Source organism: Numenius arquata, chromosome 2 (assembly GCF_964106895.1).
Source record: "Numenius arquata chromosome 2, bNumArq3.hap1.1, whole genome shotgun sequence".
Lineage (NCBI taxonomy): Eukaryota > Metazoa > Chordata > Aves > Charadriiformes > Scolopacidae > Numenius > Numenius arquata.
In genome coordinates, this window is record NC_133577.1 from 105,424,621 (window position 1) to 105,568,799 (window position 144,179).

A 144,179-nucleotide genomic window follows, 5' to 3' on the forward strand; every position below is an offset into this window, starting at 1 on the left:
TCAGCTGCTCCTCATAAGACTTGTTCTCCAGACCCCTCACCAGCTTCATTGCCCTTCTGTGGACCTGCTTCAGCACCTCAATGTCTTTCTTGTAGTGAGGGGCCTGAGACTGAACACAGTATTTGAGGTGGGGTCTCACCAGTGCCGAGTACAGGGGGACAATCACTTCCCTAGTCCTGCTGACCATGCCATTCCTGATACAGGCCAGGATGCTGTTGGCCTTCTTGGCCACCTAGGCACACTGCTGGCTTATATTCAGCCACCTGTTGACCAACACCCCCAGGTCCTCTTCTGCTGGGCAGCTCTCCAGCCACTCTCCCCCAGTGCTGTAGTGCTGCATGGGGTTGTGACCCAAGTGCAGGACCCAGCGCTTGGCCCTGTTGAACCTCATACACTTGGCCTTGGCCCATGGATCCAGCCTGTCCAGATCCTTCTGTAGAGCCTTCCTACCCTCAAACAGATCAACATTCCTGCCCAACCTCGTATCGTCTGCAAACCTTCTGAGGGTGCACTCGATCCCCTTGTCCAGGTCATTGATAAAGATATTAAACAGAACTGACCCCACTACTGAGCTCTGGGGAACACCACCTATCACAGAATCACAGAATCTTCTTGGTTGGAAGGGACCTTTGAGATCATCGAGTCCATGACTGGCCACCGACTGGATTTAACTCCATTCACCACAATTTTCTAATGAAGTGAAAGAATTTTGGAGACTTAGGCGATCTGCATGCCAGGGCCTACCCAAAGAACTTCCTTCAGAGGTGGATGGAGCGTGTGGGATCACAGCCTTGCCCCGGGTCCGGCAGAGGAGAGATCTGAATCCTCATCTGAGTTCCTGCTTGATCATCCTGATGTCTGACCTCAGCGCAGCTGGAAGAGCCGTGACCGGCTGTCTCCCTGCCGCCTGGGTGGCTGGTCCTGCCTCCTCCTGGCGGCCGCGGTACGGGGTGCGTTGGTGTGCCGTGCGGGGTGCAGTGCGGTGCGGGGTGCGTTGGTGTGCCGTGCGGGGTGCAGTGCGGTGCGGGGTGCGGTGGTGTGCGGGCTGCCGCCCCGGCTGCGGCTCCACTAGGTGGCAGGATGCCGAAGGGCTCCGCGCTGCTGTCCCGGAGCCCGCGCGGATTTAGCCCTGCCTCTACGCATTGTCTGAGGACATGATAAAGTGCGGACAGTTTCCTGGAGTCCTGCCTGCCCCCGTGTTTCTTACTGGTTTTGTCATTAATAAAGCAGAATCGGGAAGGATCCGAGGGAGGTCTGAGACACAAAGGAGCCCGGTGCGGTGACAGGGTAAGAGGGCACTTCTTAGCTATCCGCAGACTGCGAGGGAGAATTGCCAAGGCAAAGAGAAATTCTTTATGAAAACACAGTGGGGTGTAGCGAGAAGCGGTGAAATAAAAAAAAAAAAGGTCTGCAAAGTTTGCAACCAGCAACAGCTGGTTAAATTGTAGCGCGATCTATAAGCCCATAGAGAAGCGCATTTGCCTCTTTACGGAGCCGGTTTAGAGGGGAGCAGCTGCCTGCTTAGGAAAGCGTGACCTTTTCCATCCATATTTTTTTTTTTAAGTTACAGAAGTGAAAGGAAACTGGACTCTGTAAATATCACATTAAATTAATAAATAAAATTAAGTCTTATACAGAATTAAATCACAAGTTCTTATTTCTGCTTCTTGTCGTCTTTGTTTTCTTTTAAACGTGTTTTCTACTGCGCACTCTGAAAGGGGTGATTTTGTTTGTACGGCGTCTGTGCAACGCTTCCGAAACAGTTTTAGTCTTAAATCGGGGTGCCTGGGCTAAACTTCTTAAGGATATACTTTGAGTTCCCATTCCTCCCAGTGCGGGTAGCTGTGTGCCTGCCAGAAAACTTGAAAAACTGAAGCAAGTGCATTTTAAAGGGGGTACGACTGCGCTTGCCGTTCACATTTGTTCTCCCCTAGGCTCACCCTCCACCTTCTGCTCCCTTCGCTCTCCCGCGGGACCGCGCACAGGTGTAGGGGCACCCGGGGGTGGTTCGGGAGCTTCTGGCTCGGGTCCTGCGTGCCCACCCCAGCCAAACCCCGCTAAACCCGACTTCGGCTCCCGCGGGTCTCTGGGGTTGCGAGCCGGCGGCCACTGTGCTGGGCCAGGCTCTGCGGTGGCGAGCTGCGCTCTCGGGGGGGGTGTGTGTGTTTCCGCGCCCCGCGTGGGGTTCTCGTCGCTGCGCTGTCCTCGCTGCCTCGGAGCGGGGTCGACCCCTGGTGGGGCGAGGGGCTTAGTGCTGGTGGGGGAGGTCGCGGACCGCCGGTGTGGGGTGAGCAGGAGGAGGTAACGGGCTGGCCGAAAGCCGTCGGGGAGGAGGGGGCGGCCGCGGGGGGAGCCGCGGGGCGCGCCTGGTGCGCGGTACCGGGAGCGGCGGGGAGGCGGGGGAGGAGGCGGCGGCGCAGGCAATATGCGGGGCCGGGGCCCCAGCCCTCCCGCTTTTGAACCTGGGCAAAGCAGAGGCGGGGAGAGAGGCAGGGGCAGGAGGCCGGCGGTGACATCAGAGCCGGCCGAGCGGATAAGGTGGGAGAGCCGCGGGAGCGGAGCGGGCCAGCGAGGCGTCAGCGATTAGCGGCACCGCACCGCACCGTAGCTCCGGCCACCATGCAGAGGTCGCCCCTGGAGAAGGCGAATATCTTCTCCAAACTTTTCTTCAGGTGGGAGCCCCCGGGGCGGCGGGACACGGCGGGGCAGCGGGGGCGGGAAGCGGTGGTGCCAGGGGGCTCAGCGGGGGCTCCTGTCCCCCCCGGCTCGGCGGAGAAGGGGGCCGAGTTCTGGGAGCCAATTAGCTCTGGAAAGGTCTGTAGGGAGAGCAGTGGGAGTCTCGCTAGCTGCTGAATGATGAGATCTCTCTTTTGGTGGTTTTTTGGTTTTTGTTTTTTTTGTTTTTTTTTTTTTTTGGTTGTCGTTGCTGGGGTTTTAGCACCAGGAATGGGCTTTGTCTGTCAGGTGTCATAAACCCTCGCTGGACCTGGACAGATGAATTTATGACATAATTTGAGCAACCTTTGGTAAATTGCTCAACTAGTTAATCTGTTATTTCGCTGGAAACTGTGAGAACACGTCGGGGTGTGTGGGGGGGGTGTGAGCAGAGGGGAAATGCTCTCAGGGCAAGGATTCCTTCTGTTTGGCTTTTCGGGTGTTTAGCATTTGCTCAGTGTGTGAGTGTAATGTAAGATCTTACTGGAAACAGTTCCTTGTAAGCCTTGAACGTGTTCTCTTGCAAGCAAAGTACCTGGCGCCTTTTCTTTCTCACAACTTCAAATAAAAAGAGAAGAAGGAGCCAATAATAACGCCTGGGCACAATGTACTTTATAAGACAATATAGAAGCCTGAACATGTTTTATGTGACATTGCTAGAAATGACACTGCCAACTGCAACAGCAAATAATCTTTCTGGCTTTGGCCCACACACACCTTGTTTTACCAGGGTGCTGGTTCTCCCTTTTGTTACTTGAGGGTCTTTCACACAGCAGGGAAGGGAGGGAGGAAATCTTGTATAAGACGTGAACATAGTGACTGAGATGGAAACGCGATGTAAAACTATAGCATTGGCACGAGGTCTCTGCCTGAGCAACTGAAGGCTTTTAACTCGCTTTTTAATCCTTTTGGGATAGCTTTCTTTTCCAGCAGGTTGGCCTGGACCTTTTTTTAAAAGTTTCTTAAGGGAAGTGGGTCTGTATGAATCACTCTGTTTGCCTGCCTCCCCCACTTTGGCTCGTTCTAGCCCGGTGTGATAGCAGGGAAGGATCCCAAGCATAACCAGTTCCTAAAGTTTTACAAACATCCAGGTAAAGGTGAGGATCCTAGAGGTGTCCTACAGTGGGAAAGAAGCCGTACTTGCTCTCAAGTGCTGTTAGAGCCAGGGAGTGTGGATGACAGGAGTGTAAACCTTTACAAATTCTCCAAGAAGCTTCAGTCAGTGCTCGTCAAGTACAAGATGCCGATCTGTAGGAAATAATGCTGCATATTAACTTCATTGGTCAAGGAGCCACCTGTTCTGTTTCATTTTATTGATTTGTAAAGCTTTTATCAGAGTAGTGCTCTCCTAGAACCTGTGATGCTGAAGGCTGCAAGAAAAAAAACCCAGTAAGATAAAGCAAATATACTTCTGATTCCTACCTCAGTTCCCATGGCTGGAACCAGATGCAGTTCACGTTCAATAAGTGCATAATTAACTGTCCTTGGGTCTGACCTGGTCTTTTAAGATAAAAGTCTTTAAGTCAATTAAATGATGTTTGAATCACGCCTATCATGCATGATACATTATATTGTACCAGCTATCTGACTGTAACTGAAGAGATAATAAATAAGTACATAAAGTTAAAGAGATGTTTATGATGAATATTAACTAGAGCAGAGAAATTTCTTTATAAAACTTAGTATACTAACATTGTTTCATGGAAAAATCAGACTTTTAATGTAAACATTCAGTTCACTGGGTAAGAACAGCAAAAATTGTATGTGTAAATCTATAAAGTGTCTAATATGATTCTAATACCTTAGGAATGATGTTTCTGTGAATGACAAAGTCTCTGCTTAGTTGCATTTTACCACATAAGCTGTGAATGTCTGTTTCTGCACAAATACTATATGAAATAGTTGAAAAGGTCACAAAAGTGAAAGCCACAAGATAAGAAAATGCATTACATCCAAATTGGCAGCAAGGGTGTCTTTCTTTTAAAATAGAATAAATAAGGATTTAAAAAACATTCATTATTTATAACTCTGAAACATGTTATCTTGTTTTAAAATACACCCCTTCAGTCTTCAAGGACTTCTTCAGCTTCTGTCTTATCAAAAGTAGATCAGGATCAATGCTAAAGATTATTAAAAGGTAAGTTTTAATCAGAGCAAAGATTCGTCAAGGTATAAGAATTTCACAGCACTTTGAGGCATAATATTTCTGATGAGCTTTACAAAGTCAGAAGCATTTGCTACATACCAGTAACAAGAGACCTGTCCACTCAACTGGAAACATCCACAACGTAGTGATTAATGAGAAAGATTGGAACAAGGTTTTCTAAGATGTCAGAATATTCTTTTAGTGTTTTAACTGAATCTACACACATCATTGGTTTCTGATACTGATTGTATTCAGTAAAGCACTCCAGGACATGTCTACATTTTAGTATTGTTAGGTCCCAGTCCGATTGTTGGTCTGGGAGGGGCTCATATCATGTACACAGGTAGCAGATATCCTGCAGCAAGTGAGCTTTGAGACATCCTGTTTTTCTGTTGGTTTCTCACAAGTATATGCTTTACTTCCATGAAAACATGTGAGACAGAACTCAAGGGCATTATATCTGAAGTAAGTCGTCAATTCTTTCTTTTTTAAAAAATCTAAACCAAAAAGGTGTGTATGGAAAAAGATTGCTCTTTCCAATGATGAAATAGTTACTTTCAACTACAACACTGCGGAATGCTTCAGTGAAGTAACTTTTACAGGAGGCTCCTATGCAATTATGTGTGAAGTAGCAATCTGAACATAATGCAATAAGTTGAAGGTCGCAGTAGCAGAAGTGATGCTGAAGTATTAGTTGTTATTATTAAGGAAATCTTGCCGATAAGTGTAATATTATTATTTGATATTGTACGAGCTCTTATCAGCGTCTTGATACCGATGTCTGTAAACCTATTGGCAAAGTTTTGTTGCTTCATAATATGTCCTGTTTAGGCTGGAGGGATGGGGCAAAAAAAGAGAATTGCTTGGGATGGTCGCAACAGAAAGTATTTAGACATTAGAAATCAACTTTCATCCTAAAATTTGAACAATTTTTGTTTAGAAACTGAGTTTTAGTGGTTCAGAAATGAAGTATGAATACAAGTGGTTTCAGATCTTCCATTAGGATGACACTTATAAAACAATAGGTACTAATTGTTTGGTGTTTCAGGAGGGGTTTTTTGTGTTTTATTTTCCTTACTACATTTTCAGAGTTGATCCCTTTTGTTCCCAACCAGATGCAAGATCTGGGCACTGGCAACTTTTACTCTTGTTTAAAGAAAACAGACTTTTATGCAGAAGCAGTCATATGGTCATATGCTTACCTTCATATTAATTTTGAAGCTTTACTTTTATCTTTGTAACAGATATTTATGTTCTTGGAGTTTTGCAGGGTTGAAGCTGTACCTTTTGTAGCAAACAACATCAGAGTACTTTGCAATCACCTAGTTTTTATTGTAGATCAGCTGACACCAGGAAGTATTGTTATGGTTTTATTAAGGCAAGTTAATAAATTAATTAATTTTTAGCTGAGTACGGGAACACAGAGTTACCGTTGGAGTTTCAGAAACGGCTGCAACTTTGGGACAATCCTGATTTTTTTTTTTACATGCAAATTTAGATATTTAAATACAAGTTCACAAAAAGCAATCCTTGTGCTCCTGTCCAACTCTCTAAGCATATACTTTTGCTTTGGTAAGTACAAGATGTTACAACTGTCTTGGCAGGACCGAGTAGTTCAGTGCCTGATTAATTATTAAATCCAGATGAGAAATACAAACTAAGCGAGCTTTTGTGCTATGTTCTCTAGTGGGATCAGTCCATTAGACCTTCTCTAGTTGCTTCTTTCTTTCCAAACCAGAAAAAATGTAACATGCTGCCTTTTTATACAGCTGCCTGGTGGTTCCAAGAACAATTTAGCATGTAGGGGCTAAATGTTGGATTCCTTCTTCAACCGTGTGTGTGCTGGGAGTGGTAGGAAAAGGAATTCGATTCTACACCTTACTTCTTCTAGGAAGTAGGACCAGTATTACCAGTGTATGGTAGTGAAGGTGTCTTCGTGTGTCTTAGATCTCTGCTCAGCTAATCTTTCTAAAGCATAAGAGCAAGGGTGACTGTAGTCTAGTAGGTAAGAAACTTGTTTGCTCCTGATTTCTGTTCTGAAGGCACTTTTTATGAAGCTTTTAGTGTGGATAACAGAATCCAGGACTTAAGGTTTGAAAGTACCTTGCACATGAACTACAGTCATGGTTATTCTTTCACTTTCTCTAGCTTAATTCAGTCTTAATTGCAAGTTTGAGAGTGCCTTCATCAAGATCGTTTCTGGTTTGAATAGGCGTTCTTATGAGAATAAGTTTTAATCCCTTCAGAGAAAGGAACTAAAGCCCTAGGCAGTCCCTGCTCTATCCTTGAACTATGTATCTTAGGATTTTGATTCATGAATAGAGAAGGATTTATGTGCCTATTTTCCTGGAGAAGTTTGGGTTTTAATGTGTACATTTGTCCTCAGAACTTCCCCTGAAACTGTCTTGAGTTCCTAAAAATCCCAGGTTTTGTATAGGAAGCTTAAAGACCTAATTCATGTCTATAAATTTCACTCTGGAGGGCAGGTGTCTGGAAACTGTCATATGCAACATATATTTGGAGCATCCCCTATCAATACCTATCTGTAGCACCTTTCTCATCTTTCCTCTCTGAGCAGGGAGCCTCTGTGTACGTTGGCAGCTCTGAGCAGGCAGATTGAATTGCACAGTGTGATGGCTCAGTTCATCATCTCAGATCATCTCAGCCAGTTGAGATGGCTGTCTTAGATACTTATACAAGGCAAATTTCTTATAGTATATTCTTAAGGCCCTTTATGGGTCTAGTCCCGAGGACTTGCCTTTCACTGAACCCAGGTAATCATAAATCCTGGCTGTTAGTGATAACCAAGCACAGATGCAGTGGCAGCACAGATTCTGGCCCCATGAGGCTGCCTGGTCATTATCTGTTGCCACAAGTGGACCTTGGAGACTCACTGGTCTGCCAGCCATTCACACCTGTTTGGAACGGCAAGCTTTCGTTACGTCTGAAAGTCAGCCCCCACATGGTTCAAAGATGCGTGTGCAAGTTTTGGACTCCTTTTTAAAATTTGACTTCTATAAATATTTCCAAGGTAAAATATGAAACTTGAGGTGAACTGGAGAAAGGATGCTGAGTCTCCTACTCTGAAATAATTTCAGCCACAGGAATACCTTATCTAATAAAGCTAATCTGTGTCCTTGGCTCAGCCTGATGCTGCATCTTTGGTCTAACAAACAGAAGTGCAAACCCTGTGTAGCACAGTGCCCTTCTCTGGCTGCTTGATACCTCTACAGCACAGTTGCCTGTATCAAGTTCCATCTGAGTTTCTGAAATATATGTAGAGCTTCTTTTCCTCCTGGAGGAAGAAGACTTACCATCTTGATATTCAAAATTAAATGATCAAGCATTTGAAAGATTTGCAGACCTGTCTGTACCTTTTTATTCTCCTCCGTGCTTATTTGATTTTGGTGAGATAGAAAATAATCCATCCCAATCCTTGAATTATTTTTTAATACTGCAGGCAATGACATGGAAAGTAATTTTATTATCTGTATTATAGAGGCTTCTAAATGCCCTAATAGAAATTTGAAATCTACTGTAGTAAGAACTGGAAGATATTTGATAAGGAAGTCTATTTTGAAGATCTTAAAGTCTAAGTAGATAGCAGAAAGGATGGGCTAAAAAGAAGTTTCCTTATTATTTCTGTAGAGAAGAAAGTGGGGTGTAAAAGGATTGTGATTTGTCCTGGGAGTACGCAGTAGAGTCAGTGCAGACTGCCTGAGATCTCCTCTCTAGGGCTTTAACCACACAAGGGTATTTCTGGTGTGACAAAGTTACTTCAGAATATTTCTTCAGCTAACAATTGTCACCTCTTTCATACAAGAGAGTCTCAGTCTCTGAATATCTAGTTTTTTTGAATATCCTAATTTTCAAACTAGTGAGAATAGTGTGACTTATTGCAGCAGAATTATACAGGTTGCCATTATCTCTTTTTTTTTGTTTGTTTGTTTGTGTTTGTTTGGTTTTTTTGTTGTTTGTTTTGTTTTGTTTGTTTTTAAATTATTTCTTCACCCCTCTGCTTTGCAGCCTATACATGTAGGTATAGTGATTATGGGGGCAGCAGGATGGTGTCAACCTGTCATCTGGGTAATAACATGTCACATTATGTCCTCTAAAGTAGATAAGTCAAAGGTCAAATTAAAGTGTAGCATATAAGAAGACTTCAGTGATACACATTGCAAAATTTTGCAATGTAAACTTGTAGATGCAATTCAACTGCCTTCCATGAGAGAGCAGGTATGCCTGGGTGAGATGAGCAAGAGCTCACAGGCTGTGTTTACCTATAAGCAAAAGGATCTGCATGAGCATTTTCACAGTCAGCGAGTAGCTAAACCAAGGCTCGCTGTCATGAAGCTCCTAAAATTAGGAGAGAACAAATAAGCTTTTAAGACATATTTTGAAATGGCATTGTTTTTCCCTTGAAATCAATAGCCTCCTGCCTTTCAGATAAGGGTAAGCATCCTTCCTTCAAGAGAGGGTGGGTGGGAGAAGGGATCGATCCTGAAAGGCAGTGCTTGGGGTGGCCTGCTGCACTACTAATGCCTTGGCTCCATGGGCAAGGTTGTGCTTTTGGAGAAAATCATAAGTGAAAGCTGGGAAAGGTACTTTGTTTCTGGTATATTCCCATGTTTTAATGTCACTGTTTATCTTTTATAAACTTTCTTTTTTTCAACTTTTAAATAAAGGTTATGAACCTTTATTATTCAATCTAGTCTTTATCTTGTTTCAACTTGGTTGAAGGTTAATCTGTAAAATCTGGGATGCTTTTATTTCTCAGGAGGTAACAAATACAAAGAAAACAAAATGAAAATAATACCAGTGTTGCTTTGCTCAAAGCCCAAGATCATTTTGGAAATCAGACGATACAAGACATTTTCTCATTAACTTGCAAGGATCAGGCTGAAGAGTAGCAGCATTAAATACCAGGATACAGAGAAGATGGCAAAGAGCAAACAGTAAGACAAGCAGCCTCTAATTCAGGATTAATCCCATATTACTGTAGCGGCGATTTACATTTTAATACTTGGTATTTAAATTACCAAAAAAAATATCTTCCCACCCTCCCCTTCCCCTGTTTGAACTGCCACAAATGTGTTCACCAGTTTGTGAAGGTTTTTATACCTGATCATGTGTCAGTCACTGTGGTTAGAACGAATTACAGATTTGGAAAGGGCCATTGCACCTGCTATGCAACTGTATTCCAGTTTGTTGTGAAATGTATCTATAAATGCATGGCCAAGACAGTGGAGTGCTAAATTGGGTGAAATTTGTTGCTGTCACACTAGTGACACATCTGGGAGATTTTAAAATTCAGTTAAATCATGAAAAGCACAGCTCTGCAATAGTTTTGCTGATGCAAACTTTCTGCAACGTTCTTTGGTCTTTCAAAGGACTAGGAGAAAGAAATCTCTCTCTTATTCTTTCTATGGGATATATAAGTGAGAAAAAGAGTGAAGATGAAGAAACATAGCACATCACCACTGTTCTTTCGATAGCTTTGTTAAAGAAATATTGGAGGCATGTATTACACTTGACTTTGGTATCTAAACAACTGACAGATTTTAATACATTGAATGCATTCTGTCCTTGCATCTGTCACGATTTAAGTATCTTTGTACCCTTAATGTGTTTTGTTTTCTCTCAAAAAAAGCTCTCAGTACTTCCGCAAACTGAAATACTTTGACTATCTTACTAACTGTAAGGAAAAATTACTGAATTTCTGCTAAAAATCTGAATCTCGGAAAGCATTTTGAGAGTAGATAATCATCTGAATAAGTGTCACTTTGCAAAAACTGGACATAAAAAAGCCAGCCTTCCCCAAGAATTGCTGTGGAGTAATCCTAATTAAGGTTCGCTATTGAAATCCTGGGGTTTCAGCAGAACATTGATTATTCTTAAAATGGTGCTGCTCACAGCTAGTGGCAGAGTTGATACAGCTAAATATTTTCCATGTCAAATAACACCTCATGGGGGAAAAATTGTTTATTAGTGAAGAATTTTAAATCTTAGTTTTTGTGATGTGGGGGAAGACAATAAAAAAAGCAGAAATTAATAGGGTCTCCATTTACCTTCTGTTGTTGAAGGCCTGCAATAATTACATGTAAATATTAAGCTCAGTGTTGCATTTGTTTGTTTTTAAACTGGAAAATGCTAAAGGTTTATTATAGTTTTCAGAATATATAACATGATTTTTCAGCATTTGAAGAAAAACAACAGCAGCCCTACTGTGCTGAGGGTGACCAAGGGGCAGGAATTAGGCTGTGGTGCCTGGCAGTTGTTCTCTGTGGGTGCGCTGACTTGTGCCATCTGTTAGCAAGGATCCTGCAGAGCTGGGGTCACCCTGTACAGTGGTGTTGCAGGATGCTCAGAGAGGAGGGCTTGTGGTGCAGACGTTCTTCTGGAGAATCAGTTTGGAGTGTAGTAGAGCTGCCACCTCCAGTATAAAGTAAGCAGCAATTTACAATTTTTTCTGCCGCCAGAGTGATGGGTATCTTTTGGGAGAGGATGGAAGTGCAGAGTCTTTGACAGAGTCTGGTCTGGTTTGACCCTTTGGGAGTGTCTGAGATCTATGTGGTGCCTCGGTCTTTTCCTGCAGTCAGTAGGAATTCGTGGGTCTACAAACACCTTGCAAAACTTAGGCTCCAAAGCATCATAATCATGGCTTGATTATGTTCTCTGCCCCTCCTCCCTTTAACTGTTAAAAGAAGGGATAAGATAAAGCCCGAGGCACTTTTCTTGCTCTGTCTCCATCAGGATTTAGGTCCCGTTCCTTAGGGCTGCAGGCACTGTGCCTAACTATATTGTGCGTAGGTATCAATGCCTTGCAAGAGGGGGAAGAGAAGCCACTGTTGCTTTTGTGACAGTAGATACTGCTGTGTTGTGCGCAGGACACCCATTGAAATGGTACCAGCCTGACCAGGGACCCTTGCAGGAGATCTGCTGCGCTTTGCAGGTCTTGGATAGCCCTACTGATCTGTCCCTGTCCCAACACCCCATGTTTCTTGACCTGAAGGGCCTGGTGGAGCCACGGAGTCCCTGAGCCTGGGGAGGAAGATTTGGGCAGTTGGCTTAGCAACACAGAGGCTCCTTCTGTGTCCAGTGACATGCAAAGCAGCCTTAAGGGAGAGTCAAATCCTATTGACAAGTTAACAGTCTGTGTTAATACTCTCTGGAAAGCCAAAGACATCTGTCCTACTGGTACAATTTGGTGGAGTGGGATGAGGCTAAACCTGCTGGAGAAAGAAATAGCTGTGGTAAGAAATCTATTATATATTGCTAAAGAGAATGACAAAGAAATGGTCGTTAGAAATCTACCGAAAAAGAAGTTAAAACAGTGTGTTTTGTATATGATATTTACATATCAAGCTCATAAGGTATTTTTTGCTACAGGCAATCAATAATAGAGGTGGAACTTGTTTTCCTTCTTTTCTTCTTTCCTACTCTACACCCTTGAAACTTGTCCCCTGCTGGGTTTCATGTGTGTGTACCCATAATAACATTCCTAGTTAGTGGCAAAACTCTGACAGCACTACAGGTTTCTCTGTGAAAGAGTTCATTAAATGCCAGCCAGTAATCCGGTGGCATTTGCGAACGTAATACTGTAAAGCCAATCTGTTTCCCTTCCTTCTTGCTCTCTTCCTTTCAAAAGAAATTTCTTGTTCTCAGCAATCACAAGAAGAAAAAACTCAGAATTAATACTGGCAAATTGTTTCTATTATGCCAAAAAATAGAAGACACGTATTCATTGACAAGCTCTGACTTAGCTGCATAACCTGACGAAAAAGAAACATTGATAACTACAGATTATATTGCCAGTTAAAATAAATTTATAGCCATTTTACATTTCCAAACTTTGCAAAGAATCCAGAGCATAATGGTAAACTGGATGCTATTGGAATCTGGCAAAAGGCTGGTTTTAGGAGATATTTATGCATATTAGATCAAGTATATTCCTTTTAGTAAAATATATACTGTCTCCCGCAGTTCCTGACAGCACAGCCCAAGCAGCTGTTGAAAATCTACCTTGAGACAAACAGCACATGAAGGCCAGCTCCTCCCACGACTACCACTCCAACACGAAGCCACTTGGCACAGCTCGCAAATTGGCCAGATCGAGTTAGGGTGGGACTTCCGAGCACGGCCAGGGCTGCTGGGAGATGAACATCTCTGTGCAAGCCCTGCCAGCAGCCTGCGGCAGGAACCTGGCTGCAGGCTAGAAGGCCCCTGGGGGAAGGTGTCAACAGCACTCCTTTAGCTGGATGGAGGAGTTCATCTACCATAGTTGCAGCTGCCCCGATGAGCAGAGAGATGAGGACAAGGACTGTGCTGTCTGTATCGAACTTGTTGACTTGGGAGAGGAGGATGGTTAAGGGAGCACATAATTTATGTAGCACTGATAAGTGCACCTGGTTAAAAGCCGAGTAGAACAAGAAATGTTTCTAGGAGTACAGGAGATCTGCTAGGCATGCTGCCTTCCCCAAATGATAATACAGCCTCTCTGCTCGCTTACTAAATGCCGTCATGTTTTGTTACTTCAGGCAGTGGCAAAATGCCAGGTTAGGTGCTAATCAAAAGTATAACTAAAATCAAATGTGCAGAGGGAAACAGTGCAATAAAAAAATGTTTTCCCAAAACATACAAGGCCTGAAATTATAAAGCTCTTCTGTCAAGACAAGTTGGGAATTGCTTATTGCAGTCTCAAAGCATTATTAAGGGGCTCAGCAAGGTTATTTCTTAGCTACGGTATTGGGAATTAAAGAGGTTGCTTAGGAAGTACTATTGCTTACTTGCTATTAGTTGCGGTAGGGGTTTAGCATCCCATAACTTGTATTCATTTTATCATTGCCAAAATATCTGCATATACAGAACTTTCAGTGAAGCCAGCCCATGAGAGCTTCTGTTCCCGAAGGACGGGAATTAGCCATTTCTGTACAAGATGTGCACTAAGCCAATAGCAACCAGTCCTTTCTGCCATGAGAGATGTCAAAATACAATCAATACCTGATTTATGATTTGGAGTGGCCATCAAAGACTTTTACATAGAAGTCATAAATTATTTTAAATTGAAAAGTTTTTTTCTAATCCATTTTATTACATCCCTGAAAACATTGATCCCTATTTCCAGTAGTAATAAAGTTTATGGATGTTTTACCAATCACTCTCCAAAGTGGACTTTTCTAGCTGCCTTACTGTAACATACCACAAATTGTGCGTTCTCAGCTGCAGCAGTCTCAAAGACTGAGGTAAAGCCTAAATGATTAATCTGAAACTGTAGTATGATTACAGAAATGAATGATCATCTTCTAATTTCTTAGAACACATTCTCTTTGCAGTGGGTATGATATTACTGTTCACTTGGGAAATATCTTTGTGCTTTACTGAATTATGGGGATTATAGACTGGTGTCTCATATGATTCATAATTTCATTAAAGTAAATGTTAGAGTGTGCATGTGTGTGCACACAGTTGCACACAAATAGGCTTTGACTGTTGTGCTAAGGTCTTTCTGCACTTGTGTAGGGTCTAATGATGTTCTTTTACCTTTGTATCAGCCTCTTTGCACTATCAGAGGCTGCAACTGAGAATGTAGATTACTTGGTGTATATGATATGTATTCTTACAGCCATATGGGTAAGCATCTCCAATAAGCTGTTTGTATTTTCTAAGTGACCATGCAAACATTATTGCATTTCTTTTGCAATTTTTGGAGATCATAACTTTTATCATAATCATAAATCTTGGAGGTTTTTTTTTAACAAACTGTCTTTACATACAGAAGCATGACAGCAGTCAACCACAAGCTACTTCTTTCGCAAGCATTTCATTTTTTTAAGGAAATATTTTTTAACAATGGCAGTAAAGCAGAAACTCAAATACATCATTATGTACATCATTAGTTCTTAGGGTTGCTCGTTTATGTTTTGTTTTAGTCCCATGCTTTCGAAAGGATTTCTGAACAGAACCTGCTGCAAAATTTTGGCACAAATGTGTGCTTGGGGATTCATAGGCCTTTCATCATCCAAATTGTTCGATAAAATTCATAATAGCTTATAAATATTTTCTCTACAGAGTAGCTATTCTAGAGTTGTTTCCTGATTTCGTTTAATTCAGTGTGCTCTTTAAATTGACATTAAATTTTTAAACATCACATTTGAAAAAAGAAAAGCAAAATGTTTACATATGATGAACTTAATGAAGATCTTACGAGGAGTCCTGTGAAAGAGCTTGTCTGTTGTTAAGTATGTACTGCAATGTAAGCTGTCAAAGGAACACTCAAGCTATATTAAGATTTTCTGTTTTATAGGAATGAAACGTATACATCCAATTTTCTATAGTTCTGATTTATTATTTGTTTATATGGAAAAACCACATGTTTGGAAATCCAGTAAAAAGGTCCCAATCCCCTGTTCGTTTGCCTGCTACTGACTGAATAGGAGGTTTGGGGTGTGATCCTGCCCCCAAACTGAAAAAATGCAACAGTTTTGCAATTATTCTTTTAACGTTATGTTTGTGAATATAGTTCTGTAACTATAATGCAGAGCTGCACTATATTATGTTATTTTGTGTGTGTGTGTAAATATATACACATAGACGGGTGCTGTGGACAAAATATTCAGGGTGAGACAATGCAACTCCAGAATTAACCTCAGGAACTGGTAATATTTTTTTTTTTTCTGCTTAGATGGACAAAACCAATTTTGAAAAAGGGTTACAGGAGACGGTTGGAGCTGTCAGATATTTATCAAATCCCTTCTGCGGACTCTGCTGATAATCTTTCTGAAAAACTAGAAAGGTATGAAAGATTCATTGAATAACTTTGTTTCAGGAATCACACTGCAATTTTCATTAAAAAGCTGTTGGATAAAATGTTTAAGTAGCATTGGGTGCAAGCTGGTTGCACCCATTGACTGGCTTAAGTGTGTCCCTTTTCAGCACGCAGTTATCCTTTGGAGCTGACTGGGATCCTTGGTGCAGATGTATCATCTAGATGCTCTAAATTACTATATATGGGTACCTGTGACATCTGTCCATTGACTAGCAAGGCTAGACTCACAGTTTCAATTTTAGTTCCCTGTTCTGCTGTTCTTTCTTCCCCAAATGTCCTTGTAAAACCTTGTTTTATTTTTTTCTTCAACTAAATAACATTCTTAATTTCCGTTGATACCACTGTCGAAAGACTACTCGCTTCTGCAGAAATCATGCCCTGACTTTCCCCATTTAGGCTTCCTCTCTTCTCTGCTCCATTCCAGTGTATCCTAATTCAGAAACTGTGCTACATACATTTGGGACTGACTCTTACAGATACAAGTGCATAAATCCGGTCTCTCTCCCCCAGCCTCCAGTGTAGCTTTCCCTGGTGTGCTGGGGCAGCTAACGTCTGCATTGTTGTGCAAATCCAATTAAACTTAATTGCAGTGTGACCTATGTATTCAAAACTGGTGGAAAGTTCTGAGAATGCTTAATGCATTTTGATAGTTTATAAATGGAACATTCTAGTTATTTAATATTCTGTTGAAAAAATGGAGAATAGAGCTGAGGAAATTCTTAGGGGTGCTTTAATCTGTGAGTTGAGTTTTGACTAAACCTGCTTTTTATATATAGCATTGCTTCTGATCAGCATTTATTATTGGATAGAAAATTATTGTTCCAGCAACACAGGTTAAAAATAATGCTGTGCAGTAGAAAAGTCACATTTTTGATGCTTTGTTGGTGTTTTCTTTTTTGCAGACTGGAAGAGCTCCAAAACGTTTATTTGCCTATTATTTGTGCTTTGGTCTTAAGTACAGCAGGTTTCTTTAAAACATACAATGTGACCTTTTCATGAATTAATTCCCTGCGGGGTGATGTATGGCTGAGTATTTAGAACTGCCAAATATGTGGCTGAACTAGGCTTGAACTTTTATTGATCTATCAAGTCAATGAAGGCCAGGTCTTTGGGGTCTCTGCAAAGCTTTCTTTCATTAGTCACCTTGGCTAAATCTCCTTGGATATACTTGAGTGAATTGAAGTATGTCAAGCCTTAGACCCATGTATTTGCTCATGCAACTTAATGGTCTTGTTTTTCGGTTCCTTTTCAGAGAGTGGGACAGAGAGCTGGCAACTTCAAAGAAAAAACCCAAACTTATTAATGCTCTTCGACGATGCTTTTTCTGGAAATTTATGTTCTATGGAATATTGTTATACTTAGGGGTAAGATTTGTTCTTCTTTTCAGTAAACTTAGTGTTCCATAAATAGATTAAAGTCTTAGGGATTGCTAAATTAATACAGAATCCTGTGAATAGCTACAGATTTTGCTCTGTGTGTTGCTTATAAAGATGATAAATACAGAGAGATATTCACAGACCTTCATAAAAAAAAATGTTTTCTGATAATGTCTTAATATCTTTAAAACATACATATTAATTTTGGAATGTTCATAGTGCTAGATGCTGGCATATGCTTCTCCAAATACAGGTAGAGCACCTGAATTTTTGTATCACTGCTGAGCTGAAGTAATTGTTTTCTTGTGTTATGGTATTTAAGAAGTTTCTAAAGAATTTTCTACCTCTAAATTAAAACAAATGACAGTGAAATTTCACAATTCAGTCAATTTTTGTCAAAGTGACTGCCAGCCACTTTCATAGTTAAATGCTTTATTCAGGTTTATGTATACAATAAACAAGTTGTCTTCATTAGTGGTAGCAATTCCGCATACATAAGTGTGTGAAATATGCTTGGATCTTGGTGCTGTTAGTGCTTTAAAGTGTATAATCAGCAACTTGATGTGAAAGTCTGAACTGATTATGTTTATCACCTTTTCAACATGTTAGTTAGGATTATCCTGATTTACCAAATGCCACCTGTTGGACAATCCTATCACTGGGGTTAGGAGCTGTGAAAATGGTTTATTATTGATGGTTTTTCACTAGGTGTGTTGGATAGCCAGACTGTAAATCTGAAAATTCCTGTTAACCAATATGCACATTAAATATCCATGTTATTTTCAAGTTCCTGCAATTTAGTAGTAAAAGTGAGATATTAAACTCCATGCTTCTCTGTTCAAATTTCTGTGGTATCAGAAACTGCAGCTGAAATAGCCCAAATGGCCTGAAGTGGACAGATGTCCTCAGACAGTCAGTGTTTTCAGATGTGAGATGGATCCTAGATCAGATTTTCTTTTCGGAAGGTTGATACAGAAAGGAACTAATTCCACTGGTGTTAGTGTAGAACGTGATCTAGTTTAGCTGTGCTTTCAAGATGTGGATTGGACAGAAGAAGAATATAAGGCGAATTTATGGCAAACAGCCCACAAATGTCCCTGAAGTTCACATTGCTTGCTATAAAACCAAACTTCTCTTTTCTTCTGCCTTTCTATCGAGTATCCCAAGGAACTATTCTAAGAGAATAGCAGAGTTGTAGAAATGCAAACTTTCATGCCCTAATGACCCCTCTCCCAGGCAGGAAGGAGAGAGTAGTGTGGCAACTTGTCATCACGCCCATAAACTTGCTACTGACTCCTCTGTGGAAGGGAAATTTCAAGCTAAGGTAGATCTTCTAGTAGGTAGATGAAGAAAGATCACAATCTGCTCTGTGGCAGCCATGCCAGATGTGTGCTAAGTGAAACCACACTGACACCTATACTCTCAAATTTCAATAATTTTGTGTAAAACACTTTAAACATAAATAAGAATATCCTGAAAATTAAATCACAAATCCTTAACTACACACAGACTTTTTGACATTAAAAGGGAACTTTTTAAGGGTAAAGTTTTAATGCCTCAGGCAGCATTTCAAGTAAAAAAGCATTTTTCAGGTTAAGCATTGAATTTGGAGCCTGACTTCTGCTAGTTTTACGCTGGCATTGTTCCACCCCAATGAACTTCCATGGAGTCCCTCCTGTTTACATGGCTATATAAAAGACAGGCTGTTCTTGCAGATTACAAAATAGGTAAATTTTTTTAGGGTCCTGGGATGAAAGTCCTGTAAAGCATTCCTAAGTGTATTAATTTGGACTGCTAACAATGTGTATGTTCTGGTTTAGATCACTGTTGATTTGATTTGGATAATTAATAACGGACTACAATTTCACTTCAGATTGGATTTTCCCCGAAGTTTTATGGAAAAATCGATGACTTCTTTCTCTTCTAACTCCATATCCAGGGGAAATGAGTATCAGTAATAGAATTAGAAAGTCACAGTTAAGTGGCCTAAAGAAAAAGGAGGAAATTCTCTAAAGAAAATGGAAATCGCTTCCTTTAAAATGCAACATTTGCATGCTTCTTAGTCTATAGAAAGTTTAGGATGTAACTCAGTCTGTCATTCAGACCCTAGAGGGCTTAATCTTTTGCAATCACATTTAGACTGTCCCCCAGATGTAGCTCATAAAGAACTCTGAAATTTCTTATCACCAAGGCTTGATTTTAAAAATAAAACCTAGAGTGAAAAAGTTATTTACATTTCATCTTTTTGCTTCTTTCTCATGGGTTTCATTTCATCTTTTTGCTTCTTTCTCATACACTCATACATGTGTGTATACAAATTCTGATTAAAAATAGGGGAATCAAGAATTAGCTCCCAAGCCAACTCTGTTCTCTCCCAGTTTAAATTTGTTCAACTTGCTGGACTCTTGCCACTAGTGAAGAGCCCCAGATCTCCTCTCACTACCACTTGCCCCAGTCTGAAGTCGCCACTGCTGCAGATCTGGTTCGAAGAGACGTGCTGTCCTCGCCTTCTCCATACACAAGGGCTGCAGAAGAAGAAAGGAGAGGAGATGATGGTTACGGTGCTGTCTGTGCTCACTCTGGAGGGCTTTTCTGTACCAAATCCTGGGATACCCTCTGGCAGTTTGAGTGCTGTGCAGGGCTGGCAGGAGGCAATGTGGCTAGAATGGAAGTCAATTAACTGTTCATCTTTGTCCAAGGAGGGCAGTTAACCATCTAGAACAGGGCCTCTTGCTATCTAAGGGGCTGTGTAATAACCCTTCTCTCTATACTCTTTCACCTTATTTGGTGACTCTTTTCTGGGACAAGACCTTTTCTTTGCAGACTCCTGCCCAATTCTGTCTCTTATTTGCTCCTGCCATCTCATTACTGCCTTTAATTTTTTAACCTTTTTCCTCACCAAGCCATCAACTCCGTATTCACGTCAGGTTTGTATTTAAAAAAACCCAGCAGTTCTAGAAATTGGGCCTACCATACACTGTAATAGATGTCCCTGCAGAGTCTGCCAGCCAAAACTTTCGCAGTAATGCATTCCTGTTAAAAGTCAAGCAGTGTCTGAGGGCTTTTGCGGGCAGTTTTGAGGATAACTTCCTTTTCCAGAGTACAGCCAAGTAGAGTGTGTGTGAGCATGGACATGTGGGACTGTGCAGGTTTGGTTTCTCCATGTGGGCTTTTTTAATGGAGCACAATTTTAGACCAGGTGAGGACAGAACAGGACTGCAGGATTTTTAAGTGATATTCTTTGTTTGGGTTTTTTTTTCCCCATTTCTTTAAGAAATCACAGACATGTCCAATTCAGTCCATAAAAACCAAAATCTGCACCTCTCACAATGAACATGGAAACATTAAATCCTAGTTTAAATTCTTGATTCCGTTATCATAAATATTCATTTTATTGAAAGCTGTAAGAAAAAAAGCTCACTGCTAAAGCCGCCAGTGTTCTTTTCAGGCCCTGCTCACGGAAATTAATGGGAGCTTTGCCATTAATGTGAATTGGGACAGGATGTTGTGCCGTATTGGCATAGGTGCAACCAAGTTGTGCATTCTTTTGAACTTTCCTTTCAACTCTTCTCTAATCCCTGAGACTTTTTCACGGCACCTTTGTTGGAGTGTGGTTTAAACTCTGCTGACATCCCTGCTGTTTGTGTAGTTGTCTTGCAACTGGATCACAGCTTTGCTCTCATTAGGTCTAGTAGTTTTTCTGTCTCTCCCTTTCCCCTCACACACCGTAGGTAGTGATGTTAATGGAGGGTGGACACTTGCGCTCTGGCCCCCTAGAGTAGTACGACTCTCCCTCATAAATAGTGTTGTGTTAGGCACATTGAGATACTGCACTTAATGTATCTGCTCCCCTGCTGTTAAAAACAGCTTCCATGCTTCACCTCATCAGCAGATGTGTCTTGAAATGTAAAGAAAGGGTGGTATAGCGGTGGAACAGAAATCTTGCTTTTTAGCATGATACCAGCTAACAAATTGGGTACTTTGCTATGAGGATCAGTTTGATTCTACTTACATTTTTCTCTTATATTCATCCCCATGAAATGTATATTTCCACTCAGGCACAGCAGCTGCTAACATTAACTTAGAAATGGTTTTAGTATCATATCCCAAAGGACCCTAATGAGGATTTCCTGAAGTTCTCGCATATAGGTCACGGGTGTGAGTGAGGAGGCAGGGAGGGATATGAAGGTCCCGAAGCACTTCTTGGGCATACGCCAAAACAAAGATGTGCATTATTGTCTTCAAAAGCAGAGTGATTGCGCATATGGGGGATTCACGTAATGTAAAAGTTCTCATTGCGTAAGAATAACCATACCAGGTCCGATTAGCACGGTAACCTGTGTTATACTCGCATTTCTCTTCAGATCTTTGTTCTTTTAGTTAAGATTTCTGTGAGGGGAACATTTCTGAGTTTCTCAATGGCCTGTGATGAATGCAGAGGGAAGAGCAAGGACAGGAGAAGGAAAAATACAACTCTTGAAGACTGGATTTTCTGTTAGGTGCACAAATCCCAATCCTTTTTTTAAGCAGGTCATTCTGTTAAGTTTATTTCACCATATTAATATCAGTGGGTAGTTTCGAGGTCACAAGAGGAAAAATGAAAAACAGGTAGTTCTGCTTTCATTTGTATGTAAGCTAGATAATAATATCTTTGGTAAGTAAGCTGATAAATCTCCACTGTAAACCAGTGGATTTTTACGCCTCATGAGATAGCAAATGATTTGGCTTGTTGCCAGCCATTATTCTACCCTTAGTCTGTAAATCACCTTTTTTTTTTCAGTGAGCTAGGCATGTATGCAATACCTTTATAGTCACAACAAACACAGCAGCAGAGCATGGCATTTTCACTGCAATAAGAGTAAATACAAAAAAAAAAAAGTCTTGCTATTTTAAGCCTATATATAAAAGCTTATCTTGGAATCTCGGAGAGTATGAAAGCACTGCATTGTCCTTGAGAGGTGACTGTTTTGTATTTTGTGAGTTTTGGGGAGTTTTGGTTTGCCACTTGAGGATGCATATGTCTAAGCACAGCTGCCTTGGGTCATGTGTGTTTTAATAAACACTCCCCTCTTTGCCTACTAATAACACTGAAGTCTTTGTCAAAGCTGGGTCCGGGTTTACAGCATTTGTGTTGGGGCAGAGTGGTGTTTAATTTGGGAAATGCAGTGTGTAGCACAGGTATGCCATTTGAGATGTAAATGTCATCTCTTCTGCAGAAAAAGTGAATGATGAATATCAGCTCCACCAACAGTGACATTCAAAAGGAGTTGTAAAACTGCTTGGAATTGCTCTTGTATAAGAGACCAAAAGGAACCCAAAGGAGAAGGAAAAAAATTAAAGGGGTTTTTCCCAACTTATTTATTACTGTAAAACATGCGTTACAGCTGAACTTCAGTAATTCTCTTCTCTCTGAGTCTCTGTATGGTGGTCTGTGTGGTTTTCAGCTGGAAGGCAGTACCAATAACTTTTTTTGTCAGAATTTAACACATCCGTATAAAAAAAAATTCAATAGTTTCTTGCTAATTTTGAAGTTATCAGATGCTTTCTGCTGAGATACAACAGAAAGAAGGATAAGGAGACAGGAAAGTTCTTAGCACTAAGTATTTTTCACTGAATGTAGCAATGAAGCAAAGGAGCACAAACTTCATACCCTTCAGAAGCTCATTGTTAGACTGCAGCACGCTGATGTTTTTTATAGTTTTGGGGGAAGGATTGGGGAAGGAAAGAGGGGACAAGAAGCAGAGATGGAAAAGGATGAGATTATAGGAGTGAAAGTATGAGAATGATGGGGGCATGAAGGGAAATGGAAGGCAAAGTTGACATAACACTACTGGGGTTTAATTACAACAAAAAAGGAGGTTGAGGACAAATGTAATAGCAGGCAAAGGTAAAGTCAGGGCTGCAGCAGATCATTTGGATGCCTTGCAGCTTAGTAGTTTGATATTGCCTCTTTTTCCTCTCCTACTCTGGTTCTCTACCATGTTGCTCATTCCAGGATGGGAAGTGCTGGGGCTGCCAATGCAGGAGGAGGGACTGGTTTCTCTCTGGAACTTTTATTAAACTTTCCTCCCCTACCATTTGCACCTTCTCATCCTGCTTTTGTTACAAGCGTGGGTACAATGTCTAGAACTGTTGAGTAGGATGGTCCAAATTGTTTATACTTTCATTCTGTTGCTATTTCCATTTTCTTTATGTTTTAGCTATATCCTCACTGTATTCGTTTCAGGAGCTCTGAGTCTTCCCATGTCCTGTAAGACCAGTAAAGTGCAGTGAGAACTGTTCCCTAGGGGCTAAAACAGAGATCCAGCCTGCTAAACTGGCTTCAGTCATGTGATGTGGCTAATCCATTACAAGTCTGAAAAGTAAATGTGGAAGCTAATCTCAGTTGTCACTTTTGTAGAAAACAATCAAACAAAATTTGCAAACTAGATTTGCTTTGGTGGAGTTGCAGGAGCATCACAGATTAAGACAGTAGCGAGTTGTCAGTTCTCCTGTGCAATTACTGCAACTTTCTGTGGTTTGCACAGCAAACAGACCTGGCTTCCTCATTTAAGATATAAAGTTGTAAATCTCAGTTGGTAGGGCTTGAAATGAAAATGTTAACCATTTTTAAAATAAATGAACAAGCTACTGATGAAAATTATTTATTTTTCTCGTTTCCATCTACAGGAAGTCACCAAATCTGTGCAACCCCTTCTGCTAGGAAGAATAATAGCTTCCTATGATCCAGACAACTCTGATGAAAGATCCATAGCCTACTACCTGGCCATTGGCTTGTGCCTTCTCTTCCTTGTGAGGACACTACTCATACAGCCTGCTATATTTGGTCTTCAGCATATAGGAATGCAAATGAGGATAGCTATGTTTAGCTTGATTTATAAGAAGGTAATTGTTTCATTTACACTCAAAGTCAGAGCTCTGTCTGTAGCCTACGTAATCTTTAGGCCAGTTTGTTGAAAGATAGATAGTTTTGTACACAAAGTACACAAAAGAATAATGTGGCTAACATCAGTTTCTGACAGCTCTCAGTTTCCGAAGTCCAAAGATATAAATGCTCATCTACAGCTGGTTTGACTGAAGTTAGCCTCTGTGTGAGTTCCAACTTGCTGGATATGTGCTGAGATGCCTTAATTGTTCTACCACTGTGCTCCTGTTATGCACATGTATTGAAAAGGAAGAATAACATACGCTGGTGGCCAAGGAATATTTTCAAAAGAGGATTAGAGGTTAAGATTTAAACAATAAATATAATATAGAAGGGATTGAGTTTGAATGCTACTGTGTGAGATCTCTATAGCATGAGGAATCAACAGATACTGACGCATCTCATGTTCACAAATCCAAAGATTTAAAAAGGTGTTTGGTTTTGCCAATAAAAAAGCAGCTAATTTAAACAAACATATTAGTTACTCTAGTATAAAGCTCACTGTGAAAACATCTTTCAGAAATATTTGTCAAGATAAGCACAGTAGGAGATTTTTGAGGATGCACAGCAGCACACAGCATGCATTCTTAATTAAAACTCGCATTTGCATATATGTCTATATACATAAAATATGCAACAGAAAGCAAGGTCTAAGTCAATAAATCAATATTTGTAAAGCAATTTAATGGTTCTATTAAATTCAAGTGACAAATAACAAGTTTAATGAGACTTTATAGCATAAGCAGATAAGTGAATTGTTATTTATACTACTGTACCATTGCCTGTTATTTTTATCTGTGTTCTGTTTTATGGGGATGAGTTACATGGCCATTTTTCTATGGTTTTGTTTTCTTTTACAGATCTTAAAACTGTCAAGCAGAGTTCTAGATAAAATAAGTACTGGACAATTGGTCAGTCTTCTTTCCAACAATCTGAACAAATTTGATGAGGTATGTCATATTGGTGATCCATCAAATGCAAATGCAATACTTCAAGCGGTTACTGACAAATATTAAGGAAGGAAGGAGCGTAAATGACAGACTGCACTGAGTGCTCACTGTAGATATAAAATGAATCACTGCCTTAAGAAAATATGTTGGCATGTCGTCATGGAAATGCTTGTTCTGATACTTACAACATCCTTTATCTGTGTTATGGTTTGAGGAACCCACAACAATTTATTGCTGTTTAGACAATTATTCTATCACCTGATAACCCCTCCCCACCTGGGAAGGGGAATCAGGAAAAAACAAGGAAACCTGAGGGTGGAAATATAAACAGATTTAATACAATAATACTAAACAATTAACATTAATAATACTACAGAACTAATATTGATCCTGATACCAATATAAAATATAGGGAGATTATACTCAGCCAATTATATCAGCAGGAAGCTGTGCACTCCCAGCAGTGGACAGCAAATGTTGGACACTAAAAGCCCTGCGGCTTTTGGAGGAAGGGAAGGCCTCAGGGGTCTGGCACTGGGGCAAGGACTTCTCAGGATCGCAGCCATCATAGAAGAGGAGAACCTCCTCAGCAGACTTTCTAATCTGTATTGAACATGGCATTCATGGTATGAAATAATCTTGTTGGGCAGTTTGGGTCAAATGCCCGGGTCTCGCTCCTCCTTGTCCTGCACCTGGCTAATTCAAAAACACTAAGTTCTTGAAACCCACACAACATAGCTGGCTATAAAGTAAATATTTTCACAAATTCAGACACTAAAGTCTTCTAAAAGTTCAGTTTTCCCAAGCATTAGAAGAGACCTTTCTGAAAAGTAAAATTACTGAAAGAGAAATCAATCCTGTGTCGCTTAAACCAGGACATTCTCCAGTGATGATTAGTAGAGGAAATCTAAAAAAGATATACCCTAAAAACATGCTTGTTCTTGAGTCCAGTGAGAACCTGCCAGGAAACCTCTGGGTTATGCATTTGGTTTCAGAGAGGTCAGAACTTGCTGGTTCAATCCTTCCATCCTCTTTGCCTGACCAACGTACCTTTTTACTAAGATGATCCAGTCCATTCCTGCCGTTGAACAAGTGATAATGTTCAGCATCCTGTTGTTACTGTTACCCACTCTCCTAAATGTCTGAATAAATGTTGATGTAAGACCTTATTAAGAATATTCCAAACACATCCGTCTTAGACAATACTTCCAGAGTCTCCTGTAAAATTTCTCTTTCATTAACGACACAGAGTTAAATCCCTGCTAATGGCTTTGGGGACTGGAAACTCTCTGAACTTCTGTTCAGCAAGTATGTTTATTTGGCCCATTGGTAGTACAAGGTTTGCTTCCTATGAAAGAAGCAAGATCAGAGAGACTGTAGACACAGGGGTGAACCATAGAGTGTATTTACTTTAAGCACTATATTACTCTATAGAGCAATGTCAGTTAGTGCTGAACAAGCCAGGACAAGTGCCCTGTCATTGCAGCAGTGTAGCTGCAGTAACACAGACCCCTGGGCAGCCTGATCACAAGATTCAGTCCAAAATCTCCCCAATGAGAACGAATGTGACTGAAGTAGACAGCAATCTGTTTTGAATTAGTTGTGTTCACACCACAGTCATCTCTTCACCAAAGTAATATTTTCCTCCTATATCAGATTAAATCGCTCTCAGAAAATTCTTCTGTGTATTTTTCACATCTTGCAGTGGTTAAAAAAGCCAGCATCGATGGCAAATTCTGCTTACTTTTACAAAGCTGGGATTTTTCCACATGCATATACATAGCTAAGAGACAATTGCAAACTGAACTTTGCCTTACAAAAATCAAACTTTAGGTGTGGAATGTATATATATTGCTGTGGTGTCATCATAATCAACACCCAGAATGCTATGTGCTCAGGATCAGAAATCCTCCTTTGTAAACTTGTTTTACTACTGGAAATATTTGTACCATCCTTCATTACATTTTTCAAAGCGTCACTTTAATGACTTCTTCCTTTTCATGTAGTTTTCAGAGCACATCTGTAACTTGTATTATTATTATTTTCTGCTGTGGTCTTCCACAGGGTCTTGCTCTGGCTCATTTTGTTTGGATTGCACCATTACAAGTGGCACTGCTGATGGGACTGCTCTGGGATATGTTAGAAGCTTCTGCGTTTTCTGGACTTACTCTTCTAGTAGTCCTGGCCTTTTTCCAAGCCTGGTTGGGACAAATGATGATGAAATACAGGTGATGAGACTGTTTTAAAATATTTCAATATATTTTCCTGAAACACTTTGGTTTAAGAAGTTTAGACCACTTGATTAAGGGTTTCCAGTTATGACATTGTTAGAAAAGAGGAGTCCAAAGAGTGTTGGCTCTGTCGGGAAAGTCATGGACAAGCCTTTACTTATTTAGCAGCAGCTGTCTAAACTTAGCAAAATGAAAGATCTAATGTGCAGTAAATAGTGATAATAATTTGTAGAATTAAAAGTCCTTGTCCGTGACTTGATTTATTCTTTTTAGAGCTTGTATCTTCTCCTTAGTAGGACAATTGCTAGATTTCTAATAATTGATTTCACATTCTTCATAATAATACTGTTATAATAAATATTTCAAGTGTAAGCATATAGGGAAAGTGTTTTCATAAGATATAATTGGATACAAACTAACTATACAGGATGGAAAAGATGAAGATTGACCTACTGCCTTTTTACTTTGTAGGAATAAGAGGGCAGGAAAGATCAATGAGAGACTTGTCATCACCTCAGAAATAATTGAAAATATACAGTCAGTTAAAGCCTATTGTTGGGAAGATGCAATGGAAAAAATGATTGAAAGCATCCGTGAGTAAGTGTTCTCATTTGTTAGTCAAATTTTTTACGTGCTTAGAAAAAAAAAAAATTAGGTGGCTACGAACACCATCTGTGGTCTTGTTAGTTAAGAAGTAAAGCACACAAATATTAATCTTCCATAAACTAACCGTGCATTCCCACACTGCAGCTTGGGTTTTTTCCCAATTTGTCAAGTTGACTATGGAAGTGAGATTTTTTTATTTTTTTTATTTGTTTCCTCATTTGTTATAATGATATTTCAATGGTTAGCTTGTGCAGGTAAAACAATTGTGGTATCTGTGTTTGTTTCTGGCCAACCATATCCTCATCTTACAACAAAAAGCCCTTTTGTGATGGTGGTTACTTAAGGCCTTAAGGCTTTACAGACTTTCCTATTCTGCAGTGGAGGAAACAGTATGAGTCCTCTGCAGCCATTTTCTGAGAAATGCAATAAAGCTGGTTTTAAATGTTACATGCAATCTGTGAAAGGATTAGAGTAACACGGCTTCGTGTATTCATCCTGCACAATTCCACTGACATTTATTGTCTGTAGATAACCTTGTAGACTGCTTATCTCTTCAATTAATACCAAGATTGAACTGGAACTACCAGACCTGAAGCAGAAAGGAGGTAAAAGAGCAGACCTAGTTAGCAGACCTAGCTCCTATGAGAAGGAGGTCTTCATTACCAACAGGGAGTCCTGGGAGAAGGGAGGAGAAGTGACATATTGATTGATGGGTGACGCTGCAGTAAAGCTGTCCCTTGTGTTTGTTTAGTCCTTTACAGAGAATTAAAATTCTGTGCCAGGTGTGTGATTGGGAAAATAAAAGGAAATAAAAGCAATATATGTGTCGTATTATCATGTAAATAAAAGAGATGAAATGATATTATTACACAAACACCTTCTTGTTCAGCTGCTTTCTGAAAGACAATCCAGAGAAAGTGTTCTTTACCTTTAGAATAAGGAAGATCTTAAAATTTGTAATGATTTACTGTAAACAATCAGAGATAACTCAGTCTGAATCCAGGCTGGGAGTTCCAGCTTGAGGATGGAACCTCAAGGCTAGGATTCCCCTGGTGTCACTTGTCACATATATTGCTTGAGATCACAACTTGTGAGCAAATCCTGTAGAAATGAATTAAATAAATTTTAGTCCAGAAAATGGTCACAGAAACCTGGAAAAAGGACTGTCATTTTATGATCTTTATTTTCTACAATAATTTATAGTGAATTTTGTAATGCTGGAATTCAATTTTTATTATATTATGCATGGATTTTTAAAAGACAAGAATGCTAGCAATATTGCAAGATCAAAGTACCTCTCTTTTACTTCCCTGCACCAAAATACCCTATTTTTTGGAGTGATCCAGCAGGTCACTTGGTGAAGGTATCACCAGAGCAGGTGAACCCGGGAATGTCAGAGTTTCAATTGAATTTTACTTGCTGAGCCAGCTCTGCAGGGCCTCCCAATCAGTTGGCTTGCTAAGGTGGTAGGAATCAAGACCTTCTGTGTGAAGCCATGCCTGTATTATAACCCAGTTGTTACCAAACTGCTTCCACATGCTGACATTTCTGATGCAACAGGGTTTAATCAGCTCTAATGAACTAGATAGAGCTGTGCCCTTACTCTGGTAGACTTGAGCTGCCAGGGCTGGCCATCCTGCAGGTGTGACATTGCTGCAGACAAGCTCCCTTGGGGAACTGTGACACTTCAGAGGGACCAATACGGGCCCTCCGAAATCTGTACTGATAATAACTCTTCGTAACAGGTGTCTGCACTCCTATGGGCTATGTAATGTATGCAGAGAAATAAAAAACTACAATGCCAAACTGTTCTCCTGAACCATAGCATAGCACTGGAGAGGGTGAAGTCCAAGGTTCGAAGTGTCTATACTTTGTCAGCAGAAGATACACCTTTATATAAAGAATCTCAAACTCATGTATTTGTACTGATTTGTGCAACATCACTTCAAAACCAGACATACTCTAGTCTACACTCTATACATGCACAAGGCTCATAGTGTTCCTTATATCTCTCTCCGAGTGCCCGTACTGCATCAGCAAGACCTGTCCCAAATGAGTGCTTAATTTACAGAGCTCTCAACCCTTTATCACAGACAGACCCTCCTCTGGAATACTTTTGCTTGTGACTGGGTCAGCTTGTGGTTGGTACTTGAGAGCCTGCTCAAAAAGGTTAGTGCTTTGATTCTCCCTCTTTGGAGAAGTGACTGTGTGCTTCAGCACTGGAGGGATTTTTGGTAGCTTCTACCCAGGCATTTGTGTAGGACTGGATGAGCACCAAGCCTGAAAATCTTTGTTATCCCTTTTCAGTGCTGCCACCCACAGTCTGATACAAGCTCTGGAGGGACTTCAAGGCCCTTTCTCCAGGGCAGAGGCTACTGGTGTGGTGGTGATCTCCATGCCAGGCCACTTTCTTCAGGCCTCTCTTGTGAACTACAGGCTTAATAAGAAGTGATAGGCACCGTCTTCCAAAGCTGGCTGAGCTCAGATTTTCTGTCAGGGACTTTTAAGAACACTTTGGCTGGATGCATGTGGAAGTCTCATGCATGTGTAGTGTGAAGCTGAAAGGGGATTCCACACACCTCCAAAATCCTGGATGGACTTTTCATGCAGACACTTGCTTACTACTAGATTATGGTGCTCGGCCTTGCAACACCGGGTATTACCATCACCAGTGTGACTGTGAACTTCTGCACAGTACCCCAGTGGTTAGAGCACTCTAATGGCATCTTGGGGTCTAGCTCCATCTCTAGCCCCAGTTAATTGCTCTTGCAGCAGAGCGATTGCTCTTTCACTACGGCAGAAGTGCCCCTGCTCAGGCAAAGCTGAGCTGCAGGGCAGCTGGGGAATGGGAAGTGAACGGGGTCAAAATGAGAGGAGTCAACAGAAAGCTTCAGCACTGTGATTTAGGGCTATCAACTCAAAAAAAAAAATTACACTCCCTGAATTATTTCTCTTTTTATTGAATAGCTTGCTGTAAGATGCATAAACATTGTGGAAGCAGCTAAGAGTAATCACCAGTTGCATTCCTGACTGCACAGCAGTCAGTAAGTTACTCTGTAGACTCAGCTTTTATGGAGAAAGGAAGGGGGAGAGCAGACTCCCTACCTTCCACCTCTTCAAGCTGAGGTTAACTGATACCTTACTTCGTAGGTGAAGCTGGTAATAGGGTGCTCTGCAAAAGGAGATGACATTATCATCGAATTGTGGATTGTTCTTAGTTTTTTTATGGTCATGTATAACAAACCTGTCGTTTTAAAGTGTCTTACTTCTAGGGGAGTTATGTATCTAGGTGACCAATGAGTGTGGCTTGACGCTTCCTGGACTGTGTCATATACCACAGCATTAGATGCTTAAGGACGGTTGTGCCAGGAATTCTAGAGGCTTGTGGTTTATGAAGTATCTGAATCATGACATAGATCATTGTTACTTTTTCTGACATCTCTGAACATTGCTGGCAAAATTTGGGTCCACTTTTTTTTTAGGTCCAAAAATTGTTTTGAATCTTGCTTTTTAACTGCAATCCTAGAATATAGCAAAGATGAATGAGTCTCTGAGTTAATGTTTTACCAACAGTTCCATCCAAAGTATTTGTAAGATGTAAACTGTGGAAACCTATACTAATTATCTGTATTTGTTTTTTTAACAGAACTGAACTGAAGCTAACCCGAAAAGCTGCTTATGTGAGATATTTAAACAGCTCAGCCTTCTTCTTTTCAGGCTTTTTTGTGGTGTTTTTAGCTGTGCTTCCATATGCTGTGACTAAAGGAATTATTCTCCGAAAAATATTTACCACCATTTCCTTCTGCATTGTTCTTCGAATGACAGTGACCAGACAGTTTCCCGGGTCCGTACAGACCTGGTATGACTCTATTGGAGCAATAACCAAAATACAGGTAGGGCACATGCACCAAAATCTTCCCAAGTACGTAAGCTAATTCTTTATGGCATGTTATCTTGTCAGTTGATCAACAAAAGCGCACAGCATTTATGCAGACTTTCCAAATATACTGTATGTTGCTTTGACTACACACCATGAAATGTCATTATAAATCTTGATATTGTTATATGGTTCCCCAGGCAGCATAACCGCAGGAGTCTCATGCTACCTGCACGCTGCTTTTTTGGAAACAGTGGCATTTAGTTATTTCTTCTCATTGCAAAATAAGGAACTTAATAAAAATATATCATGAATTGTGGTGCTTAAAAGATGTTTTTCCTTCAGAAAAGGAAGTACTCATTTAGTACGTGTTTTATATAGCACGGCTTCCAGTAGTTGCAGTCACTGATCTTCTGTTTTCCTAGCTATTAGTGGCAAGAACAGCAGGAGATTGTGCATCTTATGCAAATGTACATCTCATTCATTATGAGTAATAAACATAATTAAGGCCCTGGTCAAATAATTATTACCTGCCTTACCTACTGAGATGAATTGCTCATATACCAGCAGGACAGACTTATGTGCAGAGTCAAATCAGGGTGAATTCTCATTAACTCTATCCGTTTTACCTGCTGTTTTGAAATCACTCCTTAGGAAAAGAATTTTTACTCTGTTTCAGTGTGAAATCTTAAACTTTTTAAAAACATATTTAGAGACTTTTTTGGTAAAACATACATTTTATTATTTTTATTGTGATAAAAATACCTAATATGGAACTTAAAGATCTTAATCAGAAATCTGAATATTAGTATTGCATAAGGAGCAAGTATTGGATTTTTATGATTTTTCAACTGGGCAAAAAATGAAAAAAGTCTCACCATAAACTTTTCTGTTCTGTTCTGTTGGGTCTCAGTTTAGTCAGTCCTTGTGCTCTCAGATTCTCTAGGTGCTAGTGGAGGTACCCTGTCTCTCCTGTTTCCTGGAAGAGCATACCCAATGTCCTGTCACAGAACTGGCAAGCCCAGTTGTCGTACCATTGCCCTCACTTTGCCAAAGGCTTGTCTTTGAGGATATTAGCTCTGGAATCCATAAATAATCCCTTCTTTGTGATAGGTTCAGTATAGACCCCATAGACAGAATGCACAGAATCCCAGAACACTGATGCCCTTTACTTGTCACAAAAAAACCATAAACAAAAATAATAAAACACTCGTACATTTCTCTGGTATAATTTCCTCGTCATTTTAGAGCTTTCACTAGGCCAGATATGTCCCCTGGGTTATTGTGTTTTCCCTGTAGCTAGACTCATGTTTTCTAGACCCTGAAGTGTTTCAGGATCTGTGTGCTTTCTCTGGCTATCACTGCTCCAGCAGCTCCACTGGATGACTCCCCTGCCTTTGTTATCAAAGCTTAGCTATCATTTCCTTTTTTTTGCATAAAGTGTGTGTGTATTGCCTTCCAGTTTTTCTGTTCCTGCCCTTTCAATCATCTGCTTTTTCCCTCTGGTTGTTCTACTTGAGAAATTTGCAAGTTTAATGTAGAGAACTGATTTCCCTCCGTATCTGCTTAGTTTGTCAACTCTATTGCCCACGTAGAGTTGCCTACCTGGTTCCACATAATTTAAAAAGACAGTTTAGAGGAGATGGTGCCTACCAACTGCATAACCTTAACAAAATAATGGAACAGAGAAGTTATCTTTCCTATGTTAGCACTGAGTTTCTCTTTTTTCTAATATTATCCCAGAAGGTAACACAAGCGTTGGGTTGCTGACTTGTTTCATTTGAAATTACACTATTTGAGGGTTGCACTGGCCAGAATTGTTATCTGCCTTTTTATTTTTCTTGGTAGAGACCATTCTAACTCATTCAAACTCTTGCAGTTTTGGAATAGGGAGATAACGGCACATAGCTGCTTTGTTTCACTGTTTACCAACATCCTACTCCAAAACCAAAGCTTTATTTGAAAAGGATTAAGGTCGGAGGGGTGATGCTGCCCAATACAAGTCCTGAAAGCAAAGGAAATGCCAAGTTTTGATATTTTTTCTAAACCAGAACCTAATACATTTATGGTTATGTTTTCACTAGTGATGAAATAATTGGTAGTTTCAAAAACATTTCCTCTGTATCCAAAAGATGTTGTATAAACTATATTTATGCCTCTCTTTAAGACACTATAATGCAATACTACCATCAGAAATACTAGCTAGTACTCAGTGTTGGCAAGTATATACTGCTTTGTGTGATATGGCTGTCGTCCCTTACTGTTTCCTCTCATCTGCTTCATGGTGTTTCTAGGATTTCTTGCTGAAAAAAGAATATAAAGCCCTGGAGTATAATCTAACCACCACTGGGGTTGAGCTGGACAAAGTAACAGCTTTTTGGGATGAGGTTAGTACTTTCACCCAAATTAAATTAAAACACAGAGCGTATCTTTTTTACTGATGATTGCCTTGGTCTTCTCAAGAAGAGCAGCCTACGCTCCTTCATTTTAACTGGCTTCGTCTATCAGCAGGCAAGGAATATATGGCAAGTAATTAATGCACAATATCAAATTATCCATGGTTGAGAAACTTTGGAAGAGACCTTTTAATAAGTGTTAAGGTCTGCAATAAGTAGTTATTTCTGATTTAAGCCAGTAAACAGTATCAGGCTGTGGCATGTGTAAACATTGGCAAGCAATTCTATAATAGGCAAATTTTCTTTGTGTCCACAAATTTAGAAGCAAGCTCAATACATACATTAAAAAAATATGCACTTAAGAATAAAATAAATATGTTATAGATAGGAAAAGTAACATCAGAAAAGTAAGTTTGTATGTTTTCCTAAGTCCATAGTATGATATATATGTCTGTGTATGCATGTTACATTTATTTTTTATTTCCATACAAATATACATCTGTGTATCTTGCAGGGAATTGGAGAGCTGTTTGTAAAAGCAAACCAGGAAAACAACAACAGCAAAGCTCCTAGCACTGACAACAATCTCTTCTTCAGTAATTTTCCCCTTCATGCCTCTCCTGTTCTTCAAGATATAAATTTCAAGATTGAGAAGGGAGAGTTATTAGCTGTTTCTGGATCTACTGGAGCAGGCAAGGTATTTCTATTTCTGTTGTTTCAACAAAAGTCCTAATGATTTTAAGGAATAATATTGTGTTGTTATTCATAGATTCATAGATTGGTCCAGGCCGGAAGGGACCTCCAAAGGTCATCTGTCCGACCTTCCCGCAGTCAGCAGGGACACCCCCAACTAGATGAGGTTGCCCAGGGCTTCGTCGAGCTTCACCTTGAATATCTCAAGGGAAGGGGCCTCAACCACCTCCCTGGGCAACCTGTTCCAGTGTTCCACCACCCTCATAGTAAAGAACGTTTTCCTAATAGCCAATCTAAATCTCCCCTTCTCCAACTTAAAACCATTGCCCCTCGTCCTGTCACTGCAGGCCTTTGCAAACAGACCCTCCCCAGCCTTCCTGTAGGCCCCCCTCAGGTACTGGAAGACTGCTATGAGGTCTCCCCGGAGCCTCCTCTTCTCCAGGCTGAACAACCCCAGCTCCCTCAGTCTGTCCTCATAGCAGAGGTGCTCCAACCCCCTGATCATTTTAGTGGCCCTCCTCTGGACCTGCTCCATCAGGTCCATGTCCTTTCTATATTGGGGGCTCCAGACCTGCACACAGTACTCCAGGTGAGGTCTCATCAGAGCAGAGTAAAGTGGCAGAATCACCTCTCTGGATCTGCTGGCAACACTTCTTTTGATGCAGCCCAGGATGTGATTGGCCTTATTCTTGCTATCCTGTGCTCACTGTAAAAATGATGGCTGCGGGAGAAAGTATGAATAAGCTGTAAGTTTCAATAAAATGGCTAGTAGTTATTTGAAGTTTTACTCTGTGGACAATATGAGAAAGGGTTTGCTGGATATTTTTTTTTCTACATGCGAGGATACAGACTTTATAAGGAAGTAGCAATTTAAATGACAAAACTATTTTTCCATAGGAAATGAAAGGAGATTTGCAGGAGGTACTGCAGACTGAAACCTAAAGTTAATGCTCATGGTGAGAATCTCGCTGCCTGTAAAACAATAAACTGGAGAACACAGCATAGATATCCAGATAGCTCAGTGTGCTAGAAACAGGATTATTTTTTTTTCCCCTGCCTTGCTAACATTTTAAGGAAAAAATTGAACACAAAATGCTCAGTAACCTGACAAGCCTGACATGGATTAGCCAGGTAACTAAGATGCGTGCCCTGAACATTTTGTATACCTGGTCACTTCTGCTCTGGTTCCTACAGTGCCTCTCTCAGACAGGCTCCCTGAGTCCCGTGTGAAAGCCTGGGGAGGTGCTGCTGCAACAGGTGGCTTGCTGAGAAAAGTTGTGGTTTAGATTAATCGTCATTTTTGAATCTCAAAATATTATTGATACATTTATTTTGTAGATAACACATCCGATTAACCTCATTAATATAAAATGAGTCGAACTGTAATAATCTTACTCACTTTGAACAGCCAGTAATTAGATGAGTCTTTCATCTTCACTGGGTTTTCTGAGGAGATGTGAAAGTCAAATGAAACATTCATTATGTGTGTGGCAACACACATAATTTTGTGTGTTGTTTTGTTTAGCAAATTATTTTCCTGTTTAGCAAATTATTGGTGAACATATTTGGATTTCTTTTACTTGCATGGGGTAAAGTCTTTGGTCTGTTGGAGTCAATGGCAAAGGACCCATCAATTTCAATATGATCAAGGCTTCTATATTATTTTTCAGTAATGATGCCAATAGGAAGGAGCAAGGGACTCAGGACGTGAAGTTATCCAAAAGCTGATATGCTGAGGTGCATTTTACTGTGATACATTTGAATTAACAGAATAGTTTTCCTATGTTGCTGATAATCTCAGAAGACTATTGCTAAAGCTTGTAACACAAAAATGTCAACTAGAAAGTGCCAAAGAATGTATGAATATCTCCTTTATTCAGCTACTTAGGAAATTGAGGAAAACTCAGATTACACTGAGCAGTTTATATGAGCATATGCATACAACAAATATGCACTTTTCAAGGCAACAAAGATAAAAGGCTTATAATATTAACTGAAAGATTTACGAAAAATAAACTTTACACCCTCCCTCCCCGCCAAAAGAGAAGAATTTCTGCTTCCCTTACATCCTCTTAATTTAAGGTTTCCTTCATATTGCGTAAGGTGTTACTGTATATTCTAGGAATTGTCAGGCCTGTGAAACAGACTGCATGCTCGTTTTATCTATAACAGGTGTGAAGCCAGACATCAGCTCTTTAGTACTGCTTCAATATTAGATAAGGTTGGGTTTGGGGATTTTTTTCCCCATTTATGTTATATGACACAAGATACAGTAGTTTAACATTCAGTATGCAAAACACACTGAGTGACTGTCCTTTGCAAGTTCACAAACTTCTTACTCAGCGTTCTGGAAAATTCAGATTCTGGTATAATGGAAAGAATCTTGTGAAATTCCCCCTGCATATTGTATAACCTGTCAAAGGATCTCTGGGCTTAACAGCATGAAACTGTGACTTAGACAGATTTTTAGGTCTTTGGCTGTTACGTCCCAGCTTTGTTGACTGCTTATTAGTGATAAGAACACCACTGGAATGGCTCTGTAACATATTTTTCCTTGTATTTCTCAATTCTATTCTTTGATCTAGTAGCCGGTGATGTGTGACAAGGTTACTACAAGCTACTGATTAACTTTGAAATTATAACATGTCAGTATTGAAATTGCAATCTGTTCCTTTATGAAGGGAAATAGTAAATATGCTTAGGTCATGTATTCACGTAAAAGAGTTAACAGTTACAGAGGAAAATTCACTGAGCAGTTTGTGAGTAATTGTATACACGTACACAAAGAAATTGCATTTTTCAAGGCAATACAGATAAAAGGCTTATGAACACTAGAAAAATTGTAAATATGAATTGTTGTACAAAGAACAAACAAAATAGTCACTGATAATGTTGAAAATCAAATAGCATTCTCCATAAATACTAATACCTTATGTCTGTATGCGTCTCACAGATACTCACATTTTTACCTTGTAATATTACTTGAAGTTTAATTAAAAATACCTACTTTTGCAGCAGCATGCCTTTTTTACAAGATCTCTTGCACAATTTTTATTGTTCATTGACTGAAGTCTCATTTCAGAGGCCTTTCAGAACCACATGTATCATGAAAATCTCCACTCGTTGCAGCTTGCGCTAGATCAGGGACACTCTTTACAAGACAGATGTCATTTACATGATTTAGCAGAGTGACTCTCATTTTGTTTAGCATTTCTTATGGTTGTACGTATCTCTGATATATTAATCAAGTGTTAATGATTTTTCAGACTTCTCTTCTGATGTTGATAATGGGAGAATTGGAGCCTTCGCAGGGTAAAATTAAACACAGTGGAAGGATATCCTTTTCACCTCAAGTCTCCTGGATCATGCCTGGAACAATAAAAGAAAACATAATTTTTGGTGTATCCTATGATGAATACCGATACAAGAGTGTCATCAAAGCCTGCCAACTAGAAGAGGTCAGTCATCCAGGACTCCTAAGACCTGTGACCCAACCCAAGTGAAAAATGCAAAAAAAAATATCAGGGAGTGGAGCTTTAAATAAGTGAGATGTTTCTGAGATTTAAGGAAATCAGCCTGGCATCCCAATTTTGTGGAATTGCAAGTCAGCCTGTTGCCAGCTCCTTGGGAAATACGCTGACAGTGCCAGTTCTGGTAGTTTACACAAAAGGACCTAAATAAGCTGGTTCAGATATTATAAGGTGTCTGCCTTCTCAGTCTTCCTTGCTAGTAAAAACCTGGGTAAGCATATTAATGTTAAAGAAATGATGTAAAAAGTATTTTTCCTACAAAATCTTTTTCATGTTTCTTCCCCATAAAGAAGCTTTTCCTTACAATCTTGAAAATTAAGCTATTTTCCTTCTTTCTTTGGCACTTCAGAAATGGCTCTGGGGATAATTACAACTCTGTGCCAGAAACCTGAATTATTTAGAGGAAAATCTTGACTGAAGTTGGGTTTTTCTGTGTGCACATTGTAAATTCTCACACTGGAAATTATTGCAGGATCGATCTTTCTGTGACATGTAGCCTACAATTAGTACAATGTTGTGGAAATGTCCTTGTGTATGTTTGATGTTGCCAGAGAGTAGTGTAAGAAAAGATATATTTTCACATTGCAAGGTACAAAAGGAGCCAGCATTTTAGACCTTTCCACCCTTATTGCTGTGCCTTAAGATCAGGCATTTTGTCTGGAACATGTAGATGAAAACAATGAATATTTAACTGTATTGAATAGGATCTGTCTTTGGACCACACAGTGAAACATACTTTCCTTTAGTGCCAGTCAAGCAAGAAAACAATAGCCAGTCTGTTTAAAAATAAGATGAGGTTACCACGCTTTATCTCAGAGCAGGGTGTAGTTAAGCGATAAAGTAATCTTTTCTTGTATGTTTATGGCCATTTCAGCTTGTGTTTGGATTGTGGTTTGCTGGAAATATTCTTTGAAAGCTTCTGAAGACAGGGGAAAACTTCTGTATCAGGCTTTCTGAAGACAGTAGTCCTTAAAAGTTGTAGTAAAAAAGTTGTAGTTAAAAGTAGTTGGTCATAAAAGTTGTTGTTAATGCCAAAGCTCCAAGAAACAACTGGCTTCAGCAGTCAAACAAACTTTCCTTGCCCAAAGAGACTTCCTGTGCCAGGCCTTCTAGAGCAGAAGGTGGTTAATGATGGCTCAGTGTCTCGGTGTTGGTGGCACAGCTTGGTGTCTTGGTGTTGTTGGGATGGCTCACTGTCTTGGTGTTGGTAAGAGAGCTCCATGTCTTGCTGTTGATGGGACAGCTCAGCGTCTCAGTAGGCTGCAGCTCCTTTGTTCTCTAAACAGGCTCAATCAAGCCAGCTTTGATCTATGTTGGTGCAACTCTGTGCAGAATGATATGCTTCACCTCCTAGCAAGGGCTCATTATTTAAGATCAAGTTTGATACTTATAAGGATATTTTCTTCTGGATTGAAGCTGAATAAATTGGGCTGGCCTGAAGAGAAGGCAGAATGATCTGGAAAGAAGCCAAATGCATTACCTTATTGCTATTTATGTTATTATTTATGTTTTCTAGTCTTGTTAGTTTTCACATCTTAGTTACCGAACAGGACTTCCCTGTTTATTCCCCAGTGTGACCTTCTAGGGGTTTATCACGACAAGGGTTAGTGCTTTGTTGGATTGGGGTTGTGAGTGTTCTCATTCTTCAGAAAGGAGAGGTACCAGAGGGTTTTTGCCTAAGGGAGTTTGCCCTCTTCTCTGCAACTTTCCTAGGTAGTTATATAGTACATCTGAATGTAGGCCTGTTGCTGAGTCTAGTTCTTATATGGGCTCTTCAAAGTGAACCAAGGATTGGTGATAAAAGAGTTTATTTCCTTATTGCACAAATGCTGAAAGTCAGTTAACATAAAGCTCTTAACAGCAGCTAAGTGAGATTTACTTCCATGTTCCATGCTTACAAAAACTTTTTTTGGAATATAAAGCCATTTCTTTGACCTGGTGGGCAAATAGATGTGTTAGTACTGCAAAAAGTAACATACCTGTGAAATGCCCCCTTTGCTTTGCCACCCCCACCATCACCCTGTAGAGGAAGCACACTGAAGATCTAGTCCAATTCCTAAACTTGGTGTCGTCTTCCCTTTGTCTTCATTAGTGCCAATAAAACACTACAGGTTACTCTGTGTGGGTCACATCATACCAGCTACATAGGTTTGGGGTTTCCTGACACACAGTGAATAGCCTCTTCCTGTCTGTCAGCAGAACAGCACACTGGAGCTCGGTGATTTCATACAAGGTGCTCTGCATTTTGTTTTAGGTCTATGGAGATATGCAAATGTTATTAAGCAAGTGTAAGTTAAATAATTTGGGGTGCATGAGAATTTTCAGAAAAGTCAGCACTACATTTTTCTGCCTTTTTGGATTAGTACATAGTTGATTTGCTAAGGAGTTATCACGTACAGCCTCTTTAAAGTTGCTAAGTACTTGAGGCAAATTTATCTCAAAATAATTATGAAAGATGGAAAGTGCAAGTAAATATTTCGCAGAGCTTTTCATAATTTTAGGTGTCCAAGAACAAAATTTTCACTGTATAGGAAATCAGATCTTTATTTAGAGGTTAGAATTTGTTGTGTGTTTGATCTTTATTCTGTAAAGTCCTAAAGAATGGCAAATCTAGTTATATTAACTATTACCTAAAAATAGTGGGCTTTGGTAGGTTATTCTTGGATGGAAGAAGCATTTTTGACGTTTTTCTATAAGATATTCTTGCAGCTTTACATTTTGTTCTATTTGTGTATGGAACCATCAAAAGGAAGGTTAAAAAGATGGTTTCTTCTCTAATGAATATTCATGATTAACGTTACTGGAAAGCAATGAAACTGTGAGCAACAAAAGGATTTTCTTTTATTTCTTTTATGCACTTACATAAGTTTATAGCAATTTAGAACACTAAAATGGGGCATTTTTTAGTCCAGAGAGTTCAGGTAGCTACATATTGTACTTCCTTGACTTGTGTGGTCAGTTTAAGAGATTTCTGCCTTCAGCTTCTTATTCTTGTTGCCTCACTGCAATTCACCTGCCCTCCAGTTGTGCCAGTAGAACCTGTTCATGATGTTGTACCATGAAAGAGAAGATGAAAATTAAAAAGAAAATGATCATGTTACACTGGACAACTGCATCTCTCATAAATAGTCTGCCAGGATAGTTTGACAAAGTGTGTTTGTGTCGTGCACAGTATCTTAGGATCTCAGTCTATGCCTGGGCTTACAGGCTCAATTAGTGTGTACACATCTCTCAAGCATTCTTTTTTCTCATGCATAATATAGCTGTTGTCTCACCCAGTGCCGATCACAAACATGTGTGACTGATGAATGGTGAGATGCAGTGAATCATGTCCCACAGTAGGTACTGTTTTGTGGGCCTGTGTATGGGAAGCATGTGTTTTAATGGTACTCCTCTGAGTGAAATCCCACTTGATGGCACACACGTGGTAGCAGTATATTGCCATAGGTTTCATTCATGGTCCTTGGTCCTCACAGCTCTGCTCGGTAGCCTCCTCTCTCACGTGGGGATACCAAGGGCAGGGACACCACAGTGCAACCCTGTCTGAGTGTATGAGATCTGAGCTGTTGCAAGGATGCACAGTGAAGACAGTTCTGTGTTGAAGGCTCAGTGAGGGAAGTTTGTCAGGTCTAAGTACCACTGCTTGTCATAGTTTCAGGATGATGCTGTATAAATATATAATACTGAAGAAGCATGAGAAGGATTCTAACATGCATCTCTATGTGCATCAGTAAAAGCATGCCTGAGGTACTTTTTAAACTTTGGTTTGTACAGCTTATGAGTATTTTTATGGTAGTGTAGCCTGCTTTATACGTGTAAATGATTCAGAACTTGATTATAATTACACTTCTTGATTATATTTTCCCTTTGAGGGTAAGCAGGGCATCAGAGGAGGTAAAATCATGTTTTAAAATGTGGTTCTAATTACTGGAATGTGGAAATGGGCAGAGTTTAAGAGGAGAAAAGTGGAAGGTGATAGAAGAACAGAAAGACAGATTTGGACACGAGATGAAGGGACTGCAATTAAGAGCTACCTTAGCATTCTTGATATCCTATAGAAACAGACTTACTGGCAAAAATTATTTCCCAAAGCCCAGAACAAACTAGATATGGATGCAGTGAAATGTAAGTGGTGCGTAGACATTGCCCTTATTTTTGTGTGATGCTGAACTCAAGGGAATGCCAGTACATTTAAATCACATGATACATTCTGTGAAACATCACAGTAAAAAACTTTTTACAAAAAGGCATAGAAGGAGAGCTGCTTGGTCGTTCTCCATTGCCTTCTTCCTCTTTTTTCCCTTCCTTGAGAAATAGCAAATATTTTAGCAAGCAAGTAGGGTGAGTACCTAATTTAACGTCTTCTAAAATGAAGGTACCACTTTGCAAATATGGGAGTGAAGGCTTTCAACTTCTAGATCAAACCATTCCAGCACAGATCAGTAGTCCTTACCATTTGTCCTTTATTCAGAAGCTCTTTGGAAATAAATTGTTTGAATGGGTTTAATTTTGAGTGTGCAGGTGTTATCACAAATCTATTACTTTTATAATCTTAAAAACCCTTTAAAACATTGGCATGCTATAATACAGAGAAGACAAGATATAACTGGTACAGATTCTGAACTCATTTCCTAAAGACAGACCCTATAGGCAAGCTTAAAGGTGCTCGAAAAGTAAGAGAAGATGAATCGGTGCTGCCTCAACTTACGCTATCTTTTTTTTTTGATTTTGACAAGGTGTTTTACCCTTTTTGTTAAGTGCTTTTCATCACATTCATGATAAAAATCAATTAGCAAGAGAAGGTGAACTTTTCCCTACCACTTCAAACTAAGGACCAAGTATTTAACACCAAGAAAACATCCTGCATAATTAATTGATTTTTATTCTGATTGCTCAATAGCAAAAGCCACTGGGAGATGTGAACTGGATGAGTTTATACGTCTGTGGAAGCTTGCTGCTACATTTGAAGTAAACCCACAAGTGTAACTTCCCTGGAGATTGAAGAGTTGTATTAATATCATGCCAGGGATAAAATGAATATAAATGGGAATTTTTAGGAGTAGCCAATTGGGTATGTAAAATCCTTATTACTGATGTAATGAAAAATAGGGAAGGAAAGTGCCTTGTTTTTCAGATTTTTAGGTTGAAAAATCGGTATTAATAGCCTATATGTAGGGTATGGGATTTTTGTTTGGTTTTAGCACTTGCTAAGTTAAAAAAACTAAAACCTTTGGACAGTTGAAACAGGAATGTTTGTGTCTTAACTGCTGTTGACTTTGAACAAAATCATACTAAGAGAATGCGTTCCTCCAGTCAAGACTGCAGAAGCAGGCCCGTTATAGTTATTCTTGTTAAAAAATAAACAAGCATCATATCCCATTTGAAGGGGTGCAGTAATTCATTAGTTTTGAAACCATACTTTCATGACTTCCGTTTTTACCTTTTTGCAAGGTAAGATAGCTATTTTTCCACCTAGTTAGTTCATTTGATCCTTCAATAGTTACCTAAAAGGCCATAAACATATCACGGCAAACTACCTTTAAGAGATTACCACTCTTAAAGTAAACACATGCTCTGATTTGAGAGCCACCAGCTGCTCATAAGTGTAATGTTTAACATGGCATGCAAGTAGAGGAAGTGTTTCCATGCAAAACCAAATCATGTAATAGTACTAAAGAAATCTGTGGTGAGATCCTGTGGGTTTTTGAGCTGGTTTTACAGGGAGTGGAGGAGATTTATTTTCATCTAAGAATTCAGATTATGGAGAGAATAACTAGAGAAAGAGACAGTCAATGTACCAAGCCCTCGTTTGTGTTCCTGTGTGTTCGACATCTCCTTGAAGAGGGTGACTTCTGTCCCTGTGTGACAAGTGCACTGCAATGTCAAGGATGCCCTGAAACAGAAACACATATCCTTGCATCCCACTCTACTGCTCCAGACCCTCTTATCTGTGTTGGTTTTGGGTTGTTTGTTGGTTGGTTGGCTGGTTGGTTGGTTGGTTGGTTGATCTGGGGTTTTTTTTTTGGCAGATAACTAAATCAGTAGGAGCTGAGAGGTTGTTATGTCAGTGAGTGAAATACTTTTTGCTCTGTTTTTGTGCCTGTTTTTCACAAGGGATATGGGCAGATTACAAAGTGTGTGGAAAAGAGGAACAATAAGGATTCAAGTCTGGAACTGAGTACTTTGTAAGTAGGTAATTCTCTACAAGAGAATACTAAGAGGTAGCTTGGTTACCTCATCAGGTATGTGTCTGTAGTGTAAACTACATGAGAGCAAGTTACTTACCCTGCCTTCATAGCAGGGGAGAGCAACAGGCATGTCAAGGTGAAGTTCATCTCATCCTAACGTAAACAGCTAAAATAGCATAAATGCCTCTTTCAGATAGAAAGTCCACATAATATGTCAAATGTCCCACTACAACCACTGTGTCTCACACACATGGGCCCAAAAGCTGGCTACCTTTATATTTTTTCCACCTTGCACTGGTATGATCCACCAGCATGAACAGACTCCTCTAACTGAGATTCTTGTCTGTGGCCCATAATCATGGCCAGGTCAGCTGTGAAGCTGCTGACACAGTGAGTTCCCTGGGGGAACTGGAAGTAAATAGACTGGCAGTTTCTTTATAGTGGGGGAGCATCTTGATTAGAGAAAAAAATAGACTCAAACTCCCAAATGCACTGACTTCAAAATTTTATCAGCGATCAAACAAATACGTTTAACAGAGCCCCTCTGCAGTGTTCTGTGTTGATATAGTTTAGTTAAAAACCTGTTTCAGTCAAGACAGCTCTCCCCACCCCTTTCCCTGTCTTAGGTACAGGGCTTTGGATGGATTACCTTGGACGTTGTCCTATCTTCTGTGTCACTTTTGGAATCGTATTTAATTCCCTTACCCTGCATTTAACCTAACCGTATGCAGCATACCAACTACTTCATGTTGCAAAAATCTGTTCCACGGGAATGTTTCACCACAGAGAAAGCAAGTTTTGCCAGCATTCGTGTGAGTTTTACGTGAGCCTGACACTCTGTCAAGGTCACAAACTCTTGCGAAAACAAAGCTTATGCTTTTGGATAGTGAACCCTTCATAAATGGCTCAGCTGAAATCTAACAAAAGCTTTGACTTCAGGAATAATAGGCAGAGAGAGGAGAGTTACCTAAATAAATTTTTAAAAAGTAATTTCTGATTTGAAATACTTTAAAGAGATCTTTTTTCCTGGCTTACGGCCCAGGAAAATGAAAATGTTCAAACTGGTTAGAATCATAGAATCATAGAATGGTTTGGGTTGGAAAGGACCTTAAAGGTCATCAAGTTCCAACCACACTATCATGGGCAGGGACACCTCCCACTAGACCAGGTTGCAATATAATGGGGGGATTTTGTGGGGACTGTCAAAATAAACATGGAGAATGTTAATGGCAATGAAGAAAAGGAGGGGGATAGAGATGGTTAAGAAACTGAGGCTGTAGAAAAAAAGGAAGTGAAATACAGGAAAGGGTTAGCAAAGATGAAAGGGAGAGAGTAAAAAATGCTGCTCTGTTCCATCAGTTTCATGACTGTTTTATCATTTTGGAGGGAAGGCAGAAGAGGGAAGATCAAAAGCTACATCACTAAGGACATATTTCAGGAAGAAAGAGGGGCCCCATAAGTAAAATACACGTTCTATCATTAGTACTGCTTGAGTAGTTTGAGTAGCCTTGGATATGTACAGAAAAGACTTGGAGTGTGAAGTCCATTCTGAAGTTTCCTTTTTTTTTAACAAGACCGTATTTCCTATTCACCCTGCAAAGAGCTATTAACTTGAACTATCTCAGCTATATTTTTCCATACGAAGCCCAAAGGTATAATGGAAACTAGATTCTATGAATCTGTTCTACTGAGTTCTATGAGAGTCATCCCTTTGCTGCTGAGGCAGATGAATATGCCATTTACACTGTTAAAAATGCAAACAGATATTAAAAGGGGTGCCTTCTCCTTGGGTGTGCAACCTGAGATTTGTTAGCACCTGATATTAGAAGCACCCACAAAAGTAATTAATGTCTGTGGGAACGGTGGGGGGCTTCTTCTCTGACTAGGGTTACCCCTAGGTTTCTCAATTTAAGCATTTAGAAATAGATATGTAAAAGAAAATCCAGTAGCTACTTCATTAATATACTGGGTTTTGTGCCGTTTAGCATCATTATATTAGGTTTGTCCCTGGCTTGATTTCACTTCCTGCGTAAAATGACAGCAAGGATGTATTTGGACCAGCCCTGTGTACTTTTTTACAATAGGTGATGCATGTTCCAACAAATAGCATTGTGTGTCTATTGGACTTCATCACTCTGTTTACGCCTTTGAAAGAAATTACTAAACATTTTTTAATTATTATAATTACAGCCTGAAAAGTTCTTTGTCTGTTCCATGCCATATATTATCCTGAGGTGAAGGGTAGAAGAGAGCAGAAGGGGAACTCATTAAAAGTCTGATTAAAATTCCATGTTGACACACCTGCAAAGAAACATATCTGATGAAATCCCACCACCATTTAAAACAATGGGAGCCCTGGAATTAATTTCAGCAGGGCTAGGATTTTACCCTGTTTGCAGGGGAAGACACACAGGGCCCAGTTCTTCACCTGCACTTTTTTGGAGGAAGTAGAATCAGGAAACTGCAATGGCACCAGCACCATTAGAGGCAGCAGTACTGGTAGAAACAGGAAACAGTTGAAATCAGCTCAGATATCTAGATACTTAACTACGCAAATCCCAATGTTCAAGTAAAGATACTGGGTAAATGTCAAAGTTGCAGATGAATAATAGGCATCGTGAAACCACAAGTGATCTGAGCAGGTCATCTCAAATAAATTCCCAAAAAGCTTCTGTGACAGAATTTCACGTGTTCTCTCGAAATACTTCATGACCTATAGGAAGATGGTTTTGTCACGTTCAGAAAATCTTCCTTTAAATATGTTGCTGGCACTATTTTTCACATCCCTCTTTCTGCCAATACTTGTTACAGCTACATTAGTACTGGGGATTTGCTTTTGTGGTTCTCATTTTACAAGAGGGAAATAACTAGTTAACATGAAAAGAATTTAAAAATCACCTGCAATAGCTTTTCCATACATAAAAGCATCTTGATTTTAAGGCCAGAATCCTCTAAGTCAGGAAGTAAATGCTATTATCAAATTAAAGAGTTGGGAGAATCTCCCATTTCCTGACAGACCAGGCAGTCAATTTCTAGTCCTTGAGTGGCTGGACCTTTCATCTGTCACTGATCCAGGGCTGAATGGTATTGTTCACTCTGTTCCTGAGGTCAGTGCAATTTACAGGGGAGGAAGAAGGAAACATTTTTCTGGAAGGATTTTTATTTATTTATTTATTCTGCAAAACCTCAGAGGCTTGGAATGCCAAAGGGCTGCCCAACAGAGAGTGATTAGCCGTAAAAGTCACTGCAGGGGTGATCAAAATTGGATTGTACTTGACTTTGTATGAAATGAGAACTTCTAGAGAGCAGCTCAACTAAGAATCCTAGGTGGTATTGCCCTGGAAGTGCAGGAGCTCCTGCTTTGGGAGCAGGAGCACAGGCAGTGAGAGCAGCAGTCTGGTACTGCAGAGCAGGGAGTGCAGGCACTGGGAGCTTCTGGGACACTTGGGGCGTACAGCTTGGTGCGTGGCAAACTGCCCTGGAGCATCCTCTGGAAACCCAGGCCTCCTGGGGCACAGGGAAGTCATCCAGCCCGTGTTTCTGGGAAAAGTCTCCTGAAACTACCACCACTACAGTGATAGGAGCTTACAGGAGACATGGGGAGGGACTCTTTATGAGGGAGTGTAGCGATAGAACGAGGGGTAATGGTTTTAAACTGAAAGAGGGGAGATTTAGACTAGGTATTAGAAAGAAATTCTTTACTGTGAGGGTGGTGAAGCACTGGAACAGGTTGCCCAGAGAAGTTGTGGATGCCCCATCCCTCGAAGTGTTCAAGGCCAGGCTGGATGGGGCTTTGAGCAACCTGGTCTAGTGGGAGGTGTCCCTGCCCATGGCAGCGGGGCTGGAACTCGATGATCTTTAAGGTCCCTTCCAACCCAAACTATTCTATGATTCATTCTATGATTCTATGATAGTGGTGTCACTGTATTGGCTTAAGAACATAGGCCAGGTGAGGCTTAAAGGCAAAATTAATATTTTTTGTTAGAGCAACTGTAAAGGTAGAAAAACTAGACAGCCTTCAGGCACACAAGCCATTCTCCATGTCTCCACTTCCAAGAATTATTGTGGTTTGCATGGATCTTCAGTTTCACTGCTACTCCTCTCAAGAAAATTTCTGACCGCTTCAGTGAGGCACAAGGACATCCTTTTCTACTTTCTCTGTCTCACATGAGAGTGAAATGGTATTTTCTGTTTTTATCACTGGCTAAAAATTCATTTTTAGCATCACCATGAGTTGCAACTTAGAGCCCAAGCAGTGGAACTTGGCTCCCAAACCTTTTGCAAACCTTGAGCATTCCTGGCATTCCCGGACAGGAATTTTGTGCAAGTCTTTTTTAATGAACCTGCCTGAAGTATAAATTTTGCTGGGTTTTGAAGAGCTCAGATCCAGAGTTTGCTTCTTGTGTTCTTTAACTTCAGTGGCAAGTGCATTTGTCATTGTCATTTGACAGAAATCTCGAACAGTTAACGTCTTGGATTGATGTTGTATGAAGGTACCTTCCTTGCTTTTATGGAGATCTAGCAATTAAGACAAATATTTGTTTTTCAGATCTTGTAGCTCATGATTGCTCTCTGAAATAGAATGATATGTTTTCCTTTATCACCGTTTCTGATTGCATAAACAAATGAAAGAATTAAACCTCTGTGGGACTTCTTTTTTTTTACACCCTCTGTCTAACCTGTCTGTACATCCTTGTACACTATGCTTCCATCCAGTCTGTACCTTGAGTTTCTTGGATATGGAAAATATGTGTGTGAATCTTAAAATACAATTTGTTAACAGGACATTTCGAAGTTTCCAGACAAAGATTATACAGTGCTGGGCGAAGGTGGAATCATTCTGAGCGGAGGTCAGCGAGCACGAATCTCTCTAGCAAGGTATTTTGCTCTCTAAGTAGTGTACTGTTTCGTGTATAAGGAAAGTGTTATGACTAAGCACTTAAACACATGTGGACCAAGTCCTGCTAAATAAATATTCTCCAGGTATATCAGGAACTCCATTTTTACTATCAGAAATCTGAGTTTTGCTATGCAATTGTGTTTGTGATACACCTGCATATTTATTTATTGAATTTTAAAAGTGTAACATCAGACACATGCTATGGCTTGGCTGAAAATGAATTTTTCTCTCCCTGATGCAAGGTGCAATTTGGAGATTCAGACCTCTAAGTGTAGCTTTTTAAGTACCGAAGAAACTTATACAAAGATGCAAATAAGAAATATTCCAGGATCTTTTGCTGCTATGACACTTCTACAAAGCAGTTTATATATTGATTAATGACATTCTCCCTGTCTGCAGGTAACAAAAGTGAAAAAATCCACCATGTTTCAAAAAGTGTTGCTAGTAGTTTTAATCTTTTTCTGTGGTAAAAAGTGGAAAGCAATGTCTAGTCAGTACCTATGAATAATGGTCTGGCCTTGTCTGTTTGACCTTCCAACGTTAGTAAGTAATTTTGAAGGTCTACAGAACAATAACATAGGTGTTTGTCTTATAAATTAACAATGTGTTTCAGCGGAATCACTTAGCTATCATCAGAAATCCAGTAAAGATAGCTCTGATGTGTAAATGGCCCCATTAATTTCTGTGCCAAGTGCAAATTGTGCTGGTTCCCATGCTCAGAAATGCTGGCTAGAAGTAAAATCACATTATGATGATCCACACTGGCATCCCATGAAAGATGTGCATGTATGTGTGAGGCTAAAAGATGAAGCCATTAAAATAGAGAGGCTTTCAGTGTGGATCTTTCTAGCGGATTTGTGAGAAGGAAGAGGCATATGGATGGTTCTGTTTTATGCAGTAAGACAAGAGAGGAGGAGCAGACAAAGGCTTCAGAGCAAAAAAAACCCAGCCAACAAAACCCATGTAGATTTTCATTTAAAATGCGACTTTTATATGAAGTATTTCCCAGATTCTGTGAATAATCATGTCTGTCACTTTTCAGATGGCCACAGCTCATTTACTGGAGGGTCACAGAACTGATATATTTATTGTCAGCTATATAATTATTATTTTTAGAACAATTAAATGTCCCAAAGACAGTGGCTGTATCTGCTTTACATTTTGTTTGGGCTCCAGTCTAAGCTCAGCATACTGCAAGGTGTGCAGGTGTTGAGGTGTGGGTTGCAGATGATTGCTGAGTGCTTCTCAGTGGTTGCTGAGAAAGCTAGAGGAGAAAATTTAGGATTGGGTTGTACCCATCTGCACTGGCAATAAACTGGACATTAGTCACTTGGACTGGTGGCGTACATGTATCTGGTGTACTCTGTGCAAAGTCCTGTGAAATGAGAATCCCTGCTGAAGTGCCATCAACCAGCCATCATGAGAAGCAGATGGAGATTGCTTGAGTCCATCGTTCTTACAAAGCACCGTCAGTGCCTGCAGCTACAGCTGGGAGAAAGAAAGGACCAAGGGAAAAAAACAATGCATGCCCTGGGTTTGAGCTAGCTCACTGGCCCAGGACCCTAAAGCTAGTCATGTATAGCTACTAAGTCTAACATACAAATTGTAGCAATAATTTGAGTGCTCTAATTATTCCAGGAAAAAAACAGCGATTTTTTTTCTGATGAAGGCACCAAGAACAGTATGAACTTTTTGTTGTTGTGCAGCCACTACATCATAATATATGGTCAGTGAAACCCATTGTGACAGAGGATTTTTCAGTGAAGTTTATTAGCATAATATACCATTATTGAAGGTTCTTTTTTTCTGGTGGTTAAATATTTTCACATTGTTTAACATAATGATTTTAAAACTCATTTTTAGAGTACTTTAAAAAGTACCGAAATGCAGCTGTCCAAATTTTCTTTGCTAATTATACCCTGATTCGTATCACATCATGATTTTCATACTCACAGAGGGAGGCAAAAGGCCTTTTTGAACCTCTGTTGAAATTGATTTTTTACAAAAAAACCCTTTAGGTCTCAGTGAGCCATGTCCAGGCACATACAGCTGAAGGTCCTAATGTTACAAGTAGTTTTTGATGTCCTGAATTCAAAATACTGTACGGTCCCGTTTAAGGTGATGTTTGCAAGATCATGGCTCACTAATACACTTGTTATCTCGAAGTACTTTTAAAACTAAGAGTTGAGACCTAAATATTTTCACACACTTGTTTACATATATGTTATATTCCCTCAGACACCATCAGACATTTCAGTAGGTACTAAATTCCCATTTAAATGGTCATTGTAGACTGATGGGGAGTGTCAGATTAAGGCCATAAACAGATCTTTAGACTAACCGGTGTAAAAGGCAACTGTATAGCTTCCTTTGATTGCACAGAAATTCATGGAAAACCAAATTATTTGTAATGTGGTCTGCAGAAAGGATTTATTGAAAGGTGTCTTATAAGCACATTTAACATTGAACTCCAGCACCATATTGATGCTGTAAAAGAGTCTATCAATTACAAGTTTTTGTAAAGGCAATCTTTTAAAATTGTATTTATGTAAATTTATAAGACTTGAGAAAGTTAATGTCATTTCCATTTTCTCTATTCAGAGCAGTGTACAAAGATGCTGATTTGTATCTCCTGGATTCTCCTTTTGGACATTTAGACATTTTCACAGAAAAAGAGATATTTGAAAGGTACTGTATGTTTTGATAGACTGTATTTAAGAATTCCACCAAACAGCACAAAGTAAAACCAAGAAAAGAAATTTAATAACTACAAAAATACTGAAGTGATCAAAATTATACCTTTTGGGGATGTTTATTTTTAGGGATTCTCATGACTGTGTATTTTGTGTTAGCAGTAGGATAGTGTATTGTGCTGGGAGCAAGCCCAGGCCAGGCATGAGTGTTACTGCTCCCTCTTTCATCTCAAGATATTGAGCCTGCTATAATCTGTTACTCCCAGAGTGCATGGCTTTATATCTGGTGTATCTGTGTACCAGAAAGGCTTTCATTTTAAAACACTTAACTGCTTTGTAAGTATAAATTTTTACAAAAATTTATATTTGTCTTGTTTTTCTAATCACTGAAAGAATGGTCACCTGAAACTGCCCAATGACCAAGAGATTGGCAGCAGGTTGGCCAAAGACAGAGGCTTTTGGCTTGTCCTGGTCGTGTAGCTCAAAATACTAAGGACACACCCTGCCATCCATGATCTTTTCAATGACCATAAGTTTGAAGTTTTGAAATTGAGCTAATACTTTTAAGTTGGTAGCAAAAGATCTAAGTAACCCTAAGATGAAAAGAATATTTCATTTTCATGTTGAACTGTGCTGTTTGGATTGACCTGAAAATGATTAAATTTCCCCCTTTTTTTGGTTCCTGTGATAAAATACTCCTTACACATCTCAGCCTTACCACCTCCTTTGTAGTTTGAGGGAGCACCCATGACTGCTCATACTGGGAGGGGGGCAGGTAAAAGCAAATGGATTGAAAGTGAAAGGGATAAAAGCAACATTTAATCATGAAGAAAAAAATGTATCTTTAACACTTTCATCTTTTATAGCTGTGTGTGCAAGTTGATGGCAAATAAAACTAGGATCTTGGTTACTTCAAAACTGGAACATTTAAAGATTGCTGACAAAATATTAATTTTACATGAAGGGAGCTGCTATTTCTATGGAACATTTTCTGAACTTCAGGGTCAACGGCCGGACTTCAGCTCAGAGCTGATGGGATTTGATTCTTTTGATCAGTTCAGTGCAGAGAGAAGAAATTCAATTATAACCGAGACTCTACGACGATTTTCCATTGAAGGGGAAGGCATGGGACCACGAAATGAAATAAAGAAGCAATCTTTTAAACAAACATCAGATCTTAATGACAAAAGGAAGAACTCCGTAATTATTAATCCCCTTAATGCAAATAGGAAGTTCTCAGTAGTGCAGAGGAATGGGATGCAGGTCAACGGGATAGAAGATGGCCACAGCGACTCACCGGAAAGGAGGCTTTCGCTGGTACCTGGCTTGGATCAGGGAGATGTAGATCTGCTTCGGAGCAACGTGATAAGCGCTGACCATATGCTGCCAAGGCAGAGGAGGCAATCTGTCTTAAATCTGATGACGGGCACCTCTGGGAACTATGGACCAAACTTTCCCAAAAAGGGAAGTACAACATTTCGGAAAATGTCTATGGTGCCTCAGACAAACCTGTCTTCTGAGATAGATATCTACACCAGGCGCTTGTCTCGAGACAGTGTCCTGGACATAACTGATGAAATCAATGAAGAGGATTTGAAGGTGTGCATTAATTTACAGTCATCTTGGGGTTTTGATATGGTGCTAGTTTAGTGCAATATACTCCTTATATATTTTTCTACTTGACTATGTCATTCCTAGTACAGTCATTCTCTGTGGAATATCTTTTTTGGAATATCTGTGACTTTTCTTTAACTGAAATATAATCTTGAAATCATTGAAATCCTTGAAAATTTATTTTGCCTGTTTTCTAATAGTTTTTGAATGGTATCTGTAGAGGATTTCAATACAGGATTTTAATCTCCTGCACTTTAATCTACATTTAAGATTACTTATGCTAAAATTAAATTTGAAATCATAACATGGAAAAACATTGTTTTAAAACATTTATGTAAAATTGACATTTGAAACATTAAGGCTCATGGAAAAAATAAAATACATTTGAAGTACTAGCACAGTTTTTAAAATTGGAATTTGATCATATTTGACAAATTTGTCAGACTGCTTAGCTTATGTTCTGATGCAAATAATGATCAGAGGAGTAAGATGGATTTTACTCTGTTTTTATGGATGTGCTGAGAATTACGCAATTGAGGTTGAGTTTTATACCAGGAACTGGAGCAAAATTCCTTTTTTTTCTAATAACTATCAACTGGTCATGATGAACTCTTTCTGTTTTCAAAACTGACAGCTGATTTTCACAGAACAGGAAAAGTTTTCTAAAGTAGTTTCCTAGATGGGAAGAAGTCTACAAGAAACATTTCAACTCATAATTTGCTGAAGCACTGCCTATTTTTCCTTTCGCTTTATTGATCTTGGCAGGAAAAAAAACCCCACAGGGTATTTACAAATTAACAGCACAATAATAATCTCCATTGAAAGAAAATAACTATTGATTAACCATTTCTGGGCTTCTAGTAGTGCTGGACAAATCTTGGTTGTTTCTCTGTGTTGTTATATCAAAGATGACTCAACTAGTCAGTACCTTCCTCTCCAGCCATTATTAGCCAATTTGAATGCTGCAGTTCAATTATTTGGAGTGAGTTAGCGGTAAGAATGACAACATACCTGTGTCAGAAATTTTTATATATTGATATTGTCATTCTGAGTATGGTCTTACAAATTCTTTGACAGGAATGCTTTACTGGTGATGCTGAAAGCATGGGCACTGTTACCACATGGAATACCTATTTCAGATATGTTACCATCCACAAAACCTTGATTTTTGTTCTGATTTTTTGTGTGACTGTCTTCTTACTTGAGGTAAGAAAATCTGTGCTTGATGTCATGTTACTACAAATGATGTTTGTTCAAACTGTTGTTTGTGATAAAAGGATAAATGGATAAAGCATCAAGACATTAACTTATTGGCAACTGCTGTTAAATGATATTGCAATGACTTTTCTACTGTTTAGATAAGCATTTCTCACCAAAGATAGTGATTAGTGCACGGTAGCAGAAGACCCACCTACTCAAATTATCTCAGTTATTTTCTGCTGCATGGTACCATAAATAAGAATTGTTGCCCTATAGCAGGTGTCTTGTTTTTCCATTAGAAGATATCTTTGTAGAGCTTTGTGGGATTAACAACAATAACTAGATTTTTTCAGATGAGCAGCTACATAAATTCTGGAGAATTGCTTTCAAAAATGTGTAGCTTTGCTCCTAGTGAAAGGAGAGTGGTAAATAAGGCAGAGAGCTGAATGGCTGTGATGGCATTTAAAGATGGATGAGGTGTTCCTGCAGCATGCAGTGAAGACATTTTCCAAGTACAATGGAAAGCACTGTCAGAAAAAGTGCTGAAGAATATCTGATCATACTGCCATAATCAGTCTGATTACTTTTCTTGTAACAGAAATTGCCTGCTTCTTGTCTTGTCTCCCGATTTAGAAAAGACTTAGCCTATATAGTCTCATAGTATGTGTCTCCTTTACAATTAATGTCCTAAATCAAGTACTTTTTTGAGGGAAGGAACGTATTTCAGGGAGAGGACTGGGAGATTAAAGAGATTGTGTTCATATGTCAACTTATAAAATATGGTACCAGTTTCTCTTGGCATTTTTCAACATGAACTGAAATAAGAGAAGAATCCATTAGGAATATAGGAGTAGTTTCTGGCTGATTTGTGTCAGTGAAATGTTTTTAGCTGTCCTGTGGTGGCATTCAAACTTCCAGTATCATCAAACCTGGAGAAGGATATGATGGATGGTATCCTGAATTTACACTATTGTTATGTGGCAGGTAATGTAAATTAGTTCTTTTGGACCAGGAATAAAGCCTGGAGCTTAGATCTAGTTTGAGATTCCAAATTTTAAAGTCACCTCTGAAAGCATGACAGTATTTAGATGTGTGGGTGTTCTTATCATGTAAGTTTTATTTTCATGGTAGTGAAAAATGACTATGTACACCTGCAATGTGCAAATGCTAGAGATGCTATTTTAGATTCAGAATGGATTGTTTTGTATTCTAGGTTCCAAGGTGTGTCCACACATATCACCATAAATAGGGCATCATTTGTGTATTCTTTCTAGGGTTGCAGGGTATGTAGGGTGTGTGTGTGATGGGGGGAAGGTGGTGTAGCTCACTTAAGTGGCTCAAAACTGTGTTTCCTAGATGTAATACCCAGAGACTAGGGTTGCTGAACTGGAAGAAGAGCAGTTATGAATGGAAACATGCAGAAAGACTTTGTGAAGTTATTCTGTCAACAGTATTGTCTACCTTCATCTTCCCAGCTGAAAAAAAGGAAGGTCCTCTGTTATGAGGATTCAAGATCAGAACAGAATTCTGCTGGGAGATTGTGAAAGAAGCCTGATCCTTACAAATGCATTAATTGTATCAGGGTATCATGGTCAAGTTTATTTACTGTAAGACCTGCAAAAGTTAGTGGTTCCCAAGGAGAAGACTTTAATTATTTGCTGAGGTGTTATCATAATACATTCCTGTACCAGTGCCATAAAAATACATGGGAAAGGGATGCTAGAAACTGTGTTTGGACCCTTGGAAGAAAGATCATAGGCAGAAATAGGGCAAACTGAAATGTGGTGGACTAAATGAAGAGCTCCAGTGTCTTAGTGGGCAGAGAAGAAAATGTGTTATTGAGGAAGCTTCTGTTGAGCACTGAAGCATTTCACAACAAAAAGGGTTGCATTCTACCCTTAAAAAATGAAATAAATTATGTGGAGACTTATGTAAAACTAGCAGCTGAGCAATATCAGACAAATAGATATATCAAATGTAGATATCAGCTATGAAGAACAACAATGCAAAACCAACAATGTTAAAGGTTTGACATTCATATTTGAATAGCTGCCTTTGAAGTTATTGAGAGATTTACTCTTTTAGGGCCATCAAGAAATATTAATCTTTAAAACTTAAAATATGTTAAAGCATACAGTGAATGTTCCTTGTCATTCAGAATGCATTAGCAAGCTTTTGTTAATAGCAAAGTAAAAAACCAATAAAAGAATATTTAGGCACTTGAGAGCCTGATTGTAAAACGAATCTAAATGTAGCTTTCCTGGTGGGATGCAGTAAATGATTACTGTGGAAAGAGGAGCAGATATGACAGGGTTTAATGCTTCAGGGAAGTTTGAGTTCCATGCATTTATAATGCTGTCTCTGCAAACAATTATAAAGTTAGTGAAAGAAGATAAGTAAGAAAAAGTACGTAATGTGACAAGACAAAAAATTGACTCTGTTTTCTTTGGTCACAGGTAGCTGCTTCTCTTGTTGGGTTATGGTTTCTTAAAAAGTAAGTAGTGGTGATCATTTATTGAGAAATTGGTGTCTCCTTTATATTGTTTTTTTTATAAATAATTAATAGATTCTGCCACAATTTATGGCAGATAAATGGGTAATGGAAGAGAGCAGATGTAGATTAGATATCAGGAAGAAATTTTTCCCTATGAAGGTGGTGAGACATTGGAACAGGTTTCCTGAGAAGTTGTGGATGCCCAAGGCTAGGCTGGATGGGACTTCGAGCAACCTGGACTAGTGGAAGGTGTTCCTGCCTATCCCTAGGGGGTTGGAACTAGGTGATCTTCAAGTTCCCTTCCAACCTAAACCATTCCGTGATTCTATGAATTGCAACTAATTTCAGAAATTGCTACAAATGTTGATAGGCTCCTGAATCACCAAAGGTATCTGAGGAGGCGAATAAGCTATTTATTGCCTTGGCCCCAGAACACACACAGAGTAACTTTTCCTTAATGAAACATGGGGTGGTTCATAATTTCTATTTTATACATACAGGCCAATATTTAAAAAATTACTGGAAATACATATAACTAACCATTAACATAGTTTTAAAACAAATAAACATTGCAGTACTATTTGTTTAGCAGAGAAAATAAAAGAGAAAAAAAAAGCAATTTCCAGTAATACATTTTTTTTTAATTCCCATCACACAGGGCAGCTTCGAAAGTAAATGCAACACAATCGGAAAACAGTACCTCTGACAAACCTCCTGTGATTGTCACTGACACTAGCAGCTACTACATCATTTATATCTACGTGGGAGTGGCAGATACCCTGCTTGCCATGGGAATCTTCAGAGGTTTGCCCCTTGTGCATACGCTTATAACAGTGTCTAAAACTCTTCATCAAAAGATGGTGCACGCAGTTCTTCATGCACCTATGTCAACGTTCAACTCTTGGAAAGCAGGTAATGGAGATGGGAACTGATTGATTCATGTATGGGTTTCATTTCAATTAAACAGTTTTCATTCTGTTCAAGGATACTGTTGCTTTCCGTTTACATTTTCAGTCAAGCGGAATGTTAAAAGTTTGCCATATAAAGTAATTTGTGAATCGTTTAATGAAACTTGATCGCACTTTAAGTGTGACATATTTCAGTTGTCAATTCTGATTTTGAAGTATCACCTTGTAAGTTGGAGAAAATTAAAAGTTAACTGTTTGAGGCAATAAAACTAGACTAACTTCTAATGAATAGACTTTGTTTAAAACTGCAATAAGAAAGATAGTCAGCTACATGGTGAGTGACAATGAGTCAGGTGTGGATGATAAAGAGTGCTTTATTTCATGAGTAGTCCTACTAAAATAGCATAAAACATCAGTTGGTGTGAATAATGGTATGCGTATTCAAATTTGGCTCTGGAGTTGATATGGAGTTCATTGTATAACTGGTGCAACAACTTCCATCTCCTGCTGTACATTAAATTCCTATCCCGTGCCCTTCTTACTGGTGTACACTGGAGACACTGGTGCGTACAGGAGACACTGATAAATGACAATACAACGTAGGGCTTCTCCTTCATTTTCCCATTATGTTCTTAATTCTGTTGTTACTTGTTGATTAATACAGTAATTCTGCTCAGAAGCTAAGAAACTGGTGTACGCTCATACACATAAATGCCTATATTTCATATACATTAAATATGGACATTAAATATTTATGTATAAATGCTGATGTGCAAATTATCTGTGTATCATCAGATCCTCCTGCCTAAGGGGTACAGACCCTATGCCTTGTGCCTCTGTTTCTGTCCAGTTTAATTATGTTTCTTTGTTTTTATTACGTTTTCCTTGGGTTTTTTTCAAGATTCCAAGAGCTGAAACAGAAGTTGTGGAGCCAGATTCCTCCCTGAGGAAAGAAGCTGTAGCTCCACTAAGCTGTAATGGAATTGCTTGTACTAGGAAAAATCTTATATTTATCCTTAGTATTTTGTATTCACAAAAAGTTGTACTTTTTGTAAAAGTAATAAATGTAGGATTTTGGGGGAGTTGAAATGTTTGACTTTTTTTTTCTTTTCTTTTCTTTTTCTTAATCCATAGGTGGTATACTTAACAGATTCTCAAAAGATACAGCAATACTGGATGACTTACTTCCACTTACAGTATTTGACTTCATTCAGGTTTGTAGAATAAAAGTTCTAATTTCTGCTGTCTTAAAGCACTGTAAAGTTTCAGTCGTACAGCATGCAAAAGAAATCGTATTAATAAGAAGAAATAACAACCGGAATTAAATCTATCTTCCATTATTTCAGTCTTTATATCTATTTACATAGCTGCTTATCTTGTAAGTCAACTTCATTGCCTCTTTTTTGAGTACTTGCCTATATATGTACCTCCACTGTTTGTGCAAACCACTTTTAGCCCTCAAGCTCAGAAACATTTTTGCCTTGCAGACCCCTACAGTACAAGTATCTCTGCTGCTGCCCATATTCAACTTCAAAGGTGTAAAGGACATTCCTCATTTTATTTCAGTTGTCTTGGCTCAAGATTAATATTTTTTTCATGCTAGCCTTTGATTGCATTCAGTCATTTTCATGACTTTAACCTCCTTAGCCTCTTCTGTTCCCAGTTTACTAGCATCACCCTTAATTTCCTTCTCTTTTTTGAATATATTCTTATTTTTTTGTTCTTTTGTCTTCTGTGGAAACTCTTACAGGCCTGCCTCATAGGGCAGTTTGACCCATGATGGTGTGCTTTCAGCTCTCAGTTGGGCAGTTCTGCTTTTTTTTTTTTTTCTCCTTCACAATTTTGACTGCCTAATTTTGTCTTTTATCCTTTGCATTTTCGTGACTTCCCCTGGGTCTCTGGGATTTAAGCTGAGTCTATCAGGCACTGGATAACTATTTGTGAAGGCGCAGAGAAGACCTTTAGATTACTCCTTGCGGGAATTTCACATCCCTAAGAGTCATAGAATTGCAAACTCTATATTTTTTGGATGGAAAGGCTTGTTTCCAACATACCTTCTGGGAAACTTCATGCACTGGAGTTTCATCCACACCAAAGAGAACACTGAAGAAATACAGAGGCAGAGGCAATTCCAGTGTTTCTCACGAAAGGTGTTTTGTTTGCTCCCCATCCTGCCTGTTCTGAGACTTTGTGGCTCTGTGTGAATCCCGGCACCCCTCACTAGTGTTCCACCACTAAAGCTGCAGTACCAGCTTTTCCTCAGATAAGAGGAATCTTCTGATCCTCCATAGATTCAGGCTTGCTTGGCAGCTTCAGACTCTGCTAATGAACAAAGTCAGAGTCCTCTGAGATACAGAGAAGTTATACATATGACTTTCTCCTTCTGTGACTGTTGCGAAGTCACAGAATGGTTGAAGTCAGAAGGGACCTCTGGACCTAAGGCCTAGGGTCTATCCAACCCCTCTGCTCAAAGCAGGGTCAGCTAGAGCATGTTCCTCATGGCTACAGCCATGTTGGATTTTGGATATCTCCAACAGTGGAGACTCCACAACTTCTCTGAACAACCTGTTCCAGTGTTTGATCAATCCCACAATAAAAATATTTTTTCTTATGTTTAAATGGAATTTTGTGCATTTCAACTTGTGCCATTGCCTCTAACGTTCACACTAGGTGCCACTGAGGAGAATCTGGCTCAGGCTTATTTGCTCTGCACCAAATACCTATTGGGATTTATATAAAGAGAATATAATTTTTAAACACATGTATAATTTATAAAAAATATTTGCATATGTACACAACTTTATAGTTTATATAAATATAATAAATACCATCATATATTTATACAAAGTGGTAAGATCCCCCTAAGCCTTCTCTTAAGACTAAAGAATCCCGGCTCAGTCAGCCTGACCTTGTATGTGAGATGCTGCAGTCCCTTTGTCATCTCCAAGACTTTTCACTGGACTCACTGCAGTATGCCTGTATCTCTCTTGTACTGGGAAGCCCGCTCCAGACACAGTCTCACTGGTGTTGAAGAGAGGGGAAGGATCACATTCCTTGATCTTCTGACAATGCTGCCCTTGTTGGCCTCCCTTGCTGCAGGGACATATTGCTGCCTCATGGTCCAGCAGAACCGCCAAGGCCTTCTCTGCAGTGCTGCTTCCCAGTCAGTCACCCTCCACCCTGTACTGGTGAATGTGGTTATTCCTTCCCAGGTGCAGAGATCTACAGAAAAGGTTAACTCCTAAATGTACTGGGGTGCCTAAATCTGAGTCTTGTGGAGATGAAGACTTGGTCTCTGCTAGCCTTCAGTTTATGTTTGCATATGTCATTCTGATTTCTCAGCTTTTCCCAAGAATTTAATGCAAAATTTTAGAGCTGGTTCTTAGTCCTTCTTTTGTGAGAAAGGGCTGGTAGATGGATCCTGCTAACTCCTTGTTTAGGGACACTGCCTCCTTCTCTGTTGCCACTGTGGATGTCATGACACAGTTTTCCTTAGGACTTTTATAGGTATTAGACATAGCAGGGGACCTTCCCTTTCAGAGAGCAGGACTTTTTATCCAGGATGAATGAGACTTCAAGATGAAAGAGGCCAGGGTTACTCTCCAGTCACTGGCATATACCCCGTTGCTCATAAAAAAAGAAGGAGTATTAACCTTTGCGTCAAGGGCAGGAGACAGCAGATTCTCTGACAACCATCTGACCTGCTTCTGTACGTGTTGGGTATGAATTGTAGCAAGCTAATGATGGCAGTGGCATTGCCACTGGTTTTAACATCCATCACAGTCTTCTACCAGTCCTTACAGTGTGGTCATTATTTTTTGGAGATCCTTCATGTGACATGTTCATCCCTACGGTTTAATATAGTCCCACTCTAAAGGTCATAGTGAACTCATTGGACATTTGTACCTGTGGTCATGACTGGTTTTCCCTAAATGATAAATCCCCATTGGTTAATCAGATTGGCTGCTGCAGCCATTGCCACCCTGAACTCTTCCTGAATTGCTGTCTCCACCACTAGCTGCCTTTTCCAAAATGATGACACAGAGGAAGCACTGGAACGTGTCTCCCCATTTGGCCTTCATCCCAGGGCTGAAAGCTCAGCACCTCTGGCTCGTAACTGGGCTGCATGAGCCCTCTGCTGCCATTCCCTGAGCATATGCCAATGGAGCTGGCTTGTGTGTTGATTTTTGCTACTGCCTTTTTAGACAAGGTGTCATCTTCTGTTTAACTTTACACTTACTTTGTGTTTGGACTTTATGAGATAACATAAATCTTCATATTCAACTTTTTAGTGAAATAACTGTCATACCAGCAGTGAGAACAATATGGCATCATGGTGGCCTTTGCGAAATTCAAGCAAATGATGGAAACAGGAATTAAAGCAGTCACTGTATGACTGTGTAATCGCAAGTAATGTGAGAGTTGTATAACTTGATTCAATGTCAATTGAACAGTTTATTCACTTAACAATTAGAGATACAAGAGGTACTAAATTCTGCAGTTTGAAATAATGGATAAACACAAATCCATTCTTGCATTGCTACAGACTAGTGCTATACAGCCTACACAAGCATCGCCCACGTGTGTCACCACTCTTTTATGAGAAATGAGGAAAATAGTGAAAGAATTAACTTGTTCAGCTGTTAGAGCAATTTTTTTCATAAACTTTGATGCTGCTATTGCATTGCTCAGATTTCTGTTGAAAACAGAGGGTAGGAAACCTGGAACACGCTTACCTGTTTGTGAAAGACCTCTGACTTGGAGTACTGGGAATTTAAATACTTCCTTGAATTTATGTGGATGTAGTAGCAAACACACCAACTGCAGGTTTCTTCCTAATGTGAAACTAGTTTTGCTTTCCATCTATATCTTTGCTGACTGGTCATTTGCAGTGATGTTTCAATGCGATGTTCATAATTTTGTCCAGGTTGTCCATTTGCAGTTGCTTTAGGCTGATAAATTTGGAGATTGAAGTAGTTTAGCGTGAAAAGTAATGCCCTGATACAAAGCAGAACTTTGCTATTCTCTGTACACTGATATACTTGATTTTCATTAGATTTAGGTATGAGACAAAAACAATCTCAGTACTTAAGGTGCTTCTAGAGTAAAGACAAAGTCCTGATTTAGCTGAATCTGTCTGGAGCTACTGAGGATGACGTCTTATGACAAAGGTAGTGGACTCTGGTGGGTTAAATAGATTATGGAATGTTCTTGTTCCTTTTCAGTCGTCTGTCACCTTAAAACTTCTTTTTTTTTTTTTTTTCTCCTGAAACTGCTAATTTTTCATACCACGAGTCCTCTTATGACTTATTTCCTGTCTTCTGATCAGGACAAGTAGTAGGTCTAGTTTCATATGTGGGTTACAGTCCCTTGAGCAAGTGGTAATGTGTGACTTCCCACTTTTTCTGACCCTTAGAAAAACTGCTTGGCCCAGAACCTGCAGGAGACTGGCACTCAGCTCCTGCCAGTCTGGCACACCTGGTCCAGACAAGACAGGGACAGCACTGGTAGGTTTGGGAGGTCGCTGCAGATATCGCAAGTGTCATTCTTACATTTTTAACTGGAGAGTGAGTGCTTAGCTGCCATTGTTTTTGTGTGGCTTCATAATTTAGAAGCCTGCAATACTGGTTGTACTACGGAAAACGCTTCTTCCATCTATTAGAAAAGATGGCAGCTTATTTTAACAGGTAGTGGATCTGGTCTCAGTTATTCATGATCTTTCCATGGAGGTTTGTTCTCAGCTGCAAATCCTACTTAGGTTAGCACTTTGTTTGTTGAAAAAATTAGTAGTTTGTTTCCATGGGAAGGAGATTCATCACCAATCTCTAGACTATAAAATGACAAGTTTACTATATCAATAGTATTTTTCTTTCATTCTACAGTTAATACTGATTGTGATTGGCGCTATAACAGTAGTCTCAATATTACAACCCTACATCTTCCTGGCATCAGTGCCTGTGATAGCAGCCTTTATTGTGTTAAGGGCATACTTCCTCCACACTTCTCAGCAGCTGAAACAACTGGAATCTGAAGGTAGGAGCAGCAAAATTGGTAGACTTCTAAATCCACAACAAATCAATTGAGAAGTGATTCACCCTTTCACCTCTTCTTTGCCTTTTCTCTTGCAAGATGCCATTGTCTCTGGGAGCAGAACACGTATCTCCTTAAAGCCAGTGCTGTTACTGAGCCAATACTGAGTGCTCTGCTGCCAAAGAGCAATGGGGAAGATGTTTTTGAAGCTGGGCTTTATCACTACTGCAGCTGAAAACAAATAAAGTCCTGACATACAGTTTTCTTGAGAGTAAATGTAACTTGAAAAATTGTGGTCAGACTTGGTATGTGCCCTATGAGTTTGTTTCTTTATAAAAATAAAATTAGAATGGATCTATCTTGATTGCAAAAAATTCGTATTTCTGAGTAAGTTATTTGAATACATTTCCTTCCTCTCACCCCATTAAAAGACTTACATGTTCCCAACAAAATGGAAAACCTCATTCTGAAGTGTGGGTTTGCAGATCAGGCACTGTGGTCTGGCTTTACAACAAACTTGTAGATCCTGAGGAAATCAGTCCTGAATCTTAAACACTGGTGATCATCTTCCCTTTTACTTAAGTGTAATTCTGAAGTTCCTCAGACCTAAATCTAAATTTCTTTGATGTTCATGGGGATCCAGCATTGGCTCACCACTTTTCATGAATGCAAGATCTGCTTAAAACTACCACGTCAGTACAGTGAAATCCAAAGCATTAAAGTACTCTGTGCTAAAAAAAACTTCACTTGGCAGAGTTACTGGAATTGTAGGAATTTATTTTGGCTGAGGAGGAGCTGCCTTTCTCTCATGGCATCTTACAGCTGGCCAGGAGCTTCCCCAAGTAATATGCTAACTGTGAAGATTTAATGTGATCCCTTCCTGGCAATGCACTGAATGGCGTTTCAACCCATTCATGCAAAGACTGTTGTGTAGCCTGTGCTGGGATTACTTCAGTCATGCATTCCAACAACATATGTAAATTAAACACTGACAATACTTGTACTGCTGTGAGTTAGAGCACAGGGCTGTGTATTTGCGTTATAGCAAAGGTATTTGCTTATGAATGTTTATGATGTTTCTAATTTAAACACTTTACAGCTAGGAGTCCAATATTCACCCATCTTGTTACAAGCTTAAAAGGGCTGTGGACACTGAGAGCTTTCGGGCGTCAGTCGTATTTTGAGACCTTATTTCACAAAGCCCTGAACCTACACACGGCAAGCTGGTTCCTCTACCTGTCAACACTGCGCTGGTTCCAGATGAGGATAGAAATGATTTTTGTTGTCTTTTTTGTTGCTGTGGCATTCATCTCTATCATAACTACAGGTATAGTAACCTTACTGCAGTACTGAAATGGAAGTCTTCTGCTTCTATTTCACAGCTCAGCTTTAGAAACTTCTGAGGGAAATAAACCATTAAAAAATTTAGCATACACTGGAGTCACTGATTTAAGTATGTTATAATAGTAAACACAATTTAATTAAAATAGAAGTTACACCATTATTATCTGCAATCTGATGTTGTAGAGGACTCATTGAAGCGATCAGTCTGAAATATCTGAAGGGACAGAACTTTCCTTTTCTTGGCTGTAATTGCTGTAAAAGTAATCTCATGTGTTTTAAACCACATTAATGTAACCACATCAGTGTTGTGAAAAGCTTGGATGTTGATTATCATCTGTATAGCTCAAAGTTTTTTAGTAAATAGAGGTTAATGTTTGCAAATGGCTGACATGCAAAGTTTTAAAGTCGCACCAATACCAAAAATAGTCATCCAGTTCTCTAATTCCCAACACGGTGACCCATTTTCCAATACGAAGTTTTGAAAATTGCATTCAAAGTCTCCTTAAAAATGGCTCACTGCTTCTAATAAATTCAGTACACAAACTAGAATCACTCTATATGTTACTATCTTACTTGTACTTGAAATGCTGCCTGTGTCTGACCAGGCCTAGCAAGTCTCCAACAAGCAGAGATAGGAGGTGAATGTCCCCAAGATGTTGGACTAATTCAATTCTGTGGAAAAACTCAGCAGGTTTAGGTACAGATTACTTCAAATACAGTTTTTATTTCGCTATGCTTTTGTTATGTATGTTTTTTGATTTTGACTTGAAAATCCCATGCTTATTACAGCAAACAATTAAAACAAAGGAATTTATATCTGCATCTTTGTGGAACAGTAAGGACAACATGTCCTCTGTTTGTCCAAGAAATTAAAATGTAAACCAGCACAACTATTTTGAATTTTAAAATTCTCAGCTGTGGTGTTTTAGTCAGATAAGAGTAATTTCACAGATTCTTATGTGTTGGAAAAAGGAAATTGAAATCAAGATTGCAGAGGCCTGATTCTGTCCACAGTTTAAGTACCAAGATTTTACTTTTTCTTCTGCCAAAGCAAGATCAGGGTTTCTAGTGAATTCAGTGCCAAAGCCAGGTGTTTAACTGATGATTAAGCTCTTGGTCCTTTGTGTAATTAAAAAATCCCTGTTTTCTCCATGAAATAAAAAGGGAGAGAATATGAATATGTATTCTAAGATATACATGCTAATTTTATGATTTCTATTGGCTTTTTATTTGCCTATAAATTGAATATTTTTCTCTCCGTAGGTGATGGACCAGCTAGTGTTGGCATTATTCTTACTTTAGCTATGAACATCATGGGAACCTTGCAGTGGGCAGTAAACTCAAGTATAGACGTGGATAGTTTGGTAAGCATGAAATGCACTGTGCTGTGCTTTCTTTTGAGGAATTGCCTTATTTTGTTGATTATAGATGTTCAGTGTGTTATTTTCAGGTTGGATATCAGGCAGTTGTGTGGGAAATGTTCCCCTCATACCTTTCATAGCAACCTAGCAGCTTTGGCACAGCACAAACTGAGTTTTTCTATGATCAAAAATTTTCCTGGACTAGAAGAGGCAACAGCAAATGTTTGCATTTGAGGATTCACATTGCAGAAGCGGCAGCGATGGGAAAACTTCAAAAGTTTTGGAGTTGTTATACCTTACTGAGGTATATAATATACCTTAGTCACTCTACTTATGGGCTTTGCACAGCAGATCATGGTGGGTGTTTTTGAGCTCCTTCCACACAAAATCAATAGTGATTTAAAAATCTGCCCCAGACTTCCTTAGGGGTCTTCTTCTGGTTTTATGTAAAATACCCTCTGACATAAGGCTTTGGAGTTGTACATGTTTACCCCTTTAATTTGCATAGTTAATCGGTTAGGATTGGCTTTAAAACAATATTTCACAAGGTTAACTCATCAACACCTATTTGTTGAGATATGAGAAGCAGACAGGAAACTCATAAAAGAATGTTTGTTCATGCAGTTTTCATCATACCTTAGTTTAAATGTACGAATGTTTTAGGTGTTATTTTTAAATGTAACAGTTACTTCTCTCTTTACACTTCAGGCATTCTAGGATTCATTTTAGACAGAATTCTTGTAACAAAGTACAGTAGTCTTATAAACCAAAAAAAAAAATTCTGAGGAAAACAACCTCCCACATCCAGTCATACCCTCTCTGAACCTAAATTAGCTTCTTGAGCCAACCATTTCAGTATTGGAAAACAGACAGCTTTCACAGCAAATCTTGGAGACCATTAAATCCTCATTAGCAGAAAAAGTTGTCATTTAAAAAAAACATATAATTGGGGCAGACGGTGACAGCAAAGGGATATTTGCCAGTTTGACATATTTTTTTTAAATAAGTGATTCAACCACCCTCATCCTGAAGGAAATCCTTAAGAGCCCCAAAACTGGGAATTAACCACTTACAACATCTAATCTCTTGTTTACGCGTGTGACTGGTGATAGTCCAGAAAGCTGACTGCCATTCAGGGACACATTTTTTCCTTATCCACCAATTGTTTTATGCTGACTCTTTCTTTGCTTGTTAGAACAGCTTGTCTTGAAGGGCAAGCACTTTGTGAAGGGGCTTCTTTGCCATAACTGCAAGACAGGCTGAAGAGCAGTTGTGTGACTGAAGTAAAACATGCCATTGGTAGGGCATGACAGTGACAACAATGTTAATCAGCTCCCATTTGTAAACTCCAGTTTAGCCCTGTAAGGTATAATGTGATCACTTTAAGTACAACAATCTGTGTAAGAATCACGTGCACTTATTATACAGCTCAATACAAACTGAAGGTGTTTCACAAGAGCAACAGAAAGTCTTGTGGTGAGATTTAAAGGGTGCTGGACACACTAGTATTTTAATAAAGAACTTCCCCTTTTTTTAAAATACATTGATGTTAAAATGTCGTCTATTAGTAGCAATAAGGAAGTAACTCCCTTTCCCCTGAAAAGAAAGTCTCAAGTTGCTTTAGATGTTTGTGAGTACTTTTCTCTGTATTAAGACAAACTGCTGTACTGGAGCACCAGTTATTTTATATTAACGATAGCCTTATAAGGTGCATCCTTTAGGTGGATCCTCTGGACTTCTTCCAGCAGTGGATATCTACCCACCCCTGGGATGGATTTTTAGGTATTGCAGATGGCAAACTAATAGATATTGCCAGCAGGATGTTTTTCCTGACATTCAAAAGCTGGTCCTGTGCACAAGCAAATAGGAGTAGCTTCATGGTTTCAAAATAATAAAACTGCTTCACTGGGTCATGCAGGTGTATAATTTCCCACTCTGTGTATTCTCTACATTTAGCTCTTCCCTCTTTAAAATCTTTTACAATTATTTGATTACAAATGTCCTGCAAAGGCTTGCATGTGTGCCCGACTTAGACGTCTATTTGTTTATACTCTATTTTTCTCTCAAGAAGTACTTTGAGGCTCCCCACAGGACCAGATTGACTAGAATTGACACGTCTCCATGTGTCTCCAGTTACAGCTATGCACGTGCCGCTGTGGATGACATCACTCTTGCCCATCCTTGAGCAGCAGTGACATCTGCGCTTACCAGCCTGCACACAAGCATGCCTGAGGCAATAGCACATTTGTAGGTAGCGGTCTTTGGTTATCAGATAAGCTGGAGTTTTCTGCAAGTGGTTGAAACCATGTCCAAAGGCATAGCTGCTGTAATTAGTACATAACATTAAGCTTGCACTGAGTTGTTTTACAAGACATGCAAGGTACAAGGCTTCAGTGAAATAAATGCAAACCAGAGGACAGGAAGGCAGGAGAGTAGGCAAGCAGGATCGCATGAAGAAGGAAAAAAATGTACCAGAATAAATACTGGCCAAACACATGGGTAGGTGGAAAATTTGACTTTATTTCACACAATCTCCTCTTTGAGCTTTTTGTGCCACTGGCATATATATTGAAGAAATCTGAGTTCCTAGGTTGGAGTTTGTTTTTACATACACAGATATTCTCTGTGAAGCAATTTCTGTTGAACTGGTTTAGCTTTAACTGAAAAATCCCCATTGTCTTTTAATATCCCATAATGGTTTTGGCATTTTGTTCTCTTACAGCCCTGATACTTTATCTGCTCTGCTTTTTAAAAAAAAAAAAAAAAAAACCAAAACAAAACCACATATGTGGTCACTCTGACAGCTATCTATTGTTTCATTTAAAGCTACCAGTTAGGCTAGATTTATCTTTTCACTTTGATCATTTCTGCTAATATCCCTTTAGCTGGTTTTCAGTCTTTTTCTTATCCCTCCAGGCAATCTTGTAGTATTTTTGATTTTTTTCCTTCATAAGGAAATAGAAAATAAGTTTTCCAGTAAGTGCTGCTTTCACAGATAAGCATTGGCTAGTCCCAGTGGACTGTTTTAATGCGTTATAACCTCCACCTTCACTGGTGTGTATCCTGCTGTAGCAGTGCTATAACTGGGAAGGACAGTTTCTTTTATCAGGGAAAGAGAAAATGCCATGCTTTTGCTGTTGCCAAGATTACTTATGTAAGGAGATATAAAAAGAATCCCCCAAAGAGACATTAAAACCACACTTGCTAAACCTCACAGTGCCCCACCCTGTACATCAGGGATGCTGAAGAATTTAAGTAGAGAAGAGGACCAAAGAAAAAACTAGGACTGTGAAAAATAATGGTGCTTTTATAGCTGTCTTTTATGCTTTTATTTTTGCATGCTATTTCTCCCTTAACCTGTTTAATTGGTGGTTGTTTTTTTTAACTAGGACATGATCTTAATATGCTTTTTACTACTGTCTGCAGAAAACCTGAGAACACTGTTAATTTCAAAGCTTAGGTAGACTAAATACTTGACTGTAAAATGTGCATCAGAATGACAATTCTCAAAGTGAGGTGTTGGTCATCTGGAAGGGAACAAAATCACAAAAAAACCTGTTAGAACATTTCCTTTTCTGCCTGCAAAGAAGTGTGAGAAGGAGCAAAAAAAAAAAAATCAGAACAAGTTTGACATGAACTAAATATTTCATTTTTGCAGTTTGGAAGAGGAGTATATATCCTATAAGTGCACCCAAAATGTAACAGCAGAAGATGTGAAACCTCAGTAAAACTATATGGTCTGCCTGCATTGACCCAGTTTTTGCAGTGACTTCATGCACAGGGTTTCTTTTTACAACAGGAGCCACTGAACCAACCTCTCACAGCATCTCTCAGTTCCACACTGCGCTTTCCAGACAGAATGTTTTTGAGGAAGTGGAATCTTGCAACATGGTCATTGAATAACATGCGTGTCTGGTCTGGAAAGAGTGACTGCTCTATTTCTAGCAGAAGAGAGCATAGGGCCTGATGAAATTAGTTATATTAGCTTGCTTGTAAGATAATTACTTCTTCCACTTTCTGGAAATATACATTACATAATTATATTATGAATTCTTCTTCAACATTAAGAATAGCTTAAGTGATATTAATGAGAAAGTAAATTAAAGAATTTGCAATGTTATTAAAATCTCAGTAAAATACAATTAGGCAAGCTAAAAATAGTGTATTATGCTCTAGACATTTTTAGATGGAAGTAGTAAATATACTCCTTTATTCTAAAGCATTAGTTAGAGAATGTGAATATAGCAGGCACATTGCTGATGGGAAAAATGGATAAGAAACTTGCTGTCACCTACACTATACCTGTCATTATGAATGACAGAAGATTTCTACCCGTGAAAGGAAGAATGGATATCTTTGTAAAATGTTACTGACGTTTCTGCTGCATTTTGCCCAGATATAAATCATAATGCAAATTACAACAGCAGGAAAGCATCCTTCTGAATTGATTTAAAGTATTAAGCTGTCTAAAATATCTGCATATGTGATGTGACTGATAAATCTATCAGAGGAGCTGGGACATAGAGATGAAATTTTTGGTTACAAGGGAAGGCTCTTTGTCCAGCTGACTTCGCAGCAGGCTTTAGATAGTGCGTCATGGTAGGTTCTCTTGGGCAATTATAGGGAATCCCTGCCTGTACAAATGTTCACGGCTCTTGATGAAGCCAAGAAAGACCTTCATTTCTGAAGTGGTGATATTTCTATAAAGATAAGATTTCTGAAAACAAATGTACTATCAAACACCAATTAAAATAAATGCATGGTGCTCATTGTAGGGATTTACTATAGACAGACAGGAAAAAACAGTCTGATCCATAGGCTTCCTGTTTATCACCAAAATGAGATGATACTAATATATCAACATGATGATGACCATGCCTTTCCTTCTTGCACAGTGGTTGAGATGGAAATTGTAATCAGTGGCTTGGGTGTTAGCATGCGTTTCAAAGCTTCTGTTAAAATTGTGTTTCAAGATGCTGAGATCTAAGCTGTGATCCCAGTATTTCCTTGCATTATATATAAATTTGCTTCCACATGGAAAATTCACCTAACAATATTTCAATCTGGATCGAAGAGCAGGAAGGAATGGTAATACATCAAGTAGAATCCCTTTGCAGAAGGAATACAAAAGCAGGTAAACAAGGTAAAAGATGTACAAAGGGTTTTTCATAATGCCAGGGAATGCAGATTAGAGAACAAACGCTAATCACAGAATCACAGAATCTACTTGGTTGGAAGGGACCTTTGAGATCATCGAGTCCAACCAACAAAAAAAAACAACCAACCAAAAAAAAAACAAACCACCACACATCACCAAAACCAAACCAAAACAAACACCCACAACCACACCCCACCCCACCCACAAACAGACACAAACCAACAATCTCGGGCACTAGAGCATGCCCTGAAGTGCCACGTCTACACGTTCCTTAAATACCTCCAGGGATGGCGACTCCACCACCTCCCTGGGCAGGCTGTTCCAGTGCCTGACCACTCTCTCAGTAAAGTAATTCTTCCTAATATCTAACCTAAACCTCCCCTGCCCCAACTTCAGACCATTAGTAAGGCCAAGATATTCCTGGATGCGGTAGCTATGCAGGTGTCTATTAATTTATTTTGCTAAATAATTTCTGACCAGTAAGAATTGATACTATCTTACAGTTGTTGTTTACAAGGACAAATTTTGGTAAAATGAGGAATCTGTTAATTATGTTATTTGGACTAAGGCACTTAGGAAACTGAACGTAATGTAAAGTCACATCTTTTTCAAGTAAGGGGCTGAAATTTGTTTCCTGAATAGCAGGAGAAAAACAACAGGAAATTTTGGAGACTCTAGGACTACCAGCACAAACAACATTCTCTGAAAGTATATTAGAAATGACAGGATCTACTGAATGGATTAGTTAACCAAAACAAGCTGTGTGTTGGAGGTCAAGAAGCAGATAGAGAAGAAAGAAGAATTAGACTTGCACATGGCCCAAATTCTGAATAAATACTTGATCTCAGTTTTCAGTAAAAGGCCATTATTTAATCTGGGGAGTTGGAAGTGGAGCAGAAAGTAAAAGTCGGGTTTACAATATCTGAGGTGGAAATTATATGCAAAAACCAGCCTAGCTGTGGGCATGTAACTGAAGCGCCTGAGTTAGAATCCTGGTCTCCCTAAACTTCCTGTACAGTTCATGGAGGGACACACACACCACCTGTGAGTCAGGCCATCTAAAATCGGAGTTCTTCAATTAAGTGTGGTTGGGGTCTGCAGCTGGACATTTCAGTTAAACGTGATAGGGCTGGAGCAATGTTGCCCCACGGGCGCAGATGAGGTGTGACTGCACATCTCATCCTAGGGTGCAGGAAGAACTGGCTGAGGAGCTCGCGATCTCGTAATGGCCGCTTCAAGTAATCCACCAAGCTGGCAGAGGTGGTGGCACGTGATAGAATAACAACCATCACTTTTGGTAAAGGAGGAGAAATAAGAAGTCGTTGATGCCACCATCAATGGATGCCACCATCAGTTTGTTAGTCTGATGGCAGCAGTCTTTAGAAACTATTTTGAAGAATTAATTAAAGACAAAGTGCTTACAGGATGAATGCACTCGGGTTTGGTGAAATTAGGGTTGTATCAGACTAACCTGATAACTCAGTTCGATAATTTATTTTCCAGACAAAAGTAATGTAGTAGATCTCATTTGTCTTCAGGAAAGCACTGGCTGTGGCTCTGTTTCAGAAATTATATAAATGGAGATCAGGATTATTACAAGAACTGCAAACTAGTTAATGAGTTGGACAGAAAGGAAATGGCATTAAGCTGTAAGTATTAAGCTGTAGGGAGGCTACTCAACAAAGATTAGATTTGTGACTGAGCTCGTTTTAATCTTTTTTTAATGCTCTCAACAAAGAAAAAAGTTGTGTTGAAGAAATCTGCCAAAGGTACAAAGCTGAAAGGCAATGTTAGCATGAAGGATGCTGGGGTTGAAAGATATTAGGTGATCTCAAATGGCAGATATAGAATAGATTTCAGTAGCCAAAGTGTAGGCTTAAATTTAGGGACTGCTAAGAATAACCTTTGTTGTAAATAAGGATCTCCTCAGTTAGAAATGGCTAAGATGGAGGAAAGCTTGGCTCATCACTGCTTGATGAGAGGGTGACTATAAGATGCGACTGTGAAGAAAGAGCGTATGATCCTGGGATGTGCAAATCAAGATATTCCTAATATAGATAGGAAAGTATGCCTTTGTACAACGTCCTTGTGAAATATCCAAAATGCTGTGTGCAGTCTGGTCAGACAGGAAAGATTAAATTGAACTGGGATGTTTGGAGAGGGAGAACATATGTTAAGAAAGAGGCTTAAAACTGGATTTTCTTTAGTCCTGGAGAACAAAGGCTGACTGGGTCTAAGACGGCCCTCCATAAATTAATGGGGAAAGCAGCTAGGAAAAATAATTATTTAGAATTTAAAATTAACAAATGCACAGGAACAAATTGGTACAGAGACTTAAAAATAAGTTAAAAATAAGTTTTCTGACCACCTGAGCAGTGAAGTTCTAATGAAGGAGGTAAATTTCCTCTTTGTTAATTCACCCCTGACCCATTTATATATATTTTTTTAAAAAGTCAAAAGAATCCCTTCTAGTCCCATGCTCCTTTGAAAAATTCACCAAGACTGCTACTAGAAACTTCCATTTGAAGTTCATGAACTACAGGAATTGATTATTTCACCTAATATATATAATTGCATATATAAAATTAGTTAGCATGGAACTTCCTACTAATTTTTTGTTAAAAGGTATAGATCATTTCTCTTAAATATTCAGATGTTAAAGTCTGATGATTGTTCCTCTTTACTTGGTGCTACTGCTTTACATCTTTAAATTCCACACATTCTGCTGATCTTTGGAGATCAATCGTTATTCAAGGAACTTCAGTTTTCGGGTTGGGCAACCCCCTACAGGAAGAAGGAGTTGAGGACTCCAAGATTGCTTTCATGATCATACTTTATTTTCATAAACACAGGTCATCTACAGTTCTCAAAATACGTTTTAAAAGGTGGAAAGAGCTATTGTTTCCATTTAAAAGTGAAGCAAGTGGAATCACGTTTGACCGATGTCAGTAGTAAAGAACAATAGAATTTAGAGCTCTATACAAGAGTTGTCCTACCTTTGAAAATTTTATCATAGTATAACTTACACAGAAAAGAGACTCACTGTTCTGGCTAGGAATTAGGAATAATTTGGTTTCATTTGTTTTGGTAGCTAAGTATTAATTACAATTAGAATTCTGTTTGTTTTGGTTCTTAGATGCGGTCTGTCGGACGCATATTTAAATTCATTGACATGCCAACCGAAGAGATGAAAACCATTAAGCCACAGAAGAATAACGAGCTTTCAAATGCCCTCATAATTGAAAACAGGCATGCAAAGGAAGAGAAGAGCTGGCCATCCGGGGGCCAAATGACTGTGAAGGACCTTACAGCCAAATACAGCGAAGGAGGAGCTGCTGTGTTAGAAAACATTTCTTTTTCAATAAGTTCGGGGCAGAGGGTGAGACACTGTTTTGTTGTGTTTGATCTGACTTCTGTTAAGCTTAACTGTAGAGGTGTCATTATAAACCTATTCATTAAGTAAAGAGTAGGTTGAGTTCCATAAGGTTTTGTAAATGGAGACGTGAAATTGTCACAAAACAAAGTAATCATCTAAAGCACCTGAAGAACAGAAATGTCTTTTGTCTCTTCCTAAAAAGAGCTCATCTGTTAGGATTGTTCATCAGTAGTCTGTAGGATTATTGACTACAAACAAACAAAAAGGCAAGGAAAGTCTGCCTTAGTTACCCGAGAAATCTTGAGGCTATTTACACCTCAGTGAACACAGTGGGGATGTTTTGCTGGCCATGAGGAGCAGACTATACTGATAAAATACGTATGCAGCAGTTCCTCGGGTCGTATTCCCATGCCTGAAGCCGTCCGTCTTCTCCTTCTGGGGAGGGGAGGCTTGCTGGTGAGTGCAGGTGCTGGGGGCAGCCTGACCCAGGTGGGGCAGGGCAGGGAAGAATACCGGCTGCTGTGCCAAGGGTAACGCGCTGCTGGCTCCGGTGGCCAGAGGGTGGAGGTGCCATCTCACCCATTCCATGAGGGCTCTACGCCACCCCAAATTATTATATAACAAACCATAAACAGCTCTATTCTTTAGGAGATTGAAAAACCTCTAATTAATCTTCATGTGTGTTTGGGACTGCGTTCAAGAAAGAGTAGTTCAGGACAGAGTTAGGCAGAGGTTTAAACATTTTGCTTTAGGTTCATGCTGAAGCATCATCCTTAGTGGGGTGAGAGGAAAGGCTCCACGATTTCCTGAGCTGGAGCTATGTGGACAAAGAGGAGATTTTTAGTCTGCCACATAGAGGAGAAAAATGGTTCAGTGACAGCTCCCTGGCTTTGCCACAAGGCAGCTCTTCACTCCTAGTTTGGATAGCACCAGTATCTGCCAGGTTTGGTAGATCTGTCTTGGTTTACATGAACTGAATGTTTCATCTACTAAGTTTGAGGACACTGAAATTTTGAAACCTGGGGTCTGACTTCTGTAGCACCATCCCAAAAGTCCTCTGCCTTTGGGGTAGAGGCACCTGTGATTCCTGGAGCGTGGAGGTGTGGGTGCTGCTGCGGTCTGGTGGATTTACTTCCCGGAAAATCCCTTGAAGCAATAGAGTATGGAAAATAAAAGATACTTTTGTACTGTGTAGAGAGGGGGCAGAACAATTAAAACAAAGATCCTTTTTTCAATGGCCATGATTTAGGAACTCAATCCAATTTTGGTGATGAGCCCTGGACTCAGAGGCAGTGTTTCCAGAATTGGAGCATGCTCCTTAAACTGGAGAGGATTCGTCTCTGCCCCATAGAGGAGCACATGTAAAACAAGCAGGAAAGGGCAGAGGCGGGGGGCAACACAGGGCAGGGCTTTGTTCATCTGGTTTGGAGGCTTGAGGCACTGTTAAGGAAAGCATGCCAGGCAGCAGGAAGAATCCCCTTCTTCACCTACACACGTATATTGTCCCTAGAAAAGCAGCCCATGCTCAGACAGGACAGCATTAGCTGTTAGAAAAGGCAGTATCTCAGCATTTGCTGGGGCTTACTGCAGATATTGCTTATTCCAGTGACCAGTCAGTGCAATCCCACAAGAGAAACACAACATTTTAAAAAAATCCACATATTATGTTTCTTCCCACCTCTTAGGTAAGGAAAGACAGCACCAGCTGAGCGGGTTGAGGATTTGCATTGCTGCTTGGGGGAGGGCAGTGGCATGGTGTGTGCTGTGACCGCTGCCTCAGGCCCAAGGTACCCCACCACAAATTCATGGTCTGATCAGAATTAGGCCCTCTGTTTTGCATTACATGGAAATGGAGTAGCTCAGTAGTGTGATTCAAGTGCTCTCCTGACTTGGGTTTTGTATGCTGGATGGGGTTTTGCTGAAGAGGGCTTTGTAGCAAAAGAAAGGGGAAAGGCACAAAGAGCTGGGCTAATCAGTACAAGATAATATATAAGCAAACTTCTGTTCTTCAGCTGAGGATAAGCTAACATCTTTTTCTTAGCTAATTCTAACAAAACAAAGTAGAGTCTGGCACGGTGTTTCATTCAGCCCTTGCTTTTATAATTTCCAAATGCATGACATATTACTATCCCGATGAGATCCATTTGGATTGTTCTCCACTGCTGTGATCTCTAAGTGTTTCTGCCTTGGTCTGTGGTTTCTATGTGAGCAGTATTAAGTGTTTGTTTTTATGATTTGCATTGCAGGTGGGCCTTTTAGGAAGAACTGGTTCAGGAAAAAGCACTTTACTTTTTGCATTTTTAAGACTGCTGAATACAGAAGGGGATATCCAGATTGATGGAGTCTCCTGGAACACGGTTAGCGTGCAGCAATGGAGAAAGGCATTTGGAGTGATTCCTCAGGTAATGAGATTATTGTATACTTGTGTGCCTTTATTTTCACTGATTCTATATCCATATACACATGTTTACCTTTAACTGGAAGTTAGTTATTTTATGCTGAGAAACAGAAACAAAAGGAAAAGATTTTGTGAAAAGACTAGTGGGGTATATGAATGGATGGATGGATGGATGGATGGATGGATGCAATGATTCAGCAAACTCTACTTTTTGAGGGTGCCTGCCACTCACAAGAACTCTTCTAGAAACAGGAAGGTACAGCACAGTCAAACAGAAGTGTTCATAGGCTGCTTATCCCTGCACTTCTGAAACATAGTTTGCCTGTTGATTCAAAATAAAATAGTGACACCTGAAGAAAAAAATACAATCAATGGTGCTCTCAGCGGTGCTACTGTTTTCTAAAGCCTCACATCACATGTTATGGTTAACATGTGAATACTATACTTTGCCTGTTTTCCCTGACAGGCCAGTGTCAGAATTACTTCTTTTCTCATATTTTACTAGACCACTAGCTGATCCCCAGCTTGGACTCATCACTTTTTTAGCTGTCACCTCTCATTACCATATCATGGTGCATGTATAAGGGAGCACTTCGTGTTATTTATGCTTGCAGCAGTCCCGGCATGTGGGAAATAAAACCATTTCAGAGATGTAAAAGGAAGCAGCTCCTCACTTGGGTTTAGGCACTCTAATGCTCTTAAATAACTGGAACAAGAAAAATAGTCTAAGGAGGAGCAAACAATTAAACTGAAAAGGGCTTCTGAATTCCTTGCCAATGTCCCCACCCCTGGATCAGTGTCCTGCATTAGTCACAGCTCTGGATTTTCCGTCTCAAAAATGGACATTATTGGCTGCATGCAGTAACACTAAAAAGTGGTCACTCACTGTAAAGGTAGGAATGAAAAGTGATGGAATGAGCTGCATAATTTTAATGCCATGTTTTGTAATTTTGTTGTTGAAATCTGTCAGTCCTTTCCAACAACACTAATACAGGAGTAACACATATTGGCCTTCTCTTTGAAAAGTACACACTGGGTGCTTCTTCAGCCACTACACATAAACAGTCTTTTCCATAACAATGTTCATTCCTTCAGAAATCTTGTGAGTGTGGCAGAATAATTCAATTAACAATTGGCGGCAATCTTACCAATGAGTCACTTGTGGTATCAGGAGGCAGAGGGACACCAGTTGCAGGTCAGCCTGCCACACTGTGAGGGGACATGCAGTCTGTCCTGCCTTTAGCCATCCTTGAGGGAAGGCTACTAGCCCCAGAGACTGATAAGTGTGATTTGATCCTTGGTCGCCCTGGTTGTCCCACCCTGGATTGGTGACCAAGGATCTCCTTTTGACTGCCATCTATCAAACCCTTACTGTACTATTCATCCCATCCCCACCGTAAAGGAGTTGCTAGCTGCTTTCTGTGAATATTGCTTTGTTCCCAGGTAGTCTACTGTCTTAGAAAGGTGGTTACTGTCTCCAAAAGCTGGTGAGCTGCAGTGAACATATGTGGGGTATAATGCACTGACTACATGAGGGGTGGTTGTGGACTGACTGCATGAGGCACTTTAAAACAGTTGGAGAGGCTCTGCAGCGGCCAGCTGATTTAACTGAAAAATATGCTGTCAGGTTATATTGTCAAAATAGTGGTTTTCTTTTCCATAACCATCATAGCAGAGCAGAGATCTGTCTTCACTTTCACCCTCTGGTGGGTATGTAGGCTAAGTTCTGCTTTCTACCACAATACAACAAACCAAACTAATTGTAGTGAAGTCACTAACACAACTGCCACTCAGTTGCTATAGTCACTCCCAATTTATTTCAGTGTCATTGAGGTGGGATTTAACTCTGACCGAGCGGTTCCTGATGGCACTGTCTTGGCTTTGGTAGCTGTTAAAAGGCGCTGAAATGCTCATGCTGGAAACACAATGCCTTTGATTTTGCAAACACAAGAGGGACTCAAAATTTAATTTTTCTACTTAATGACCAGTTTTGTGTTGTGATAGCTTCCCTTTCAAAAATGTTATCCCACAGTAGCGTGAGTGGCATTTATTTAATGTAGGCATGCAAAGAAGCCACAACTCTTTCCTCTCTGTGCATTTTCGCAGTCATACTCTGAAATGTCGTTAAAGACAGCAATTTTTTAGCACCTTGACCTTGCCAGAACAGACCCTTTCTTCACTGCCAAGTTACATACCAAACAAAATAGAACCAAGAGAGCAGCGGTGAGTCCACTGGTGAGACTTGTTCCTTGCCTGAGCTGTACTGACAGCCTGGTTGGTCACACGCTGCCCGCTGAGCTGAGGCCTGCTTGGCAAGCTGCCCTTTGATAGCTGACCTGTCGTCACCCTGTCTGTCCTCTCTTCAACATTTTCACGTCTATGTGTCCCTGTAAACTTTTACTTCTTTACTATTGCTTGTTCAGTTCTACAGCATGATTGTTGATTGCAAGCACAAGAAAAACTCACCCCTTCAGATCAAGGCAGCTGTGCAGTGAACTGCAAATGTAGCTGCATCTATTTAGTTTGGAGGACAGGCACATTATATAGTTGTCCTCCAAAGGATGGCTGTATAGGATGAAGGATGCTTTTACCAGTATGTCTCCACTGGGAAATTTTCCTGACGTAGCTATACACCCAAGTATAACTTTCTGTATTGAAAGGGGCTTTCCTGTCTCTCATAGTCATCCTTTTGCTGTCAGCCCTTTCTTCCTTTGGGCTGTGGTTTCCCAGCAAGGTTTCTGCTTTCCATCTCCAGCTGTACTTGGGAACACATGAGCTGAGGAGAAACCCCAATGTAACAAGTAGCCTCCTTGTCCCAGTGAAAAATATGATTAATAATTCTCATTGCTGAGTACTTATCACAGAGTCACTAATGGTATAGAAAACATCATTCTGCAGCCATCACCAAAATGTGAGAGACATTTATTACACAGGCAATGTAACTTGCCCTTCTGCTAGTGAGGTGCATTGTTAGTTCATTGTTAAAATTATACATTTAGTTCAGTTTGGAAGTCCCTAATACATGGATCAATGCCAAAAAATCCCAGCCCTCCATTCTCTGGAAGGTCACGGGAGTTGCCAGCCTGTTGGCGTGCTTCAGCTTGCAGCTCCTGTCCCAAAGCCTTGCCAAAGAACTGTACATTATGCCTCGAAAGTTCCTGCATTCAGAGTGAAATGAAGTTTTCACCAGCACTTTCCCAGCAGGAAAGAGAAATTGCGTATACCACCCTGCCTTTCCCAGCAGAACAAAGGGAGCCTTTTGTTCTTTGCCATTCACCCACGCTTCAGAATGGGGAAAAAAAAAGAAGTTGCCTTGCCTTTCCTGGGAGGCTGGCCTATGGCAACACATGGAGATTCTCCATCTCCAGGAGAGGCTTCACTAAGAAAAGGAGAACAGATCTCTACTTGAGATGTGCTTCCTCGTGAAAACTTTTCAACTCTCTCCTTCTCTTCCTTAACCCTAAATTTCCCAATTTAGAAGAAAAGAAGTGTTTTTCCTGTGTGAGAACCTCATTGATGCCCTCCTGCATAGCACACACAGCGTCCTAACACACTGCTCCCCGCAGGTGATGCTGGAACGGCCTGTGGGGTGGTCAGGGATCACGCTGAGCTGGAGCAAGGGCAAAAACCTGTTTCTTTCAGTATTTGAAATCCAGCTGTCAGTGCATTGCAATGGCGTGAAGGGCTAAATCATATAAAACACATTTCCTGGAGCACCCATAAGGAAGTTCCTTCCTGTAGCTCCTCACACCCAGCGCTGCTGAAGTACAGCCTGACCACAGCAGTGCTCCTACAGGATGTTTGTCATTCTCATGCAAAACAATTACTCCAGCCATAACAGGCCATTCGAAGAATAATCACAGCCCATCATCCCTTCTTTCTGGGCAGTCCTTTCTGATGCTTCTTCTGCAAGAGTTTCCTCATGACACATTTCCAGGATGGGGGCATCCAGCTGCATCTGGTTTCAACACACCGAAGCTCTTTTGCATAGAGCTCCTCATGCAGATTCTTGAAGTATTTAACGGAGTCAAACTGAGAAAATGCCTTCAGAAATTTGACTTTGAATAGAGCAGACCTGCAGGCCATTTTTGAGTAAAATAAATGAAGAGAAACCTGAGACCCATAAGGTGCTGCTAAGTCAAAGGAAGGGGATGACGTCTGGTGTCTTCTTGAGTGTTATTCCACTGCATCCTGGAGGATCTCACACCGTTTTCTGTGTGTAAATACTCCATATAGAGTTAAAATCAAGCTTAGCACACGGAGAACGAGATTACTACAGTTTGTGGGACTTCCAGCTGACAAAAAAATAATCAAATCACTTTTGCTCCATTATTTTACTTAAGAACTGAAATTTCCCAACTGTTATCTTTGTAGTTCCAATTTTTCAGTAGCTGTCTCACTTTGCTCATTACATCTGTCTATCTCTCCACCTGTCTCCAGCACTGTTTTGCTTCTCGTACCCTTCTGAGACTTTCGGAGGTCGTGGAGGTGTCTGTTTTGCAGCGTGCTACGGGCCAGGGTGCTCCTGCACGGTGCGGCCTGCTGAGCTCTGCCACACCCCAGGGGTGGTCCCACAGAGGGTCCCACAGAGACTGGGTTCTTAATTAATTAGCAATGCCACATGCTCATTTTGGGCAGTATATAGGTGGTTTTCTGCATCATGGGTTCAGTGTTTCCAGGAGCACAGCACTTGTGTTTCCCAGTGAGCTCTGTGGGAGGCAGAGGTTTTAGCATTTTCAGGGGAGAACGTTACAGAACTGGTCCCAAAAAGACTTGCAGAAGGTCTTCATTGCTCCCATGCGCTTATTCTTGTCTGTAAATGTTTCAACCTCAATGTAAAAGGACACTTACAAAGACAAACCCTCTAACTCTGCACCTAATACTAAAGCATTCACATAGCAACTTGATTTTCTTTCATGTTGATATTATTGCCATGGATATATACAGAGCGGAGGAAGCTACATGTTGGTCATATTGTTGTTAGTCTAACTTCTCGGTGTGTGGAGGTGGTGTATGGTTCCAGATGATGTTGCATTTTCTCTCCAGCCCTGGGGCATATGGGAACAAGGGTCCCTGGGTCTGGCTGAGGAGCTACAGATGGGTTGTCTGTCCTCGAAGCAGCAGCTACTCACAGCCTCTCACTCCTTAGCAGCCTCTTGTCAACTGGTCCTTTACTCTTCTGTATGCATTTGCTAAGTTACTTCAGGGTCTTGGTTCTCCACAAAACACTTAAATCACTGAGGAAACTTATCACCACAAGCTGGCTGTATCCCACACTGTAACCAATATGCAGAGGCTCCAGCCACTGAGGGGGATTAATGCCTTTCAGAGGGGTTGATTTACAGTATTTGGGGCGGTCAGAACATAAACATGACCATATTTATATTCCCGAGTGTTTTGCTTGTGGGTGGATGTCAGGTCTGAGAAAGTATTTGTTGTATGATCACACCAATTATTATCCTGGGTGAACTAGTGACTGAGAAGGAAACGGTTCCAGATTTGCTGCCAGTCTCCCCAGCCATCCATTCTCCTTCCAATGCTCTCCTAATTTCTACTTCTTCTACATTTATAAACAACACATAAATCCATGGGATTAATTTTTGGGTTTTTTCACATTAGACTTCTAGCTTTTAGGAATTTTTTGGGTTTTTTTTCCTGTTTCTTTTTATGTGGACTTTAAACTTCCCATGTGACTCGCATGATATTTACTCAAGTGAACCCTATGTAGTTTCTAATGAGCTGGGAGGAAGGTGGTATTGAAACGAAGAGAGAAGTACCAGAATTTGGGACAATGAAATATTTACCTTATGGGAAAAAAAAAGAAAGTACCGCTAGGAATAGCTTGCTTTTAGTGCCCTACTTCTTGAAAGCCCGGTTATTAGGAATAACAGCAGTTTCTGAAGAAAGTACCACCCTTTATTTCTCTGCCTGCTGCACTTCAGCTGGAATGTTATTCAGCTCTGTCTTCTTTAAAACTGGTTTGTTTAGTTAACTATTCTTTACCACTGAGAAATGAAAATACCTATTCCATTAGTTAAATGTATGGTGCTCAAAGTGTGAACAAACCCACGTCTGACACTCTTTCCACAGCGTTATTATTTCCACCGCACCCACCACTTGTAAGAATCTAATCCTGCTGCAAATATGTCACCCCGCTCATGCCACCTAACCAGCGCAGGGCATGGGAAAAGGACTGCACTGCACTGCACTTCACCCAAGCATTCATTGTTATCAGCAATCATGATTATAAAGGAAAGAGGCTACTCTTTCCCATAGTCTCCACCAAAAGCGACTTTTAGCTGTGTGCACTGTAGCTTGGTGGGTGTGTTGCCAGCAGCACAATGAAGATACCATCACCCTTAAATCCACCCCACTGACTGCAGGGCACCACCACGCAGCTGCTTTGCTCCTCTGCTCTCTTCAATCGGATACTTCCTTCTCTCTTACACCAAAGAAGTTATTGGCAATGGTTTTCATCTCTTAATAAGCAAATTAATTAATGTAATTTATTTTCCTCTGCCACGTTCAACTTTTAATTAATGATGATTAAATGATTCATGTAAATGTGTGTATAAATCACTTTGAAATCTGATGAAAGAATGCCAAGTTCCCGGGTTAGGTCAGATGGAAATTGTGGTAGACTGGCCACACTCTGGGAAAGTACTTGCTAAATATATTCTCTCAGTCATTTTTCTGCTGGTACAGCTAGTCCTTCACTGCTTTCAGGAGCATTTGACTACCAAGACTCCAAGAAATTATGTGGCTGTAAATCGCTGGCATTTCAACACGTTTTGTCTAGATAAATATTTCCTTTAGAAAGACAAAAGAGGAGAAAATAATTGTCTCAAATCTTTCCTCTTGGTATTTGTTCCGTATGTACAAGGAAAGAGCAAGCAAATGGTAATATTTCTCAACAAGGCACTTGCATTCTTTGAGAGCAAGTTCTCCCTGCGACAAGCAGGAGGTGTACCTTGCAGCACAGAAAGCAACAGCTCGGTTTTATCTCGTTAAGAGATGTTGTGCAACTTCAGTGTCCGTGGAAGAACCTCATTTCCACCAGAATCTCACACACCCACCCCATGTAAAAAGAGATTAAACAAATACTTAATTTTTTCTGAGTCATTGTTTTTGAAGCCTCAAAACGTGTATCTAAGGGATGTTCACTTAAATCTGCTTGCCCGAACTGATGAGAAGAGCAGAACTGAGTAGTAAAATTTAGTGTGAGAAGGATGGACTCACAGTGCCAGGGAATGTGCATCCTCTTCATCTTGTGTGATGGAAGGGAGGCCAGAGCAGGGAGAGGGCATGGGCTGTAGCATGACTCGGGGAAGCTGCAGCAAGAGGGTTGTTGCTGCTACAGTTGCGAATCAGGTTGTGCTGTGTTACATCTCATTGATGTGACAGTGAGAGAGAGACTGAAAAAAGCCCTCTTTTGTGATAGGACCAGGAGATGGTAAAATGCCAGGTAACAGAATGATGCTGATGTATATTTGACTACAATGGATTAGAAAAAGAGAAAATCATTGATGAAAACCAACTTAGGACAGTGTCCCTGAATATTGGCAAATATCCAACAGTTTGTTTCTCTCAAAACAAAATTGTGGAAACACACACTCTGGCTTAGTGATCTTTTTTTGTTTGAGTATGTTTCACATAATAAAGAATCAAAAATAGTTTTAAAAAGGCTTATTCCAAAATGGAAATCTTTTATTCTGAAAACTGCTGAAATTTGGTTTTTTACTGTTTTTCAGACAAGTTTGGCTAAGTTTTCATCAAGACAATTGCAAAAAACTGAACATAAGGATTTTTAAAATAACTTTTTTTGGAACAATGTTTTAAAAAAACTTTAATAACCTCTGTCTGGTAATTGCAGAAGGTTATTCTTTTCTCTGTATGCTTTACAATTTGCAGTGCTTTACACAATGTTTCAGGGTATCTATCTACCTGTGTCTGTACATCTTTTTTCTTGTAGAAAGTGTTCATATTTTCTGGAACTTTTCGGATGAATTTGGATCCTTATGGGCAGTGGAATGATGAAGAAATATGGAAAGTTGCAGAGGAGGTAAAATCAATGTTACTTGTCTCTGGTGAAGTGGTTACAGCAGAGTGCAGTTAAGGTCAAATGATTGTCATATATTTATATAGAGTCTTAGAAAAAAAAGTGCTGAGGAAAGGTGATGCGGTGCTATAAACCATGTTTCCTTATTACCTAATAAAAAGGCACCTTTGTCAGAGATTAAAAAAAAAAGAAAAAGATAAACTTCCATACAGCACAGTCTGGGCTCCCCATGCAGTGATTTAGCGAAGGTGAGGTTTTATGTTTGGCTCTGCTGGGTGATCCTGAGAGAAAAAAAAAGGTGGAGGAAGCTGTTACAGCAAAATGTCCTGTAATCTTTTCGTATTTTAATGCTTTGCCAAATCTATGAAATCTCTGTAAGGCCATTTTTCTACCAAAATGTGTTAAGATGACTAGTAAACATTTTGGAGGCCAGAAAAAAAGTGAAAAACATCTGTGGCCTGCCCCAGATATAAGACTGGTGGTATTATAATAGGAAATATCTATATTCAACTTAGAAAAATCTTTCCTCAATATTTTCCAGTTATTGCAATTCTCAGGCCAACATGAAGCCAGCTGAGAAGGAGCACCCTCTGACACCACATTCAGGCTTACGTACTGCTTGTGTCACGGGCAGCTGCCTCTTTCATGGAAAATAAGAATCATGGAATATTAGATTTTATGAACATGAAGGTTTTCTTCTAATGTTATGTTGAGGTTTTAGCAACATTTTTGTTTTCAAATTCCCCAAGATTAGGGGCCACATTCTTACAGTCCTGTTTCCATGTTGAGATAAACCCTATACATTATGGTTGTCAGATGCCACCTATTGGTTCTGATCGTGCTTAATAGGTTGCACAGGTGTACGCAATGCCCAGAGGAAAGGCAGATAAGAGTTATGGTAGGAAAAGGGCTACAACCTAGAAGGCAAATGGCTTTTTCCACGGTACAGATGACTTAACTAATACAGACTCAGCAATGAATTGGTGCCATTTTCCTTCTTTGTTGCAAGTCTCAAGTATCAGAAAATGCTTATAAGTGTGGGACTTAATCTGAAAGCTTCCTCCTTTCCCATTTGGGAGGTTAACTGTGTCTCTGCTTGCTCTCTTGGGTTTATCTAATTTCTTCCCTGTGTTTGGAAGACAGGGGAAGTAGACACTCTGTATGAGTAATTTACTGTCAAATAAAAACATCATGACATTTTTGGTTAAATGATGTGACAGCAGCTTTTCAGCTGGTCCTAGGAGAGGCAACGGGGTGCTCAGTGCTGTGCTTCTCTGCTTTTCCGAGGTGAGGGAAAATGGAATGTGGATTACCATCCCCTTTTTTGAAAAAGACAAGCTCTTCTGCTTTTGAGGATTGTTTTCACTGTGTGTGCGAATCGAGCCTACGATTTTAAAGAGCTCATTTACAACAGCATGAAAAAAAAATTATTTTGAAGTGTTTGTCATTAAGGAGTTTGGCAAATCCACATGTGATACAGAGGGTTTCATCACACAGGCGAGAGTGCAAAGCAAATAAAAAAGAAAAAGGGCTGTAATACTTTTTAGTGGGAGTGATTGAATTGTTTACAATGTTCATGCTCTTGAAATCTGGCTTGTTAGCAACAGTCAGTGTAACTTTGGGAGCATGGCACAGAAGAAAAGTTAACTGTCAGCTTATCCCTGACCCGCGTTTGCTGCTGAGGATTTAGGCAATACTGCTGAGATCAGCATCAGCTTTTTACGCTCCTTGCAATCAGCTGCAGAGAGCAAGGCATTATCTGAAAAGATGTCAGATATTTCATTTTTTATTGCCCTTGTATTTCAGCACCTCAGTCTGTCAGACTTTTGTCAACTTTAGAGTCTAAGTTTTACTCTTGCAGTCAGCTGTCTGGACCCTTCAGGTACATGGAGAGACCTTGTGCAGTTTTATGAAGAAAGCACCTTTTCCAGCCATTAGTTGCAAAATTTAATTGGAGGACACTATGTGTTCAGAAGAGGAATGAGGAACAAAGCAGTGGCCTTAATATGCTTATAAATAAAAGCATGAACCCTTCAGAAATACAACAGACATACCCACACACCCCAGTTTAATACAGTGTCATGTAAAACGGAAACACAAAGGAGGAATTAAAATTTTTTTTTGCCCTGGAATGAAAATGAATTGCAGATCAGCAATATTCCAAAAATCCAAGGGGAGTTCTTCATAAACCGCTTGGGTTGCATTGCATTTTTATAACAACTTTTGGAGCAATGCAACTCACATCTGTTTCCTAGTTCTCATATTTTACAAAAATTTCTCTCTAAACACTGCTGATTAGGCCAAGGAGCACAGGCAGTTTGGACCTGTGGAAGATGCAAAGCTTTGCTTTGAGGTGTACAAAATGCACCTCCCAATGACAGCAAAAAGGAGCACTGGGAGAAACAGTCAGAACACATCTCCTGGGCTGGATTCCGGTTTCTGGTCAAAGTGAAGCAGTCTCACTTGGCACAGACACCCCTCTAAACATTTAGTCAGCAGTGCTAGAGGGAAGTCCGTGATGCCATTAGTGTGAACCAAGTGTGCAGGACCTTTGGGACAGTAGAAAGAGCTGATAGAAACGCTCTCAGAGCCACAGAGACAACGGCCAGGATGACCTGGGTTATTTTCTCTGTTGCTGTAACGTAGCACGTGAATTTTGGTTGCTGATTTTTATCCTCCTTACTAGGGTAAAACCAAGCCAGAGAGGCTTGGTTTCCTTTCAAAAATCACTGTCCTTAATATTCCCAATGATGACATCGCTGCTGGATAGACAGTTTCAAATACATTGCTCTCTCTAGCCTGCTAACTCAGAATGTTTTGGTCAAAATGCCAAAACTCATTGTATGTGACAAACAAATGAACATTAACTCTCAGTTTCCCAACATCAATCCTAGCATGTTGTAAGAGTCAAATGTGCTTTTCACATCATCCAGCTACTAGCTTGTAGCCTTTATAGGACACGTTCTCCTTTTCATCAATTTATATTTCCTCTTTGCTGTCAGAAATGAAAGGCAAGGAAATTAAAGGCCTTGGTTGCCATACCACAGTCAGTAGTAACTGTATCTCACTGATTTTTCCTGTTCTTTTTCTTTCCGACAGGTTGGGCTGAAGTCTGTAATTGAGCAATTTCCAGGCAAGCTTGATTTCGTTCTTGTGGATGGAGGCTGTGTCCTCAGTCACGGTCACAAACAGCTGATGTGCCTAGCCCGATCGGTTCTCAGCAAAGCTAAAATCTTGCTGCTGGATGAACCAAGTGCTCACCTGGACCCTGTGTAGGTTTCATCCATTTGTTCTGTCTTTAAAAATGGAATAAGAAAATCAGTGAGGCAGCACCATCTAAAGAGACCTTTTGTAATTTGTCTAGTCTGTTGCTAAGCCTGATTTCAGTAATATATGTTAGTAATTGTGCATGGAACATCAAGGAAGCCCAGTTACAACCCTAGCTTTATTGCTGATACCTACTTCCACAGCAGAAATGCAGCACGCCAAGACACTGCAGTGTGTTCGTGTCCATCCACGTGAGCTTTACAACATGCCACTAGGCTATTAAATACCATCCATAAAGTTATGAGCTGTGCTGGTGTGTGCATTGCTGTCTCAACACTGATGTGTGTTTGCCTTTCAGAACTTCCCAAGTGATCAGGAAGACGCTGAAGCACGCATTTGCCAACTGTACGGTGATACTCTCCGAACACAGGCTGGAGGCGATGCTGGAGTGCCAGCGATTTCTGGTGAGCGTTTCTCCTAGTCTCGCATACTGTTGTTTCATTGCATTCGATGAACGTGCAGAACACACCAAGCCAAATTGATGAAGTTGGCTGGATTGATGGTGGTCATACAGGGCAGTTGAGCAACATAGTCACCTGGAGGAGAGCAGCAGCCTCCTGTTTGCTCTTTCACATGAGCTCTCGTAGACACCTGTGTTCAGGTGAGCTGGGTCACATTATGGAACAGCTGGATTCCTTCTTTCAACCAGAAGGACAGTTGTGTAGGTTACCCAGCTGCTGATCCAGGTGCCTTAAATTGCCGATGGGCTCAGGGGCTCCAGAAAAATCCCAGCATCTCACAGGGCTTTACCATTGCTAATGCAGAAACAGCTGCACTAGCTCTTGATCTGATGATCAGAATTGCTGATTTCTTTCATCAAGTCACCTGAATATTCCTTTCTTGTTTAATCAATGTGACAAAGTATTGAAGTCCTGGGGTATTTTCTGTTATATGAAAATGATTAGTAAGGGAAATAAAAGGTAAGTTATGTAATTGTTCTTAAAAATGAAGTTCCTTCCTCTGTATTTTCTTGACTCTTCCACAAGAGATGAACGTCATTTTGTTAGCAGAGTGAAACATCATTTTCCATGTGTAATTGCTTGGGTGTATTAGCACAGCAGGAGGAGCACAGCCTGAAGTTGAAGTGGGATAGTCGATAGGCAGGTTGGACGTCCTGGTGGCAGGTTGGACATCCTTTTGGACATGCTGCTCCTTTATGTGTGCTGGACCTCAACCTCACCTCAACTGTGCTAGCAGAGCCCTGGCACGCAGGCAGCCTCTGCCCAGAGCAGGTTTCCCATTGTCTGAACAACAATTTAGCAACAGAGCTGCTAAAAGCTCTTTCCCATCAGACCTGTGCCCTCACCCAAGCTGTGCTGGCATTGCAGTGCCAGCGGAGGAGCCTGATTTTTCCCAGTCTGCTTCCTGACAGCGGAGGCTGGCACAGCCATACAGGGCAAACCTGTTGTCTCCTTCAAACACAGCCCAGCAGCGCTTCCTTGTTTGGCGAGAGGAAAGCAAAGAAGGGCTGGAACCTTGCTGGCAACCTTCTCCCTCTGCTTGCGATGAAACTCTCTTTTCTGCAGTTAACGCTTTCTTAACCTGGCATTGAGCAGTGCCTTCAACAAACGATCTCAGAGGTAAAAATCAAGTTGCAAGGAAAACCAGCAAGCCCAACAGCATTTTGTAATTTGATCAGCGTGCACATTCCCACATGCTAAACCTTTAACGTCTGCTTTTATGATTATAATTAGAAATTGCAAACTGTTAACCAGGCTTTTCCTGTTAGAAGAAGACCTCTGTTATGTCTCTATGTCTCTTCCCTGCTTTGTTAGCTGAATTCTGTCAGCACACCATTGCCCATGTAACAAAGTGGTATGTGTCTTCAGGTGATCGAGGACAATAAATTGCGGCAGTACGAATCCATTCAGAAGCTTCTGAACGAAAAGAGCTCCTTCAGGCAAGCCATCAGCCACGCTGATCGCCTTAAGCTACTCCCGGTGCACCACCGAAACTCCAGCAAACGCAAACCTAGACCCCAGATCACTGCGTTGCAGGAGGAGACAGAGGAAGAAGTGCAGGAGACGAGGCTGTGAGATGTTGTGTGGGCACCTTCTTTGTGGAGTGACTCCTCAGCAGTGCCCCACGATGACAGGACCAACACTCCTGAAGCTGCGGGAGCCATGCACAGATTGAACCTTGCAGAAGGTGCTCACTGCAGCGGCTACACATGCATTTGGGAATTACTCCCCCTCCATCGTTAATCGTGTGCAAGTTAGTACATTCGTTGAAGTTTTGCCACTTGTAGTGGTAAAACCAGACTTCCTTTGAAAAGCTGCTCTAATTCGGTACAAACGAGATAGCAAGCAGAAGTAACCTGCTTTGCCCAACAAAATTGTTTCAGAAAGCTTTTAGAAATGTTCTTGCTGGGGTGAGAGGTCCAGACAGCAGGAAGGATGCAGGAAAAATAATCAAACCTGAGTGGAAAATAGAAAAATCAGAATGTAAAAAGCTTCTTTGGACTCACTTTCTGCAAACGAATGAAGGGACGATATCAGCGGGGCGCACAGAAAAGTTCCTCCTCTTTGTTTTCCATGCAGCAACTTGTAATTTCAACTTAGCAGAAAAAGCCCTTTGATAAGAGCACACCGCTCTGCACGCGTAGGTGAGAATGAAGGAAGAGAGGATATTGACTTGCAAGCCAGTCAACATCTGTCACGTCTCCACAGATAAAGGAGAATTGGTATTTCCTCTTAAAACCGAGGAGCCGCTCCACCCGACCCCGCAGACACTCTCAGCGGGATGAGCGCAGCCTGACACCGGTATCTAGTGAAAGGTAGGACTCCTGGCAGTGGAACTGTCAGAGCTTGCATAGGTCTGGCACCTTTGTGTGCTTTTTACTCTGGCCTAAAAAGGAAAAAAAAAAAATAAAGAAGAAACCTCTCTGAAGTAGACTTTAATAATGAAATTAATTTTTATACTCTTCTGGTTTGCAGTTTTATGATGAAACTGAACTTCTCTAGGATATTTATTTTAATATTGTTGAAAAAATTTACTAAGGAAATGATGTATTTTAAGAGTGATTATGTACTACAAAGAAAAATATATTTGTACAAAATGTTTTATATTTGAATTGTTGCGGGTTTTTTTGCTACTGGTCTCTGATGTCACATGATGATAGAGCTGTTAAAACCGAGGGCAGCCCCAGAAGTTAGGCCAGGTACTGTCCAATGCTGTCTTTGTGCACTAAAGTATTCTAGTGATACAGACGTTTTAGATTATCTTTTTTCTTTAAATAAAAAAAAAAAATAAAAAAAGAAACTGCTTGTACGGCATGTTACAACACACACACACACGGTGCAGACACCACAGACTTACTCTGCTGCTTCCACTTCAGTCATTGCTGCCTATCAAAACACGGGCGTATATTTTAAAGAAATAGATTCTGTTTATGGCAGAACCGCTCGACGACGCCGGTGCGGGGCCAGGCGGCACTAGGTGGTGCTGCGGGGCTCCGGAGCGGGTCCCGGCCCTGCCACCTCCCGGTGAGCCAGCCCGTACTGCAGGCAGAAGCAGCCGGGGCCCTCACAGCATCCTTTGTACCCACCCGGGTAGTAATTTGGCAAAAGAAGGTCTCTAAAAAGAGCACTCTACCAGACCCACTCATGCTTTACAAATACAACATGGTTATGAACGAGGTATATGCCTCTCGTGCCGCTTGAGCCCTAAAGTTGCAAAGAGCAGCACATGCAGCTCTTGAAAATAAACTCTTTTAGGCATGGCGTAGCAGCAGCAGCTGTGGCCCCCGCCTGTGACGGCATCCAGCTGGGCTGGGCACTGTGCTCGAGGGACGCTCACGGTGCTGCCAGGTCAGGCTGAGCCTGCCAGCGCCAGCGCTGACCCTGGAGCAGCGGCTCACCCTGTCCCACTCATGTTTTCCTCTGGCTCTGGCCCACGTGACATTTTCTGTCCCTCACAACATACTTCCTTTGCAAATACACTTTTTCTTTCTGTATTATTCTTTTCCTGCCCAGTCCTTCATACTGTACTTCTATTCTTGTCTGTCTCCTAGCACCTACCTGGGTCTCTTTCCTCTCTGTCTGCATGAGCATCTCCTTGCTTTGCCTGATTTTCCCCATGAGGCGATGCCTCTTGCTCACAGAGAGTTCTGGCCACCCTTCAGTCTCAATTTTGCCATGCCGCTGTTTGTCCGCCACTAAGCTCTGCTTGCGTTAGCCTTTGTGACAGCTGAAAACCAACTGTATATTGAAGTAGCATCACTTTTGAAACCCATCTCCATTCCTCCTACCCCCTAGAATTGTTCACCTCACGCTGTGCATCGCTTTTCTCACACAGGCAGCTCGCCGGTTGTTCAAGCCCTTGCAGTGTATGTGGCCAAGCCTGGGAGGCCAAGTCCAAGGAGCGGTGCCAAGGATCACTCTCTGTCAGGATGTTACTCAGAGTATCAGACATACCATGCGGGAGAGTTTATTGTCTAAATAAACAAGATGCTATGGAAAGATCAGCAGAAAAGAACCGCTGCATCATCAGAATCAGTGTGCACTTCAAAGCTTGCACAATTAGTAGCGTTAATTTTTTGGGATCGCTGTTGGAGAGAGTTGGGAGGTGGCAAGTTGGACTGAGCGGGCAAGGGGACATTTTAAGAAAGGAAAAGGTAAATACAGCAGGAGCACGTAGTTGATGGGACGTGTGTGGAAGCTGCTGATACAAACGCTCAGAGGGAGCGCTTTGAAGGAAAAAATAAATCAGTCGACTGACTGTCCCCCGCCCTGTGGGACAACAGTCGTCCAAACAGCTTCTGCCACGGGTAGCCGGCTACCCCCACCGTAGTGCCTGACCCAAAGAGCCCGGGCAAGATCCTGCAGAAATTGTTCCCTCTCTATCCCCCGAGGGCAAGCGGGAAAAGGCTGGAGAAGAACGTGCTATTTCTTTCAGTCCAAAAATACCGCTTCAGCTACTTTGGCGCTCAGGCTGCAACAGGAGGTAAATCACAACCAGCCTCCATGATGAGGAGGAGGACGGCATCTGCTTCCCACAAAGGTCGAGAAGAGCGTGTTACCTTCCAGAATAAGCGCTCTTGTACTTGCTGTCAGTGGGATAACAGCTCCCAGGGCTGCTTGCCTGAAGCTGGGAAGTTGCTCATGGTGGAAAATGGAGCACAAGGGGAAGGAAAAAAAAAAGAGGCCATAACCCAAGTACAGAGGAAGAAAAGAATAAACAATGACCTTCATATACACAGGCAGAGCATTATTTAAGAGAATTTTTCTTTTCATGTGCTTCACTTCGTCTACATTTGATAAAACAAAACATATATTAAAAAAATTACTCCTCCCAAAGCACTTTGTTATTAAAAACACACACTTGTACTATTAAAACATATGTGTGTGCACAATATATGGCAGAAGAGAAGAGCATGCTGACTCTAATGCTACATGTGACTAATTAATTTTACAGTCTGCTGGGAAAAAAAAACCACAAAAAAAAAAAGTTGAAATGAGTGAAATGACTCTACAGAGGGTCTGTAGCTCTCCTTGAGTACGGAGGAGAAGGGGCAAGAGTGGCCAAACTGCTAATACAGCACTAAGGAGCTCTCAGGACAGCCACAGCCCAGCAGGGTGAGCGTAAACAAACTGGAGCTGTGCATGTTTCACCATCTTTGTAAATCTCACAGAGAAAGTGCCTACACGGAGCAGCTTGATAATCGTCATTAGCGGGAACTGCTCAGTATCTCACTGGGACCAAACAAGCCTGCTATTCCAAAGAAAAAGTTCTTTCACAGTTGCTTAATTGGTGTCTTACCAGCTTTAGTATTTTATTCATTAAATATCTATTTCCAAAGTCTTTCTTAAGATCCACCTCCTCCATTTCCACAAGCCTCACATCCTTCAGTCCATTACACCAGTATCAGCGTCGTTAAACACCCAATCGCCTCCGCACTTAGAATCATAGAATTGTTTAGGTTGGAAAAGACCTTTAAGATCATCCAGTCCAACCGTTAACCTAGGACTGCCAAAGCCACCACTAAACCATGTCCCTAAGCACCATGTTTACACATCTTTCAAGTATCTCCAGGGATGGTGATTCCACCACTTCCCTGGGCAGCCTGTTCCAGTGCTTGACAACCCTTTTGGTGAAGAAATTTTTCCCAATATCCAATTTAAAACTCCCCTGGGACAACTTGAGGCCATTTCCTCTTGTCCTGTCGTCTGTTACTTGGGAGAAGAGACCAACCCCCACCTCACTACAACCTCCTTTCAGGTAATTGTAGAGACTGATAAGGTCTCCCCTCAGCCTCCTTTTCTCCAGGCTAAACAGCCCCAGTTCCTTCAGCCTTTCCTCATAAGACTTGTTCTCCAGACCCCTCACCAGCTTCATTGCCCTTCTCTGGACCCACTTCAGCACCTCAATGTCTTTACAAGACATTGTAAAGGGGCCCAAAAACTGAACACAGTATTTGCGGTGGGGCCTCACCAGTGCCAAGTACAGAGGCACGATCACTTCCCCAGTCCTGCTGGCCACACTGTTTCTGATACAGGTCAGGATGCTATTGGCCACCTGGGCACACCGCTGGCTCATACTCAGGTCGTTTTCTGCTGGGCAGCTCTCCAGCCACTCTGCCCCAAGCCTGTAGCGCTGCATGGGGTTGTTGTGACCCAAGTGCAGAACCCGGCACTTGGCCCCGTTGAACCTCATCCCATTGGCCTCATCCCATGGATCCAGCCTGTCCAGATCCCTCTGTAGAGCCCTCCTACCCTCAAGCAGATCAACATTCCTGCCCAACCTTGTATCGTCTGCAAACCTTCTGAGGGTGCACTCGATCCCCTCATCCAGGTCATTGAGAAAGATATTAAACAGAACTGACCCCAAGACTTCTTGAATCTACCCTATTCAAGCAACAGGTTTAAGTTAATTCTCTGAAATGTAGCAGCTCTTGGAAAAGGTGCCTTTTAAAACATTTCCTCACATTAGGATTAATTCTTAATTGGCATTAGTTGTTGGAGGTCACTTCAGAACTATAAAACTCATTGCATTTTATTTTCTTTATCTAAAAATATTCTGTTAACTTTTTTCTCCTCTTTCTGGTATAGATTTGGTACTTCAGCTCTACCATTACTTGGCTATGATTAATGTTTGGGGAAAAAAAAAAATCACTTTAGAACTGTGTGTACATTTGTTCACTAATGGATAATTAATTGCTGCCTAGAAGTCTTGCAAATTAAGCAACACGCAATGCAATACAGCAACACATTTCCTTTATAAACCCTCATGTCCTCCAAACCCAATTTCCTGTCCCTAGGATAAACACTATTATTACTATTTTTATTCCCCAGGACTAACTTCAACCTCAAAATACAATCCTTGTAAATGCAACTGGAGGTTTTCAAGTGATGACTAACTTCCTTGCCCGCTATTTTCTCTTCTTTCTCAACAGGTTCCTTCTCATTGTGACCGAAGCTTTAACCCACAAATGGGTTTTCTTAGTTTCCTCTCCCAAAATCTTTTAAACATCCCATAAAAAGGAATGTGGGTGTCACTGTTACGTTCAGGGGCCCCCAATTACCGCTGCTGTGTCTGCGATGAGCCTGGAAGTCCAGTGCAGCCCTTGCAGCTGGACTATCACTGTGCTCAGAAAGGATTTCCTCTCTCCCAGACTTTCTTCTCTTCCTCTAAATCCTTGAAATTAAAAGTCCGTCCTTTCTGATATCTTAGCTGTGTGCGGACTTCTGCCTCCTGAGTCTGTCTTTGCTACAGCCCAGCCCAGCACAAACACACCTGGTGCTGCCTCCACAGTCACTTCAAGAAGTTTCTGAACAACAGCCCAATTCTTCATTCTAAACTCTCTTAACTACGGCTTGAACATCATAAACATCACTTTAGCCAGAGGCAGCACCAAGAAAGCGGTCCCTCATACTTCCTCCAAATTGGCTCCTTCCACAAACAGCTTCCACCTGCAGGGGCTATTCTGTTTCTATAGTTTTACTGGAGAGATGGAAGGGGTTTAATTTGTTTTGTAAATCACTTGAGCTGTATTGTGGGAAGAGATGAGCCTCAGAAATTCAGGCCCCCTGATTTTGCTCTTGTTGATGAACGTTGTTGAATGATGGAGCAGGTTTCTTCACACTTTTAATTTTGGAGCTCAAGTTCAGCAACTAAATAACTGAGGCAAATATTGTCCGATGGTCTCAGACATTCTTTTAAGGAACATACTCCATGTTGTCAAGAAATAACCACAGGAGACAGGCTGAAAGATTTTATTTTTAGGACTCATTTGAAGTGGAGAGCTGGAAAGTTTAGGACTTGCCAAGCTCATTGCTGGAGGAGAATGATCTTTCCAGTTCCCCTGGTTGAAGAGATTGAATTATGTGTAGGGAGTATGGTGTGGTCAGACAGGGGCTAAACAAGAAGCCTGTGGGATGGATGCAACCTCTGAGGCTTCCCTGTACATTCCTCCACATAGAGAGGGTCTCTCTGTCTCCACTGACCCCATCTCTATTAAAGATATGGAAATGGGTAATAGATGGGAGTGGAGCAGCACGGAGCAGTGGCCCGCCATGGATAGCACGCTTAAAACCTCTCTGCTTAAGACACAGAAAGGAATGAAGAAAAATGATTTTGCTCATTACTAACCCAAAATGAGAGTAGTTGACATTGCAAGTCACGTATGCGGAGCGCTGTTTGTAGCATCACAGGAAGAGAGTGAAGACACAGTGAAGCCCCAAGCTCATGAGCAGAGCCTTGCCGTGCTTCTGCACAATCCAAGTGATGAACCGACAGAGAAGCCAGGATGTTTCCAGGCAAACTGTTTTATGGTTACGTGGTTTTCAGCATGGGAGGGCAGGAACTTGGCCTCACGAGAGCTTAACAGCTGCTACAGAAGATTCAATCAGGAGATGTGCAAAATACCATCTGATTAAAGAAGTACGAAGATCACAGACTGTGTTGAACTGACAGACAGACAGAGACAAAACGACAGCCGTCAATCAGGTAAAGGATGCAGATGGAGAGCGATGAGGACAGGCTGAAAAGAAAGGCTAATGAGGGCACTGAAAGACAATGCTAAATTTAGTAACAGGGACCTGACTTTCAAACCAAGAACAGATGATCAAAGTCACTCTGTCTTCTGCAGATTTTCACTCAAAGTACAGCACAGAAGACTTTTGATTCTCACAGACAATATACAGTCTTAAAATATAGCTCAAAACATGTTTTAGGACACGGTGCCCAAGATCTTCCCACGCAGAAGCACACTCCTAACGCTTGATCTAAATGAGGCCTGACATTTCCAAGGTGTATTTTCAGTGCAGAACAAACCTTGCTGAGAACATCAGAATTTTTCTTCTTACTTTTCTTCTTCTTTCTTTTTTTTTTTTTAAAAAAAAGTTGATTTATTGTTATTACAAACCCTGATGGTGTAACTTGTGTGATCACTACAAAAAAACGTTTTCCATCTTGTGTTCCTCCTCACCACGAAATCCACACCCGAGCTGCTGGCACAAGCTGCAGCACGTGGGGGATGCTGATTGCTGAGACCCACTTCTCTCTGACCTGCAGCCGCTCCCAGCCGACTCATTCTGCCGAGAGCCAACTGCAAAAGCACCGTGACATTTTTCAGCACCAAAATTATCACAAGAAAACCCCCAAACCAACCCTTCCCGACCTCTAGAGAAAGTCATCGGTATTCAGTTAGATGTTACTATCATACAAGAAATTGAAGCTTTAATAAAAAAAAGTGCTTACTGAAAGATACGGTACTTTCTAAATACGCGGTGTGGGAAATGATTACAGAAATAAGCTTCTAGTATTTTATATCGCTAGAGATCACACACATATACAAACAGCAAGACAGACAATATGCAGTACAAAAATTTTATTGACATGAGTTTGGGATGACTGTTTTACATATAAAGGTGGAGCGTTAGGGAACAGTGGGGTAATCCTCTCCTCTGCCAGGCTTTGCTTGAGAAAAATGCTACTTTGGAAATGCTGGGTGTGACCACGTTACTGTCCCCAGCTCTCAAAGCCACCTCCTGAGAGCTCGTCGGGAGGCAGTTAAGTCTGATCTCAAGAAAACCGGACTCTCCTCCCCCTACCAGGAGAGGCATGGAGACAGCCAGCGTTTCCGCACCATCCCAGCTCACACAGGTATCACTGCAACCACCCTATGGAGAGCCAGGGGAAAGAACCCCTTCGCAGAAACTCTCCCTCCTGGGAACAGGATCTACCTCTGTGTTGGGGAGGGGCAAGGAGGGGGGAAATGAAAAAGACTTCATTTTTCCTGCGACCCAAGTATCGTTTCACAGCAATTACATCTTAAATCCACACTAGAAATTGATAATCACATGGTAACTCATGTTAGCGCTACTACGTTATCTCTGGTAATACTGTAGTTAAGCTTGTGCTCAAATCCCTTCTCGGGAAAATCCGGTTCTGTAAAACACTATTATTTCTCGGATACTTGTAAACCACTACTGAAGTATATAAAAGTTTTTACAGTATACAAGAAAAACTAAGTTAATAAATGATCACATTTGCTTCAATTCTATCAAAGAATAAGAGTCTGAGAAAAATAACTTTTATTGCATTTTAATTTCTCAATCTCTTTCCTTTTTGAAGAGATAAAAGTTATAACAGAAATTCATGACGTTTTAGATGAAGAGAAGCTCGGGAGAAACAAAATCACAATTCAGCAGGCAGGTGATGGGGAAATCAAAGAATTTAATATGGCTTGTAGCTGAAAGTAATCGATCTGCATTTCCAATCATTTTAGTTATTGCCACATTCCATTAATTTTTCATTAAGTGAAGATAAAAACATGTCTTTAAAACGCATGTACAATAGCTTTAAGCCATTGCTGTACATATTGTGCAACTCATCTGAATGCAGTTTAACACGTGAACTTAATAGAATATATTTATGTACAGTATATACACAAACAGAATCCTGTGGTAATACCCCTGAATATTATCATTGAAACGAGTAATTTTCATAATAAAAGAAGAAAAAAACATCTATGAAGGTGGCAAAACTGCCCATTTCTGAAGTTTAAATCAATATAATTTCCAGCTGATTTACATAGAAATAAAACTGTGGTCCTGTACAAACTTTACATTACAGGGAAACAGTTTATTTTTAAAAAATATTTACAGATTTGAGTACTTGGTTCTTTGCGATAGAGATTATATGAGCACAGAAAATTGTACGGTAGGCAGGTTCATTTATTAGATTTTTCTATTTGTTCTTTTTTGTGCAAATTCCAAATCTCTCTTTTTGTGTTATTATCTGCCTCTATTTGCCTTGTATTACTGCTGCTGCTTTTCTTGGTGTTCTGCGAGGGCTGGGTGACTTTGCTTCTAGGAACAGGAAGAAAAGATTTAACTCTTGAAACACCCAACTCTGGCTTTGATTTACTGTTGCTGCTTTCCACAGTTCGACTGCTGCTGAGAGGACGCGTTCCATCCTACAAATCAAAAAAAAAAACAAACCCCAAACATTTTCTCTATAAATAATTATTGCAGTTTGACCTGAAAAACAATCAACCAACCAACCCTACCAGCCCCACGGAACCCTTGGGATTTACAGTCTTTTGCAGTTTAATATTCAGCTTCTCAATATTTGGTGAACAAACTATGGCTCTTTTTTGCCTCTTTGACTGAAAGGAAATACCCATCACCATCTTACAACACCCAAATAAGTCAACGGAGTTTAGGCACCGCCATTGAAAAAAACCCTTAAATTTGATTCTCAGATGTCTCAATTTCAGGAGCACTCAAATAAAAAAATGCATGTTCTTTCCTTCGTTACTGTGGAAAAATGACAGATGCAGCCACAGCTAAAATGGAAAAAATGGAAATTTAGGTCCTTATGAGCAAAAAAATCAGCTTTACAGCTTGAATAAAGATATTAACTTTTTGGGTACCATCAAGGCCATAAATAATAACAAAATAATCATGACAAAAATAATACTCATAAGTTGAAATGCTATTTTAATCCATAACCTTAAAGATAAGATTGCTTTCTTAGAAATTAGATTTTAGCATCTCAAATTATTTACGCTAAGAAGCTACGTTCTTAGAAACTGGACCATATTCACCCTGCCAAAATACAGACACATGAAGGGCTGAAGTCGGGTACATTATCACTTTTTGTTCCTTTATAGTCAAGGAGAAAGAGGTTCGTTAAGGCGTTCTATAATGGTCACTAATACGTATCTTTAATGAGATGCCTCCTCTCCACTGGCAGGAAAGGAAAACTTGGACCTTAACTGTTGGCATCAGTTACAGAATCACAGAATATTTTTGGTTGGATGGGACCTTTGAGATCATCGAGTCCAACCAACAAAAAACAAACAAACAAAACAAACAAACAAACAAACAAAACCAAAACAATTATTGTCAAACCAATTGGTTGGACAAGATGATCTTGAAGGTCCCTTCCAACCTAGAAGATTCTGTGATTCTGTGAAAAAACCACCAAAACCAAAAAAAACCCCCAAAAAATCCCCAAACACCAAACACCAAAACCAAAACCAAACAAACACCCACAACCCACCCACAAACAGACACAAACCAACAATCTCAGGCACTAGAGCATGCCCTGAAGTGCCATGTCTACACGTTTCTTAAATACCTCCAGGGATGGCGACTCCACCACCTCCCTGGGCAGGCTGTTCCAGCGCCTGACCACCCTCTCAGTAAAGTAATTCTTCCTAACATCTAATCTAAACCTGCCCTGCCGCAACTTCAGACCATTTCCTCTGGTCCTGTCATTATTCACTTGGGAGAAGAGGCCAACACCCACCTCTCTACAACCTCCTTTCAGGTACTTGTAGAGGGCAATGAGGTCTCCCCTCAGCCTCCTCTGCTCCAAACTAAACATGCCCAGTTCCCTCAGCCTCTCCTCATATGACTTGTTCTCTAGACCCCTCACCAGCTTGGTGGCTCTCCTCTGGACACGCTCCAGCAGCTCAATGTCCTTCCTGTAGTGAGGGGCCCAGAACTGAACACAGTACTCGAGGGGAGGCCTCACCAGCGCAGAGTACAGAGGCACCGTCACTTCCCTACTCCTGCTGGCAAATTGAATCCAGATCACCCTCTGGGCAGCAATATTAAAAAGTTCATTTTCACCATCAGCTGCTGCTCTTTGCATAAAGGTCGGTGGCGTGAAAACAGACCGTTCATCCCTGTCTGTTCCTTATTAATCCTCCGATCCATCAATTTGCTTGTATCCTGCATCAAAGATTTTGCATCTCTTATCGGTTTTCTCTTTCTCCTTCACATACTTGAAAGCATTTTTTTCTTCCGGCCAATTAAAAAAATTAATTATGGTTACGTTGCTCTTTTAGGTAATTTGTCTCATTACTGTTGATCAGATCTGTTCTGCTCATGCGGTATTGCTTTTGTTACCTGCAAAATTCTATTTCCTTTCACAAAAGATGCTTTTGTAATCTCAGACTCTTTTTCAGACACCGGTTCTTGCCGCTCCACAGGTTTATCATCATTAAAATTGCCTCTGAAAGTTTGACTGCTGCTTCTAAACTGAGACCGTGCTCTTCCAGATTGTTGATAAATTTATTGTAGTAATGATTAGAAACAAAGCTTGTCATTCAGTTCGACCTCTTGCCCTCTAGCAAGAGGCTGGATTGTGTTTCCTTTGTTTTGGCCAACATTTCCCCACAAAGACATGGGAAATCAATTTTTTTTATTGTGTATGAAATCTTTTGACTAAGTTCCTCCAAAAAATGAGAGGTAGCTAAGCTTGTCTACCTCCAGAGTCAATGTTAGTTATGCCTTACATTTGTTAGAAGGAATCTTAAAAGGAAAAAAATTCACTACGAAAAATTTACAGTAGGAACAGGTAGGTCAGCTGATTTACCCAATTCTACAAACATCACTACTATATGAAGCTCTGATTTGGAATGTCTGGAATTAATGTGTTTAGATAAATAGTCAAAACCTGTATATTTAAATGTGGATCTGCAATGTCAAAATTGTTTCTGTTAGTGGGGACTGTTCTCTGGATTTTAAGTAAAATTACAGAAGATACTCAGATATGAAAAAACATGATGGTAAGGGTGGTAAGCCATCTCATCCAACTTTAGCTTTTTTAATGCTTATATGTACAAGTTAAGCTCTTTTCAGGTACTTCATTGTACCTGCAGAATATAGACAGAGTGCCTCTAGAAAACATTTATCACCATCAGATAAAAGTGTCTGGATTGGAGTCTAGAGGAGCCCTAGTGAGGGAACACAGACAGTGCCCTGGTGCAGGTTAATTGAGCCGTGTGCTCAGAAGCTGATTGGAGCACAAGTCTTATGAGGAGAGGCTGAGGGAGCCGGGGTCATTCAGCCTGGAGAAAAGGAGGCTGAGGGGGGACCTTATTGCTCTCTACAACTACCTGAAAGGAGTTCCTTTCGGAAGGAGGGGGTCGGTCTCTTCTCCCAAGTCACAGGCCATAGGACAAGAGGAAACGGCCTCAAGTTGCGCCAGGGGAGGTTCAAGTTGGATATTAGGAAAAATTTTTACACTGAAAGGATTATCAAGCATTGGAATGGGCTGCCCAGGGAAGTGGTTGAGGCACCATCCCTGGAGGTATTTAAAAGACGGGTTGACATAGGGCTCAGTGACATGGTTTAGTGATGTTTTTTTATCAGAGTTAGGTTGATGGTTGGACTAGATAATCTTAAAGGTCCCTTCCAACCTAGACAATTCTATGATTCTACGATTCTAAGCTCTCCTGATGTTCAAAAACACAAGGTACAAGAAACAAAAGGGAAAAAAGTGTAACAACAGAGAAAGCATAATTTTTACTTTATTATCCAAGGAATGAAAACTAAGCAGGATATAATTTCATCTTCATACTTAGTAGGGATGTTAGCACCCACAAACAATGACTTCAACTTCTGAAAAGAAGGAGATAGTGGGCCTCTTACATCTTCCAGCAGAATTCAGCTTATCTTCCTACTCTGAAACTGCTCTGAAGTTAGGCGAGTTTGTTTACATTTAGACTATCTTTTCCCAGAATCACCAAAATTACAACATAGGCTTTTTTTCTTGATTTCTCATCAGTAATATGGCAAGACAACTGTATACTCCAACTAATAGCGAGGCAGGAAAAAGAAACTCAATCTCCCTTTAAAAAAAATTGCCGTTCATCACAAACTCTGGTAATATCACATCTTCTCAAAGTTTCTAGCACTGAGAGCTTTGACACCAGAGCAGCTCAATTCTACTTAGATGACAACCCTTAGGAAAAAAAGTGGTTTGAAATCATATATATTTGAGCAATTTCTACAAAAAAAAGGTAGAAAAATAAACCATGAGCCAGCACTTTTACATCAAGAATTTAAAAAAGTTTTGCGCTTTTGCAAACTTACTGAATAACATTAATTGGGGGAAAAAATGAACCCGGGGCTTTTATTTCTCTCAAAATCTGATGCAAATAGCTTACAATGTCAAAGTAACGTCAACAGCACTTGGCCTAGGGAGATGGCTTTATGTAAACATGAACACTGAAGCAAATACATCCATTGTTTAGTTAAATCTTTAGTTCCCATTAAGACACGTGGAAGAAGCTTGGCATGGTGTGGCCAGCAAGTTTCCTAAGAATCATGAGAGTTTATTCTTATAATAAACAGGGCACTGGAACACTCATTCTTTTGATCTAATCCGGAATTCAGATTTTGGAGAAACTCAAGGCACCTTCCCGATCCTACTACAAAACTCGTTTCACCCACCTTTTGTGCTGTTGTTTTATTCGGGTTAGTACCGCTTGCTGAAAATACGGGATTTTTCTGAGAGTTATTGAACATCAATAGCTCATCCTTAGAATCTGCAATCTAAAAAAGATGAGAAAATGGTGATTTTTTTTTTTTTTTAGTTATTTCCAGCAGAGATTATGTTTCAATTTGCCAAATTTTGGAGTCTTGATTTTATTTTCATGTAGCTTCTGAGCAATGCAATGCGTAAATATTCAAAGAACAATTAAAACATCCTTCTTTTACACTTGTGTGTGTTTGTAGGAGATGGGAGATAGAGATTTCACATCGACTGTTACCAGAGGACGAGTAAACATACATTCCCAGAGCAATACTGTTCAGTGAAACTTAAGGGCAGTTTCCCATTAAATTTTATCCAGCCCCAGGAACATCACTGAAAGGAACCATCCTTTTCGCTTTCTCCTGCCGTGTTTCTTCCCTATGCTTTTCCATCAGACCTTGTGACCGTGCAACAGCAGCCAGAGTCTGATCAGTGTTCTGTCCTCACTGAAAATGAGGAATCTGATCCGATTCTACTCTGCAATGGCAAAAGTACTCGGTCCCAACATCCCAGAGGCAGCAGGAACATTCGAGTGAAAGGGCAAATCAGAGAGTAGAGGCACTTATTTTGATGGCAGCCTTAAATTGCATCACACAACGAAAACATGCAACAGCACCCTCACTTCTGTACAGCTCCTCTGGGAATCAACAACAGAAATTCCAGGCATGGATAGTTCCACCCATGGTGAGGAAACCGAACAAAAGACAGTGACATCTATCTCCTTCCTCATCTAACCCATATTTCCTTCCATTGTCAACGATGAGCAATGACATTTTACATGTTATTAAACACAATTTTAAGTTGGTTACAGCTTCTTTAAGCACATCCCATCCTTTCACAGACAGATAATGGTATATCCCTGCTCACTGCCTGGGGATTAGCTTGCCAGCTTGGTGCCTGTGACTCGTGCAAGTACTGTAAATACTTTAAAAAAACACAACTCAAACCAGCATAGAATCATAGAATCACAGAATGGTTAGAGTTGGAAGGGACCTTAAAGATCATCGAGTTCCAACCCCCCTGCCATGGGCAGGGACACCTCCACTAGAGCAGGTTGCTCAAAGCCCCATCCAGCCTGGCCTTGAACACTTCCAGGGATGGGGCATCCACAACTTCCCTGGGAAACCTGTTCCAGTGCCTCACCACCCTCACAGTAAAGAATTTCCTCCTAATATCTAATCTAAATCTCCCCTCTTCCAATTTAAAACCATTACCCCTTGTCCTGTCACTACATTTCCTGACAAAGAGTCCCTCTCCGGCTCTCCTGTAGGCTCCCTTCAGATATTGGAAGGCTGCTATAAGGTCTCCCTGGAGCCTTCTCTTCTCCAGGCTGAACAACCCCAGCTCTCTCAGCCTGTCTTCATAGGGGAGGTGCTCCATCCCTCTGATCATTTTCGTGGCCCTCCGCTGGACCCGTTCCAACAGGTCCATGTCCTTCCTGTGTTGAGGACTCCAAAGCTGGACACAGTAGTCCAGGTGGGGTCTCACGAGCGCAGAGTAGAGGGGTAGAATCACCTCCCGTGACCTGCTGGCCACACTTGATGCAGCCCAGGATCTGGTTGGCTTTCTGGGCTGCCAGCGCACACTGCCAGCTCGTGTTGAGCTTCTCATCCACCAACACCCCCAAGTCCTTCTCCTCAGGGCTCCAGCCATTCTCCACCCAACCTGTATTTGTGCCTGGGGTTGCCACGTCCCAGGTGCAGGACCCTGCACTTGGCCTGGTTGAACTTCATGCGATTTGCACGAGCCCATCTCTCAAGCCTGTCCAGGTCCCTCTGGATGGCATCCCTTCCCTCCAGCGTGTCAACCGCGCCACCGAGCTTGGTGTCGTCGGCAAACTTGCTGAGGGTGCACTCTATCCCACTGTCCATGTCTCCGACAAAGATGTTGAACAGCACTGGTCCCAGTACCGACCCCTGAGGAACTGACCCCAGCATAATAAAGGATTTCATTAAATAGGTTGAAAAAACTTCCCAAACGCAGTATTTCTTTTTTAAATAAAAGCTTGGTTGACTTCTAACAATAAATAGAATACTTAATAAAACAAAATTAATGGAACTGCTGTTGAGGGAGATCCTAGAGGCCGTACTGCGCAGCCTAAATGGACAACAGCCTAAGACTGACTCTGTGTTTCAAAAGATATGGATCAGCTGCTCCTGTGTGACCACAGGCTGCTGTCACAGCCGTCTATTCAGCTGTGTTAGGAGGAAAGAAGGAAAAGCATAAATAGCTGCAGCTCCAGGGAGAGCTGGATGCTTTTGGTGGAGAAAGAAAAACGAGGGAGATCCACAGCTCCGCCCTCTGCTCCAACGGGCCTCCGGCAACCACCCACAAACCGTCCCAGGGCAGAACTCAGCCCCAGCCCTGCAAACCTCCTTCACCCTCTTCTGCCACCATTAAAGAACAAGAATGAGACCAACCCATTCCTTCTTGCTTGGGGCAGCAAAAATGAATTTTGCCTACAGAGCAGAGGAGCTTTGAGCCATCTCCTAAACGTGCAATGCATTTTAGGAAAAACTTCGTATGTCTTTAAGCCTACAAAACAGCTTCCCAGTGGAAGCAATGATAACATGAAAGGTAACACAGGAAACAATAACACAGAGAAGGCTACTGGCTCTAGCATTTATGAACTTATAAATTTCAGCCTCCGCTGCAAAAATCTCTGCAAGAAAAAATAGTGAAGATGTAATTTAAAATAATGTACATTAAAGCAGAACACTTACCCTCAAATGTATAATTTATGAGTTGACTTTGGCTTATTCCCAAATAATAATTTTCTTCAGTTCAAGCAGTGCTTGTAAATTAAAAATTTATTTTAAACACGTAGCAAACAACTGCATATGGTAATGATGTAAATTATTTAAAAACCTTGTGTTTACCTTGCTTATATCAGGCTCAGATTTGCTGGAACACATACTTTGAAGTTCCTGTACAAGATCTACTTCGTCATCAGAACCAAGGGACAGCCTTTGCTCCAGATTTAATGTTCTCAATTGATCCTTCTCTGAAGATCTGTTTTTTTTAAAAAAAAACAAACCAAAAGAACAATTAAAATTAAGCTATGACAGAGAATTTAAAAATAAATATTATACACACCTGGAAAATAGTAATTTCTTTCCACATGACTTTTACTACCATAAACAGAAAGAAAATAACATGTAAGTAAGTGGCAGCAATAGATGTCAATAATTGTTATATCACAAATTTTCTTTCTATTCAAATTATTCTCTCCATTCTGAAATTCTAACACAGGATTCTTCTGCCCACTATGTTCAAAGATTCTCCTCTTTTTAAGATGGAACAGTCAATTTTGCTCCACTCTCCTTTTTGGACTTAATTCCAAACACTTTAAAAACCCCTTGGCATACTTGAAGTGTGAGTATTCTATGCTCTCTGTGCCTGGGACTATGGTAGAACCAAGGTCTCAGATTGAATAAAGTCTCGGATGCAGTTCCCTCTGGCTAATTCATACACTTTCTTAGAGAAACTCTGCATCGTTTAAACTAAAGTGCGTGTCCTGTACCATTCTGAATTGCCATTCAGTAAGTGAAAAGAGCCAGAGGAGTTTTTAAAATATAATGCCAGGTGAAAAAAGCACAGGGTTGGCTTTTCATGGCAAAGTAAGTGTTACATAATATTCTTAAGTCATGGACTATTCAGTTAGATAAAAAGACACGGAGTGCTGCAAGGCTTCAAATACAGAAATGGGTTCTAAAATTATATCAAAGTACATAGATTTTATTTTCTCTCAAAAATGAAAATGAAAAAGGATTCCTTTCTTCAGATGTAGAACCAGCACATTACAAATACAAGCTCTTCATCTATTCACTACAACGTGCTGCTTTACAACACAATTTTATCTTCTTATTGTTTGCTAGGTGTTACAAATACCAGAAACTAAAGCTTACTTTGTGGCGAGAGAAGCTCTTTTCTTACAGTTTGGTTGCAACATCATCTTAGATTTTATACCTGCACAAAAGTGAGATTGACATTAGTGTGTTGTCTTGTGTGTTGATTTCTACGTTTTAAAATCTGTGATAAACAGGGAAAACGTGTTCCCATTTACTGGCTAATTATATCTGCAGAGTCTGTCAGAGATCAGAATACAGCCCTTGAAACTGTTCAGAGCAGCACTGGGGCCACACGGCGCTGCTAAAATGGCAAACGGGGCATGAGTTGCCCAAGCTTTTGTGGAAGACAGAACACGAGGTTCCTGTGTGAGGCACTTCAGCCACCCTCACTGCTTCTCTCAAAGAGAAATCACTTGTCAACAGGAAGAGATTTAAGTTTGCTTCATTTAAGTAAAATCAAGCAACTTACCCCTACCTGGAATCAGGAACAACATTTGATACTGACAGTCAGAAATGGAAGGCTACCAACATTAAAAGTTCACCATCCCATTTTTTACTTATATTCACAGATACTAACTGGACTCCAGGAATATACTCAGGTACAAGATACAGTATCAACCACCCTACTTCAGGTTATGTTCATTTGATTTCTTAAATCCTCTTAGCGGGATTAGATAAATTCACAATTCAGAGAACTAGCAAGCAAAATCAGGACATTAGAGTTGTGGTTCAGCAACAGCAGACTTCTTTCTGAACAAGAGCTCAAGAAATTAATAGCTCAATTTAACATTACAAGGTACCGGGCATCAGGTATTTCAGTTTTTTATATATGAGATAATTGAGGCTAGAATCTTACTGTTTCTAAAGTGTGTGTGTGGGGAAGCCTCTTTCTCTCTAAATCCCTCCCTAACTCTTCTCTCTGAAGGAGTTACCTTCATTTTCTGAAATCAAAAATAAGTCATTTGATTTCATCCTCTAGAAGTTTTCCTGTTTGACCTTGTGTTCAGTTATGGTATTCCTAAGTTTTCCTTCTGGACAGATGGGTACTTTTAGAAAAATGTTGCTTCTGCACATATCCAGACGTTATCCCTGTGTAGCAAACTGCTTGTGACATGGCTTAGGATCTTGAGGTGAAAAGACATTTTAAAAGTGGCAGCTACTAATACAACTTTCACGTTTCTACACATGCACAGGCCCAGCCATACAAAGCCTTCTTGTCTTTATCAAGCAGCAAACTGAAATTCACGTGGAAACTTCTTGAAAACTTCACAGTATCTGGGACTACGCAGAATTTTTTACGTTTATTTTTTGCAATTAAAGTGAAAATCAAACAGAAATCTTCAATTCAAAACCAAAGACCTCTTCCTTCCACTACAGGGCTTCTGGATTATTCTACTCAATTTATGTAATAAGATGGAACAAGGGATGCATGATCTGACAATGCATGTACTTATTTATTTTCACTTGGATTGAGACAATAGAAATTATTGTAATGAAGTCATAAAGTATGTGTAAAAAAAACCCCCAAATTAGGTATACTATAAATTAGGTGCAGAATTAAGGAGTACCAATCAAGTAATGAAGCTTTCTCTCATCTGGTATTGAGGAAGAGAATGACAGAGCATCATTCCATGCAATATGAGGTGCTCGATCTTCCACCATCTGAGCCAAAGCCCACATTGTCACCAGACAACAGGAAGGCCATTAGAACAAACAAACAAACAAACAAAAACTATTAATTAGGATACCTCACAGTCACAAAGAAGTAATTTTGGGGGGAAAAAGTAAGTAATTTTTTACAGGTAAACATAAACATGCATGTCATTTGAGAATTTTTAATTCATGATGTAGAAGAAAAGTTAGATTCATATTGATGCAGCTTAAAACCCCACACCTTCTTTCAGAATTGAAAAGAGAAAGCTTTACCTTCAGTATTTGTCTCCTGCTTATTCCATGACTGGGAGGATAAATGGCCTGACTTTTTGCGAGGACTTGTGCTCACTTTTCTCCAAGAAGCATTCTCACCTCTTTTCTTACTACAGTTCTTGTAGCTTGAAACCACGGATAAAGGAAAATTTCCTCCCTTAAAATCTGCTATATAATTATCTAGCTCTGAAAGAAAAGTAGAACAACGTTAAGAAGAATTGACTGTTGCAAATGGTTCTTCTTTGACTACAACTACTTAGTTTAGTGACTGTAAATGCTTTTAACCACACACCTCCCATCATAACCATAGTTATGTTTTGTGGAAGTTTTCAAAAAGGAAACAAACAGTTAAAAGCCCCACTTTGGCGATGTACAACCACTTGCCTTTCAGACTGTTCACTGTTACCTGTTCTGGGTAGAGGACAGCCATGCAAAACAGCTTTATTTAGCAAGATACTGAGAGCAGCTTTAACTACAGCCTGTTGACCTTGGCTAGGACTTTTTTTGGCTATTGCTTGTCCTGGTACAGACGGTCTTTTCACCGAGGCTCTGGAGAGTATTGCTTCTTGAACTCTGGGAGCTATCACAGCATTCCATAGCTTGGACATCCACCTGTAGGCACACAAACCATCCGTTGGCTTCAGAGACAATTATCAAACCCCAAGATTTTATACTTTGGGAAACACAGCAGATTTTGCTTTTTCAGGAAGTACATATATTTCAGACTTTCTATTGTATCCCATGTCAGAGAGGAGCTTATTTTATTTAAGGTAGGGTTTATTTGTTTGTTTTATATTAAATTCTTTGACCTAAGTTTTTTCAGGTTGCTTTGGCAAACTATTTACCATCTGATGCTTTTCCTCCTCCAGATAAGGACTATAAAATATCCTTTTCGTTTTAAGGCTAAAAGAAAGAATGCCCCAGAAAGACGTAAGTTCATGTACATACAAACAAAAAAATCCCTTTTCACCTTTGCCAGTGCACGGAGAAGTTTCCACGCTTGCAGGTGCTCACTCACAGCCTGTTTGCTGCCAGAGTGGGAAAAAGGAGGTATTCAGTTATGATTGCACCCTTTCCAGTATTCTTCCGTTTCCAAACTTGTCCAGCTGACAAGACCTTTCTATTCGTACAGCTGCCTTGCTCTCGCTCTCCTTTTGTTTATTTGATCTATGGTGAACTGTGTTTCCAGGATGCTGTGGATTTTCCAGATTGTCTGGTTTAGAGACTGGGTCTGATTACAAAAACGTGATTCAAAGGGACATGGTTCTTCTGGGACTTTTGCTTTTTTAAGAGAGAAATATTATGTTGTTTTAGCACAGAAGTGAAAAATTTGTATTAGGAAATAAATAAATGCTATTTCTTACAGCTTGTAGTTCTCAAGGGATAATTCACTCTTAGGGCTCAGTTCACATCTAGAACAGACACTGAGACAATCTTTTTTAGATCAAATCCAACTCTTTTTTTTCAACTTATACCCTCTAATGGGAGGAAGATAGTGAGATTGAGAGTCAGAGGTTTGTATCAAAGGTCTATAGGAAATGACAGGCTACAATGCTGTGTTTCAGTTTTGCAGAAATCCATTCAGAAAAAATGAAGGCTAAAATGTGTGTTTGACTTAAATCAACCATTCTGTTGGATACGTTGATACACAGAAGCCATTTTATTACCCAAAAGATTATGATGACTTTTTTGGCTTTTTCTTTTTAAAAAGTTTTTTTTAAAGTTAGAATGCATGAATCATTTGTTAGATGTATTTTTGGTTAGTTGTGAAGCATAAGAATGAGTTTTTATGATATATAATCGTGCTACAAAGTGCTGGTATTAGCTTGATAAAACTTACATTATTTAGGAAAATAATTAGCACAGTTGTTAAAATAAGATGTAAAATGCATATTGGAGATGTTTCTTGAAGGTTCCTTAGCATAATGTTGTCGGTACCTTTCCATATAGATACAGTCTGCTTCTGCTAGCTGAGTTAAACTACCAAAATAAAAAAATTGCTTTCATTTTAATAATAAAGAACTCTGTCTCTCCATTTCTGCCTGCGTAAGCTTTTGACATGTTGCAATACTGTTAGCATAAATGGTCAGAAATGAACGCTGCAAAGATAAAATTAACTGAGCCCATTCTAATCTATCAGTTAACAATTGCTGGGCTGTACAATGCCATCCTCTCGAAATAAAATTCCAACCTGGTGTTTAAATTCAGTCTTGTGTTCGCACTCATCTTGATAAAGTCCCCACTTTTTTGATACAGCCGCTACTTAGGAAAAGTACAGCACCCCCCGCCTGAAAAAGGCCTGTAAAGCAAAACTCTTTCTGTTGGAACACCATCTTTAAATCCCTAGACCAAAAACAAGAAAAAAATTGTAGCTAAAATTTCCCTCATTTGTTCACTCTACTCTCCAAAACATGCGAAGCTACAAAAAGCAACAGGAACCAATGTCCCATCATGCCTGGTCTCTCCCTTCCCAGCCGCCTGCTCCTGCCGCCGGCCTCCTGCTAACACTCAGCCCGGGACAAGCCTGGTTTGTCCATCGCTGTCTGCTCTCTTAACGAACTCAACTGAGCCAGCGAAGCTGTAACAAATGCAATCGGAGAGGAGGGGCTAGAAGAGAGGCGTGGATAATTATGTTGAAATAACAGCAACCAGTGAGCTGCTAATTAAACCTATTTATTGCTAGTTATCTGACCGCACTGTCAGCCATCGCGCTGCTAAACTAAAAGCAATCAGAAAGCGCTCACTGGAGCTGTGCTTTTTAATTTTTTATTAATGGACAAAAACTACAGTAAAATGAGGAGTCAGCATATCACTACTGGAAAAGACATTTTGGGGTTGTGCTCGAAATAAAGGATTGTGAATCCAGTCCAAGTTACACTTAGGAGAAATCCAAACTCAGAAATGCAAAATTGAGGTATCTAAAGAATAATTTTTCTGTCCACCACTAATGCCGTTGCAATAAATAAATGATTAAGACATTTCAGAGGACATGATTCAACAAGAAGGCAGGAGATAGATGCCATGGTATACTTTATTCTTTTTTTTTTATTTCATAGCACCCATAAAATTTCAAGTCAACGCTACATCTGGATTTAGACTTTGGTAATTACCCTGGATATTAAATAATCTGGCCTTTTGGGAAAGAAAAAAAAAGAAAATGAACAAGTAAAACGTATCAAGAACTGTAGAAAGGAACAAAAGATGAGAAAGCCAGTGCACACATGCTGAGCAAAGGACACTGGAAGAAGTGTCAGCAGAAACTAGTGCAAGAGGGGAAAGTCAGAAAGGGAGCAGAAGAGGCAATTAAGGAGGATGCTGTGAAGCAGAGTGAGAAAAGTAATGTTGCGTCTCCAGAAACCAACATTATTACTTGAGTTCTGAATAAGTCTGAATCTTAATTAGGGCCTCATTACCTTTCTAATATAGCCAAGCAACATCTTAGCATGAAATGAATATATTTTAAAATTCTATAATTAATTCTTGTATCACTTGCTAGCATTTGCAGAAAAGTTGGAATGTGAGCAGATGTTCATGCAATTTGCACTCTGCAAGAACAGACACAATTTTCATAATTTTTCTTTTATTTTAGTGGACATCTAGCCATGCTAAAAAGCATATATCTGCCTTATTTACTATGCTAATACATCTGTGAAATTTTATGTGTGTTTAAAAGTGATACCAGATATTAAAGAGTGAGAAATCATTCCACTTCTCTAGATTTCCCTCAAATACGACTTTCCTCAAAAGGAAACTTTACCAACTTCTCAAGGTCAGAATTCTTGAACCTTATTTTGGTCTGTTGGCTAATGAACAGCTTTCTTTACAGTGCTGTCTGGAAATGAAGAACAAAACCTTTAAAGGGTTGAGCAATATTAGCCATTCCCGTACAAGTGATATTTTGCAATCTCTGTGTCAGAAAATAACTGAAAGATCACAAAAAAAGACTGACTTTCAACTAGTGTCAGACACCCAGTCCCCACTTGTGTCATTCAAAATTGCCCTTCTAGTAATTAAATGTCAAACAAAAGTCTTAAAACTTTCAATAACTTCTGCTACAGGGTTTTTTTTGAGGTTGCTGAGTCAGATGGGTTTTGGGAGAAACATAACCACTACATTTTCAGTAAGTATCTAGTTGGCGCTGAAGAGAGTCAAACAGGGATCAGAAATCTTACTTCACTGTGGCTTGGCCATGCCCTGGCACCACGGGACAAGAGAAGAAATGTTTTGGCCCCATGAGTGCTTCTGGCGCTCCCAGACGGGATAAGCAGGAGTTCAGCTGATGCCAAACAGCAAGAATCCAGTCAATGATCTTGCACACGGGATCACACGGAGGAGGCACTTTGCCTCGGAACTGCAGGGAGAAAAGATGTTTGACATGGTGTAAGACCTCTGATGATGCCTCTGATGTTTGACATGATGTAAGACCACCTTCTTCAAAACCCCGAGAAAACCTGAGGGTTTTTTTTCCTGCTATAATATTGATATTATGAAAATCAGGAACAGTCAAAAACTAGTCAAACTTTTTTAAGGAGTATACTGAAGTCTTGTATTAAAACTCATTTACCCGACTACACTTTAAAAGGTCTCTCCTTATCCATAAACCGACATGTCTCCACTTTCTTGTGGGAAACTGAGACACATATTTGGCAGTGGTGCTTCCTCTGTGGTGTTTAAGATTAGGATTGCAAGAGGCACTCACCATATCCTGTGCAATATAAATGATATAAATAGGGCATATAAAAGAATATACAGTCACACTGAACAGGACTGTCTGATCCAGGCACGTTCTCAGTGGATTTCTATATTGATTTTATAGTTGGTACCAATAAAGGAAAGATGCCTTCCTCTAAGACTTACAGGTGTCCCTGCCCATGGCAGGGGGTTGGAACTCAATGATCTTTAAGGCTCCTTCCAACCTAAACCATTCTATGATTCTATGCCTTGTTAAAGGCAAATTATTTGGTGCCAGAAAAATCTTCTTTTTCCTTGAAATCCAAATTACAGTCTTCATCATCCTAATCCTAGGATTATCCTCTAGAACAGTTTGAATTAACGGAAGCATCAAAAGATGAAGGAGGGATAGTGTTTGCCAGCACTGAAGGCAGAGCTTCTTGACAGAGTATACAGGTGAACAATTTAATGCTAAAAAAACATTTAAACTGTTTCCTTATATCTGAATAGCCCAAAAATAAGGGAAAAAAGCTTTTCATCTGAAAAAAAAAAAGACTATTAAGGCACAAGCAAGGATCTCAGAATTAGTCTATTGTTCAAACAATAACTGTGCTTTCACTTTCCCCTTGGATTTTATAACAGATTAATCTTTCTTCTGTTTTTAACATTAGAATCCACTATTTTAAGACCCACACAAACTTGCATTTGAGTTTGGAGTTTGCATATGGCACATGTATCTATTAAAAAAAAATGTACTAGCACACTGGGCATTTTTATTCATTATTTAATTAAGGAAGATACAGAAAGGCACATGGCTTTTTTCTCCAAATACGCACCATCTGCATATATGCTTTAGAGAAAATAAACTTAATAAGATTACTACCCAAATTCTGTTCAATGTAACTATTACTTTGTTAAACTCTAACCTATGAGACTAAGGATTGCTTTTAAGCCTAAACAAAATAGCCAGGAAATGGCATCTGTTACATGGTGCTGCAAGTTCCAGTAGCCAAAGCAGTTTTCCAGCCTTTTTCTGTGAACAAGTCAGAATACACTGCCCTGCAGTTGTCTGTGTTGCTGTATTTCTTGGCCTTGTGCTCGACTGAAGACAGCCCTTCTCTTTGACCTTGAATAATCTACAATCAAAGTGTTTCTGACGCTTTTATAAAGGGGCTTAGATCACTCGATATTCTCCAGTGTAGGCTTGAGAATACAATCTTTTTCCTCAAGAGGATGGAAGAGGATCCTGCTACATACTTTTATTGCACTGTCCTCTGGCCTATACCTCATTCCAGCACCATGGAATATCTGTGAGATACCAGCTTCAACCAACCCACCTCCTTGCCTGCAGACAATTGCTGCCCTTCCCATCCATTGCAAGGATTCTGGAAACCATTCACACATTCAACCAAACAACAACTCATAATGGTTCCAGCTTACTATGTCTGTAGGGACTCAAAGATTTAAAGCACATGGGGAAAAAGAGTAAACAATATTTCACACAGAAAAAAGTACTTATAAATAACTATGCACCTGAAAAAAGTAATCTAAGAAAAGTTATCTATTATGAGTTTCATTGATGTATTTCGTATGATTCTTTTTTTATGTTCGTATTCCTGTTCTTGCTATTAAAGAATACCTAGGAATGTTTCTAAATTTCCTCACTATCATAACTGAAATGTTCAGTTACCACACATTTCCGCTTTAGTATCTCTTTGAAGCTTTTATAGATGAGAACTGTGGCACAGGGCACAGGAGATGACATCCCCAAGGATAACCAGGATACATAGAGCTGAACACTCAGAACTGACAGTAGGTCTGTTGTCCCACACCAGGACTCTTTACTACTGACAGTTTTTTTTATATTCCTAGAACAATGTCCCTTTTTAAGCCTGTTCAAAACTCTGCTGCCAAGATTATTTTCCTTTGCAGCTGTTTTGATTAAACTCCACTTCCCAATGTCTAACACTGCCTGACTGTCTGCAATAGCTGCTATCACACTGGAATGGTTTTCTTCCAAATAACTTTCAAAATTCCACAATTCTTGCCCACATCTTTATTTTCATTTTCCATCCTCCATCTATTTGTTCATGTTAAAACAGACTTCCCATCTTTATTCTCTTTTGGACATTTTTTCCAGCTTCAGCAGGCCTATTGGCTCAAACCAGCTTCCCTACTGATGTATTTTCACCCCTCTTTCATCTTTGATTTGAAAATAACGAAAACACTTTTTGCTGCTTAAAACTTAGAAAATACACACAGGGCCAGGAAGATGATCAGAGGCTGGAGCACCTCTCCTATGAAGACAGGCTGAGAGAGCTGGGGTTGTTCAGCCTGCAGAAGAGAAGGCTCCAGGGAGACCTTATAGCAGCCTTCCAGTACCTCAAGGGGGCCTGCAGGAGAGATGGGGAGGGACTCTTTATCAGGGAGTGTAGCGATAGGACAAGGGGTGATGGTTTTAAACTGAAAGAGGAGAGATTAAGATTAGATATTAGGAAGAAACTCTTTACTGTGAGGGTGGTGAGACACTGGAACAGGTTGCCCAGAGAAGTTGTGGATGCCCCATCCCTGTAGGTGTTCAAGACCAGGCTGGATGGAACTTTGAGAAACCTGGTCTAAGGGGAGGTGCCCCTGCCCAACTCGATGATCTTTAAGGTCCCTTCCAATCTGAACCATTCTATGATTCTATGACATATAACCATCTTATTTTAGATATATAGAGTAAATTCCTCAAGAAAGGGATTTTAACTGGCTGAGCAGATTCTTCCTATCGTGCTCTCACAGAAGATGAAAAAAAAATAAATACAGGATTTCATAGAGTGGATAAGCAAGTATCCACAATGTCATTATTTGCAGCCAACCTGTGTGTTTATGCCAAACAGCCATGGCACAACATTTACAGACACACAGCCTGTATCTTGCCAGAAATCAATACTTTTCCCTTGAAACAACTTCGTTATCTGATCAGCTTTTGTCATTACTATCCATAATATTTCCCAGACCTGGTGATGAACAAAATTGCTGAAGCTGATCCAAGTTCTTACCTTGTTTATAACTTTTCTTCTTAAAAACCTTTGAAGCAAGCCACGCATTGGTTCCCCATCCCACCTAAGCTGAACCCAACGGAAATGCTGCTGAACCAGCAGGTCAGAGCCATGAAGATGACACTTTGCGATTGTCCCCAGTAAAAAGCAGTTCTCATGAAAGTAGAAGGCACCAGAAACTCCGTTTGCTAAAAATGAACCATAAAAAAATAAAAAATGAAATACTCAAAGCTTTGACATGATTTTATATAAAAGCAAGAAACAGTGACATAATTAGAAAGAAAAAAAACCACATCTAAATTAGCCTTTAAAAAAAGCTATATTTATTTAAGTACAACTGTTTACAATAAAATATAAAACCTGAACATATTGCAGTTTTCTTCTCCAAATTCCCTGTTTGTCAAATATTACAATATAACTGTACTGTAGTGAAAAAACATTTCTCCATCCTGAATCTTTAAATACCTCTTTGAATAGTGCAAGGATTTTCCGAACTCCGATTCTCAAGAGGTGCCAGAAAATCTCCTAGTAATTCAGATAAAGAAGCTCTCTCCAGATTTTGTAAAATCACAATGGTTGTCTTGCTTACAGGAGGCTGTTTAACTGGGACCAGACAAGCTGAAATATAAAAATCCCATTAATGCCTACTTATGAAAATTGACTTTTATTTATGTATAGAGCTTTTACTGCTACTAATGCAACAAAGGATTTTTTTATTGTATTTTTTGCCTTTTAACTCATTCACAGAAGCAGACAGACTGTATAATATGTTAAAAACTGGAAGCATAAAATCAAACAATGGAAAGAATATCATACTGTACAATAAGAAAAAAATAATTGGAAGCTATTGTCAAAATAAATTCCTGAAATAGCTATAATGGGATCTTCATAGACAGGAAGGATTTCAGCGCAGTGAAAATAAATACAACAGAAAAGATAGCAAAGCTCTCTGAAACCATTTCTTTCATTTGCTGTAATACATCTTAAACTTATAACATGTACTCTTTATTCCATGTAGTGATAACAGGATTCAGAATATTCCGTGTTTATAAGAAACTTAACCACTCTGTGAGATTGCCTATTTGTTTGCTACTATCCTCCCTTCAAAACTTCCTTCAATCTCTTTAAGAATCACCCAAATAATCAGAGCTAGTTTGAGGCACAAACAGTAACGCTCGGACCTAATAGGCATTTAAAAATATATACATATTGCCTTTTTTCATATTTCAGATATTTTCCTTTATTTTTCCTGATTTTAACATCTTACTGTCTAAAAAAGATACAGCCTTTGCAAGTGTTCCTGTAACACTAAATCCCAGACCAATGCTTCTGTAATATAAATATTAAACAAAATACTTGTCGAGTACACTGTGCCTTCCATTGCTTCAGAACTTTTTGAAGGTGGTACTAAAGGTGGTCATTATGGAAAAAGATGAGTAATAGGGCAAAACTTAGAGCAACTGACTGCAGCTGATGATTGCTATTTATTTGCAGTTTCCCGACTATTACTGCCCTGTTTTACTCAGAGGCTGTAGCTGGATAGCAGGGAGGAAAGGCACCTCCTCTGTGTCTGATGGAAGCAGTTAGAGAGAGGAGGAGAGTGCTCTCCTGGGAGAGGAGATGCGGCAGAACAACGGAGAAAGCAGGCAGAAAAATGAGAGACTTTGCCCATTTTCACTGTCATTCATCTTTGGCTACTTTGTCCTTTTCTCGCTCTTACCAGTTATTCATTGTGAATTTACACAGGCATAGCCTACTGACCATGCTGAGAATACTTCATTGTGGAGCACCCAAGTAACGGGACTTTAATCTACATGTAACTACTCACATCCATTAAGAGACCGGTTATTTTAACAGAAATTCAAGTTTGCCCCAGAGTAATGGGTCACAACACACACACTAACATTTGCTTGCTCGTGTGACAAAATTTGGCTCAGTTCCACACAGAAGTATCTGGTAAACAAGCACATATCAAAAGCAAATGGTCTGACTTCTTAAGAACTCATTTACTGCTCCTTTTATTCGCAGAAAGGTAATAATTATATCTTCCCTTCTCATAACTTTTTTTATATTAAAAAAACCACATTAGAACAGCTACAATAAGGCAACAATAGACCTTCATTTCTGATTCAGTAGATTTGAACTATAGCAATCAATTTTTAAAGGCTCACAAAGGGAAAAAGGAATAAGAAAAAATATTAAGAACTATTAATTTTACTTAAATGGCACGAACTTTTGACAGAGCTCCCTATTGGACTGTCACACTTAGTTCTACCTCAGTTTAGACTCTTATCATTATTCCCCAAGCACCTGGAAAACTATGGGTGCCGTTAAAACAGGCCACCCACTGTGCAAAATGGTTTAGTGTTTCTCTACTTTATACCATTAAAAATTGCCAAACTCAGTCCCGTTGAAATAACCTTACCACTACTGATGAACAGTTCTGCAAGCTGCTCCTTGGAGAAACCAGCATCCACTTCAACTTTAACAATTTCACATGTGGATCCTGCAGCCACTTGCTTTTGCTGTGTTGAAAATGTATAGATTTGGTGAAACAGCGCAAACTTAATTTATGAACTAATTTAATTCACATATGTTTGTGTTCATACCTTCATGCAGGCCGCTATCTGATACGCTATATAGTCTTGCAAACTTCCTTCTGGACCATGGAAAATGACGTTACGGTATTGTTCAACCTAAAGACAGACAAGAAATTATTCTTGAAAGCTCCTGGACTTGGATGTATTTTTTTTTCTACCTACATGAGAAAATCACCACCTAACAGGCAAAATTCTTTGATTTGCACTACTAGAGCTGATAATCCTTACTATATTAGTTTCTGAATAGGCAATATTTGCATGCAAAATCTTGGAAATATATTGATAAATTTATACCCTAACTTGTAAAACTACCTGAAAAGGTATTTTGTTATTATAACAATCATTAAAACTCGAAAAAGTCAGGTAGGAAGGATGAGTTTAGGAGTCACAAATATTTTTTTTGATTTTGCATTAAAATAGATAAACCAGAATGATGTTAAAATCATCAAAGAGTAGTTTAAGTCACTGCTAGTTTAAGGACTTAGTTTAAGGACTTGAATTCCAGTTGAAATGGGATCATGTTATCAATATGCTAGAATAAAAATGATTTAATCTTTCTTAACTGTAACACTATTTTACATCTAAAAAGTCAGTAAGGGAATACACTCAGGTAATTCTGCAATATTACTGAATACAACAGAAACTTATGGCACTTAACTGCTCTTCTAACAACATAAAACACTATCCAAGGACGCAGCAGAAATTACACGGATTTAAAACTCATTCTGATTTGATTAGCAATGTTAAAACAAATGATCTATGAAAGTTAACTCATATTCTCCAATTATCCTTACATTTTGAGGTATTAAATAAACTGTAAAAGTTGCAGGAGCTATATATATCAGCTAATAATAAAATTCAAGTCTCAAATAGTTGCTTACATGAATGTTATTCTAATTTTTTTCCTCTCAAAAAGTGGAATAAAACAACTTTCAAAAGAAACAAGATATCACAGAGGTTTTAATATATTTTCTTAAGTAGTTCAGTTAATCAGATGGCAGCTCTTTAAAGAAGAAAGTTAATGCCCTCACGTGACTAAACTTACTGGGGTAAGATTTAGGGGGAACTTTATGTTAAAGTAACAGCTTTCATTCCATTTCAGTTTTTAGAAATTTTGACATTTTTTCACAGAGTAGAAGATCAATCTTTTTTAGCCAACACTATTACAGAAGTATTTTCACGTAGAAATAGCGTGCAGAGAGAAGGTAGCTTAGTACTTACCAGGCGGAGGTAATTCTGAAGTGTCTGAAGATGGATCATAGATGCATAAGTCACACTATTTAGGCAGCCTTCTTGAGGTCCTTTAAAAAGGGACACACAAACAACTTTACTAAATCTCTCATGTTTATAAGCCTGTAAGATGGACAGATATGCTTTTCATGCTGTATTCGACAGCAATCTCCCAAAATTACAACATATGCAAATCAAAATGTTGAAGAAACGAAAGGCATTTCTCTAGCAACATAGGTGCAGGAGTAACCATGACATCAGTGAAATGGATACTGCTGTAAAACTGAAAAAGGTAGTAGGGCTTTTATGCGCCAGCATATTTTCTAAATATTGCAGATCCTCTCAAATCTAGTTAAACAATTAATCAGATATGATATTTCTGAAGATCAAGCAACACTGAAGAATTGATTCACAAATTATGTATCCCATATGGAGTGTCTTAATAGTCAAAACTGAAAATTATGAATGGAAAATTACCAAACAAAAACACTGTGATATGCTCAGCTCTGTTCTTCTTCAAAAAGTCCCATGGTGGTTGGGAAAAAATCTGTCCTGTTGACCATGAAATGTTTCCTGTTAAAAAGAAAAAATAAAAGAGAGAGATATTGCCTGTATCTCTATAAAGTGTCCTACGCTCAAGCATATTCAAAGATTACAAGCTTACAAAGATTGTGTGAATACTCCGACAAATTTGACAAACAAAACAGTCCCATGTACTAAATCATGCTATTATTCGATACGTGACTGAGGATACTAATGTTTCCTGCCAATTACGACACAAGTTTAATAGCTAGCTTTTACATCTTTACATGGACTTCATAGTTCCCAAATTAAGGTGCTTAATGAATTGTACCATACACATAGCTAAAAGTAAAGAATGCTTTCATGCCAGCACTGTTGCAAGTTTCGTAGCCAGTACTTGTCTTCCTTAGTTGAAGCTTTAAGAGATCCAAAAATCTAAAGATATTTTCAGCTTATTTACAAGATTTGACAAACTCAAGAAACCCCCCAATTTTTGCTTTTCTTATTACACCAATATCGATACCTAGTTTGACAGATAGTATACTGCTTGCACTGAGGCCAATGTTGGATTCTGCAGCACTATTAAATGACAGGTCTTCTATACTCCTCCATCCATCAGAAGCAATTGCTTGGAAATGGTTTGTCACTGCCTGACTCACTGCTTTTGAAAAATCATCCCATGATGTCTGTTTGCGGATATTTAAAGCACATATTGTGTTCTCTGTATCAAATTCCTCTGTACCACAATGGGCTGGTTCAATGCCACTGACTGAGATCCTTACGGGTACATTAAGAGCATCTGTTGAAAAACAGAAAACCAAGAATGAGAAAACCTGAAAACTCAATTAAAAAAAAAAATCCCACTATTAAACACCAATAACATCTAATGTTGCAAAGGAAAGCTACAAAATATCTCCTGCTACAGAAAAGCAAATGTTAAAGAGCAGCACAGATCACCATCACAAAATCAGAGCAGTGATGAAAAAACAAATATCAAGGTATCTATCATTTTTTACATTACAAAAAAAAAAATCAGCATTATGTTTAAATAAAACTCAAGGTTACATAAATGCCCAAGGGACACCAATAACAGGAAGCATGACAAAACTTACTTAATCTTTTATTTCCTCTTTACAGACTAATTTCTTATAAATTAAGACAGATGGTAGGTAGTGTCTTAGCATTTCACTTTATTGTGGTTGTGCATATTTTTATTATCAATGCAGAAAGGAATTTTCTGGCACTAATGCACAAGTGGAAAACACAGTTAGCTGAGCCAAATGTCTTTAAATAAAAAGCTAAGAGCTAAGACAGAAAATTCACTTGGAAGTGTATATTTGATTTGCTACAGAATAAATTGACAAAACAGTAAAAAAAGAAAGTAGGAAATTTACATGCACATTCTAGAAACAAAATTTAATGAAGTTATTATAAATCTTGCTCTTTGAAAAATGGAATACAACTCAACAGGGGCAGCAGCAGTCTATATGGATCATTTAGATGACTAAAAGTGAAAATGAAGCGATCTTCTACCTTTAATGCCAAAACAACACATTTCAGAAATTATCCCTGAAATTAAAAATAAGTGCACCACAAAAAAAAAATAAAAAAAAAATCAGCTTATTAGGAAATCTTGCAACTTGATCTTAGTTTTGCTTTTTGGTTCAGAAGCCAAATCTTCAGCTGATACAAACCAAGGAAGCTTTTCTGATGTCAGAAAAGCTCTGATTTAAACCCAGTAGCCTGCCATAGGGAAAAGATTACTCAGAGACATCCTTCAGATGTGGGATTGTGAGAAATGTATCGGAAGCTCACCCTTCTGATGTCTGGGCCTCAGGGAAACGAGCAATGACCATAAGAGATACAGAGGGTTCTCTACAAGGAAACAGGCCCCAAGGACAGAGGTACAGCATACACTGAAATTTCAGTGCATGTGACCTCCTGGACCCCAGTCTTCAGATCTGCCAGAGCACATCCTCCCTTCCTACGGGCATGGAATTCCTTACGGTAGAAACCTTACTGGATTGTGAGAAAGGCAGAAGATGGTACCTACGCAGCTTACCCAAAATGCAGCCTTGCCCACCCGGATGAGAGTGGTGTTTCCAAGCTCACGCAGATCAGATATTGTGGGGGGAAAAAAGCTAATTATGATTGTACTGATGTTAACTACAGGCTTAACAAATGAAAGAGAAGAGAAATGGAGTCCAAAGACAAAAGCAGTTGGATTCACGATAAGCCTGACCGGAGAAACAGAGCACTTAGGACTGATGAAAATAATACAAGCATCAATTTAACAGGCTACAGATTCAGCCATCAGAAATTGGCTTCAGTCCGATAAAGAAGTAGACCACAGAGGAGTTACTAATAGAAAATGAATTGTGTTCCTCTCTGCATCTACAGTAAAATGACAAGAACCTAGATATAATAACAGCTGAAGAGGAAAATCAGCAGCAGCACACAGAAAGCTTCCCTAATTTGCTGATAATCAGTGAACTCGACTACCCACACAGCCCTGCGTTCCACAACAAAAACACAAAAAAAGTGAATAAATATAAAGCATATAAATCTACAAAGACAATACTTCTATCTATACAGAGAAATAGAAAACACACAACTTGTGGGTGGATGGACTAAGCTCTAGCTCAAGAAATACACGTCAGCCTGTTCTACTGAATTTCCAGAAAACTTACACAGAAAGAAGACGACGCCATGTTCCAACACAAGAAGTCTTCTAACAGAAGTGACTGATGTTGGAAAAAAGAAGTTGCTTGATGTTGTCTCTAGGACTTTTTTAAAGAATAAAACAAACAATCCCCCTAACAATAACCTGGTGACAAATAAAACTATGCCCTAAAATGAGATCCAGATATGACTAGATGATTGTCTCAGCCTGAGGAAATTTGACAGCTATCCACCACTAAGTGATTTTTCTGCAAGAATTTGAAGAAAAGATAAGAAGAGGATAATAGCTTTGGAAAAAGTAATGACTAATACTAGATTCACACATTTCAAGAGAAGATGAATGTTTGCACATGTACAATACACACCATCTTTTCAAATGGTTTAAAAACAAGACATAAATAATTTAATAACCTCCTTTATGAGATGCTTTTGCAAAGTTTGGAGAACAGAAACTTGCTAGGTTAAGAAAACTTAATTTTGTGGTGCCAAAGAAGTGACAACTACCCTTTTAATATTTCTCATTTTTGTCCCACAAGCTTTTTAGCGAAAACAGTTTTATATAGTGCTGATAGCATTTACTTACTTAAGTTTTCTAGGAGATGTTTGCAATCATCAGTAGCAACATCATGCAATGTTCGATTACACTTATCTTTTCTCTCAGCCTCTAGTCCACCATGGCTACAAAGGATTTCTAGACAGTTCTGCAAAGGTAAGAACTGTATTATTTACTTGTCCATTTGCTGCATTAAAGAGTTCTACCAACATGCAGTTAGACTCCTAGTTGAAATCCTTACACATGCATTTCCAAAGACAGTCAGCTATGGAGTTTCTATATATGAGCATCAAAATGATGTTCCTTGCAAGGCTGAAAACCAGGACTAAAAATATTTTATAGCAGACTTCGAAGTCTGAAATCAAGATTTTGAAAAAGCAGAATATACCCAGCCAGGTTTCTACAGTCCCCAAACATCAAACGCTGATCAGCTGAATTGAGAAATTCTTAACATCTGGCCACTAGTTTAGGTATTCACATAAAGGAAATAGAAACCCAAATCTGCATCCTGTTTTGAAAACCTTGGCCTCAATGTTCAAGCAAAACCAAAAATACAATTCTAAAGCTCAATACACACTAATTAATGAATCTATTCAGATTCATAAAAACCAGTTTTCACTTTGTAATTCACCAAGTAGGAGTTCCCATCACACCTGACATCTGAGTAGTAGTCAGCAAAAGGAAAACAATCATTTTAAAATCACCTTGCAAGCCTCTTCTTTGGCAGGTAAACCTAAATTTCTGCAAGCATAGTAACAATGCAGTGAAATAAAAATGCATTTCTATTAAAGTCAGAGCACAAGCATTTTGTGGATGCCAACAACATGATGCCCTCTTAAAATTCAAATGCTTTAAAAAACCTCATATGCTCAATAAAAGCAAAAATTCATTACAGTTCATTAGAAAAATGCTACTAGCAGATAAATTTGTATCAGTACAATCATACTGTAACATGAAAATGAATAGAAATTATATAGATCTTCCTAAACTAGCAAGGGAAGAAAAAAAAGCCCTCACAAAACTACATTTAAATGTTAATTGATCAGCAGCCAGAAGACTGATTAAGTCCAGATTTCTAACAATCATCCATTCAGCAACAATACAGGTGGCCTTCATGAAAGCATTGTCATCCTCAGACACGCCTTTCAAGGACAGATATCCATATTAAAAAAAGACACCATCGGAAATGATACTAGTTAATACAGTATTGATAACCTCTGGGGTTAATCGAAGCAGAGAAACCAAACCTTGAAAACACAAGAGAAGCAGCTATTAAGTATTTCATTTCAGAACAGTGGCTTGTTGCAGGTTTGGCCACTGTTACCTATTTTGTAGCTTTTCTAACAGAAAGAGTTTTCTCAGTATATCTGATGCTCTGACACCTTTCAAAAACATAGCAGTCATTCAAGCTGGATTTCCCTGTGACATGAAATTTTACCAGATTGTGGTGCCAGCACTTGTAAGAACTTTTAAAAAAATAAATCAATTAGCTCACTAACTTTGCCAGAAGAAAATTAGTCAGAAAAAAAAGTGCATATTTTCTTGTCAGGTTAGTAAGTTAACTGTGTCTCTGAAATGGGTGCAAGGAATGGCAAAGGCAGCAGAAGGCAGAGGACCGAGCTGTGAGGCTGGAAGTGGGAAGTAAAGAGGGAAGAAAGAAGTGGGAGAGAACAAAGAGATGAGGCTTATTTCCTTAGTAAAATGAGAAGTTTTGTTGGCTCTGTTGCCTGTGAAATGGCAGCTAAGATCATCTGTAAAGAATGGCACCTACCAATCTCAAAAGAAAAGGGTGCAAGCTCCAGCACTGTTTATATAGAACTATCACATAGCGTCATGAATGACATGCAGTGCAGATTAAGGTTTAGAGTAGGAAGTCGAAGTGTTAGCAGTGCCTGAAGATGGCTATTAAGCTTTCTTTAGTTTCTTAATATCCTAAACACCTCTCAAGTCAATAAATGCATTTAATCAAATATAATTATAAAAAGTCTTGGCAACATCAAAACCAGGAATCTGACTGCCAGCTCTATATTGCCTTCATCACCTAAGAGAATACCCTCAATGGAGCTGACTTGAAATGTGCTCAGAAGCTCAAACCCATGAGTTATTCATGAAAAGTTTATGTGAAGACTCCAGTGTCAGCGCATTCAGAGAGAACACCCAGCCAAAGCCTCTTCTAGACAGTAAATAAAACCTAGCTTCAAGGTTCCTGAGGTTTATATTACTGCAGAAAGAAGCAACATATTGCACACTATTTAGGTATTTGCAGACTATAACAAATACCTTAAACTCCATCTAAATTGAGATCAGTGGAAACTGAAATAAGAATCTGTACCTGCCTAAAAACCACTGGTAATGGAACACTGACTCTGTTTGTAATACAAAATGCTGAGTAAGCAGTGGCTGGTCCCTAAAAAAACGTAACTTAAAAAACGGAATCTTAAATCTGTGCCTATTTTGAATTTATCATAGTTAATTTATCAGGAAAAAAGCAAACATAATGACAGATATTGAATTAGGCATGTAATCACAAGCTGTTTTTCGAAGTCTTGGACTATATTATCCTAAAATTCACTCTCCTCTGTGTTTAGTATCCTCTATTTTCTCCCTGGGTAAAAGCTTCACAGTAAGATCTGACTGACAGCTGTCATAAAAAAAAATATAAATCCCTTAAATAGTCAGTGTTAAAAGTGTAAAGCTTCTGATGTCAAATCTTTCAAGTAATATTCAATTTCCAGAAATCTTCCTGTCTGTCATCAGTAAGACCTGTAAGGTCATTCTCCATGTCATCAGTTATCTCAACTCCAAAAAAAACTTATTCATTGCCTGCTAAAAGGGATGCCCAAAATAAAAAATTAAACAATATATTACTGCACTAATTTGATTCTCAAAGTTCTTGTCCTCCCTTCCCTCCCACAGGAAAAATTGTTCATAGTTAAATCATCCATTCCTAACTGTAGCTGCAAACTGCGTCCATCTAATATCTGTATTAAGTACACGACTACCAATGAATTTGCATTTAGGGTGGGATTCACCTCACCTTACCTTTGAAAATCTGAATCTCAAGTAATCATGTTTTCTCTTTTTATTGTTGTCCGAAAAGAAATAGGCATTTAAATATGACGATTCACCCCATTTGACACTCAGCTTCTGGGGTAAATTATCCACTGGAATTATCTTTCTGTCTTTGTTAAATCAAGTGTGACATTAAACTAGATAACAAACTTAAATTTAACATCTAACTTTTGGTTCTGCAAAGATAAAAAAAGAAGGATTTATCTTGCCTAAATCAGGTTACTGTAACTTGTTCACATAGACTGACCTTAAAGCCTTTTGATGCTGCTATGTGGGCAGCGGTCCAACCCTCTTTGTCAGCATGGTTGATGAGATCTGCAGAAATAACAGGCTTTACTCTACTGCTGTAGTTGTCTTCTCTCTTCTCCAAACCAAAGTAGTCCAAATTAGGCTCTGCATCCGTCAAAGAGTTCCCATTGTTTGGCCCTCGGTAGTACATAAGGAGCTTGAGACTGTCAACGTTACCAGAATCCACTGCTGCGTGAATCGGTGACCAGCCGTCCTGAAAACACACAAGCAAAAAGCACACTCCCACCAGACACATAGTAAAATGCCTGCAGAACTTCTATCAGCAATGAGTTTGAATGGAAGGCTCTGGAAATTAAAAAGATAAACACAAGCGACATAATTATCCTTTGGGAAAAAAGAGTTGCCTGTATGTTTTTGGGGTGGAAGAAAGAGACAGAAGAAAATGTAGCAGAAAGAAAGTTTTACAGCTTTCTCCAAGGACAGACCAACAGACAGAAACTTCAAAACTTTCAGAAGAGCCTAAGTGATATAGGACTTACATGCTGTTAATTGACTGTTTGCTTATCATGTATCAAACTAACAATATTCTAACAATCAATAATTTGTTTCACGTTGCATCGATCAATTTACTAGTCAGATATTTTCATGGTTTTGACATAAATTTCTCTCATTTCAAGTCAAATATATTTACTTTCCAAATTGAAAATAAATGAATCGGAAAGAAATCAGTGCAATAGAGGAGCAGAAGGTACTGTGAAGCTAGTACTCTTTGTGCTGTGTTTCTGGACAGCCTACATCCCACATTTATTGTCCTGTTTATTCAAAGTCTTAAGAAAGACTTCAGAGCAGTACAAAAAAATGTTAATTTTGAGACAGTCCTCTTCTCTTTCTTCTGCATATACTTTTTTTTTTTAATTTATTGACATATTCTCCCGTTTCTGATATATGAGACTTTACAATACTGGCTGGCAAATTTGGGGATGGGGGTACCCTCAAGGACAAGAACAAAGCAAAATCCCTGTCTCCACCCCTCTGCCTTAAAAATAAGTCGAAACAAAAGAGTTCTATTGCAAATCCAGTGCTGAAGAAAAGTCTGCAGCAAATTGCAGGCAGAATTGGAAATATGTAAAATAATGTGGAAGTTGCATAATTTAGGAGACTTTAGAGACAATACACAGCTTAAAAAAACACACAGAAAGTATAAGGAAAAGAACAGAATACTAATTTCAAATTACATGCTTTATTCCAGCTTTAAAGAAAACTTTAAATAAATATTTTAATGTAAGTATTTCCTAGGTGTTGTATTCAGTACTATACAAGGTATTTTAACTTTACAAATTGTTTTAACTTACACTGGTTTTTACTGTTCGATCTGCTCCACCTTCCAACAATAGCTTAATACAATCGTTATTTCCATTTTTACAGGCCAGGTACAAAGGTGTCTGTCCTCTTTCAGCAGCATGGTTAATATCAGCCTGATACATAATTAATAATTCTGCACACCTACAGCAAACAATAAGGTAGTAAAATTATCTTGAATTCGACATCCAAAAACTCTTTACATCTTATAACATTTAAATGTTTTTTGCTATAAAGTACTGATTTTGTAGATACAGATCTACTTGTGATTTTATCCATCACATATACACAAGTATAAGGTATAATTTTATACATACACATAGATAAAAAGGCAGAAAATTGTTTACTTTAGACCTGTAAATCTTAAACTAATCTAGATACATTTAAGAAATGTGAATACAAAACATTTAATTTCACAAGGCTAATAAAAATTTGACAAAAGCTGCCTAAGAAAAACCTTCAGCTGAGCAAAAAAGTAACATTTCTTTCCTGATTATTGATACCTAAAATAGTTTTAAAAAGAAAAAAGAAAAAAAAAAGGAAAAAAAAAAGAAAGGACTAGCTTTAGATACCAGCAAAAGGGACTACCTTTAGACACCCGCCTGGGGAAGGAAACTGGTAGGGACAAGAAAACAGCTCTGGTACCACCTACCATTCAGACCCCCGAATGGAGGCTACCCCAGAAGTGTGGCTTAGGGCATGTTGGCAGCAGCTACTGGGTCAGGGAGCACAGAAGATGAGGTGGAGGCCTGAAGAGTGACTCACTTGGGGCCAGCATTTGGATCCAAGACCCTGTACCTCCTCATAACCGTGTAGCTGTAGGTCCAGTTTTATTCCCAATACTTGAGACAGGGCTGGCTCCCTTCCCCTTCCCAAATCCAGCTTTTCAAGCTCTCAAGACTTTATAAAAACCTTAATTCCAGTCTATTCCCTCTGCAGTTCAAACAAGGGCTTTAAACAAAAACTACTCCCCAACTCTGACAATTCTGTGATTCCGTGATCTCTCTGGCTCTATATTTATCAGTCCATAAAAATGGAAGCATATCAACAATAAAGCCTCAAAGCAACTAATGCAATGCTATGTAACTACTGGTTAAGCGACCCTACTATAGGAACAGGATGACAAAATTTTTAAAGCAATGTAAGATATATATATATATAAGAATATAAGCATATATGAAACCCACAAATATTAAAAAAGATCTTTTAGTAAGTTCTTATTTAGTCAGAAAAATCAATCAAGTTCAAGATAAAATGATCAATTTTAGGATAGAGTAAACCAGATAACATTAATATGAATTACTTAGCTGCACTTTCTGAAAATGCTCAAACGAACAGAAAAAAATACAGGTAAAAGTAATGCTCTACCCTCATGAAATGTTGAATGTGTGTCCTAACCATACAGTCACAAAAGTCATCTTAAGATGGGCTCACAACAAGACACCTCCATAAAGTAACTGAGGATTGAGTTTTAAGTCTGCTATGTTAAAAATATCTGTTTTGTTATTTTATATATTCAATGACTCTGGAAATGCTACATTGACTTTCCACCTCAAGGCCAGGTAAAGTTAGCCTGGCCTGGACCATGTGGGAAATGATTTTGAATGGTTCTCCTAAAAGCATTTGCTGAATCGGTGATATTAATAGTCAGATTTAATAGTCAGACCAGCTACCCCCAGGGAGTTCAGCTTCTTGGGCTGGAAGATAAGAATGGAGAACAGAACAACTCCCCTGTAATCCATGAGGAAGTAGTTAATGATTTGCTTATGCACCTGGACACGCATAAGTCTATGGGGCCGGATGGCATTCACCCAAAGGTTCTCAGGGAGCTGGCAAGAGAGCTCACCAAGCCTCTCTCCATTATTTATCAACAATCCTGGTCAACAGGAGAGGTGCCAGATGACTGGAGGGTGGCCAATGTGACGCCCATCTACAAGAAGGGCCGGAAGGAGGATCCTGGAAACTACAGGCCTGTCAGCCTGACCTCGGTACCGGGAAAGATCATGGAGAGGATCATCCTGAGTGAGCTCTCAAGGCACGTGCAGGGCAGCCAAGGGATCAGGGCCAGCCAGCATGGGTTTATGAGAGGGAGGTCCTGCCTGACCAACTTGATCTCTTTCTATGACCATGTGACCCGCTTTCTCGATGAGGGGAAGGCTGTGGATGTTGTCTACCTGGACTTTGGTAAGGCCTTTGACACCGTCCCTCACGGCATTCTCCTGGAGAAACTGGAGAATCATGGCATAGATAAGTGTACCCTCCGCTGGATAAAAAACTGGCTGGATGGCCGTGCTCAGCGAGTTGTGATTAATGGAGCAAAATCTGGTTGGCGGCCGGTCATCAGTGGTGTCCCTCAGGGCTCAGTTTTGGGGCCAGTCTTGTTCAATATCTTCATTGATGATCTAGATAAGGGGATTGAGTGCACCCTCAGTAAGTTTGCGGATGACACCAAGCTAGGTGGGAGTGTTGATCTGCTTGAGGGTCGGCAGGCTCTACAGAGGGACCTGGACAGGTTGGACCAATGGGCCAAGGCCAATGGGATGAGGTTTAATAAGGCCAAGTGCCGGGTTCTGCATTTCGGTCACAACAACCCCAAGCAACGCTACAGGCTTGGGGAAGAGTGGCTGGAAAGCTGCCCGGCAGAAAAGGACCTGGGAGTGTTAGTGGACAGCCAGCTTAACATGAGCCAGCAGTGTGCCCAGGCGGCCAAGAAGGCCAACGGCATCCTGGCCTGTATCAGGAATAGCGTGGCCAGCAGGAGCAGGGAAGTCATCGTGCCTCTGTACTCGGCACTGGTGAGGCCTCATCTCGAGTACTGTGTTCAGTTTTGGGCCCCTCACTACAGGAAAGACATTGAAGTGCTGGAGCGTGTCCAGAGGAGAGCCACCAAGCTGGTGAGGGGTCTGGAGAACAAGTCCTATGAGGAGAGGCTGAGGGAACTGGGCATGTTTAGTTTGGAGCAGAGGAGGCTGAGGGGAGACCTCATTGCCCTCTACAACTACCTGAAAGGAAACTGTAGAGAGGCGGGGGTTGGCCTCTTCTCCCAAGGGAATAATGACAGGACCAGAGGAAATGGTATGAAGCTGCGGCAAGGGAGGTTTAGATTAGATATTAGGAAGAATTACTTTACTGAGAGAGTGGTCAAGCACTGGAACAGCCTGCCCAGGGAGGTGGTGGAGTCACCATCCCTGGAGGTATTTAAGAAACGTGTAGACGTGGCTCTTCAGGGCATGCTCTAGTGCCCGGGATTGTTGGTTTGTGGTGGGGTGTTGTGTGTGGGGTTTAGTTGATGGATGCTGCTTTTTTTTTTTTTTTTTTTTTTTTTTTGGGGGGGGTTGTTGTTTGTTTGGTTTTGTGTTGTGTTTTTTTTGTTTGTTTGTGTGTTTTTGTTTTTTTTTTTTTAATGTGGTTGGACTCGATGATCTCAAAGGTCCCTTCCAACCACTAAGATTCTGTGATTCTGTGATTAATGAACAGCCCTAGAAAACTATAATTTTTTTCTGACTCTGTAACTGGGGCTGGAACAACAGTTATTGTGCCAGTTCAGGAATAAGGTTAACTGACGTGTCACAGGGGACTGGGTAGCAAATCACTTGTCACAGACAAGTACTGAGTAATTGGTAGTAGTTTAGTGCTGTCATTAACCCCAGATTCTTTGTGCTGTAGTACAAGTAACACGGACTATGAAACACACCACTTTCAAGGAGACAGATTATACTATTGCCCCAAATTCTGCCTTTTACAGACCTTTTCTGAGCCAGAACTTTAAAGTAATCAACAGATAAAAAGCCTGAAGCTCTGATATTTTTGGCTGGCCCTGTTATTATTACATGCTCACTTTTACAGTTTGGTTCATGTTCAATATCTAAAAAAATTGAAAGCAAGAAAAGTGTTTAGGGATATCTTACTACATAAGTAACTCTAAGAGAAAAATAATAACATAGAGTATCAGAATAGAAAAGAATATCATTCTGCAATATCCCAACATAGCAGACCATATATAGCAAAGTGTTGTGAAGGTAAGTCAGAGAAATAACAGCTTCCTATTTAAATAAAGTCTAAGAAATTTATTTTAGTGAGAGAATATGAACAGTGTGGTTTTGGTTTGTCTTGTGAAGTCACATGTAATTTTTACAATTTTAAGTAAAACACTGAAATGTTTAACTAGATATGTATTTCTGTGCTCAAAACACCTAGTGAGAGTCTGTTGCTTCTGGATTAAGACTTCCAGTAAAAGATGTCACCCAGGCAAGTGGACCACCATGGAGGTAGGTATGCAGTACCTGAGGGAATTAGCTGTGATGGAGCCCTGCTTTCCTGGGGCTGGCTGAACACCTGCCTGCCCACGGGAAGCACTGAATTCCTTGCTTTGCTTTGCTTGCCTGCACAGCTTTTGCTTTACCTATTAAACTGTCTATTGGGATTATCAACACTGTTTCCAGCACGAATCCAAAACCTAGCCCCATACTAGCTACTATGAAGAATATTAACTCTACCCCAGCCAAAACCAGCACAGCTGCCCAGTAGTTGATAAGCTTGAAGTCCTCTAAGAAGTGGTAATAATCTCTGCTGGTCCTTATAGACTCGTGGAAGATTGTGAGAAGGACAGGCATCCCGCTCTTCGTCATTGCTGGGTCAGGGCCTATCACAGTATAGTAACACTTAAAGACTCGACCCCTATATGTTACTGCATCAGAGTAAAATCCTTAAAAATAGTAAAATGCAACATTAAAAGAATCAAAAACTGAAAGATAAGCAAAACTAAAGATACATAAAACAACGGTAAAGTCTGTAATAAAGATTCCTAGCCATGCTGTTTAGGACTTTTTGCATTTGTAAAATCATTTTATCCGGATATGGATGTTCTGGAAAAAGTTATCTAGTGGTTGCTTCCAACTTTCAGTTTCATTTCCTATGATTCTATGACACACAGTAAAGCTGGAGAGATGAAACACATCAGCCTTCAGCTCCTCTGATGAAGGGAAGAAAAGGGAGGAAAAAACCAATCATCTCAATGAATTGCTGTGTACCGGTTCTCAGTATAAAAAGACAGAATTTTCCACTCATGTCACAAAACACCAATCCATATAAAATTTGGAGCTTAAAAAATAAAAGGAAATTACTGTAACTATGTTTTGAAGAATGTTCTTAGAAATATTCTTTGACTCATAAATAATTTTCTGTTTTTCAAAGTTACTGGTACAAAACACTTAAACCTTAAAAAACTTGTTTTGTTGTTTAAAGTATTTGATTCTATATCACCCAGGAGAATACTCAGATAAATGTTCTTTTGTCTCTGAATATGATATTCATGGTTCTCTAGTACAAAAAAATCAGTGCAAAAATAATTTCTTTCCTTCTTCCTCTGTTAATCTTATATTATGGCTCATAACTCAAAGAAAATTAAGAAATTCAAAGGTATGATGCCCATGTAGAACAGTATTATATTGTGGTTACTCAGCAACTTTAAGAGCTGCAACTGGAAACAAAACGCATGGAAAATATTAAAACCAGAATGGCATATGAATATGAGTTTCAGTAGATGCTTTCAATAAATGATAGTTAAATGCATTTGTACCTAAGAATGCAACAGTAAGGTAATAAAAAAGTAAAGACAATATAAAATTGAGTAACAGCTGACAGGCAAAATCTTAAGACTTCACTTACTTGACATGTCCCTGAGCAGCTGCTGAACACAAGGGTGTAAAGCCATTTTTATCAGCAGCGTCAACTTGTGCTTCTGCAGTCAGCAGCAATCTCACACAATCTATAAATTGAGCATAAACATAGACTGATGCAACAAGAACAAGTGGTTAAAACTTACTGAAGGGGCAAAAGCAGCCAGGCTTTTTGGCCATACATCACACACCTTAGTGAAGTAGAAGCTTGGGAAGCAGTTTGCAGGAGAGAGGTGAGAATTGACTCCTGGAGGTACCACCACTCTTTGGCAAAAGGGGCTACGGTTGGGTACTACTGGGATCCAAAATCATGCCCATTGCTGACAACTCCCATGGTGGTAGCTAATTTACCCCCAAAGTGGAGAACTGGAATTATCCAGCAGCCCCCAAAGGCAGGACAGTCCCACTAGCATTCACGAGACGCGTCCCATATATAAGACAGCCCCAGGGGAGGTGCTCACAAGCCACACGTAACTCAAACACCAGGCTGGACAGCCTTCCTTCAGGACACTTGGACATGGGATTGCAATGACAAATAAGATAAACTGACAAACTCAAACCTCCCCAAACCATTCCCATTCATATATTTCCAAAATGACACATTAAAAATAGTACCAGCCTGTTTCTACCATCCTACAGCTAAATTAAGATAATTAATTACATAGGGATTAGACTGCCTTTCATCCACAAATTGGAATATCATTTGATGCAATTAAGTTTGGAAAAAAACCTTAATCTGCTCTATATTCTTGAAATTGGTTCTAGACCAAAATAAATCAAGTTTTTTGTAGTTGAAACTACTATTTTGAAAATAAGCCCAGCTAGAACACCAATTATAAACTCCTGACCTGATTTCTGAGCAAGCTTAATGCACCCTTTTCCAGCACTGGGTAAGATCCTGGAGCCAAGCTTTACTAGTGAAGCTTATCTCTAGATATCAGAAAAATATATTTAGAATTACTTAGAAATCTGACTAATCTAAACCGTTCCTTAACGTATTTACTACTGTTACAACTCTTTCAAATATTAATACAGATGTGGAGGTGATTGAATAAATAATTTAACATTAAGAAATAAGATTTTAAAATAGATTCCTTAATTCTTAAATAAGTCATGTGATCTGACTGGCTTTTTGGTTTTGGTTTTTTGTTTTTATTTTTAAGATGGTTATTGGATAAGCTACCAGGACTTCATCCGTAATAATTTCTTTAAGTCACAAAGAAGCTCTCAGTTAACTAACTTACCTAGGATTTCCACTTGTAAGATAATACCAATTCGAATCAAATTATATTTTCAATCACTTTGTAATAGAAACAACTCTGCTAATGACATAGGCTTTTTCCCCTTTTCCATTGTCAATGCCCATTTTATATTAAACAATTAACTTGAAAAATACTTTTAAAGTTTGTGAAGGATGTTGAAAAATTTTTCTTCCAGCAGTTTCTAGTATTTGTCTAGAATACTTTTTGATTTCTTCATAAAGCATATGTCAGTCATGCAAAAGCCATGAAGAACACACAGAACAAGACCGCCTTTCTAGAAAGGTATGGTTAACCCACAATTACTGACTGACAGATCATTCAGGTGGTAGCTTATCTTTGTGAAAATACAGTTTCTGATTAAGATCACTGAAAAGACCTCTTTATTCTCAGGGATGGGTGCAAGTGTGAGGAAATACAGCTACTTTCATAAGGCGCACGATGCAAGCTAGTAAGCTCTACACGATCTGTTCTGGTGGCATACCAAGTAAAAGAGCAATCATCTCCAAGAACCCTGGGTCCTCTGGATGGACTTTTGATTGGGATTTGGAGATGGGTAATTCAGGCTCATTAACTCCAGTTCACTGCTGTCTGCTACTGAAGTAATCAGCAGTAGAGAGGACTGGGAGGCAGGGCAGGCACAAGACAGACATCGATGTTGTCACTCAGTTAAAGGTTTTGGTCAAAGCAAAAGCAAAACATGGAAGCATATTAGCACAAACACCTGGAGACTTTACTGCTCTCCACCACAGCTGGGTAGTTAGTTCTTCCAGAGTGCTGGCAAACACCATGCAGATACATCCAGTGGCTCGGCAGAGCTGACTCCATGTAGCTGTATGTCTCTGCACCTCACTCCTTCCTACTTCCCACATCATTCCGGTTTTTCCTATCAAGCAGGGTGCCACAGCCTCCAAGTACTCAGGACAGAAGAGAATCAATTGTACCATAAATGCATATGATTAGCAAGTAGCTGAGTCCAAAGGATGATATTATTATTATTATTATTATTATTATTATTATTATTCTCTTCACATCTCTCAATTTCAGGAGCTCTTATTATTCCATTCTCTCTTTCTCAACCACATCATGCATGGCAGAGAATGGTCAGGATTGGCAACACAATACAGATACACAGATATATTTGCTAAGTGAACTTCTGTAGATGTTATCAAGTGCATAATAGACTGAAGCGGCTCCTGCTTTGTTAATGGATCAAACCAAGACGGCCTGACAAAACAATCTGTTCAGCTATTCCAATCTAGTGGTTAAATCATAAAATCAACAGCTTCCTCGTGTCCATTAAAACAAAAAAGAAAACATTTCGTGTATATTTTTAGAGTGAAGTTCTCTCTCTCAGGCCTACTGAATTGGGGACAGTGTGAGCAGGAAACAAAGCAGCTCCTATGAGCTTCATGTGCTGGAAAAACCCTCAGCTGCAGCTCTCAAAAGGCAACTGTTTACGAACAGGAAGGCTACACATTTTGCAAATAGGACAGATTACGAAAAAATATTTGAGTGCTCTCTTTTCTCTACAGACTGGGCTGAGAGCACGTAACAGCTGCTGCCACCATACTGGGTACAATGTGCTCTACCTTTCTCTACTGATCTACACATCTCAAATACTGTATTCTTCACTGAAAATGCATAGAGGTCATTCACTTTCTACTCTTCCCAGACCCTCTGCAACACGGTGTTTGGTTATGAAGGGAGGTACTCGCTATGCTGGCTATTAACGAGTCTAGAGCCACTCTTTTCTCCTGGCCAACTATCTCCCAGGAGACACTGGAAAATCTGGTTAGTTAACTTAGAAGAAACAAGAGGTCCTGGAAATCTCTGAATCTATTTAGTCACTAACTCCAGGCTGAAAGTATTCTCAATAAATTAAATCATGGTGTGATCACCAGGGTAAGCTTATGTGTCAAGTCTTATGTCTGGACTCGATGATCTTAAAGGGTCTTTTCCAACCTAAATGATTCTATGATTCTAAGGAAAAAAAAAGCAACAGCCAAAACACTGTAACTTACCATTGACAATCCTACTCAATGCAATGAAAAAATTTGTACAATAAATATTTTATCCTTCTTAAAATTAAATCAGTGTCATTTCTTTCCACCTGGTTAGTTAAAAAAAGCTATTAAAAAGGACTTTCTAAAAGAATAGATTTATTCCTATACTACCTTTCTGTAGCCTATATATTTTTACATAAATTTGTTTTTAAAAGCCTCCACTTTGAAGAGCTGCATCTATCCATGTACTTGGGAACAAACTGGAAGTAACAAAGACAGGATTACATATAAGTTAAGCACAAAAATCTTTCTTCAAAAATATTATAAATCTACTATGCTGGATTTTCATATAATGTATTAAGGAGACATCACTGCTGCTGCTGTGTGATTCTCTCATTCAGAATTCATACAATCCATTTAGTCTTTAAAATGGGATGATTTGTACAACGAAGTGTTTTTCGCATCCTGTCAACTATAAATAGAAATACAGCACTAAAACGTTTGCAATGTATTTTTTATCTTAAAAAGGAAAAGATACTAAACAATTACAGGATGCATATGCATGTGTGTGTTTTTATTATTGTGTTTTTATACTACTGCCAAGTGCATCTCTTATTTGAAATTTTGACAATAAAACAAGAAACCAAATTGCCGTTGCTGTCAGTAAGAGCTGCTCAGTAATTGTAACTGAAAATCAGGGCATTTGCTTTGAAACGTTTTAGGAATAAAAAATGAGTAAAGATGAATCGGGTCAATTACGATTTCCCACAAACAACACCAGCAATGATAAATGGATGGAAGCATAAATTGAAGAATCCACAGAACGCCCATTCAGTGAGAGGGGAAAAATAAATCCACACAATATAATAAACTTGGAGTTTTAACACTGAAGATAACAAGTTGAAAAAAAAAAAAAAAAGAAGAAGAAAAAAGATAAGTGCCAAAGGAAGAAAATAAAATAAAGAACTTTTCCAATATTTAAAGAGTCTTGGCAACAGCAAAGAATCTGTCAGATGAAAAGGCCCAGATGTTCCTACGAAGTAAACCATAGCACCCAGCAAGCACAGATAAAATATACCATTCCGAACAAAGGGAAAATTCCTCCTATCCTGATGCCTGGTAGCAAAATTAACCCTGAACATATCAGAAAAAAATGTACACTATCTGCTTAGCTATGGATTATGGATCATAATTTTACTTTTATTTTTAAAATACTTAAGAAAAATAATGGAGTAGTCTCACTAAATACTATTTTGAACACTGGATTGGGATTTTCTAATTGTGTCACTAACAAATAGTTTGTTAAATAAAACCACAAAGTACTCTTGAAAGCAGTGGCTTTAAAGGCATTACGTTCCACCTTTTACTGTGAAACAAAATCTTGACTTTACTAAAAATTAATGGAATTTTTGTCATTGGTATTGGTGGATTTCATCTTTAGTGTCCAAAACAGCATAATGGTATTATTTGCAATATAAGAATCTAGGAGATTTTACCTCAGCAGAAAAAACTACAGTAACTTGTACTGGAATTTTAAAGAAAGCTCCTGTTCAAGAGCCTTATGTTAACAGTCTGAAAATTACCGCTTAGAGTTTGTATCCATGAAATCTGTATCTGTTACTAACATCTTTACCTCATTTTATAAATATATTCATTAAATATGAAGACTAACTGTTGAAAGGTTCAGAGATGCTACCTCCTTGAGACTGAGCGTTGGGGTAGTGGGAAAAAGTAAAAAATAAGTTAACTATCTCAGTAGAGCCTAGAGAACAAACTAAGGCTATTCCATCTAGTTCAAAAATAAAGACAGTTCATTTTATTTCCCAAGTAACACATTACTCTGAAACTGTCTTCCATCATTTTTACTGCTGCTGCAGAAGATCAAAACACTGGTGATGACCTATTCTTCCCTGCTTACTCCCTGTAGAGCAAAGTTCTTTTTTTCAAGTTGCCTTTGCTACAAAAGATCTTTAGCTTGTCACAGAACATGGGGTGATGATATCTGGTGGCTTTTTATAGGAAGGGAGTGGAGAATTAGAATGGATGTTCCTGCAGAGTGTTAACCATAAGCAAGAATGCTTTCTGTGTTCCAAAATTCTGCCTCCGGAAGCATTGCTTATATATACGCTATACTATGACTTTTATCATATAATCTATACATCTGAGTTTCAATCTCACAATTTCAAAAAACATGCATTTGACCTCACTTAATATTTAAAACTTATGAAATAAGCTTTCACTATTTCACTCGAATGTGGTAACAAAACTTAGAATCGCTTACCTGTATGTCCGTTTGTAGCAGCAGAATACAAGGCAGAATAGCCATCTTCACAAGAGTAATTTATGTCCAGTCCTTCTTCATTAAGCAGCATTGATAATAAAGTGACATTTCCCTGGGCAGCAGCTTGGTGAAGAAGGGTGGGCCTGCCACCCAGGGGGACAGGACCACCACTTGTTAACAAAGGGGTTAGGGAGGAAGACCAGCCTGTGAGTTAAAGCAACAGAAGTTAGAGGGAGACACATAAATAAAGCTCTGCATTTTCTGTGTTCTTTTAAAAATTAAAAAGGATCTTCAAAATGACAGGATTTGTTAGTTTAGCACAAGTTTTATGATGATGCTGTGTCTGTACATCAGGCCACACATATTCTGAAGAACAAAAACTGCGTACAGGGGTGACAGTTGTTAATGCAAATGAACAGGATTTCATTACAAAAGGTTAGTGTGAAACATATGAACTGTAGTAGCAGCCAGATGTCTCAAAAAAAGGTATACTACTAAAATTCAGAAACCACTGAAAGTTTTATAAAAGTTTTAGTTTAATTGCTAATATCCTGGGAAGGCTATTTAAAGTATCTGAAGAAAGGTTTCCAAAACAAAATACTTATTTTCATATGAAATTTCATCCTCCTTTACAGGCTAGTGCAAACTTCAGTATTTATCTCTTACCTGCACTTATACAGATGAATCGCACAAAGAACCCTTATTAAGTGCCTTTCAATAAATTTGCAAAAAAATGTAGAAATCATTTACACAAATAATACAGAAATAAATATATTTATTATTGAACTGTATCTGAAGGTAATATTCCTTTTACTTAGCAATACTTAAACAATATATTACAAAATCCTCCAGTGTAAATGAATAAAGTTATATAAAATCTGGGAGTGAAAACTTTCAAGTCACCCCATTAAAAAATAATATTTAATTTAAAGCTTTGAAAGCTTAGGAGTTATCTTGGTTAAACATTCTGTTCATTACTTATCCGCTTTAGTAGGGAGTTTGTTAAGAATATGAAGTTTGCTGCATAAGGCATAGAAAATTTTGTGCACTCTTCCTTGACCAAGGACTGCAAGAGAAAATAGGAGAAAGAGAATTTTTTTTCACTATTACCTTTAGAAAATCCACATTATATTTCTGTCTGGAATAAATAACTTTGTATTCTGTGGCCACACATAAGCTATTATATTAGGATGAAATCTGACAGTACAAAGTGAGTTTATTCAGCTTTTACCGTGGTTCTGCAACATCCAAGACTGAAGTGGAGCTGCAGGGCATTACCTCTAGCTCCACCACGCTGATCAAGGGCTATCCAACCTCCAACACCCAGAACTAGAAAAAGCATGTGATAGCAGCGCTACCATGCTGGGATGATCTGCTCCGCATTTTGGAAAACCAAATTCAATACGGAAGTTCCCAACAGAACTGTATAGAAGCAATAGATTTGGGAACCTTGCAATATCTGGGCAAATTTTAATTAAGCTCCAGACTTACACGAGAATCCATCATCTGGGCAACCCCAATGAAGAACACATAGTTTGATCCCAGTTCAAAACAACAACCACAAAAATGCTTGGAGTATTTTCATATTTGTTTTTAAAGTAAGCTAAGTTTGTCATTTCAAATTAAGTTTACTAGTTTAGTATGTACAGGAAACGTATTTGCAGTATTTTCACAATGTTAGCTTATTATTCAACTTATTTATTTGATACTGATTATAAGAAGTCAGCACTACAGGTATGAAGTTATTTTATAAACCAAACTTTAAACTGCAAAGTTAACTCCATCCGTCTTCACATATTTTCAATTCTGAAGCTACTTTCTGACTATTAATACTCTTACTAATATTTGTTTCGCTGAAATTTTTAATCAGAGGATTTTAGGCTTTCCTGAAGTTTGTAAAATAAATAAGGAACATACAAAGTAAACTGCATCCTTTAAGTGGTAAAAAAAATAAATGTATTTCCACTTCCAATATTTGAGAACAGTTAAGTCTTACAAAATCTACAAAGGTCTGAAGAATAATTTTTGTTCTTCTTCTCCATTATAAAAGTGTTTTTATTTTTCCAACCTTTTGTTATTCTTTGAAACTGATGGTGCTG

General features: G+C 39.6%; 2 protein-coding genes across 2 annotated transcripts in view; one reads left to right on the forward strand and one right to left on the reverse strand.

Annotated features, from left to right (window-relative positions):
• The first annotated feature begins 2,568 nt into the window (after window positions 1-2,568).
• CFTR (CF transmembrane conductance regulator) lies at window positions 2,569-92,553 on the forward strand. The gene is made up of 27 exons (XM_074168020.1): window positions 2,569-2,672; window positions 15,543-15,653; window positions 16,939-17,050; window positions 23,732-23,947; window positions 24,848-24,937; window positions 27,002-27,165; window positions 27,640-27,765; window positions 31,421-31,667; window positions 33,946-34,038; window positions 34,562-34,744; window positions 38,007-38,198; window positions 49,242-49,336; window positions 51,960-52,046; window positions 52,918-53,650; window positions 54,743-54,871; window positions 57,322-57,359; window positions 58,018-58,271; window positions 59,402-59,481; window positions 64,150-64,300; window positions 65,397-65,624; window positions 66,905-67,005; window positions 75,297-75,539; window positions 77,783-77,938; window positions 85,907-85,996; window positions 89,093-89,265; window positions 89,619-89,724; window positions 91,150-92,553. Exons 1-27 carry the CDS (start codon window positions 2,620-2,622, stop codon window positions 91,354-91,356), a joined length of 4,458 nt encoding a protein of 1,485 aa, XP_074024121.1. The 5' UTR covers window positions 2,569-2,619; the 3' UTR covers window positions 91,357-92,553.
• Window positions 92,554-99,978: 7,425 nt separating this feature from the next.
• Window positions 99,979-144,179, reverse strand: part of CTTNBP2 (cortactin binding protein 2) — a 91,907-nt gene continuing 47,706 nt past the window's right edge. The window contains exons 5-23 of the mRNA XM_074168023.1: window positions 142,081-142,284; window positions 136,524-136,623; window positions 130,850-131,000; window positions 129,496-129,750; window positions 126,207-126,324; window positions 123,465-123,740; window positions 122,897-122,992; window positions 122,411-122,490; window positions 121,199-121,285; window positions 121,015-121,114; window positions 119,055-119,207; window positions 118,590-118,777; window positions 115,047-115,225; window positions 111,281-111,486; window positions 110,875-111,060; window positions 109,006-109,066; window positions 107,977-108,109; window positions 105,016-105,117; window positions 99,979-100,739 (exon numbers count right to left, since the gene is read on the reverse strand). Of these exons, the coding sequence (XP_074024124.1) occupies window positions 100,494-100,739; window positions 105,016-105,117; window positions 107,977-108,109; window positions 109,006-109,066; window positions 110,875-111,060; window positions 111,281-111,486; window positions 115,047-115,225; window positions 118,590-118,777; window positions 119,055-119,207; window positions 121,015-121,114; window positions 121,199-121,285; window positions 122,411-122,490; window positions 122,897-122,992; window positions 123,465-123,740; window positions 126,207-126,324; window positions 129,496-129,750; window positions 130,850-131,000; window positions 136,524-136,623; window positions 142,081-142,284 (2,921 nt within the window). The 3' untranslated portion in view covers window positions 99,979-100,493. The remainder of the gene's footprint in view (window positions 100,740-105,015; window positions 105,118-107,976; window positions 108,110-109,005; window positions 109,067-110,874; window positions 111,061-111,280; window positions 111,487-115,046; window positions 115,226-118,589; window positions 118,778-119,054; window positions 119,208-121,014; window positions 121,115-121,198; window positions 121,286-122,410; window positions 122,491-122,896; window positions 122,993-123,464; window positions 123,741-126,206; window positions 126,325-129,495; window positions 129,751-130,849; window positions 131,001-136,523; window positions 136,624-142,080; window positions 142,285-144,179) is intronic.

What these genes read in the sequence shown, in the direction of transcription:
- CFTR (XM_074168020.1), top strand. Translation starts at nt 2,620, where the DNA reads ATGCAGAGGTCGCCCCTGGAGAAGGCGAATATCTTCTCCAAACTTTTC. An exon ending in TTCTCCAAACTTTTCTTCAG is followed by an intron (nt 2,673 to 15,542) that starts GTGGGAGCCCCC and finishes TTTTCTGCTTAG; the next exon opens with ATGGACAAAACCAATTTTGA. An exon ending in ATCTGAACAAATTTGATGAG is followed by an intron (nt 24,938 to 27,001) that starts GTATGTCATATT and finishes GGTCTTCCACAG; the next exon opens with GGTCTTGCTCTGGCTCATTT.